Here is a 141,505-nt window from a genome sequence, read left to right on the forward strand (position 1 = left end):
CAAAATGGGAAATGTTTTTTGATTGACAATAAAATGAAAAATATTTTCTTCTTTTTGGTTAAAAGTTTCATGAACTGACAACGTTACTGTCACTATTTCAGATGAAAGTACTACTGACAAACTACTGACTGGTAGTTTGGAAGTAGTTTTCTTTTTTGGGGGGGGGTTGGCACACCAAGCACAGCTTATGACAACACACTTTGCGGCAATAAGGAAGAAAATGGACTTTGCTCACACCGTGTGCGAGTCTTATGATGCTGCGGAAGTGTCCCTGATTTTTAAAGAGAGAACATACTGACTGACGTCTGTGCGGTAACTATCCATTTAAACGTTTTTTTCCCTCACAACATTATCTATACTCTTTTGCATTCTTGTTGATTCTTCCAAATCGTTGTGCATTTCTTTATCTCACTTATAAGCGACCATAACTACGAGTTTGAGCGAAAAGCTGTACGCTGTATGAGCACATAAACTGCTCACTAGTGGTGGTAAGACGATGGAAACAAATCAGCTGCTGGATAAACTCACTATAACAGAGATAATGTCATACATTAATGATCACTTGTTTTAGGTCATTAGGTTATTTGCTAACTTCTGCCATCACCTGATCCAGCCATGGAGTGGAAGAGTAACCTGAAGCATAGCCAGTCGCTGAAGAGCGTCCACTCATCACGTGACAAGCCCATCTGGACAGATGCAGGACTGTGGGACAAGAAAGCATCGGTGTCTCTACTAGTTTCAAGGTAACCCTTTCCACATCTGCAATAACTGACCTCCCTCTGTAACCTTTTCTATGCAATACTTGATTCTTGGTTGGTTATTATTGTGATTTTGGCGTATTACAGGTATCAAACTGCAGTGGAAGTAAAAACATCAGTTCACTCAGCTTTGGGCAGTGATGGTGAAGCAAAGCCAACGCAGGTGCTGAAAGAGGTAGACTCATTTTTCATTTGTTTGTACAGTTCACAAGCTCCAGTCTGGGAAAAATACATTCTCTTTCTGTATCGCTATCAGACACCACCATCAATTCTGGAGAGTAAGGAGACTCATCTCGCATCGCTGATGAGGAGAAATGAAGAGAGGGAACGATCTCGAGCCAAAACCAGCTTAATGCGCAGTAAGTCAGTGGGCAGCCTTCAGCAGAGTAATGGCTCCATCGACACCCTGAAGGCTCTCTTTGAGTCAAAGGCTGCCACACAAAGCCAGCTGAGGAGCAGCTTCGGAGCTGCAAACTTCACATCAGCTTACAAAACAGCAGACATCATGCAGGCTGTGAACGGAGAAGGTGAGAAGAGGAAGAAACCTGCAGAGAAACAGACAACATTTCCTACTGATGTGCCGCTAAATGCCACTAAAACCAACGAAGAGCCGATGACTCAAAAGGTAAATAAAATCACAGGTTCTAAATGAAATGGTGAATATTGAACGTTAAATAATACACGTTTTAGCTCTCTTGATTGATTACAATAGAAAATATTGATGTGAAGTCTTTTTTTTTTTTTAACAATAATTACAGCTGTAAACAATCATCAGAAAACAAGTAATTTAGTTGCCTTCTAGTCTTACTCTGTGTGACCTGTCAACTGATTGACTGGTACAAAATTCATTTTAAATATATTTTTAATCAAATACATCAGGAACTTCTATCATTATTTCCAAAATTACAATCACCGCTGCATATTGCATTGTCAAATATTAGGAAGTGAATGTGACAGCTCATAATTTTGGTGTCAAGGTAGTGAAGCAGACACGGGGGGAGAGGAGAAGAACAATAGGCGGCATTGATTTTGAGAAACTTGCAGCCTCTCAAGCTGGTGAGTACAACATTTCATCCTTCAAGATCAGAAACATTAATCTCAGACTGCTCTGTGATAACCTGCCAACCTCATCACAGCGTTCCTCCGCCTGCTGTCCAGAAAAGCTGGGGGATGAATGAGAGGTTGGAGGTGCAGACATAGTCAAAAAACAACATTCAACTCCACAAATATGCCTCCAGAACCCGATATGACCCCTACTAAGGCTGCGAGGGAACTGTGATGGGCATTACGTTCAGATCAAGGCTGAAATATTTGGACACTGCACTGACATTAATCGTTTCGTTTAACAGAAACGAGACTGAAAAAACACAATTACAACAGAATAAAATGTTTCATGATAAAGTTCGGTATGATTCGGTATTAACTGTGCACAGCTGGTCGGCTGAATATACAAAAATGTGAAATTAGTTGACAGGCAAGTGTTCAAACGTTCCCTGGAAAGCTTCCCCTTAAAAAACCTGTGACTCAGGTCTGGGAGACTTCAGCGTGAGTGACAGATGAAATAGAGATGAACATCAGCACGGTGACTTTGCAAGAAGCCATGATTGACTCAACCTGGTGTGGGCATAGCCGGCCGCTCAGGAGCAGGACAGAAATAGTCGGCACACAAGTCCAGAAAAAGTGTAAGAGGGTGAAAGGGTCAGCTGTCACTGGGGCAGGAACGAGAGTGAGAGAGAGAGGGAGTGACTGAAAGTGGCAGAGGCTGCATAACCAGACACAAACCGAGAGCTGCAACATCAGTTTGACTAAAATACACGAACTCACGTTTAAACTCAATAAGAAGAAGCAAAGGAAGCAACGAATTGGAGGCTTTTCATCTTTTGTGAGTACAGATTTGTATTTCGACCAAACAGTGGTCAAAATACATCATCTTATTACAAACTACTTTATCCACATAGCAAATACATTAGCTTCCACTTTCAAACCTTATTTTGACTCATATAGATGAACTACTGCAGCCACCCAATGCAGATTATTGCATTTAGCAGTGTTGAGACTTTAAAATCACAACAGGGATACATTTTCATATCATAGAGAGTTCTTTGTAGCTAAAATCTATGTGTTACTATGCGTTTACTTTTGCTTTTCTATGCTTAGTCAACTGTAACTGCAGTGACTTGTCCTTTTAACTCTCAGTATGTGTGTCAGTGGAGTCCGGTATCTCTGCCGCTCCACCACAAATGGTACATTTATAACTCGACTGCACGGCAGCTGGTAAGTATCAGCTTAGAGAGAATAACTGATAGTGAGACAAAATTCAGCACACTGTTTGGTGTTTAAATAAGTCCGTTTAAATTCTGTATCTATTTCTCTGAGTCACGTGATGTTACAGTCTCCAGAAATACACACCGCTTTATTTTGACACAAGGCAGCTGCCTTTCTCTTTACTCCATGTGACAAAGTCAGTGGAAGTTATATAATATCACAGCATTTTCCTGATTCCACTGTCACATAGTTCTCAGATAGTAATTAATAATAATAATTTACATATTAGACCTGCTGTGTCTGAATCTGCAGATGAAAAGAGAAGGTCGATTGCAGACTTCAGAGACAGCTCCTTCTTCCAAACCAAGGAGAAACTGTGCGTCTCGGTCAAAGCTATGTCTGCCCTCTATCTGTCAAAGGTGGCACCTCAGCAATCCAAAACGGTAAACATCTTCCTACTCATTATGTTGTAGAGTGTGACAGAAGACAGGAACTATAGATGTATTTGAATGCTTTTTAAACAGTACAGTGTTAGATAATATCTGTAAATGTCTTAAATTACTGGAGGGTTAATTTAAAAAGATATGTCATTATTGGAAAAAAGTGCTAAATGTACAAATATCTAGTCTGCCCCAGGACAAACGCTATGGCAACATACTCCACAGAGGAAATGTTTCAGTTAAAACTAAACATCTATATCATGCAAAGATTACTGAGCAAATTCAAAGTCAACCAAACATTGATTATTCAACTTTGCCTGGAATTGTTACTGCTGTTTCCATCCAGGCACAAGATCAGTCATCTGAACCGAGTAAAAGAGCTAAACTAAGTAAGGTAAGCTGAATTTTACCAAACATTTTGCCTGATTGTGTGCGATGAATTTCCATATTCACAATAGCAAAATGTCCAGCATCATATTCCATATAGCTTTACAGCAGAAAAAAAAAAAATCATATACCTTTTTCTGAGAGTTGTAGCTTTTTTTGTATTCTTCAAAGGAAAGAAACACATTTGATGCCTGTGTCCTTTCATTTTAATGCGGTTGCATTTGTTGGTTGTTTTGGAGTTCAACTAACCCACTGATACTTGGTATGTGGAAAGCAAATCATCTGGCATGTTTTGGAAGGTAACACAAGACAAGGCATGTTTCTCACTTGATAGCCAATATCTGTGGTAAAAGACTCAATGATGAGAACATTACTTTGTTCCTCCAAGACGGCTGAAGACTCCCCACCAAGGAAGGATGACCTCCCTCCACCTCATTTAGCCAAACATCAGCCAGGACCTGAAGATTTCTCTAGGATGCATTTTCAACAATCAATGCCTGCGCAACTTTCCAAAGAAGAACTATATCAGCAGCGGCAGAAGTGTGAGCTGAGAAGACTCCTGAAGCACACCCAACCGGAGCTGAAGATGTTAGATGATGCTGTGGACAAGGAGCTGGCTGAGGTTTTGAGCACAGAGCCTGGCGTGACAGCTGGTGAAACTGGATATGAGGGAGAAGTCCTCTCTAGGCGCTTGATATTTGAGAACTCTTCCTTAAGTAACAAACAATCTCCTTTCTCCCCAAAGACTCACATGGCAGACAGAGCAGTGGAAGGAGGTAACGTCAGTAAAACATCAGCTGTGTTTGAGAAGCATCAGGAGCGGTTGTGTAATGAAAGTGTGATAGGGATCGTGGAAGATGAGAAAACACTTGGTTCTTGTCCAGCATCTCACGGAGAGGATGATGAAGAGATCATGAGAGTAAATGTCAATGTTACCAGGAGGATATTTGAGAGTCAGGCTGTGAAAACACCAGAGCCAGATGTAGTCAATAAGTTCCAAGGTAAAGTTTTTATCTCTGGGGATGAGACAGGGCCAGTCCAAAAAGAAAAACATGAGCTTGGCTTGTGTAACAATGAAAATCTACGTAGAGAAAATAAGAGCAGTGTGTGCTCTGAAAGTCTTTGTTTGACAGATCTCCCCCCGAAACAAGTGCCATGTGTTCATGTTGTTGGTCAAAGCCCTGAAAGTAACTTTCCTGTTGGCTTAGATGTTTCTTCTGGTGAAGCAGACTTTGAGGACGACCCTGTGAGTCTGTCAGGAACAGAAAGATGTGAGGAAATAATAAAAACGAGAGTTGCTCTTTTAAAAAACAACCCATTTATTGCAACAAACGTTGAAAAAGATAATGCGTCAAAATCTCAAATCCCCGGAAAGCCCAGCGGGGCCACTGAGGACTGTCTGATAACTAATGTGAAGGACAGAGCCCATCTGTTTGAATCAATGCCATTTGACAAAATCAGACACCAGAACAAGGATGAAATCGAAACGATGGTGGAGAACATCAAGGACACACTAAATACCTTATATCACGTTAATGCTCTGCATTCAGATGGCTCGATCATTGAGGTAAATGAAACAATGATAGCCAAAAAGGCTAAATTCACACTGTCAGAGACTGGGCCTGTGATAAAATACGATGAGGTGGCTGAAGGCGGCACACAGAACCTCACACTCCAGCTGCTATCACGGGCAAACCTAAAACCTCAGATCACTTACTTGAAAGAGGACAGTAAAGGATTCATGGAGTCCACAGTGGTCAGCGTACCTGTGCACCAGCGGCAGTTTACCACCAGCCCAGACACAGAGTTTAAAACTGCCAATGTGGTTCAGCTTGTTGAGGATATTCTCAATCAAGACAACTCTCTGAGGAAAGGAGTGATCATTCAAGAGGATGCCAACAAATGTGCTGAAGTCACTGTGTATGCCCTCTACAATTATTTTGATGAGGAAGATGTGAAAAGCTACAGCGCTCCACAAGGGCCCACTGCAGAGCACGATGAACCAGAAACAGAGAAAACAAATATCAGCAAAACAGAAAATGAAAAACCAAGAGAGGGTATCATAAAATCAGCCATAAGCTGTTTTCTAGAAACTTCTCAAGACCAGGCCTGCATGGGATCAATCAGGCCTGACGTTACAGAAAAAGGAAACGTAAAACTGTTCAAAACTTGCATTGAAAAGGGAGATCTGCAATATTTGAAATCTCTTCAAGCTGAAACAATAGAACAAGAACAAGAACTCACTTCAAACCGAACTGTGGCTCAACAAAACACAAAGCTTGATTGTCAAGTGAGAGATGATCAGTCAGAGGAGAGTTCCTCAGAATGGATCCCAGTGAATGTGAAGAAACTGAAAAGCCTGTTCTGTGGAGAGCAGAGACGCAGCCAAGAAAAGAGAAATATCCATGAAAGCCAGGTCCAAATGACAACCAGTTCTCATGCGCCTTCAGGCCAAACTGAGGTTAGAGGGTTTGAGGATGGACCGGGAAAACAAGCTGCTTCAGAGTGTGATAAGAAAGTGTGTCACTTCACAGTTACCCCACAGGGGTCGCATCTACGTCTTGGGACACAGGATGATAATCGAGTCCACCAAGCTGAAATCGTCCAGGTGATCGATGACGGTGATGTCTCAAACCTCCAAAATGCAATCCATGACCTCCAACAGGCCACATTAGAGGCCAAGTCTTTGTATGAGTCAACACAGAACAAACAGAAATTAGTTTTTCAACAATCTCCCCAGAAACCTGTCAGCTCAGTGAAAGCACAGGATGGCAAATACCCAGAGCCAGAAGCAGAATTACATCAAGAAAAGGAGAACCGGGCATTAGAGTCGAGTACTGAGCAAAGCTGTGATGAAAATCATTCAGACCACCAACATGCAGACATGAAACCTGAAGCAGTTCAAACTACTGAGATCTCCAGCAGAGAGGACCGAAAAGAGACAGATTTGGTCCAGAAACACATCGAGGGTGTGGCTGATAGTTCAGAAACAGCACAAGAGGAGGGGGAATTAATTTTTGAGGGTAAAGTTCAAGCAGCTTTGGATTCATTAGGCAGATCCAACGTTAACGTCTCAAGAGGAGATTTCAAAGCAGCTTTGATATATAGAAACTCTTCCAAACCTCAGAAAGCAAGATCCCAAAATATGGATATGATGTCTGCGCCAAAACAAATTACTGAGGATGTTTGTCCTGTGACTGAATCCGAATCAACTCAAGTGCCATTAAGACAAGAGGTCTCCAAGGAGGAGGTGACTTCAGCAGCTGCAGAGCCTCAAAGTCAAAGTGTATCTCTGAATAAACCTGCTATTGTCCCAGAAAAACGCAAAAGGTCTGTTGGTCCAAAACCAGCCCTCCCACCCAAACCAGAGCATCTGAAAGGAAAACAAGGAGATAATCAACCGACCAACAAGAATCCAGAGGCGACGCAAAGAAACGCCGAAGGAGCCGACATGAAAAAGCAAAACGAAGAACAAACTGTTGCTCAACCACTGACAATATCAGTGTCACATAATGAACATATGAAAGCTCTGAGTAAAACAACTACTGCTGCCAACTCAGAGTCATATTCAGAAGATCATAAAGAAGGAGATATCCAGATCATTCATCAGAAAACCCAAATACATCAAGCCCAAGACTCAAGTAATAACACAGAATACACTTACAAGCGACCAGAGGAGATAAATACCACAGTGGCAGCAGAAAAACCCCTGGAAAAACCCACCGCAGATGATATTTTGAATGAAACGGATGAAACTCACGTAGACTTTCATGAAGCATGCCAGATATTTGGTGGTAAAAAGACATTTTCACTAAAGAATGCACCAGTAAAGCCAAAACGAGTAAAAATGATCCAGTCTGACAACAAAAGCTCGCAAGATACATCTGGATATCATAAATCGGCTCTTCTCACACATGCACGTTCAAAACCACAACAGAGTCTAACTGGTCTGTCGTACAATGGTGCAAACATGAGTGAACAAACTGCTGACAGCAAAGACAAGCACGAGTCAGAAATTACACAAGAGAGCAAAGTTGAGATGAGAGAAAGAAAAGGACGAACGGAGACAGAGGATGAGCGTCGACAGCGGCTGTCAGTTCACATGGATGAAATCATGAGAGGGAACATTTCAGCAGCCATGGAAATCTTTGACAACTTGCGAAAGCAGGAGGAACTGCAGAGCATTCTCAGTCGCGTTGAGGAAATTGAACAAGACACAAGTGAGGTGGACGTGCGTTCTCTCAGGAGAGTATTCGAGGACGTCCCCGAGTGGGTCGTCAGCTCGGACAAGATGAAACAAAAGAAGGTCAAAGTTGAACACAGAGAGAAGAAGTCACTACTGAACAACGAAAATCAAAGCAAGTCGTCAATGGCACACGTTTTTGGAGATCTTGAGAGAGCCAGTGAGGAAATCATGAATCTCAAAGAGCAGACCTTAGCCAGACTTATGGACATAGAGGAGGCCATAAAGAAAGCTCTTTATTCTGTCTCTACACTGAAATCTGACTCAGACATTGTTGGTTTATCAAGTCTATTCAAAGAGTCCTTGGGGGCAAAACAAGGGTCCCAATCCTCTGCTAATATTAGCAAAATTAGCATCGAGTCAAGCAAGACAAAATCAATCCCGTCCATCAAGGCAAACACCCAGGCAAGCAGTGAGGTCGCTTCTGCTAAACAACGAGTGAGCCCTCCATCTTCCCCGGCCTTCATCTCCATACAGTCAGCTGCTAGAAAGACTGATGCGGCGCCCACAGAGACCACGGTGTGCCCAACGTGTCAGAAAAGCCCAAAGACAGAGGAGACATTCAGGACAACAAAGACTCTGACATGCAACAGTCCAGCTCAAAACAAGAACAGGGACCCCTCAAAGGGAGGTCCAACACAATCCACTCACAGCCCAGTGAACCCCAAACGACAGCTCAGCGTACTCGAGGTGCAGACCGACCAGGACGGGAACAGTATTATAGGAACCAAAACCGTGATGGAGAACTATGAGCGGACAGATAACAAGGGTAACCAGTTTTACTCATCCACAACTTCCACTACTGTCACAACCCAGCCAGAGAGCTCGACATCACCCACAGGTCAGACGGCGGTCAGCCTGGCCACACATCAGGTCACCACATACCCAGAAGTTCAGCTGGCGGTCAATATGAAACCATAACTCACTCAGCTTTCCATCTCCTTTATGGAAACGCAGCCATGTAAATAACTGCTGTTTTTTATTTATAGGCCGGTGTCACTGTTCTTACTGGTTCCTTATTTATGTTTGAGGATTTATTTTTAGCATGTATTCTTTAAAAACTGTTACATTTGACATTAAATTGACATTTTTGGTTTCAATTTACTCTTCGTTCTTTGTTTTATTCGGGTTTGTTGTTCTTAATATTGTCCAAAAAAAAAAAAAAACATAAAATTTTTTTTTAAATGTGCCCAATAAAGCTGAAAATCTAACTTTTCTCATCAGTTTCAACCAGCTTGTGGAGAGACGTGCTCCGCCTGTCTGAAGCCAGTTTATCCGATGGAAAAAATAACTGCAGACAAGTACATTTTCCACAAAACTTGCTTCCGTTGTAAACAGTGCAAAACAAAATTGAGGTGAGAAACCAAGATTCTTTTTTTCTCCCTTTTATGCTGAAAGAGTTTTAAATTATTCTGAATATAAAGTTTAAGTCAATTTGTAAGCTGATCTCCCTCCTATGAAATCACTATGAGCTAAGAGCAGGAATTTCATGGTAGAAGAAAATACCTTTAAAATTCCTGGATTTTCTGTGTTAAGTCTCAGAAGGGGAATTTTCCTAACACAGGAATATTGTTAGACCTCCGTGAGGCCAGTGTGCCAGCAGCAGATGAGCAGACAGACAGATTTCAGGACATTAGTCAATCAGCTGAGACTCACCCTGACAGTTTGTGTTGGAGGTGCTTCCTCCTTCAATGTGGGCCGTTTTCCTTCCTTCAAATGCAAAGTAATCCGTCATGGGTTTTCTCTCTCTCTCTCTCGCTCGCTCTCCTTCTCCTTCTTCTTCTTTCATTGTCTCGTTAAATTGCACTCAGACCTGTTTGTGCACCTGAGCTTTCTGCTGCCAGCCCACATGTTGCTGTTTTCTGTGCTGCTCTCCTTCTCCACTCTGAAAAAAGCTGGTAGGATTATTACACTGCCCTCATCTGTCCGGGAAGAAACGCACCTACCTGGCATCTATGGCATCTACCCCATTAGTTCTTCCTGTGTGTCTCATATAAAAGTTATGAAAGTTTGATTTTAAAAGGATCTACTGACAAAAACAAATGAAATCAAATTAAATCTGCATGATGAATACAGAAATCAGTCAGGTCACTCCAACTCCAGTTAAATATAGTTTTTTTTCATTTAAGCCATAACTCACAGATTGTGTTCATTTGTAGCATGTACAATTACACACCTTTACATGGGGAGTTCTACTGCATATTTCACTACAAACAACTGTTCAAAAGAAAAGGAAACTACGACGAGGGATTTGGACACGCTCAACACAAGAACCAGTGGCTTCTGAGGAATACTGCTGATATGGTGCATGATGAATCTGAAGTCTGACGCCATCACTGTGAGTCCCAGAAAACCCCCAAAAATTAAATAAATAAATTCTCACGTTATTGCCATGTTAATGTTTGATGATTACGGCCACTAATCTGATTTAGATGCTCTGTTTTTTTCCTCAGCTGATGAGATGGCATCTGTAATAACATGAAAAATCTTCTTGAAGACACCACGCGATGTTATCCCCAATTTCACTGTTTATTTCTGATCTATGTGATGGTGATTGATACACAGTGTGGTGCTACATGGCCCACAGTTTAATTGCATCAATAGCTTAATCGTTGACACTTCAAAGTGACTTCATTTATTCTGTTTTGTGATATGAATTCCTCTGTCTCTGCAATAATTTCAACTAGTGACATCAGATACAAGTATACACTTTTTCAGAAATCAGAAGCTAGGCTTTTAAATTTTATTTGCACAAAGATTGATCAAAAATTATTATTTTAACTACGCATTCTGCCTCTTGCATAGACGGTGCTCTTGGACTGATTTTCCAACTTGCATGAATTTATCAGGTCATAAATTAATTCTTGCAATCATTGATAAAGCAGTCTAAGATAATATTGTACATGGGATAACATTAAAGCAGATTATGAAGGTTCTGCCATAAAATGACTTTTTATGACAGATGAGAACACTTAAATGCATTAAACCTATCTTAATGTAGTTTTAAATATATTGCAGTAATTACCTTGACAATAAATAAAATTATTCTCCAGCCAATGTTCAGCACTGTTTTATTTTCCTCTTTAACAGAACAACAACAACAACAACAACAAAAAAAAAAAAAAAACTACAGTTGAATTGTTAAGTTTAAACTGCTCTTTTGTCCAGCAACAGTTTCTTCCTGCTGGCTTTTCTTTTCTTTTCTTTTTTTTTTTTTTTTTTTTTATCAAAAATAAGCAGTATTAATGCATATGAACACACACAATAACACCTTGTTGATATGGATTTTTTTCTCTCTCCACGTTAACTATGAGTAGAATGATGGTTTTGTATGAATCATCACTAAGGAAGAAGATCATCAGGCTTTAATTCTTATCATAAGTAAGGGATATGCTGGAAGAGGTAAAGGGAGCAACAGCTGTAAATGTCATTTGACTGACTTGGATGAAATCAAACACCATGCTCTTCAGACCACAATAACTTTGTTCAGCTAGTAGTAGCAGTTCAGCAGTCAAAGACAAACTTGAAAGCGTTCTAGCTACACCCGGAGCAGACAGTACAAAAAAATGATGAAAGGATTTCAAATCAACAAACTCAACTAACTCCACAAAGTGAAAAAAGGAACTTTACTCTAACTATTCAGACAACATCAGGGTTATATATTCTGTGTTCCCTGTTCTTTAACATCCTGATGCTTCAAGGAAAGAAGGAAATATTAGTCAGTTCTCTACTTCAGTCGCAGCTGAAAATCTGTATCTCCACAAATGTCACCTTTGGTTGGCATTCAAATTAACTCTTAACTTTTCTTCAAGACCAACAGACCAAAATGTATCTTTGCTCAATGCTTTAGTTTATTACATGTAAAACTACTAACATGCTCATCACCCTCAGAATATATTAGTAGGCTAAATATTGACATGCCTCTTATATTATTATCATCATGATAATATTCGTGCCGAACTCGTGCCGTTTCTAGTCATTGCATCAATTTCATGAATATTCATATTCAGCTTTTAAGGCTTGCATTCAAATATTCATACAGTACATTTTAGATCAAGTAAAATAAAATGGCAAATAACAAAAAAAGAAAATCAGATACATACAGCCCGTCTCAAATGTAGAGAGCGAAGTTGTTAAGTCTGTTGAGTTTGTTAATGGTTTGTATTTAATACCCAAACTGACACTGCTGATCAGACCGACTGGCCTTTTTGCTGGCTAACAGCAAGTGCTGCATTTGACCTTCCATCACGTTACCCTCCTCTTTACTGTTGAACTATTGATAATAACTGACTGATTACATCTATATTTTAGTGTCTGCAAACTATTCTGTAACTAAAAAAATTGTTAATTATTCACAAGAAAACTTTCAGTCAGTTTAACCTGCTCACCACTGAACTGATACTGTTCATGGCATCAGTGTATCAGGAGTGCCATTGAGCTTTGAAATAATTAAATAGCAAAGAGGAAAGCACTTGTACATAGTACATTACATATTCTTTATTATTTTAAATGTTTTGGTTATTAGTCATTTTAAAAGAAGATGCTAAACAAAACAAACCAAGCAATAGCACATCTTTTTTATTACATCTGTCATAACATAACACCAGGCAAATAATGGAAATATGGCAGAAAGCTCCTGCTTCACGGTGTGTTTTGGTCAGATGAGGGAAAACCATCACAGACAAATTTTCAACAACATACCAATATTTGACAAAATTATCTGGAACTTCACTCTACGGGTTTTTCATAGCAACTGAAAAACATACATGGGGCTTATATCCATGAGAAAACATAAACACACATACAGTTCACTGTTCAGCAGCCAAACACTCAAATACAACAGAAATAAGTGCAGAAAAAATAAACATTCAATTTATATGTGCACCAAGTCCAATCAACAAACAGTCAATAACCTCAAGTAATAAAAATACATGTCTTTAATAGATTTTAACAACAAAAAATAATGTCAAATATTAAATATAATAACAATTAAACATTTTTAGTTAAAGCTTTGCATTTTATTGCTGTGCACGTACAAAAGATGTTAGCACTGTTTCAGCTCAGATCGAGCCCTAAACTGTTAACACAATCCAAAATAAATTACATTTTTGTGGCCTTTCCTGATTTCTTGTTGTCAGTAAGGGATACAGCGTCCATCTCAGTCTCAGGTTTTCTGAAAAGAAAAAAACGAAAAAAAGAAAGAAAAGGGATGATTATTATTTAAAATTGTTTTGTTTTCTTGTAAGAGAAGTAAAGACTCCATTAGGCTCATCTGCTCACATGACTTCAGCGTGATCCTGGAGTTCAGTGTTGCAGGTTTCAGGCAGCAGTGAGCACAAAGCTCCAGCGGCAATGGAGATGGTGCCATATATCAGCATGGGGATGGCATAATGGTAGACATCCAGGAGTCTGATCAGGGGAGCCAGAATGCCAGCCACACGAGCGCACATGGAATTCAGACCTACACCATTCTGCCTGCAAGAATAAACAGCGTGCTCACCAGCAATCTCAGAACAAGAAACACAAGCATGACAATCCAATTCAAACACGCTTTAACGCTGGGACATTACCTTCCTTACCTTAAAACAGTGGGGTACAGTTCTGCAGTATAAACGTAGACTGTGGAGAAACTTGCTGTTGCTGCAAATTTTCCTATCACAGCTATGACTGTTATCACTACAGGAAAATCTAATGGGCAAATAATGGATAAAAAAATGCATTTAAGAGGCAAGTTACAACACATAAGTATTAAATGAGTTGTGAGAATGCAAAACATCTTTTTAGGTATGAGGACTGTTGAAGGTAGCGAGGTCCAGAAGGTTAAGAAACAGAATCATTGCTTTCTTTTCTTTTCTTTTTAATAAAGAATAAATAAATATGTGATTCATAAGTATAGGTATATATTTTATCATTAGGTCTTATTAAGTATTACCCTTTGGAATAGCAAGTATCCCAAGACAAGCAAGGCCTCCAAAAAATAGCACAACTGCTTGACATATTCTCCTCCCAAAGCGCTGAAGGAGAGGCAAACAGCCCAGACGTGCAGGAATTTCTACTGCACCAAAGATGAACTGAGTGAGGTAAATATCCAGACCGAAATTTCCAACATTCAGGCTCAGTCCATAGTACATCAGACTTGTTCCGAACCTATGGAGCAGGAGAGATTATCTTCGGTCCACTGTCACTGTGACAGCAGATTGTGCTTGGTTGAAATGAACACTCACCAGACAAAGCTCATCACAAATGCACGTTTCCTCAGATATGAAATCCGAAAGAGGTCCAGCAAGTTTCCTCTTTTGGATGGAGTCTCATCCTCTAGCTGAGTAATTTATGAGTATTTTTAGTGAGTGCATATGTGGTTCAGCCATTTTTTTGTGAATTGCTCACCTTGTCCAGCAGGTCTTCTGGGACCTTCCTTCCGTTCACCTTAGCTGCCCTCCGGATCTCCTTTATGGCTTCCTTCTTCTTGCCCTGAGTGATGAGCCAGCGGGCTGACTCTGGAAGAATCCTGGTCGACATAAAGGTCCATGATCAACTATAATCTATACTCTGTTGATCCAACTTTATAGACAAGCATCTAATGTGTCTGCTGACCAGTAGAAGATTCCCAGGACAAGGACAAGAGGACTGAAGAGCACAAGCTGCAGGATCCGCCAGTTCCGGACCAGGAAGGCAATGCCAGATAACATCATCAGTCCAATTGGGAAAAAAGAGTGGGCGATGATCGTGCAGAGAGCAAATTTGGAAGAATCGCTCCATTCTCCACCTTAAATGTGATAAAGAAAAGTGTCCCAGAGGGTTATTTTCAATGTACAATATGTCCCAAGGATGGATCAACCATCAAACTAAATTTGAGTTCTGCTAGTAACTCCTTTGCCATTCATTCAGCTTTTGTTTGTCGCTTATTCAGATAATAATTAGCTTCTTTTTAATCTCTCTGTCTTTGGCTGGAACAAATCCCAGCCTCAACTTCAACAAAATGTCACTAAAGCATATTACTGATTTAAATAAGTTTTAGTTGACGTTTTCAAGTCATTCGTTCACTGGAACCAGTGTGGCGCTGTAATTAACATGCATAGCATATTATTGTATCCTCTGGGGTGATGGATACAGTTTACCAACGTGTATTTTCACAGCATTCATGTATACTTTAACGTAATAACTCTGGCACCCCTTAGTGGTAGTGTGAGGCTGAGGTATCAGTTGTGGACATCAAACCTACCTATCACAAATGCATTAGCAAGAATGCCAGAAATTGAGATGCCGGCTAAAAATTTGAGAACCATATAAACATAGATGTTGGGAGAGAAAGCAGCGCTGACACCAAAAAACAGCAGGAGAAGGTGTGAAAGCAGGACCACAAAACGTCGGCCAAACCTAGAAAAACAAGAGAGATATTTTAAGCTTAATGAACACAACAGTGAACATTTGACACCAGAATAATTTAATGCTTAAATTTTTCTTAAAATCTCCAGAAACTCCGTCACAAGGCAAACCTCTTTCTTCCTTTATGGCATTACAAAAACGTGACACATTATTTATGATACTGAATGGACAAACAAAGAGGCTATTTGTAGTAACGCACAAAGGAACAAATGTGAATGTGTTTGACAGCTTGAAATTGTAATTAATTCTCCATTTAACTTATTTCTAACGCCCAGTCTGTACCTGTCAGCCATCTGGCCCAACACAAACGCTCCAACCAGAAGGCCGGCCATGTAGATGGACTGTGATGCTTCAATCAAGCTGCTCCTGTCACACACCAGCTCAAACTGACGACCAGGAAGGTAAAATAAATTTGTTAAATGGGGACATGGACATCTAGACAACGCAGGTTTTCATATCTTACAGCAGTGAAGTGGTGTGCATTCTTCAGAGGTTTCACAATGAGGATTGTTAGTGTTGTTTTCATTATCCTGTTATCACAGCAATTAGCTATATGTAATATTATTTTTCTTTTGTTTGGCGTCTCTTACGTCTGTCAGAATGCTGGAGGCTCCTTTGGTGGTCTCAAAATCTGATCCATTTACACATCCTGTTGTTGTGTTAATCCCATATGCTTCGATAGTTTCCAGATCCAAATTCACAGGTGTGAACATCTGACAGTTCTCATACTTCCCGTCTTTGTTCACAGGAATGGTGAGATTTTTTTGCCTCTCATTCGTCAGGTTGGGCCCGCGGTCCAAGATCCAGTCAGTGTTGCAGAAATTTGGGAAGCTCATGCAAACAAAAACCTGACTAATCACATCAAAAGATACAAAAATGCTGGGGATACATAATGCAGCTACTAAACGCTTCTGAAACAGACCAAACTCCCCAATCTCCTTCAGAATCTGCGCAAAATTGCTCATGGTGCTGCCAGGATGTCCCCAGAGAGCAGAGAGGGACAGACATACACTCAGCTGAGAGCAACCTCAAGCCCCCAGCAGTTAACCACTGTTGTCCTGTAAGTTAATGGTTAAACAAACAGTCACAGTGCTTTTATGACGTACAAAGTTGCTAACAGACTAGCAGAGAATAAAAATGTGACAGTCTGAAGTCCAGCTGTGCTCAGCAAAAACTGTGATAATGAGACGATGCTAGAGCTCAAAATGCTTTAGATGGAGCACTTTGTGTAATCTCATAGATGCTCAGTTGGCTTTCTAGCATATATTAACATTTTATTAAAATGCCAGCTGCAACAACCTGCGGCTGATTCCCTCAGGCAAAGTCTACAACACTGTCAATTTGTGATTGCTGGTCTTATCAGCAACTTATCAGCAATGCTTGTCAGTGTCCACTCGATCTCTCCAAAATCCAAAGCGCCTCTCTAACTGGTCACAAACATGGAGACAGAAAACTTTTATTTGTAGTTTGAAGGTGCAAAATAAAGGAGTTGTCAATAGAAAGTAGAAAATGCAATACTCAGAGGTTGCATTATGCTTTCAGTAGCAAAGAGGATAAAAGTCACAGCATTTTGTTTTGTTAATTCCCCTCAGCAAAGGCTACAGGAACATCTAACCTTATGTAGGCAAGCAGAGTAAAATTTCTTAACATCCAATCAGACCTGTGGATAAGAATTATAGAAGGTAGCCTTTAGCATTTAATGGTTCGTAAAATTTTGTTTTTTTTTCCCATCCATTTTGTTAGTTTAAACATTTTCCACCATGTCAGCTGAAAGCACTCTGGGTCATACTATACATGGATATCCACACAGGCAGAGCTTTAGTACGCTTAAATTACCCTGGGTTACTGCAATACAACGTATGGTGTATCCTAGCTAAAAGGGGCAGAGGAAGAACATTTCTGCATACTCAGGTCGGGACTGGGGAACTTTGATAAGTACAAATGAGAACACTGACTAAATGTGCTGTCATGTGCCTCCATGCTCTAATCAGGATTCAGCAACATTTAACGGATTTAAGGGATGCCAACTTAGTATTAAACAAATCTAAACAAATCACACCGACAGTCCTGACAATTACCTGAGTTCTGAAGTATTGAAATCTGAACATGTAATTTTGCTTTTTGGGCTATTTACATATTCATTTCATGAAGAAACAATATGCCACCCATTTTTGGGGTTTCCATATCATTTATCAACACAGAACTAAAAGCAGAAAAAGTTTGATTTCTGTCTCTGCTCCACTGATTTAAACATTTTTTTCTCTCTCTTTGTGTCCTTCAACTTTCTAAACACGCATTACTAAATGGCTGGAGCACCTCTTCAGTGTTTAGAAAGCTGAGAGTGGACATACGGACTTTCTCTGGATGAATGAGCTGTAAAAGGATAATTGCAGTAATGATGAAAGATAGCGTGGATAATTAACCTGAATGAAGTAAGAGCAGAGTAACAAAAACAGTTATAAAACAGCTGTAAAATGACAATTACAGTCTGAAAAATTAAATAATGATACAGCAAGATAAAGCACAGGATGAGGGCGAGGACTAAGCTGTATGTAAAGTCATAGTCAGTTCAAGGTACAGATGTGACTGGGTCTCCCTGGTTCATTTTTTTACAAACAGGAACAACTTACTCAATATCACAGAAACGGATGTGCATTCAAAAAAGAAATCAGATATTGTTAAGAAGAGGCTGATATGCTCATTCTTTATTGATTAAAAATAATCAAGAGAAACATGCTTTCAACTCCAAAATGACCAAAAATAGAGCAAATGAAAAGAATGAAAAACTGAAAAGAGTGGAAAATCTATATATTACAGCCTTGTTGGGTTATTGCCTGGACAGAAGGATTTCTGTATGCCATGTATTCAGTTGCTCCAACCTTTTTTTTTTTCTTTTTTTTTTTTAGACTACATGTAAGCAGGGAAGAAGATGCTGTTTGAGAAAGGATAAGAACGAAGCCATTAGATCATCAACTCAATGGGAAGCGAGGCTCAATCAGGGCAACACACAAACACACATTCACACTTCCCTCAAGGCTCATACACACTGATCCTGTCCCCGTCTGCTGTCAGCCGCAGAGTAAACCAGGACAATGGCACCAAATACTGTAGTTGGGAAATTTTAAAGTAACATTAGGGTGCTGACGTTACTGCTCCACTTTCAGGAGAAGACAGGGTTGATTGACACCTGCTTATCTTTATTTCAGGTATCTTCATGTGTAACAAGAAGTACATTGCAAAGACACTGAAAATCTGAATCAAACCCTTGACATTATATCAAAAAAAAAAAAAGAAAAAAAAAGAAACAGAAAACACTTGGTCATTTTCAATTTAAGGCTCGCGTAAAATTTGGCTTTTTTTTTTAAGTGAAAATATATATTTCCTTCCCACATTTTATCAGCAAGCAAAAAAAAAAAAATTATACGGCATCTGGAGGGTTATGACGTTACCACATGACCAAATGAAACAGTAAAACCTTACTGGCATTTACACAACAGATGAATGCTAAAAAGGCCTGCCACTGCTACCACTTATTGGATGCACAGTCACCATCAAAAACATGTCATTACTGCAAAAACATATCCAGATGATAAATCAAGCTGTCATGATGTGGGGGATTCAAAGCCAGATTTATAGTGTTGTCTTCTTCCTTCAACCAACCATTGTGTCACAGTAAAGAAAAAAATACCAATAGTGAAACACCCGGTATAAAAAGAAAAAGAAAACCAAAACCAAATGCCATTATTTACATACTAGAGGTTAAATCAAGTATTCAATTTCATCCACAAACAAATATGCACTGAAGTCTTTTTTTTCTTAAAGAATTTGAGAAACTGATTCCAAACAGACATTTCCAGACATACACATCTGCTCATACATGTGTGGTTTCAACTGCTGTTTTACATTTTACTTTACTAAGTACAGTCGTGTGACTGGAGAAAAAAAAAAAAAAAAAAAAAAAAAAAAAAAAAAAAATCTGTATTTTTCTTAAAGCCAACAAATCCTGTAAAAAGAGTGAGGCCGGCACTGAATATTCTAGTAAAAATAATAGACTTTAGTCTGTGTAGCTGAAGTCTGATGACTTGTTCCTTAAATGGTCCAACATTGTCCAAAAACTATTGAAAACACATCAGTGAGTTTCAGCGTTGCACCCTCTGACTTCTCATTCATAAAAATTAACATGAATATTTTACTGAGTCTGTTTCACATAGACTTTCCTAAAGGTTGTAAAGACGCACCGAAGGTGAGGCCACAGCTGAAAATAGTCATCAACAAATGTATTATTTACTTCTCACTGAGTTACACTTGCAAAAAGCTGCAGATTTTATTGTTTTAAAAATGTATACCTTTCTGACGGTAACACATTTTTTTAAAGATTTCAATTCTTCTTGGGAAGACATGGCTTTTGGAGTTGGAGGTCATATTAGGGGAGTTGGAAAATGTTGGTCTTTTTATTGTATTTGTTGAAGATAAGAAAAATACTGAATGAATCTTGTCCTTTACAGACTGCTTATAGTACAGTGCTCTCTTTTTCTCTGAAAAACTCCCCTGGCATTAAGCTGGTGCTCATCCTGAGAGAACATTTCAGGTCGAATAGAAAATTGATATTCTAGTTTGGCACTTACCTCCATTCAAAATAAAGTGAAAATTTTAAAAACAGCACATGAAACCAGTTTTGTACATTTCAAACGTAATGCTCCATAATGTAACTGGGGACGTCCCCAAAAACGTGCATTCAGTAGTTCTGATGAATATAAGGCATTGTTACACTTATCAGGGTTCAAGGGGGGGTTAGTTCAGATTGTGCAAATGCATCACATATTAGAGAGAAACAAAATAACAGAATGAGGGAGACCAAGATGGGAAATGAAAGTGTTTGCTGTCGATACTTGCATCCTTCCATGTATACACTGTACACTTGTTTTCTGTGTAATTCTTTTACTGTACTTTCTGATACTTCAGCTGACCACCATGCCAATGAAGCGGCATTGTATAATCCTAGGGGGTGACAGAATGGTACTGTTTTCTTTGGCAGTAGTGGTTTCTTTACAGCCATAGAAAGAAAAAAATGCATTAAACTAATTTTTTTTTTTTTTTTTTTTTTTCAATTTTCACATTTTTTAGGCAAGTCACGGTCCCAGGTAGAACAACAGTTTAACTAATACTGAGCTGAGCAAAGCCCATCAGTTTAACGTCATCTGGTATTTCAGATCCCTCAATTCCAGAGGCCTGAGGAAACAATATGGAAAATGTATTGTGTTATTGTATATAATTATTAACATATTCATTAGCAAGCACAATAATATTTGCAATTGTGACATACAGACAATGATTTCCTAAAAACAACAACGATGGTTAATCTATTCCAGACAAGTGAAGCCAAAAGCGTGACACACACGCACGACTTATAATGTTACACTCACCAGTTTGAAAGTGACATTTTTATTGGCTTGAGGCTCATCAACTATTTTCTGCAAATTTGCTGCAACTGCAAAGAAAAAATATTTCAGTCCAATAACATCCAAAATATCTCAAATAACTTTTACAAAATATCTAAAAAAAAAACAGACATACTAGGGCTATGTAATAATTTTTATAAGGTGTTGTTGCAATATGTTCAAAGCTTGGAACCTGTTACAGTCTGGAGAATGCCAATTGTTTATTAGGACGGCTTGACTCACTTAATGCTATACATTGCATTCAGTAGCATTTGATCTCTTTTTGTTTCTCCTATCTTTATCTTCCAGAAGCCTACATATACACACATACAGTGCTTTTTGCATGATGCCCCTGTGTGAGAGAATGTGTTATGCTGAATAATGCTCTTTTACATCAGAAATACAATTTTCAACCTTCTTGTGAATATACTTAGAGAAACTTAGTGAAAATGTTTTTGACCACTGACCGATCACTAAGTCCCTCCCGTCCACCAGGCCTGCAGACACCAGCTCCTGTGACACACCATCTGCTGTGTCTGAAAAGTCAGAGCATGAGAGAGGAACTGTGACACAGAGAACTAAGCAGGGTATGTATTTTAAAAAAGCAAATATTAACAAAGAGGCTTTACAGGTTTCCACAACGCTGTGATTCTCAATGCAACTGTCAGAATAGTCAGGATCATGACTGACTGAAAAATAACAACTGAAGGACTGCAAATATTTCTTTTTACAAAAATAAACAAAGCTGTCTTGCAGCATATTCTGTTTTCTGGGCTGAGAAATATTTAAAAAAGTTTGTTTTGGTTCTGGTTTAAGAGAGAGAGTTCTATTCTGTGTGCTTGTTCAATTTGGTTAACATAATGGAAAGCTTCAAAGTTTAACAGAATGAATAAATTGCAATTTTCTCTTTCTGATTGCCCAAAATGTCAAATTCTAAAGCAACAAGTTTTAAAATCAGGATATTTTTAACTACTTATGACACCAGCATATAGAGTTTGGGGTTTGATTGATAAATCTGGTTTAAAAAAAAAAGAAAGTCTACTTTTACTTACCTCTTCCAGGCATAAATTCAAAACGGATGTCATTTAGCTCCTTCTTTGAATTTCTGAACAGGTGGGGTAAAAAAAAAAAAAAAAACAGGTCAGAGGGGTCAAGCTGGTCAGTAAAACAGACTTATGCAATTAAACTGTATATCAATATATCAATGTAAGAGGAAAAACAAAAGTATTTGTATAGTTTTATTGTGTTCATGTATAAACATACCTTAACCTTAATACCAAACTAATGGGAGCCTTAACATCCCCTGAAGTAGTTGGAGCCTTTCAACACAGAGATGAAAAAACGAATGTAAATGAATGTAAGTACAATAAAATGTTTAATAATTGGAACATCTTTAGCAGAAGTCATAAACAAAAGTGTTGCAAAAAGATGATAGATACAACTGTCGCCTTAAAATAGAATAGAAGAATATAATGGGAAATATCTTTGGAGGGAGGTCAGGCTGACCTGTGAGGGAGCAGCAGCAGCAGGGACGCCTGATGTGGGAGAAGCAGCCTGGGCAGTGGAGTGAGTGCTGACTTGTGTGGGCTGCAGCGGAGCCTGGCCCACAGCTTGAGGTAGTTCTGCCTGACCTGCGGTCATTGGCTGGAGTTGACTACTTAAAGGCTCTGGAGTCTGGAAAACCTATCAGATCAATTTCATTAAATCTTACTCATGTTTTCAAACACCTGTAGAAATGTGATAATTTTTTTAAATCAAATTATCTTATCTTGATACCATTGTTCAGATACAATGGTAGAGTTTCTGAGGCTCACCTCTGAATTCTGTGATCCCTCCTTCACTCTTGGTGACTGATAAAAACAGATAAATAAGATAAAACTCAGAGATGGATTTTACTGAGACATTTTGAGCAAAGCAAAAATGGCACGCATGAGTGCAAAGAACACACAGAGTGCAAGAGAGGTAAACAGATTAAAAAAATAAAAAATAAAAAAATAAAGCTCACTCGTTTACTTTTCTCATTTACCAGTCCACTTTAACATTATTTCATCTGAGCTAAATAATATGATATCAATACAGTGGGAACATGTATCAGGTAATAAGCATAATACCTGTGAAGCAATGGTGCTGATATGGTGTATATGACAGTTTTTAGTTAGCAGTACTGCTATACAGTCTCTAGCAGGGTAGCTAAAGAAACTGAAATATTGGATTTACATTGTCTATTTTACATTTTTGTATCGATGCCATAGAGGGTAATTAAATTTCATATATTTAAATCAGGATTAGGAAACTATTCTGAAAATATTTCTATCAAGATATGAGATTATATTTGTAAAATTGAGTGGTAAACGAGTGAAGACATATATTCAGGAATTTCGTATTTTCTTCAAGTTTTAGATTTGAAAAGCTAAGAAGCAGAGTAAGTCAGAGGAAAGTCACATGACTATACAGTCAAACAAAAAAAAAGTTGCGGATCAAACAATTGCAGCAACATAGAATCAGACAGAGAAGGCTTGCAGGCCCAAATGAAGACAAACTGACTTGACTGAGAAAACATGATGTGACGTCTGGGCTGAATCTGCTGTCTGATTCAGACAAAGTGAACAGTGTTCAGACTGTTATTAAGGAGACTGTATTGATCTTTCAAATCACAGATAGACACTGCATAGGTACTCAGTCAAGCTTTAAAGTCAACAAATATGAATCTTAAGATTCACTCATCATTTCATGTCGGCATAAACACAGATTATTGGAATTGGTGTGCATCAGTTTACTAAATTTTTGGGATGTAAATCCCAACTGAAGAAATTTAGGTACAGTTTGCCAGCAAGTAGCCTGTAACCAAGCAGCATGAAAGCAGCAGAGATATCCTAAAATTTTAATTCCTTCATGGTAATTAGCTCAAACTGAAGATCACTGAAATAATAACTCCAGCAAGTAGTTGGCTCATATTGATTAAAAGTGATTAAGTCAGTAAGAACAAAAATTTATTTTAAAAAAAGGAACAGAAATACAGATGGCTTCCAGGAAAAGGGAACTCTCCTTGATTTGACTACATGAAAATCCAGATTTTAGATTTAAAACAAAGTAAGACAACTTTTCTATCTTATTCCTGATGGACAAAACAACAGTATAATCTCTGCAATTCTAGTGAGAACCACATATTTGCCTGTGCCAAAAGACACCTTCTGTACTGACTAACACATTCTGATGAGCTTGACTTTAACTTAACTTAACTTGTAGGTCAAATTCCACTCGCTTGTGATCTATTCCTATTCCTATTCCTTTTAACAAACCCATTGCATAACCTAGTCTGGATGTCTGGACTCTGATTGGTTAGTGTTATATAACAGTCAATACTAGTACTGTTAGTACTTACTATGGGTAATAAATTTAATCTAAAGGGAATGCCCATTTAACAAAAGTGAAGATAAGCCCAGACAATTTTGGTAATCAAAACTGGAGAGACAAATTTTGATATCCGATTAACTGCACTTAGTTTACACCTTATATGTCCAACTGTCCACAAAAGCTATCTGATCTTTTCTCTGCCTTTCCTGCCTCTTCCAGGCTATCACATGCTCCCTAGCTAATATGTGCAGAGAGAGCCCTTCCTTGTTAGGGGAATGCCATCTGTATTGTTGCGGCAAGTAAACAACCCTGGACGAAGGCAGCTCGAGTGGGTAGGAGAAGCGCACTTGTCGCCTGGGGGCGCTAACAGGCTTCACCTGCTGCTCCTTGGCCATTGGACAGAACATACACACATACAGGGGAGACTCAGTGGAATGACAATGTACAAACATGCTACTGCACAGACATGAGAATGACAATTCAAACGGAGTACAGCGATTAAAAAGACAAGACATTTGGAGTGTAACAAAGTGTTAACGTGTATCTGTGAGAGGAGAAACTAATTATAGGTTCATCTCACCCTTAAGGCTGCGACAGCCGCTTTGCCCTCTTCACTCTCTTCATCCAGCTCATCATCACTCCATTCCCATTCGCCATCCTCTGTTTTATGCAGCCGGCCACTGGAACCTGGCACTCGACGTACCTGAAACACACACAAGCAAAACTAACTGAACATGGAAATGCATTTTGATATAACCACAGCTATTTAATAGCATAATTTAAAAAAATTATATAAACCGTTGTGGTCTTACCTTTTTTGACCTCTCTGTTATTGTTGGCGCCCTTTGAAGTAACTTCTCGTGTAAATACTCATGGGTCTGTCACAACAGGCATAGAATAAAATAATGTCACGAGCCAACATCACCTCATTACCTCAAAAGCCTTACATTATTCAGAAATTTTCATTATTATTCATCATTATTCATTATTCAGAACTGCCACTCAGGGCATCAAAACAACAGCTCATGGTTGTTCTGTGCTCAAATTACAGCACTAAGTGGCACAAGCTTTTTCCATCCAGGTCAGGCCAAAAATACAGTCTGTCTCTGAATAGCAGGTCAGTGAATGTTTAAAATGTCATCCTGACATCCTTTTACCCATAAAGGCATTTCACCGATGCCTCTTTACCATGAGTTGTCTTTGAACTTTTCACAATTCTTTCTAATTGTTTGTCAAAGAGATTAAATAAAGTTCTATATTAAAGAAGTTTTCAGAAATCTTAACGTCAAAGTGAAATGCCCATGTCATTATCATATTTACTTCTCCAATGTTGGATATTTCATTTACATTTTTCAATTAATGATTGACAAAAACAAACAGACAAACAAACAAATGAAATGAAAAATAAAAAACAAAAATAAAACAACAACTGGAAATTAAGCAGAGCTCATCTGCAGCTGAGGAAATAAATGATCATATGCTTGTTTGATAACCAGTAAAATCCATCTTGCGGCCAAATACAGACTTCAAAGCCATCTGCTCTGCAACAGTGACCAAGCCTGCCCTCTGCTGTACAAACCCAAGTGTCTGCGTTTCAGGTGCTGATCAGTCATGCCCAGTAAACCAACCAGGCCATATTTGGGATGTAAAAACTGCTGAGCCAGCACTCTAGTTGCTAGGGTACTGGGCAGCTGGAGGCTGGGTCAGACTGCTTATCCATGCCTTTGTTAGAAGCAGCTCTGCATGCCCAGTAATGAGAGGAATGTTGCAGTGACCTCAGTTTGGGTCAGACAAACTGACAAACTTAGCCATGTCAGAGGCAGCCTGACTGACATGAAGCACATAAGTAAGAGAAACTTTTTTTGGTTTTGGCTTTTCTAACATTCAAAAACCTCAGGCTCAGACATTTACTGATCAGCCAGCTCAACCAGTGCCTGAAACAGGGATGATGCTGACTCATTCAGTAACTGATTCGGTCTCAGGCCCAGACAAGAGTTCAAGCACCTACCTTTGCTTTCTGAAAGAACTTATGCTTCAACAACTCTGAGGATGTTGGCCTAAAAAAAAAACAACAACAACAACAACGAAACAATTAATTGGAGCAGACTTTAACAGCTTTTACGCTCTCACGGACAGAAAAAATATAAACATTTAACGATTTAATAGAACTACTGAAACATAAAGAAAGAGACTGTCTGTGATCAGGACAGTTGTATGAGTATACAGGTGCTAAATGCTACTATTTTTTATCATCTGCATATACTACAAGACACTATAAAGTACTGTTTTGTGAGACTTCATGTAAAGGTAATGCAATCCCCACCTTTTCTCAGGGTCCTTCTGTAGACACAGGGAGATCATTTTCCTGAAAGATTTGCCGTATTTCTTAACCATCTCTTTGTCTGTGATGCCGGTCTCCAGGGATGGAGGGTCATTCTGCAGCGTCAGCATCAACACCTGAGGACACCAGAAACACTTTTACTCAAATGTCACACAAGCAAATCAAAGAAACAGACTTTCCATTTGTTCTGCGTCATTAAATCCACATTTTTAGTGTTGTGGTTCCATTCTAGAGGACTCTCACCTTCATTGGCGGGTATTTGTGATAAGGTGCTGCCCCCGTGGCCAACTCGATGGCTGTGATCCCAAAACTCCAAATATCTGCTTTGAAATCATAACCCCTCACCTATAGAAAAGGATCACACTTAGCTTTTACACATTCACTCTTGTCTAGAGATCAATCTTATCTCATTGCAAGTTGATCCCAATAGCTGTTTTTGCTTGTTAAAATGTCTTCAATTGTGAGTTATCAGGCTATCATAGCTAAGCCTCAGCTATATCCTAAAGGACTCACCTGCTCCATCACCTCTGGAGCCATCCAGCATGGCGTTCCCACAAAGGTCTTGCGCACTTTATTTCGAGTGATGTCACCGCCTGTGGATAGAAAGGCACTGACACCAAAGTCTGGAGGAAGAGAACAGAGAAGGAAAAATTAAACAAATGCACAATGGAAACAAAGCTCTAATTCAATAACAGTTTTGTCAAGAATGTAAGTTTTTCACTGAGCACAAACAAATGAAGGTACTGGAAAAAACTCAGCTGCCTACTACGGGTGAATGAGGCTGCAGCATAGGTGAGGGGAAAATCTCTGCTTCTTCACACCTTATTTGGGTCAATAGTGACAGGTTCTGGAAAGTGATGTTGCCTTGTGGGTAAATACCTGCAATTTGCACTGAACCATCATCCCCAAGGAGAATGTTTCCTGCCTTAAGATCTCTGTGGAAGACAAGACAAGAATTTCAATTCACACGGATTGTGAAAGTGTCTAAAGTAGATTAAATGAGTAAAATGACATAAAAAAAGACCAATCAAAGCTCAGTGTCACTGACTTGATGCAAGCATAGGATCTCTACTGCACTTGACTGATTAATTGGCAGAAACACAATTTCAGCCAACAAACAGAGATTGAAGCTTACATCTTTTTCACAGGATGGGCTTTTTTAAACACTATAATATCACACACACACACACACACACACACACACACACACACACACACACACACACACACACACACACACACACACACACACACACACACACACACACACACACACACAGACAGAATCTGTAGTTAATTTGTTCAACCATGTTCAGTCTCCCCTAGTGGTGACAAACAGATTCAGCAGGGACATCTGTCTGACTGGATGTCTGCCTCCATGTGCACTTGCGTGCGTGCTCGCTCGCAGACACACACACTACAAGTGCCATCCTACCAGCCAGACAGAGTTGTCATAGCAACAGGCTATCAATGATAAAGTCGCGGGGTCAAGTGAAAGGCATGGAAATAAAAAGTAAGGATGGAAGCAGTGCCACAAAGGAAAACAGTCATCTCTTTCTGCTGTCCAGGCTGTCGCAGAGTTAAAGTAGATTGTAATGGAGAATAATGGGAGAAAGATTCTGTGTTACTGCCATTACACTGACTTAAACATCTTCCAACACATTTTGTTTTTACAAATTACACCCAGACAGATCATAAAACTGTACTGACAGGCAGACAAAAGGCCCATTAGAGACGCAGCTTCAACAGCTGAGCAGTCCAGCTTTCTCCCAGATGGGGGCACTGCAGTAAAAAACTTCCAGCTTTTGACGAGACATAATGCTACTGGATCTTTCCAGGAAACAAGGATGGTCTCAGTGAATGTAAAAATAGACAGTTGTTCAGAGTACTGATTTGGAGATGAGACATGACATGGCTTTCAAGAAACAAAGGTTCAATACCTCTTTATTGGGTGGTGGGGGACAAATGTTGAAAAGATAATAGAAAGATTGTTTTACTCTGCTGAAACATCCCCTGGATTACTAAAAACATTTTACCTGGGAGCCCTAAGAGGCCCCTGTTTTGCAGCAAAAAAGTAAAGGAGGTGGAGTTGGCCGTTAGGCTTGAGCGCCCTGTCTTCTACAGCTACAAACTAGAAGTACAATTTTTACAAGCAACCTACCCAACACGCGCAAGGTGCTGACAGCTGTAGAAGACAGGACCTGACCCTCTCAAAGAGAAACACTGGCTGTGTAAACCAAAGAAGGTATTTGAGGACTGCAATCTTTACAAGCAGCCTTCTCAAGACACACAATGGCCGAGCGGACTCAAGAGCTTACAGGCCACAGTTCAGGTGTTTGTCTAAAAGCTCCTGAACACTTTTGTGTAGAAGCCCTCTTTTGCCAAGAGCGCTTCAGTAAAATAGCACACATCCAACAGATCTCATTTTGACAAGGATAGGGAGTGGTAAACAGTGAGCCAGTGAAAAGGAAATGGGCTATATGTGACATATTGCGACCACAGGCTAAAAAGAAAAGATGGAGTCTCACTGAAGGAAAAAATAACTACCAGTAACAAAAGTATGTAGAAACAGACTTGAATTTGAGGCAGAATGTTAGATGACTGTATCAGTGTCTTCTCTCTTTACAGAAAGAGCCATCTGTGTACCACTGTGGCAAAACTTTGATGTGCACTTGTGTCTAGACAAGTTAAATTATGTAACTCTCAGACCGGGGATGATGCAGACAATGGCAAAGGTTGGATGAAAAACGTACATGACAGCCTGTACTAGGGGCGTTGGAAAAACCACCATTAGAAATGTCTGGTGTTGTAGAGAGGTCTGCACTTGGCGGGTCTCCAGCTTGTTCCACTGTCACTTTGCTGACCTCACATAACAGCCTGATGACATTTGGTCACAATATCACCCGTTCTTGCACTTCTTAATCAAGAACATGTTCATCCTCTCCCTCAGGTGTTAGCAGATACAATAGTTATGATTAACAACTTGTTTTTTGAGATGCTGCTTTTTAAGGATTAGAGCAGGACACCTGAGGGTGAAGCAAATCTGTACTATACAGAATCAAAAGGCAGCCCTTCTTATAGTTAATGAAATATTTCAGTGTGGTCAACATGCCAAACAAAAGCAAAACTGCAATTTCTGGAGCCACATTGCTGATGTTGCAAAAAATCTAGATCAATGGAAATAATTAGGTCCTCAGAAACTTAAATTAATAAATGAATGACTGATTTGTGGGTTCAAATTGAGATTACTTTTATCTGAAAAAGTGATAGTAAGTCATGTTGGTTATTTCATTTCTCGTCTTCATTTCTGTCTGCATATGCCTGTATGATGTCATCATAAGTAGAGTCATAGTATCCAGCATGTTAAATATTACAAATAAACTAATCTATGCATTTTTAAATACCACTTTATGCTGGACTTGCAATATAATATGCTATAGTCTGACAGCAGACAACCCATCACAAAAGAGTGATCAAGGCAATCTGATCGTGTTCATCCTGCATTCATTCAAGGGGATTGGAGGCTATGGTTCACTGCAGCAGATTGTAATGCTCTGAGAAAAAAGCTGCAGCGTGTAGACAGTCATTAACATTCACAGGAGAGAAAGGGGAGGAGGGAGGAGGTGGTGACACAATGCGCCATGCAAGTTCAAAGAAATTCTATAGCAGAAAAGAAAAGAAGCCAGCCTACTGTTTAAGTCCCAGCTCCTACTAGTCATCCGGCCATGTTTTACAGTAGTGTGTCTGAAGACTAGCTGTTTATTTCTTTGTGTTGGAGGATATTAAAATCTATCAAAATATTAACAAAAACATTGATGTGTTACTAAACCAAAAATTTTAAAAATTAAACTAAATATATGTTGCTTCTTCACATTTATGACCTATGAATTGATAGCATGGCAGCAGCCAGGTGGGAACAGCAACTATAAAACTGTCAAGAGGATTCATTTTCCTCATCTGGCAGTCCTGCACCTCCTAGCTCCATCGGGTCACCTTCTGTGACATCACATCCTGGTGCCAGGCCCGCAGTGCCCCTCACAGGGTTGTAAAAATAGGGTTTATGAGACACCCCAAGGGTCTTCTGTGGAGATGAAATAACTCCCCTCTTTTAACCACAAAAACATCTTTCCTTGTTGTATTTTGATTGCTTTTTCTGTACAACTTGCATCGTCATCTCCTTTTCAAAGCTAATGGTCCATTTCTTATTTTGTCAATTTTCCAAAGTACAAGAGCCTGAAACAGCAGCTATTATGTGATCATTAGTAAACCACACACCGAGTAATTTCCTATATACCCTTAGATGATGTGAGAGAAGTGAAGAGCTAGCCAGCACTTTAAGATTTCTTTCCAGTAATTACCTCACAGGCAAATTTTGTAAGATTGAACAGACAAAAAACTCAACTAGTCTTCTTCTTTTGTCAAGCTTATGATATGTCCACCTGCTGGTCAAATTAGAGAACAAGTGTCACCTATGATCGCTGACTTTCCGAGCTCCTGTGAATGCGGAGGTGGAGCAGTTTACCGTCTCGTGGTAAATTTCTCTGCTTGAGCCGACAGTTCAGGCCGCAATGCTCTAATTGCTTTTCTGCTGTAGTGGACTTGGACAGAACATATCATGTGACACTTTCTCTTTTTCACCCTGCCCATGGAGCCTCACCCCCTTCACTCTTTCCATCACCCCTGCCTCAAGGCTCAGACTCATATGATCCAGCTTACATGTGAGGAATGTACAGACATATGTGCGCATTTTTGTCAATAGACACTCGTGAACTAATAGTGACCTCTCTCTCCTCAGCATGCCTATGTGTGGAGATCAGTTCACATTCTTTTTTTATACAGCACACACCTCAGAGCTTATGATTGGACAAATATGATTAATGGAAGAGCTATTAATGATTGTCTAAAGTCTCTTCAGATAGGGCGCAGAGTTGAGGGAAGGTTTAATTTAGGGAAAATGTTTCCTTCTCTGTGGCACTGACCATTAACCCTGTCACATTATGCCTGAACTGGATATTGAAATGCTGCAGTAGATGTATACTACAGTGGACTTTCCTTTTAATTAACACAACACTTTAATCAGTGATTGCAAAAGTTCTTTATACATCTACCTACAGTTTCAAGGACAAAGCACTTTTCTAATCAGTAGGTTAATGAGCTGACGATCTGTTTGTCCGCACGGCTGAAGACAATATGTCCCTCATCTAAGTCCAAGTCTTCAATCAAGCCCCTCTCTCTTTGTTCCTCACTGGCATGCTTCTCTGAAAGCTGCTCAGCACTTAACCAAGCCAAAAAGCTATGCATTATTTACGCATGTAGCCTGTCGCAGGCTGTGTGTATGCCAGTGGGAGAAAGAGGGATTCATATGAAAAAATGAGTAATGAATATTAAATGCGGAGGAAGTTGCAGTCACTGTGTTGACTGAGTTCACTATAAGTGTGAAAACTTTCATCATCATATTTCCTGTGGCATGCAAATCTGGGATCTGCGATTGACACATTGCACTTATGCATATTCAGTTATTAAGACTTAAAGACTTATGAGCATGTGTTGCAGCTTCAGTTTCTGACTTAAAGGTGATGTAGTTTCACTTACACACTGATGGAAAATGTGAAGTTTAAAAATTCAAAATTAATAGGAAAGTTAAAAAGTGAACGGACAGTTTGACCAACCACTATGACCACATCATTTGGTTTTTCTTCTGGAAAATTTGTTGCAATCCAATTAGTGAAGTATGCCATCTTATTGCTATACAGACCCAGATCCCAATAAATTCCTTGACCTTTAGGAGTGAAAGTGGCTGTGGCTCAAAATTCCACTTCCTGGGAATGGTCACATGTCTGATTGGATCAAGAGAACGCACAACCTCCAAGTAATGTACTTTGGATACAATTATAAATAAAGACTTGAATCAATTTGAGATGTCACTCTTTTCTGAACAATGGCAAGGCTCATGGTACCTAATGATATTTAATCAAAACGGACAGATGATGATCCAATTAGCCACCAAGAATTATAAATATAACCACAGTAATCACATAAATGAGCCCCCATGAGGTTAGGTACTTGGAAAGTTCCTATATAAAAACCTCTCCCCATAATCTAATGTGTCAGTTAATATGATGCTTTAATAAGCTGTCTTTTAAAATTTACATATTCTGACCAATTCTGGTAGTTTTTAGAAAATGCTGAATTCAATTAAATTCAAAATTCAATTTGATGTACATAAATCAATTTTATTCTATGATTCTCTGTACAGACGAGATAGCAGTGCATGTCATATCCACACAAATAAATGTGCCCATACAAACACAAGAGGACACATTTGAACACAGTGTACAAATACGTCCCATGTGGTCAAGGTGGGAGGGCAAAATATCGGTGTGACAGCTATTACTGGTGAAGAGGAAGTCAGGGGCAGAGTTATGCATTACTGCTCCATAAAACTCAAGGTGAAGGCTGTTAAAGCCTGTGTATTTAGCTGTGATGAATAAGCCCCATGTCACTTTTATTACAGCACCAGTGTGGAGGGCAACAAGCCTTTTTACCTGTGGATCTGTCCGTTCTTATGTAGGTACTCCAGCCCCTCAAGCACATCTTTCAACACAGTGGCTATGCTGGCCTCATCCAGAACGCCCGTCTTGTGTTCCCCTCGTGAAATGATATGCTTGATCACGTCCAGTACAGAGCCTAGAAAACAGAAAGAATAATGGTTAATCTAAAAAGCATTTACAATGTCATTATTTGTTTAAAGTCATAACATTAAATTTGTCATTGTCAACATTTGTGACTGAAAGAAAGGAAAACTATCAAACAGACAACCTTGTTGTTTCTGGTCTCAACTGATGATCAAGCTTCCATATCTATGAGAAAGTCCCTTAAGGCAGGCTGATATCATCTGTTAAGCCAAATCAAGACTTATTTATGAAAACACATACTTCCTGGTGGATTGGCAGACATTCAGTCAAGATAATTCATGTGTAATCTTATATTGTTTGGATAAATTAGATTGTGGGTACACAAAGACCTTTTCCTAGTTCCAGACCAGGAACCAAGATGGATTTTTCTAGAGGAACAAAGGCACCAAGATGGATTTTTCTAAAAGGAACAAACGAACGATGATAGCTATACTAAGACAACCATAAATATCACTATAACATTTTAATTTGGCCATGGCAAAACAACTAATGGAGGAGGGAGACAACTCTGAACATTAATTACCACAAAGGCTCTTTAAAAGGTTGATTCCTCTTTCAGAATTTATGTTGCATGATCTATATTTTCAGAAAGTTAGGCCAATATGTGAAGACACAGACCACTATCTCATTGACTAAACAGCAAGGGGACTTAAATCTATGATGTCATTGCAAGCCTTTTTTTTTTTTTAATTGCAGGCTCAGAGGATTTAATTTGAAGTTTTTCATCCAAATGACTTAGACAAAATCATTTAGCTGGGGAGCTACAGCTGGTAATCAGACTATGGCCCAGTTAAAATTCTTATGGCTACTGTTGGAGTCATTTCATTATTAGCCATCTAGAAAACAGTTCTGAGAAATGCCTCTTGGTCACTACAATCTCCAGTGAAATTCAAAAACACAAGCTGAAATCTTCAATTTTAAAAAGAGATAATATGCTTTGTGAATGAAAGGCAACATGAATCTGCCTTCAAGGCCATTTGAAATAAGTCCATATCAGCAGTAAAGTGCAGGATAACGTCAGTGGTTACAAGTCAAACTGTTTTCTCTCTCAATTGCCCCAGCTGAATGGACTAGTACAGCTCTGTCAACTGTCTTGGCCTGGTTATGACCAGCAAAAGACAGTCCACTTACCGTATCTCCTTCAGACCAACTCTAGCTGAATAAAGTATAAAGTCAAGCTGCTGTCAATGATTGTGATTTGTTTTGTACAACTTTCTACAGAATAAAGGCCACCTCTCTGAATAGAGGTTCGGTATTTGAATTGGGCACAGCATTAAGTTGGGCAACACTGGTGAATAGGGACAAAGCAGAGAAGCAAACAGAATGCCACTTGCCTGACAAGCTTTATTGTGCTGCAGTGATACATGAACACAAACATTACACTGTCACACTGTCAATCTGCCTCCTCCCTTGCTCATACACACCCTCAGCCTCTCACCCACTGAGCAGCACTTGCAAACAAAAGCTGGAAATCGTATTTTCAAGGTCCCAAAACTATATCCGAGACACAAATTGATTGTTCTAGCAACCGTGCCAGGCTAGGGCACAGATATTTATTTGCTCCATCATTTCGGGAAGTCTCGCCTGTGGCACACGGAGCAGCACTTGCTGCATAACTGTAGTAGCTGACAATAAAGGGCCACCTGAGACTAGATAGTCTTATTGCAGCGAGCCTTAGACTGAGAGGCAGAAAGACAGAGTAAGAAGGGAGGGAGAAAGTGGCGGTGGGTTCAACGGGTTCGTCATGCAGTTACAGTACACAGTGGTAACGTGATTCAACAGTGAGGTGAACAGGCAAACGCAGTCCAAGAGAAGACAAGCAAGGAAGAGAGGAAAAGCAGCCTAGATGTATGTCTGAGTGTGGGAGATAATCAGCACACGTGTGAGTGAGTGAATTGGCAAAAAGCGGGAGGAGAATATAGATAGAGCGCAGCCACTGATGTGAAAGTTCTTTGAAGCTCATTGAGAAAAGACAGCCTGTTTGATTTTTTTCCCCCTCCTCTGTTCTCTGCTCACACTGTTCTTTCTTCTCGCAATGCTTCTGTGCTCAGGCTGACGCTCATCTCCTTGCCTGAGTTGGCTGGAGGAGAGGAAGTGATAAGAAGTGGCAGGTGACAGTGAAGAAAGCGTTGAGGGGAGGAGGGTAAGAGAGCTGACCCAAGTCCCAATTACAATAGAGATGTAGTCCTAATGAGCCAATAAGTGAAGAGTGTATGGTTAGAAGACAAGGTGATGAAGTAGCTGGACCTCATCCTTACTCATGCAATGGGATATTAAAACTTGTGATTAAGTCTCACTAAGTAAAAGGCTACCCACATTAGCTGGCTAAATTAGCTTTGCAAAAATGACTGAATAAAGGAGGAAACAACTGGCCTGGCTTCATCCAAAGGAAACAAAATCCTATTAACAGCAGTTGAAAAGTTCACCAATTAACACATTGTATTTATCTTGTTTAATCCAGACAAAAGCTTAAGTATAAATGGCCTTTTTGTTAATTAGGCAAGTTGCTGGTAGAATGCTGGTAGGCAGAAATGAACTAACCACCTATGTCCAAGAGTAACATACTTACCACGATAACATTGTAATAGTATGAATTTTCTCATCCAACTCATGACGACAAAAGCCAAACATTTTCCTTTGTGGCCCAATACATTGTAAATGCATTTTATATTATACACAATTTACATGAACTGAGGTGCCACGGAGGAGAAGTGATCAAGCATTGACAAACCCATGTACACACATCTTTGGACACACACAGAGACATACACACGAACGCACACAATCACACACAGCATGATGCAGGCTTTGGAGGATCACTAAATGCCAGCCTTGTCAGCTTCTTTCAGATTCATCTGATTAAACTCCTCATGCTTCATTAGGTTGCTTCAGCACGTTGACACTGACTGACAGGTTAACAATCCAAAGGGCCAATACTCATGGGAAAGAATATGGCTTCCAAGTCAAATAACACCTGTTGGTCTGGTCTGAACAGTGCGTGTCTAAACCCCTTGGAGAAGGATTTCAAGCAAATCACAGGGAATTAATGAAGCCTTGACTTGTGAACTGCTTTACAGTATGCAAACTCCTCAGGATGTCATCACTTCAGTTGTATGGTGGATTAGCCAAAACTCCTTCTCAGGATTTCACACAAAACCATGATGATAAAAACGAGTCAGGAATTCAACCCCAAACTACTTCATCCAGTAACATCACCTTTCAAGTGTTTTCATTCTCTTGATCAGAGCAGGAGGTTTGAGGCTCAGGGAGAGGATGAGCAAGTAAAGAGGGGTACAGGGAGGAGGGGGAAATAGACAAAAGAGATAAGAACTGGTGCCAACTGTGCTAAAGGACTATGAGGAATGCCAGGCAGAGACGGAGGGGGAGAGGGAGGGCAGGGAAAAGAAAGGGCGGTGGTGAGATATGGATGGATGAGAAAAAAGGTATGATGTGTAGCTCTGTGAACATGGAGTCACTACCATGGCTCCTTGCCAGCATTTTGGGAATATCTATGGGTCACAGCATGATGTGAAAAATCCCACTGCCTCTCAATTTGACAGTCCTGTATATGGTAAACTCAAACAATCTATGACAATCTGACTAGCTGGATTCCACTTCCTTTGAGTGGCATGCTATTCAGCTCAGCAGCAGTGATTGTAGGTCAGGGAAGGCTGCACATTAATCTCCTGGGAACGCATTCCTCTGCTTGCTATGATATGAGTCATATTCTCTCCCTGCGGGTTGCAGTGGACGTCTGTCCGATTGGAATACAGTTGGTGACAGGTTACGCGGCACTTTAATGAAACAGGTGTTCACATGTCACAGACAGAACAGGAATTTCCTGAAAAGCCCTGAGCCTTCAGTGTGCCACCCTAAGATCACAGTTCTGCATGTTTTGCCTTGAATGGATTTGCTTGAGAGGAGGGCGGTCCCTAGTTTGATTTACTGACAGCACACAGATGTGGCATACAGTATGGGGAATTGTTGCATTGCTTCTGAGCCATATGTCATCTATATGTGCCGGTAAAGCAGCAGAGGCAATCTATCATTAACAGCGGCATAGAAATAAGAACTGTCATATGCCACAAAAAACAAGACAATATCTTCTGTTCTGTTTTCTGGCCATATGACTGTAAAAAGGCAGCTCTTAGATATGTCTTTAGGTCATTCAGCAGTTTTTCCACAAATAACTAGCTCTCCACCCTGTAATATCTGTGTTAGACAGATCTGTGTGAAAGTATCTGGAGTAAAAATACTGCAAAAAAACAAAAACATAAAACAAAACTCTACAACAACAACATTCTTCTCCAATAGGAATGTGTTCTATTGACTGAATCTCTCAAAACTTTACAAGCAAAACTAATATACCAATAAATGTTTTGCTTTTCTCAATTGTTAAGCTATTGTTAAGCTATCAGTCTTACAAAAGTGGAGGACTTAAGACAGGTGGGACTCAGTTTTGTGGAGGGTTTCTTGTGCTCCCCAAAGCCAGTGGAGCAGATAGGAGTTGGCCTTCCTCAGAACTGGTATTCTCTGCCCTGTGGAGTGATAGTCTACAAACCTGACTTCATTTGAGGTCTGTCTCCATGGCAGATGTCACCATGGGCATCATTTAATTGCTCTCCAATAAAACTCAACATCAGGGGCCTATGTTTAACTAGGATAAGGGGAAAGAGAGAGGCCATCTTGAGTGGTGTCTGCTCATGCTGTGAGACCGGCTGCCTGCTCAAGCGTTGCTTGGTGGGCACTGTGCCCTGGGCACAGCTGCAAGGCGGCTGCTAAGCAGCTCATGACTCCAGTGTATGGGGTAGCCAGGCATGGCACCTGGGCACTATTCATTACAGCAGGACTCTATTTACACAGGGAGCCAGGAAGGAACAAGGGAGGGGCAAAAACAGAAGTATAAATGTTTAGTGTGTGGATGTACCCGTGGGCACTTGTGCTTGTAAAATTAAGTGAATGAGACTGTCAGAGATTGATAAGTGTTCTCATCAGGCCATCTTTATCTCTGAATCAGAGTGGCCCACTGGTTGCCGTCAAATACTTTGCTAAAGACAACCTCAACCACAATGTGTTTGTGTCTCAAGGCCCTCACAAGCCTTTCTCAGTACCTTGCTCCAGAACTAGAAATTCTATTTACTACAGTTGTATGATGTATTTGAATATGTTGCTGGGAAAAAAATGAGCAATACAATTAGAAGCAGATGTAGTTGTGGTATTTCTCTTGATGGTGGCCTCCTCTTCATGCTCCTCTCACTTGTTAATTGCAGCGCTGCCACATGGATGCCATGACGCCAGCCTGGGGGGCTGTTATTACCTTTGCCCTGTCATTAGCCTCTGCACTGTACTGAATTAAAGCGGAGAAGGAGCTACAGCTCACACAGGACACAGTGAGGATCAGTGCTGTCACAGTCCCTACAATCACAGCTAAAATAATTGATAGTAAGTAACCAAGGTCTTCTTACTGCCCCTTCCTACTACATGCCAAAAAAATTCTGACATATGACTTACAGCGAGCAGGATACTTTGCAGCAATTTATCTGGTTCCTCGTTTATGAAAGTAATTGCAATTTTGCATTCGAAGATGATAAGATTTTTTTACTGGCCCGATTACAAATCAAGCCTTTTTAATTTGATTGGTACGAGTTGAGGACAGTGTTTTAAAAAGAATTTTAAGGTACACCTTAAATTAACTTACCACCACTGAGCAGCTTCATAACCAGCCACAGCTCATCCTTCACCACAAACGAGGTGTAGTAAGACACAATGTTGGGGTGGTGGCACTGGCTCATGGCCTGAATCTCTTTCTGTGAGAGAGAGAAGAAAATGCGTTTTCATTACCCTTCAGGTTGTGAAACAGCACCAAAACAACCACTTTAGAGCTATTAAAAAGCTTGGTGGTGATGAAATGAACCATGACACACAATGCATTTCCATATACTTTCATCCAACGGAAACAGTACCCCCTAGCAAGTTCTTCTCATTAGCCTCTCAAAAGGTATGAGAAAGCCTGGAGGAAATGCAGCTATAATGATGCCTATGCCTTTGATGCTGCAGCTATTCTTGAAATACACTTAAACACTTAAGATGTTAATGACGTCAGTAGACAAGAAAGAAACAGACTTGGACAGAAACATGCCTATCTATCCAAAAACGAAAAACAGACATTACTCAGCCCTTTATACAGCTGTAAAGGTCTCTTTCTGTGTGTGCCTGTGCATAATTATGTGTGTGCACTTCGTAGAGCTGAGGTAATGCTGGAACAGAAGTATAATCCATCACTTCAACACTAGTCCCAAAGTCAGTTAAGGATAGACAAGCCTCCTAAGAAAAAGAAAATCTAGCTGACTCTTGAGTTGGGACCACTGATTCACAGAGGCTTTGCTTTTGTCTGTTCCTGAATACTTGACAAATGACTAAAACCTGTTACTGGAGCTCCATAATAATGAAGTTATGGCATAAGACCATTCTGAAAGTAATACAATTGATATCAAATAATAGTTCCTTTATCAGACACTCACTTGTTCTACAGTCGATAAATAATATATTCAAATAATTGTTTATTTGATTTGATCTTTAATTGTGATATAATATATATTATATCACAATTAAAGTCCATTTTATAGGTAAAATATGCTTCAAGTCAAGGGCCAAAAAGATTAGTTGATTTGTAAATAAAAAATTAACAGGGCAAAGAAAGGAATAAATAAAAAAATCTGTTTCATTTCCCTCCCTTTCAAGTCTTTATACTGAGCTATTCTTGATTTTCAACAACTCTATAAGATTTGCACAGAGGTGAAATTAGCATCAACCCTCTCATTGGACTTTGGACTTCCCAAATTTCACTGTGTTATTTAATACAGTATTGCACCATGAGAGGTGTGCCACAAGCATGTCATCGAAGAAACCTTAACACATGAGTGGAAAACATCAATTACAGATTAAAGACATCAATCAATACATATGCTAGTGGGTCAAATAGTAAGTAACCAAACCCTGATGTCCCATTGGCATAACTGCTTATCATACACAAAATGCATTAGCAACAGTGTGCTTCAGCTACAGAATCATCACTATTGTGCACAGGGCTGTCAAAAAGGTCAGCACAGGAAGGTGACATCATAAAGCCATTGGAAAGCTTTGACAAAATAGGGTCAAAAACATGAAGTGAGTCATAGTAAGGGTGGATACAGCCTGCGAACTGAACAAACTGATCATTGCCTGATGGGTACAGAGATGTAAAAAAGAAAAAAAACTAATTCATATGAGAAAAAACAGAGGAAGCACAGGTTTACACTGTACCTAAAATGATTAGCAAGAGATCACCAGGTGAGCCCACATACAACTCTGCTTCTAACCTAAAGCCAACTATGATTATTAGGCAGTCTAATAACATCTAGTCTGCCAGGACCAGGCCGTGGGCTCTGTGTGCCATCTCCCCGATCATTTTTTGTCTGGATACTACAGACGGAGAGAGAACAATGATGATATTGCCTTTTCGCTGCTAGCCAGCTTCAGTGGAGTCTAACACCCGCCTCTGTTCTCAGCACAGTGGAAGAGGCAGGTCACCACAGCGCTGTGGGCCAGGGTAACCCCAGAAAGGAAAAACAATGGGATAGCAGGGAGGATATTGTGCCTGTCAGTTGGCAGGTTTTCCCATCTTTTCCAGCAGACAATGTGAGAATCAGAGACACTCTTTGTTGTGGGGATTAGGTCATTGTGAACCCATGTTGCAGCAAAGAGATTGAAAAATGTTCTCATTGCTTAAAGCGATGCACGATCTATTCAAGCATTTCTCTCTAAATTCTAGCATGTAATGTTTGACATTTGATTAAATTCTGCTTTGGGAGAATATTGCTGCAGGACAGCTTGAAACTGACTGGAAAACAAAACACTCGCTCTAAGATTTATTCATGGTGCATCATGCAATACAGCTTATACAACAGGTCCTGCATGAACTGCAGTTTTGCTTGCCCATAAGTTTTAAATTGGATACTGATTCAGTCATGTGAAATAGATGGGTAAAATACCTCCACAGTCCTCACATCAATTGCACTGTATCATGATATCCATAGAAAACATCGAGTACCTTAATGAAACAATCAAGGACACTTTCTCACACAGTGGATTTTCTTTGGTACAAAGTCCTCATTGTTTTATCATCACTTCTTCTCATCTTAAAAATGACTTATTTATTCATGTGTTACTGTATGAGGGGCTCTAATTGATGTGTGTGTTTATTTGTACAGAAAATCAAGCAGTGAAGCTGTCGACATCAGAACAGAAATATATTAAACAAGGACTAATTGTTCCTGCTTAAGCTATGAACTAAGTATGAACATAAACAGGAAAAAAATTCTTCCAGTGGGCCTTTCTTTCTTTCTTTCTTACTTACTTTTTTCTTTTGTGGGCGCTGCAATGACTTCATTGCAAAACATGGATGTACAGAGCTGTTGTAATCAATGCATCCTGCAAACCAAAGATAGCATACCTTACTGCCCCCTCCACACCTTTATTGAAGCACCTGTGGTAACTGACATCAGACATCTGTGTGCATACATGCTCACTTTATTTCTTCTTACACACTGCTTTTGCTACAGTTAACTGCAAATAATCTATTTGTAGGACTTTATGATGAGTAATGAACCCTTGACAAATAAATACCAATATCATAACATAATTGAAATTATTTAATTAAATAAAATTAATAAACAACCTTTTTGATGATACATGAATTTTATTAAAATACCTTTCAAGTCGAAATAAATCTTTTATTATAATCTTTTTAAAGCCATATTTTGTAGAGGCTCATCAGGCAGTCAGCAGGCCAAAAAATCCTAATACATAAAAACAGCAGACCACCCCTCCATCCACTCAGTGCACCCACCCTGCTTTCCAGTCCCTAATGGAAATCACATTGGTTTTCAGAGACTGCTTAGCTCCCAAACATTCAAGTCAAATTTCTGTGTAAAAGAAAAAGTAAGTGTTCACTAAGACTTCAAAAATTTAAGTTCATCTAACAAAATTAGCTGAAACTGATCTCTAAAACCTTTGCAGGTTTACATTTCAAACTATATACAAGTTCTCCAGGAAATAGACCAGTTCACTTCAGCTGCATTTTCTTGTATTAGGTCTGATCTTTTGAGTATTTGGAGTGGTTAAGGACCTTGAAACTGAGCAAAAAATAAATAAATGACCTATTGTCACAAAATGAATACAGTGCTGGGTCACAAACTGGTGCCACAGAATCACACTGATGGCATACACACAGAGAAGCCACTATAGCAGCAAACTTGCGTCACTATGAGTTACTCAGAGGCTCGCTCGCTCGCTCTCTCTCTCTCACACAAACACACACAAAAACACACACACACACACACACACACACACTGACCTATCTCATGTCCAAACACAAAACTACTGAGGAATGGGGAAGCTGCTGATCAACGTGTAATCCCATGTTGAGGATTCAAATATACCTCATAATGGCAACCTAGACATCAATTCAGGCATTGTGTGCCAGAAAGTACTATTTTCATCCCAATACGCTCCATAGCTGTCATGTTAATGTGACCTCAATCTCTTTAGGTATGTTAAAGCCAAGTATGGCTTAATACTGTTTGCTAAACCACACATTACAAAATAGCAAGACTTTAACACTGCTGAATTGTTTCAAACTAACAATTTAAATCAATAGTTGTATGAATGCAATTATGCAAGAGGATATCAGCACTACATTAACATTGTCAACAAACCTCCTCCTCATCTGATATTGGTTGAGTCACTCAAAAGTGCCTGTCCATCAAACAGCTGTTCCAGAAATAACTATACCCCTATATATGGAGACATGGACACATAACAGAGATATGCTTTTCTGAATTTTACAGGTAATGTTAAAGAGTGGCAGGCTTCTTTAAAACCTCTGGCATCTTCTTTCAAAGCTGATTCTTTAGAGAGGCAGTCTGGGTTCAATTTAATGCTTCCTAGACATTTAACCGGGTACCCAGCAGGCTGGGGAATTGGTTTGTGCGGTGGGGGGGGGGGGGTGGGAGGAAATCCGACCTCGCTGAATTCATGTGACCGCCTGCTCTGAGAATCCGGGAGCAACATTCCCCTGATTCATCCTCCGAAAATCGTATGTGAGGGGCTCCTCCTTGGTTTAGTATTTCGAGAGAAACCTGCCAGTAATCTCCTGTCATGATCTTTCACATACACATATAGGCTTACACAATATTTATTTCTCACAGGTTGCTTTCAGAGAATTTGGGATGAGAATCACAGGGGAGGACTGGAAAAACCCATCTATCAGGCTTCCAGTCCAGTCTGACACTGGGAAAGGTCATTTCCCAGTGTCAAACCACATCCTCAGATCTGATGTCTCTGGGTTCCTGGTGAGAAAAACGGTCAGCAAGCTAAAACACAACTGTGTCCTAGATTTTTCCAGAGCCAAGTTGTGTGACACCTTTCCCTATTTTAATGAAAAATACAAAAAATGCAACCAATTATAAAACATTTTCATTTAATTTCCATGCTTCTGAATTAACTTCAGCTCTTTGAATCGTGCTGTTTAAATGCTGCCTTGCTTTAAAAAAAAAAAAAAAAAAAAGGCTCCACTTTGACTGATACATTATACAGGAGAAGCTCTGCAATAGACAACGCCAGAACATGTGCGACGGCAGAGCAATCAATCACTTCTACGTGCAGGTGAGCTTGATATTAAACCTCCATCTCTCAAGCTAAATCGTAAACCACGTAATATAGTAAATGATTAACTGAGCTGCAGGGCGAGATTGCATTGAGGATATGAAGACACAATACAGCCCTCAGGAAGATGTCCCATGGTGGTCTAATAGTTTCCTGGCAGTAAGTGGAGTCCTCCTTCACAGAACAACCAGAATAGTGTTTGAAGTGACTGGGATGATTGGAGGAGGGTTTGGAGAAAACCAGTAATGAAAAGCAGAGGTGGAAATGACTCCATCCACATGCCTAGACCACTAAGACAAAACCCAAAAAAATGAAATCTCCTGTTGTCGGCAAGCAGCTCCCTTTGGTCTAACATGGAAAATAACAATGTGACATAAATACTTAATCTGATATGTAACTACTTTGCAGTGTTGGATATCTTACCAAGAGTTCATCCATACTGGTCTGGCACTTTTCTAGGTTGATGCGTTTGATGGCCACTTTCTCCTTGCGAGGCAGACAATAGGCTGCCTGGACCACTGCTGTGGCTCCACTCCCTGAAACACAGAAAAACAACACATTACCATGCTGATAATGGTTCGATATAAGAACATTGACGAGGAAATAAAAGAGTGTCTTGTGCCCTTGTAGAACCCAACTTTGGCAAATTGAATGGAATCTTTTCAGGCTACAGTCAAATCCCTGAGGTTCTTTGAGTTGTGTATCTGGTCCATCATCCCTCTCTGCTGGGATAATAAATCTAACTTTTATCCATTACTACAAAATCCTATAAAGTTCAAGAATATTAAACAAAGGTCTGCTTCGACAGTTCTACCGCTTTCTCTTTGGTACAGCTTATCTGTCTATTCATCAATTATGAATCACAAAGGTGCTCGAAAGCTGGAGTCCTAGTTTTGAAAACGCCCATCTACCTGTTTTACCTGTCTTACATGCTCAGTACAATCTAATGATTTTGTCAACTCTTCGTTGAAAGCTGGTAAAATCCAGAATATGCTAGTAGCTTCTAAAAGAAGAGGATTACTTGCTGATTTTTTTCCATGCAGAATTTAAAAGTAATCTGCGTAAAGACTAGTGAGTGATATAAGGATTATAGAGAAAAAAAAAAAGAAAGTTAAAGGATAAAAATAAGAGACATTCTTAAATGTATGTGTACCTCATAGTGTGCATCAGAACTGAACAAAATCACTGTTAAAACACTCCAGATGTGCATTTTATTAACTTTTCCATATCTGAAAACTTTGAACACTTGCACTGCAAAAAAAAGTGCAAAAGTCGCATCATGCCAACAGAAACCTGTGCTAGTTTATACCACAATTAAAATTTTCATTGACTTACAAACAAAATATAGAACAAAATCTGATTAAAGCTTTGACCATATACTGTAGTAATCTTTATTTTAAATAACATTTGATACCCTGAGCAAAATCCTCCCTGTGGAGAGGTGTGGCTGTTGTTCCTGCATCGTGTGAGGTCATTTCTCTGCCCCCTCAATGCTCTTACTTAAGGCCACGCACACACACACACACACACACACACCGTTTTCCAAGAGATCCCTGGTGTATATGTGATGCTGACCAATCCTAGATGCACATTCCCCAGTGGCAATGAGCTTTACTGAGAAAGAGTGAGCGGTGAGTTGGTCCACCCTCCAATAAGCTTTTCCTAACCTCCCATGCCCTCCTCTTTGCTATGCCCAAATATCAACAAAGTGCTCATTGTTCAGTTTTCATTGAGCCAGCAGTGCATGGAGGTTGAAAAGGGTGGGGGGTGTATTGATGAAAAAACAAAACAAAACAAAAAGTTCCACTGATTTTAATTAAAAGGCAACGCTGTCCCTGAAGATGTGAGTGGTTTTATTGAACTGTTTTTATTTAAGATAATTATCACCTCAGGGTTAAATGAGAAAAGCGCAGAATAAAATAGCACAAATCATTCAATAGAGCAGAGACCAAGATTAACCAGAAACTCTTGCGCTCTAAAATAATCCAATAAAATTGCAATTTCCTTGTAATTTCATGTAACTGACAGAGTCAGGATCACTTCAATTGCCATATATGTGAAAGCCTACTTCCTACCACCGTAGTGGGTGCTGTGTATAGACTAGAACCACTGACAATCTGTGGTTGGCCTTGCTTACCTTTCCACCATCCAAATAATTATGAATCGCTCCAAAACTGCTCAAAACTAAGGGGCTGAGCAGATCTGTAAATATATCCACCAGCCTCCTCTCAACACCAACACCACCAATACCCAACAAACCTCTGGAGGCTGGCCAGTGATGGGGAGCTCAGCCCGGGGAGAAGGACAGGGAGCCAGTTACCCTGTACACAGTGGAGTGTAAATTCCACCACACAAACAAACAGCCAGTCGTCAGGGGTGGGCAGACAAGCTGGAGAGCATATGTTCTGGGATGTGTGTGTGGAGAAGATAAAAAGGGGGACATTGTTGGGTTGGTAGCAGGCAAGGTGAAGGGGCACTGATCCACTTAGACCTGTAGAAGACAGATCTACCAGCTAGCTGGAACCAAGAGTTAATATAGACCTGATGTTGTTTGATATTTTCTGTTCCCAAGCTTAGCATAAGGTTATTCTGTTCAGAAAACTAATGTCACTACTCTTTGTACCCAGTTACACCATTATTATACTTCAAGTGGGCTTTGAGGTTCTAATCAAAGCGGTATTTAGCACTCTTCTGGGGAAAAAGGAATCTTTTCTACGAAGAAAAGCAAGCTTTTCATTGGACATTAAACATAAGCAGACTCAAATAACAAAAATGGATGTTCCTACAAAATAATCTACATGCAGTCAGATCTTGGTCATTCACACAGATGGCACCAATACTAGCTCTCTATCAGGATAAGAGGAGGCATTAAAAAGAGCCAAAAACTCAAGCTAAGAGCTAATTAATAAATTAATCAAAAGGGGATGAGTCAATATCTATGCTGATATTTTCTATTTGCAGAGGCATAACATCATTTGGCCTGTTTTCAAGGGACATGGTAAAGGACAATATATTAAGTTTACCACATTAGTTGAAACGATGAAATGACCTAGCTGTCAGCTGATAATTTAGCATGTTGACATGACTGTGAGATGAATTTCTTTAAAGTGCTCTTGATTTCCATTTACTTCCATACTTTATTTCTGTTTCATTTACATATATATATGTAAAATAAATATATTCAATATACAAACGTAGGAGAAAATGATCTGTCACTGCAGTTTAGACAGCTGTTCTCTTTTTTCTTGTGTCAAAGTTGAAGTCATAAAATCCAAAGAAGAGAAATGTGTTCTCATCAGATACACTGCTGAGGATTCTTTTATGTTTCCAGTAAATAAGATCTATAGTTATCCCAGCAATTAGTCAAGAGCTGGTATTGATCAAATGCATCCATTCACTGTCCAGGTTCATCTGATCCTCTTTTCAGTTTCTCTCAGTGGCTTGTGTTTGAGTGTGACTTAATTTAAAATGTTATCTCCCGTGACATTTACTCTCACTGTGTTGTGTGTGCAACAATAACAAGGTCTATTCCATGACAAAGGAAGGAGATTGCAGATAGCGTGAAACAACTTGATCACTTCTGTGGGGGAAACACTTACAAAACATTTGTGATCTTTTCAAAGCAACCAATGTTTTCTGTAAGCATGTATACCCCAAACAAGTCAGAATGGCATGGAAAACCTCCTGAAACCAGCCAATGAGTGAGAGAGACATGGAAGACGAAAGATTTCTCTTTGTGAGTGACTTCAGTGTTTAAGCTTTTATACAATAGCAAAGTCTTGCCATTAACATGCAAGCTAGCAACTTTTCTCTTTTGTGGATTGACAGCTGAGTTTGTATGCCTTCTGTTCTGTTGCATCTCTATGAAGTATATTAAATATGGATGGCAGCAAAACACAAAGGAATAGTAAAGAGAATAATGGGTCTATGAAGGATACAGACAAAGGCACTATATTATACTTAATTTAAATTATTAAAGCAATTGAAAGACCAAGAGGCTATTTAAATTTCAAGGTTTCATTAAGCAGCTTGCGAGATGTGGGATTTCAAATAAGCTGATACCTCACATTACAGCCAATTTTTGCCGGATGAAAAGGTGAAAATTTCCAGCAATAAGGGACTAGGTAAGGTAAAGACAGATCATTCTCTGTTTTGGCTTATTTTTTTAAATGCAAAAAGGAACATAGTGCACAATAGTATCTCATCAGATTAGGTTGGCCCTGAATTAGTTTGTTAATGGAGGAAGTCACTATGGGAGGCCTGTGTCAAGTTCCTCCTTCACGAGTTGTGACCAGCAGTTTTGTCGCAGCTCTCATCTGTCTTTCCTGCCCTCACCAGGCCAGTCCGCTGCCTGACGTCAGTTGTATTTTATTACATTTCCTCTGCATACCTGGCTCACATTCCACACATTATTCAAAGATACAATGAGAAATGTCACACATGAGTAGGAATTGCACCACCAGCAAATGCCTTTTAGCACACCCCCTCCCCTCTGATTTCCTGGGACCTTTAAGCTGACTTTAAAAGGGAGAAATGTTAGCCTTGGGGTTGCTTGCAGATGTAGTAGGCTTTCTAGAACATGATTATACTGACGTTTTCTAAAACCAGGGACAGGACAAACAACAGTCAGCATACATGGTCGCTGGTTGTTACAAACATTGGGAGCAGAAAGTTTCCAGTACAGATTTGCCAACATGAATGATCCAAAGTCTGATCTAAAACCAGAGAGCTGTGCTTTTTCTCACATGATCTCTGTCCAGTATCATCCAGTGCTCACTAGGATGAAAAGAGTGGGTGTGAACCATGTAATAACAAGTCCTCTTTCCCTGGGTAAGTTACCAAAACAATAGCTCTTGTGGATATCCAAGCCCATCTTCAAAACACCAGCCGCCCAGCTGAGCCGGAGAGCTATAGGCATAATCACTGCAAAGAAACAGCTTATACAGTATCTCCCCAACAGTTTCTGTGAAGAGTAGGGAGCAGAAATTGGCTTATTTCTGACAGCGGCTTCCTGTTCTCATGTGCAGATTTATTTTAGCTTGATTAAGACAGGCGACCTGCTGATAAACTGTATACTCAAGTAGAAACGAAACATTAAGTCAAGTCAATGACGAGTCCATGAATTGAAACAAGTAACAATTTTGCTATACAATTAATACCGAAGGTTACTTTTAGATCAACATTGACAAATACTTGTTATACGTGTTTTCATCTTTCATGGAGGATATTCTGCTCAAACCCATTCTTCTGATTTAACCAAAGATACCATAGGTTTTCAGAAATTCTGCAAATCATGATAGTGATACATTCAACCTACATTAACTTTCTGCTGTGACATAGGGGGAAAAATACATGTAAATATATATAAAATAAATTATGTATGTTTAGATAAACTGTTCATACAAAACCATACGCCGCAGCCTGTAATAATTGGGTTACTTGCAGTACTCAATAATATATTTTGTTTTTACCAACCCACCACCCCAAATAAATAGTCCAAACCACAACAACAACAGCTCACCCTGAGTGATTGTGCAACTTTGACCACACAGGATGGAAACTGAATAGGAACACACACTACAGGCTTTAAAGCTCAATGTATTTCCTTGGTCATTTAAAAACTAAATCTCCCTGTTGAAGCCTCCATCTTATCCATTCTTCTAAAAAGGAAGTTAAATTCTTTGTAACATTTTAGAAATAGCCAAATGTCAAACCCATAATCATATCAGGGATGCAATGTTTTTGGTAGCAATTTATTTAATTTAAGTAGCAATGATAAGTCTACATTATAAGTACCGAAGGTTTTCAGAGTTTTATAGTGAAAAGGCTTGAAAGATGAAAGTCTTCGAGTTAAATTTTTTAAGAGTTGGTTGTATGTTAATCAATAAAGGACTAAGGAAAAGGTGGAAAGGCTGAAAAAGCTCCACAGGGTCTATGGCAAAACTTAATATGAACAGTAACAGATGCCAAACAGGAAGAGCTTTTCGTTAAATCTGTTCATGAGGACCTTAGGGACAGAGCCACAAACAGAGGGTTCTGCTAAGTTTAAATACATAAAAGTTAGATCAGTTCCAGAAACACACTTGGTAAATCAGCTTTGGGTGGTTTATAACCAGGGGGAGAGAAATTAGGCTAACTACACAATTCATTTCCGAAGCTAAGATGATAATCATGATCCCTTTCCCTAACCATGAGTAAGCATGCATCAGTCCAGCCTGACCAATTTCAAGCTTATGTTGACAATTTCAGTCACACAGTGCATAGGAAAATGCTGCAGACCTTTTTTTTTTTTTTTTTTTTAATACAAAAGGGGCTTTATGCGTGTGTGAATACTAAATTATAGGGTGTCACCTTGTGGGGTGCCCCACTTTGACTTTTCACAGAAACTGATAGGAAATGCAGAAAGGGCTAAAGTTAAATTCAAGTGTTTTAAAAATACACAAAAAGGTTAATTTAGAGCCTGCAGAATGAGCCCTCTATAAACACAGATTCCCTGTAGAGGAAGCACGCACCACTCGGGTAAAGTAAACCAGAGGCGAAAACTAACTGATTTAAGAGGACAATACTTTCCTTATATGTTACACACTCCTTCTTATTCTCCCTTAGCCCTCCTCAACCAAGTTAGCCAAAGGTAGGGCAGCTATTTGTAGGGTGGAACATTTCAGAGCTTCACAGGTAAAAGCTGTTATTCCTCCAGCCAACCAACCTATAAACCACTCGCAGGACTCACCGGCCCGACAGGAAAAGTCCAATATGCCTCCTGTTACAAGGAAAGCTGACAATCTCTGGGATATATTCAGTGATAGATCAAATTGATGAGAAAAAAAAAAAAAAATCTAAAAAAAGTTCACCCCAACAATTTCCATGCCCTCTGGTTCAATCTGAGTCTTTTACACTTACAAAACTTTATTAATGGCGTTATCAAGCAAATTATTGAATAACTATATTAAAATAAAAAAATAAAATCTACATAATAATCATCAACCTCCAAAGAGCTAACTGGATTCATTCAGGCAGTAAAAGACCTAAAACAAAAACAGAGAAGGAGCATGAAGTATAGTCTGCAATGACTGCAATGGTGACTAGAGTGACTAGAGTTTTGAGGGGGGGATTATTATAGATTACATTATTTGAATATATATAATAATTGAAAATGGGCGCGGACGCACAGCTGAGTAAAGTTTAACATAGTCTGATCAACACTGTATCATTGCATTGCTGTCGCCTCCAATAATGCATTCTTCCACAGTATTAGGTGATAACTTTAAGGATGTGCCATTTGTGCTGTGGCTACTCTGCAGCTTTCACGCCGTCTCAACTAGAAACGGTGGCAGATGTTCACATCACACGAGCTAGCTGGTAACGCCAAAGAGACAGACTCAATAAAAAAACGATTATTCTGCCAGCAATTAGTCCGAGCCTGAACGGACAGTAACGTCATAGCGCTCGTTTATTCCTCCGGCGCAGCCCCAGCGGACGGAGTTACGACTCTCACAGAGAAACCGACTCCAAGTCACAACACCGCCCGGGTGGGACTTTCAAGTTGGCCGAATGCGATAAATTCAACGTAGCTCGAGAGAAAAGAGATGCGCCCCCCTTCCTCTGCTCCCTTTCACATTTCAAACACATTGGTGTTATCACCGGCAAGTGCCACATTTTCAATAAAGCCAGAGGCTGAAATTCACAGACATGTAGGTTGAGCTAATGGCTAATGATTACGTACCAATCACCTCGTGGAGCTCATAGTCATCTTTGTTGATGGACCAGGGTTGGGAGCTCGGGTCCTCCGACATGGCTGAGGAATCTGCTGAGGTCGTACTATCTGTAGAAAGGCGGCGAATCCAAAGACCGTGTGTGAGAAGAAGTCAAAATAATCCAAACAGGACCAACAAGGGCGACACTTCCCCTTCTTAGCGAATCCTGCAGCACTCCTGTCATTCCCAAAGTTTGACACTAGCCCTAACGGCCCCGCCTACCGCATTCCTGCCGAGCAAATGTGGACCTTCCCGGCGGACATATTGAGTGTGGGACGGCGCTCCGCACGACCTCTGGCTTCCGCCGAAACGAGGGAAGAAATTATTATTGACACAAGTTGGCGGTAAACGAGAGAAGAAGAGGAAGTGCCAACCACAGAGAGAGGAGCCCCGTTTTTGTTTTATTTTATTTTATTTTACTGTGGCTGTAAGAGTTTAAAACGGAGCTATACAATTGGATTTTATTTGCTGGGTAAATGTAACCATCGCGGTGTGTGTTCGGATTAAAACGTGTCTCAAAACGACTTCATTCAAACCGCCGGCTTCCGCCACACTTTCAATGGCGGCCGGTGGTCGTTAGGTAAATGTGTGCCCTGAGTTTGGTGTAGCAGGCTTTGATTTGTCTCATACAGTGAACAAACACTAGTTTATCGTCCTCAGATTTTTTTACTTTCTTCCAGCTCTGCTCTATTTACAACAATTTTACTGCACGAGCAAATATAGGTATTCCTTTAATATATAAGTGGAGCCTGGCAGCTCAAAATCAGGGTAGAAAGTATTTTTAATAGAGCATGTGAAAGGAGGCGGTCCGGAAACATGCACTACTCTGATTGGATATTACCACGTACACTGCTCTGTGATTGGACGTTCATGAGTTAAATGTAAAACGTATTTCCCCCTATTTCCTCATTATAGTGATCTATTAGCGACACCTCTGGTAGCTCATTTTATTACAGCTGGGAGTTGTATTATCGTGGCACGATAGTACAACTCCCTGCTTTACACTCCTCTTCAAAAATGTTTTAACAATGGAAAATTTATTGCATTCATTTTGAATAAAACAATACATAGGTTACTCACTTTAACAATACATTTATTCTTTATAAAATTTTCCCAAAAAGACAATTCAACATAAAATATGAAATCAAATGTGAATACATACATGGTACAGAGAAAGTGAGAGAGAAATGCAGGTGTCGTGATACAGTACACACTAAATATGTGGAAGCATCACAATCACAATATATTTTCCTCTTTAGCCCTTAATCTCTTCTAGTGGTGAACTCATAAGAGGAAGTGGCCAGCACAAAAAAGAGCTTTTTATCCTGCTTTCAGTGTACGTTGTACATGTGTTCACAACTGAACACACGAACCCAGAACAGTGAAAGGCAGGCACAATCAAAATTTTAACAAAAGTATACCACCAAAGAAATGGCTGTATACTTTCTGAGGACCGCAGTGAGTTTAATCATGGTAATGTGCAAAAATTACTACATAGTCTTCAAAAGAAGCATAAATAGTAGCATTGCAATACACATACAGTAAATCACAAGTTGGTGCAGATGCCAGCAGGATGTGAATTGAAAGCAACAGCACATGCTTGAACTTGCCCAATGTCCTATATGAAATTTAAAAGGCATTTTAAAAGAATGACCGGCTTGAGCCATGATTATGGCAGTGAAAGAGCTTTGGCCAGCCGTACCCAGAACCAGGCCTGTGTGCAAGGCTTGGTGTAATCGCAGATGGTGAGGAAGCGTAAGATGCTGGGGAATGGCTTTGTCATTGTCTTGTACACCACAGGGATAAGCCGTTTATTTCTTGCTCCTGTAATAGTAAAATAAAAAAAATGTTAACTATACATATGTATATGTATATGTATAAAAAATAAGAAAAAAGAAACTGTTTAATGTAACAAATAAATAACTTACCAGGACAGAGGCTGAGTGCAAACTTGGTCTGAAAGTCACAGGCATCACTGTCTAGGTATTCATCAGAAATCACCACCACCATCCTCTTACACCTGCAGATGGTCACATATAGTTATTACAAAATGCAGGAGCTAACAAAACTGAGATTTGCAGCAGAGTGGCTATGGGCTGACTCAGACACTGACTATTTTCTCTCTGGTGAGTTTCTGTATTGAAATTTAGAATGAAATCACTATTAATCATGTTTGGCTTTAGCCTTAGCTATTTCATAAGCCTAATTTATTAGCTGGAGTTACTAAATACTAATGATTGATTGTTGTGCATACATCAGTCTGTGTTGCAAAAGAATTACAAAAATAAATAGCACAATAGTTTAAGGACTACTCTTAGTCCAGTGCAGATTTTAGTAAAAATTTCAAGTTCAGATTTAAATAAAAATCCAAATCAGGAAACTACACTTGGAAATAATTAGCACATTATAATGTCCCACCTCTTCTCAATAAGTTCACTTGTGATGGTCCATACACAAGAGCCAGGGAGGACATCTCTGTCAAACACGCACAGTTTCAGTTTGTAATCTGTCTGTTCCAGTTCCCGGATCATCTCATGGACAAAGTGGAAGTCACTCTGACAGTAGCAGATGAAGGCATCAAACAGCTCAGGAGCACCTGCAATGAATTCAGATTCCAATTAAAAATCAGTCACATCACTGGGAGGACCAACATTGCGCAAATGTTTGCATTCCAAAAGAACACCGACAGATAGCTAACTTATATAAAATGGATAAGGATATAAAATATATTAGACAAAAGTATTATACAAGCATCATACTGAAGCCACAAGACAGTGGCTGCAAAGAAGTGGAACATTACGTTTGTTCAGATTTATGATAAACACTTCAGATTAGCAGGACAGTCCGACCCTTTCCTGTATGAAACTTTACCAAAGGAAATGACACCGGAAACGTCTAATCGAGTTTGTCTTGAGCTAACAATTTTTAAGGACTCCTATTTTGACAGGCTCAACTGACATGTATATGTGTATACTTATATCACAGCTGTTCACAGACTCACAAGTCACTTTTAAGTCGAGCAGAAAAATTTGCAGGAACCTTTATTTTAACAACTCAAACAAGAATTAAAAAAATAAAAATAATAGCTAAACTCACCTTCAGGGTCATCCTCAAGGGTCATAGCATTCCTCTCAGGGGTGCGGGGAAAGCAGCTGTCAACCTCTTGAACCTGAAGTGGGGCAGCAGACTTCTTCTGATTCACGCAATACCGCCTTACATTGTCATCTGGTACACAAATGATATTGATATGATATTTTATGTGCAAACAACACCTAAACACACAGACATTTTGGGGAGATGTGATAGAAAGTGGGTAAATTTTTATTTATTGGAAAACCCTTACTTACAACATATCTAAGTTTTAACCAAACATTTTAAGATGGCTTGTTTGTAGCAGATATTTCTTTATACACTGTGCAAACAATTTATCACCAAGTCAGAGATTTACATCACTTCCCGGTATTCATGAGCAGAACATGCAGCGGAAATAAGATATAAAGGCCAATAGATTTAAAGCACAGTCTAATAAAACAAAATGGACCAAATCAGAGACTTTAGGATTAACTTCGACGCACCTATCAAAGGCTGAAGATCCTCCACAATGTCATTTCTTTCCACTTTCTTCAGGATTGACAGCAGCCTCCCCACCGTGGCACCTGAGGACCGAGCCTGCCAGTCGTCCAGGACCATCGTGGTGGGATTTTTAGACGCTGCATAGTTCTTAATCTCCAAGTAAGTGAAGTCCATCGACTCTGCCACGGCCATCCAGTCCGCCGCCACCGCATTTTTGGGATTTAGGTAAAGCCCCAACTTTTTCCTCACAGTCACATTGAGTGCGGCGAGAGGGATCGAGTCGAAGTCGACATCTGGATCGGAACAGGCCATGTTAGAGAGCTTTCCGGACACAGCGCGAGACCATTGGCGTTTATTTAACAAACAAACTGGATAAGCATGTCAACAACAGCCTGTCAGGCCCGGCCACCGCTGGATTTCACCGTATGTAGCAGCAGAACGAGGAAGTGATGTCAAAAAGCGTGAGAGTCCGCTTGCGTCAGGCTGGGGAGGAGAGATCTGTGATCTCTGACCTTATCGATCCAGAAATCCTTCCTGTTGATCAATCAGCTGAGCTCTGTTCGTGTGTATTCAAGAAACTGCAGACGTTCATTTGGACTATATTGCATTAAATAATTGTAGGATTTTAATTTCACAGATAAACAACGCTTCAAAATTAAGTGTGCCTTGAAAGTGGAAGTGGGAACACACATTTCCTCAAATCCACTTCTGCATCAAAAATTTCAACACGGATTTTACAACAAGGACTCTTGCTGCAGGTTCCTGCAGCTGGGACTTCCATCCTCAGAGCATGATTCGTGTATTTTTCCTTGATGGCTCAAAGCAGGGTTTACCTTCTGGAGAATCAACCCTTTACCTTTAAACAATACTCTATAGGAGTTTCAGACATCTCTCTTTTCTCTCTTTAACATACTGAAAAAAGGAGAAACACACTGACACGAGTACTAGCCCACTAACACATACTGAAGAAGACATTGAGATTGAATCCAACGTAATATATATAATTAGTATTTAAAGTAAAAATGTAATTGAACTGGACATAGATACCCCACCCACATACTGTATCTTTGGAAGTTACTGAGAGATATGATTAATATTTGACAAATGTGACAAATAAATGTAGTTGGTAAAAACTGCCTGTGTCTCACTGACTGTAGTGAAGTATGAATGTTGAGTAATGTAAATAAGACAGACTCAAGCTATATGCAATTACCTCAAACTGTGAAATACCTAAGTAGATATACTTGCATTCCACCATTGTTTGAAAAATTAAAGGTTAAAAAAAACTAAAAAACTATCACACCAAAAGCATGCATTCAAGCTATTCACTTCCTGTTTCCAGTACACCAACCAATTCCTTGTTAACGTGTTGTTCAGGCACTATGACGATGGGGGAGGGTTAGGTCTCGCTGAGGGACACTTCAGCATGTGACAGTCCTGAGGGTCCAGGGTGTGTGAATGCCAGCTCCCCTGATCTACTGCAACTCTGTCCTCACTCATACACAGCCACCCTGAAGAAAACACATGGATATGTAAGTTAATATGTAAATGGCTGAATGTTCAACATCAAAGCTGTGGTCATATTTCGGACTGGTTTCATCACATTCATGTGACACCAACACTTACAGTAACAAAAGCAATTCAGATATATGTAGTAATGTAGTAAGGCCTTGTTTCATTATGTTTACTTTGGTTTTTCTTTGGGTCATTTTTTGGTACAAGCTCTGCATGGCTAGTTGTCATAGTTGCTGCAGACATCACAGTACATCTTTAAAGGAAATTTTAAAATGATTAGGCTTAAAATATAATTATTTAACAATAATTAAGTGGCCTGATTCATTGTATCTTTAACATAGAATTTCACTTTTCAAAACCCTACCCTTCTTTTTAATAATAATTTTAAGAAATAATTTCAGCAATTTTGCTCCATCCATCCTCCAGTCAAGTCCTAGGTCCTTTGTGAAGGCATTAGGGCTGCCCCTTGTTGACAACAGACACATGTAAAGATGCTACGGCTGCTCTTTTTTTCTGTTTTCAATTCTCTAACTTTAAGTTGAAGGAACAAACCCCTTTCCCACTGTTTCTATATTTAATATTTCAAGTTTAAAATCTCTGTCAAATACACTCAATTTCAAATACACTTGTACTCAGTCTGTTCAAGCTTGTGGATTGCCTCATGGACAAAAGTCACTCTTAAATCAAATTTAGTTTGATTAAATGGAATAACACAGCTGTGTTTATCTATTCAAGGATCTTATTATGTAACCCAAGACCACATGTTCACACATAAAACTTGTTTCCTGTTTGTTAAAATTGTATTGTATTGTAGTATTGCTCATTCACCAAAGTAAAAGAATTCATAATGGGAATTCCAACAATACTATTATTCATTTAGAGGCGCTATCACATTACATAACACTATTTATGAGACATTCATGACCCAAAATCACAAGTTCAAGTCTCTGTCTGTATATAAAAATTCATATTTTGTAAGACAAAAAAAAAAACAAAAACAAAAAACAAACAACCAAAACAACCGTTTCCCACTTAGTGTTAATCATGTAACGACAAAACCTTTAATACAAGTACAAAGCAACAACAAGTGTATATCCAAAAGCATGAGAAAACTGGTACACGAGTTAGCAGGTCATTATAACTGATCCACTGCAGCAAAGAAAACCATGGTCTGTCTTTCCCTGCTGATTCAGCATGACAGGAAGCATAGCAGACAGTCCATGGTAGGTGCTACACAGAGTCCGTTTTGCCAGAGAACTGATGGCATAAATGTAACTTCAAGCTTTAAAGTCCAAGTGGAAACATTAATTTCCTCATATTGTGATGAGAACTCCCTACAATTGGCACCATAGTGTGGCACACAGATTTTACAGCAACAATTTAGGTTTGTATCACTGGAGCTTCCATCTTCTCAGCATCACCCATGTCTTTCGTGCCTGCAGATCACAAGTTTTTGCTCCTGGAGAAATAGAAATCTATTCCCCTGTCCCGATGCTGCCTGGGAGTGTGAGATGGACCTTTCTTTCCTTTGGGTGAGGGTCCTGTACTGCCCTGAAAAAATGGAAAACAAACATCTGCATTTAGTGTCATAGTTTACAAGAAGACAAAGTACTTGTATCAGTGCACCACAGTGGTTTGCTGCTGTAAAATCTACCACAGCACCGGCACACAATCAAACTATCCGCTTCCCCTTTTTTCAAAACACACCGATTTCTTGTTAACATGTCGACTCCACTCAGGCGCTATGACAATGGGGGTGGGGTAGGTGTCACCCAGGGACACTTGAGCATGTGACAGTGCAGCAGTGCTGAGGGTCCAGGGTGTGTGCACATCAGCTCCCCTGATCCCCTGTAACTCTGGGATCCACTGTCGGACGTAGTCACCCTGAGCACATACATATCAACACAACAGTAATTAAATCAATGGCTGAAATTCAATGTATGTTCGTACCTTCGTTTCAAATTGAAAGAAATTATTGATGCATTTTCTCAAACTTACATTGCTGTCATAGTCGAGGCCTTGTTTAATCATGTTAAACTTCCTGTTCTCTCTGGGGTCATTTCCTATACCAGCGCTGTATAGCCAGTTGCCATAGTTGCTGCAGACATCATGGTCAATCTTTGAAGGAAAATTTTAAATGATGAAACCTAAAATGTAACAACTGAAGAATTTTACAAAAAAAAAAAAAAAGATTCAACTATATATGTGACAGGGTTAGTTGTGTCTTGGTAATAGAATTTCACTTATCAAAATAGCTGAGCTGTTTCTAAATTCTAAACTTCTTACCAGAAGGTATTCAAACCATTCTGCTCCCATTCTCCAGTCCAGCCCGAGGTCTTTTGTGAGGAAGCTAGCGACATTCTGCCGCCCCCTGTTGGAAATGAAACCCGTCATTGCCAACTCTCTCATGTTGGCATCCACAAAGGGCACTCCTGTTCTTCCATCTGCAAAAATGAAATATGTGTACATATTCAGCTGCTTAAACATAAATTACCGTGTTCATACACTTGCCACATACATCCTTTCCCTTCCTATCATGTACAACATTTGATACAATGACAGGAACAAACCTTTCCATGCATCAAAAAGTTTCATGTCCTTTTTCCATGGTACAGATTTGTCTTGAAGTCCTAGGTGTAAAATGTCCTAGTTATCAACTTTATATTCATAAATCCATACAAAAAAACCAAACAAACAAACAAAACAAAAAAAAAAAATTGAGCACAATTACCTTCGACCTGAAATAATCTGTTTCCATACTTCGCACTCACAAACTTGAAGTAATCCCGCCACAAAAGTTCAAAGATCACCCTATAAAACAGCAGTGGAGACACATTTTAACACATTATAAATGAACATCATCAGGTATAGAGGAGCCACCAGAACAGCTACTGAGTTTGCATACCTCAATATGATACTTTGATTGTGTGTATTGTTGTACAACCTTATGTCATAACGCTTACTTTACATTTCATAAATGCCAAGTAGATGTTATTTTGACCGGTTGATGAAGCAAAATGAAGATTTAACAGATCACAGAGTTATGATATTCATCTTGTCAGGAATGTGAATATGTTTACCACATTGTATTTACATTTCATCCTATAAATGTCGAGACACTTCACTCAAATCCACAAATGCCAACCTCATAGCGGAGCTAGGGGAATGCTCAGGGGATCACAAAGGTAATCAGGATTCATTCTGCAGGGACATGAATATCTACACAATCAAGTGCTAATGTCGCTTTCACTGAAAAACTGTCCTTCTTTACTCACCAGTATGTACTCTGATTGGCTGTCCGCTCCCTCTCGTACTGCTTAATCTGATGATAAATATACTTGGGTGAAATACAACCCATTGCCAGCCTGCAAAATACCAGTGGAGCACCATTAGAGATATAAGAGTGACTTATGCACATTAAACAGCATTACTCTACGAGGCATTAAACTGTAGCGGAAATAAAACAATAACACTCACCAAGGCGCAAATTTTGTGGAATAGTCCACACCAATCAAACCATTACGAGTCTCCTTGTAGGTTGCAACTGCGTCCTATAAAATACCCAATATCCATTTTATTTCTTTCACCTACATAGATGCAGCAACAACATTTTGATTGTTATTTAAACAACAATTAGTAATAAATTTTGCACTCACAGTGTCCCAGAAATAATGTTTGAGTCTAGCTAGAGCCTGACTTTCACCACCACTACAGGGGAAGGCTGAGCGAGGATCAGTTAAAGGCTCTATGAGAATACAGCAGAAAAGCATTTCAGCATTGAGCTGCTTCATTTGTGTTAAACACTCCCTGATGTACAGTGAGACACACAGAATCATTAAAGTTTAATACACAGAAAGCTTATAGATTGAAATCGAGCCAGTCTGCTTGCTGGCGCTTAATAAGGTAATCTTCGCTCTGCAGTTTTTCTTGTTGAATCCTGAAATTATTAGCAGTATTGATTTATTTAATAGAGGCATTTCAAAAATTGGGCAATTCGGGCTTCTTTATTTTCAGCAGCATGTAAAGACGTTTACACAAAAGTAAAATGGATGAGCGTCAGTGTATCTGATTTCTCTGTAATTTCACTGAAAATGAAGAGACAAAGGGAGAGCCCAAGAGATATATCCTGTATGAAACCATGTGTGTGTGTGTGTGTGTACTAAGGCATTTGGATATTCACCTGGCTGCTCCAAGTCCAGTGCTGTGGGAATGGCTCCTTCCTCCAGTCCTGGAGGAAGAGGCTTTAACTGTTCGGGTGTTGGAATTGCAGGCCTCACTCTGCTCTGGGTTTCCACTGCCTTCCTGAACTGAGTATACACATCAGGCAGGCTAACAAAACAGGAAAACATGTTTTTAAAATATACCCAGCACTCAACACTTAAATATAGGCTAATAAAAGTTTCATTTTCTCTGTGGTTCTGTTTTCAACCAAAGGCGAGATGAATGTCCTGTCACACCTAGATATGTGATGAAAGGGAAGATCATCTCTGTGGTACAGTGTACACCCCCAGCAGGTTTGAACTTTGACTTTCATCTGTGCACAGACATCCTTAACCTTTTTCTCCACATTTAGCTCCTCTGAAGTTACCTGGGATATGAACACAAGAAGTACAAAGAATATCAACATCACAGAAAGTGAAATTAAGTTGTGAATATTAATACTAAAAAGACAGAAACAGTGTAAAACTACCTCTTCGTGGAAAGCCACAGTGGTGACTGAGCCCAGTTGCTTGATGAGCTCTGCAACAACATCCTCAGGCTTACCCCGTCTCACCACGAGGTTGCTACCATACAACCACCCACCCACATACACATACACGTACACACACACACATACACGTACACACACACACACACACACACACACACACAAAAGTCTCAGTTTGTACCATGCCAGGCAAGCTGCATCCTGGCAAAGCCAAACCCCTTCCCATTTAACAGGAAAAATATTATGGGAGTAGTGTGTGCAGCAGCCACGTTAATGTGAACATAAACCCCTGCAAGCCCATATTTATGCTGATCCTGTAATATCTGCTTGAGTGAGCATGTGTGAAACAACATTACGCATATTTTCATAATCATTTTTAAGGTTTGTGACAAGATTGTGGTGCTTCAGTCTGTAAAGTCAACACCAAATAATGAAGTAGACCACAATAATTGAGGTGACACACAGACAGATCAGTCACTGAACAGCACTTTAATAACTTTCATTACCTGCCCTTGTTGAGCAGCGTGTTTCTGAGGTCCCTGATACTCTCCAGTAAGAAGCGCAGACGGAAAGGCCCAGTCTTTGGTAGATTATAGTTGTACGTTCCCACATAGTGTCTGGGGTCCAAGCAATACAGTGGGACAATGTGCTCTGCATTTCTTTGAGCCCACCAGAAAAGCTGTAAAAACAAACAAAAAAAAAAAAGCATCATCACACAGTTAGAGGGACTGCACTCAATTCATATATTCATATGTATATATATATGTATGTCTAAATCCGAACTGATTCAAGTCAGCTCATACAAGTGTAAAGCAGAAAATGTATTTCCCTTACTTGGTTACAATTGTGATTGGAAATATTCGTCTCTTATTTTGAAAGGATAGCTTACCTAATGCGTGTTTTCTAATGTACAGCTCAAAAATAAAAAGTAGGCCAGCAGAAATATTTTCAACGTAACTTGGGATGTTTTCTTTTTTATGTGAATATCATTTAGATGTCGTAGTCATTTCATTTTAAACGTAATTGCTTCTATTCTCTTAGCTCTGCACCGGAAGTGGAGATGGCAGCAAATGAAGAGTTTAAACATTTAAAATATGTTGTTAAAATGGCACAAAACATACCAATCGTTATACTTTGACGGTGACTGGCACTTTTGCATGTAAACCAATCGTGCAAAAATGACATTTAAAAGCATAAATAACATCGGTCACAATAACAACGCGGCTCGCGCTAAACGTTGGCTTTTACCTCGTTGTCGTGGAGACGCAGGTCGTTTCTGAGTAAACATATGACGGTTCTGGAGGCGGACATGGCTGCTAATGTCGGAAAATGAGGCGGCAAAAATGGCCCGAAACTCCTGAAAGTGGGAGACGACTCGTCGCAGGGAGCCGGATTCTGGCTCTCACCGGCGGATACTGTCCTGTCGTCGGGGTGAGGCCGTCACGTTTTCAGACACGATGTTACACAACGTCAGATTTTGTAAGGTGGTTTGCTAAAACCTGACAAGACGTTTTCATCGACTGTCAGCTATGTTGTTTTGTAACATCAACATTTGTACTGAATACTAATTACAGTTTATGTTTTTATTTATAATTTTATTCATTTCTTACGTAGAAATTATTTACTTTAAACTCTCTTTTTTGTTATTATTCTTTCTGACATCAGTTTAGCAGTATGGCTGTAAAAGTACCATGTAAGACATACGCATATAAACAATCTGGTTTATATAACAACCATTAAAATAAATAAAAAAATAAAATAAAATAAAAAGACCAGTATTATCATGGTTTAAAATGGCATTTTCCCCCATTAACTCAAAAAATTCTGTTTTCTCTTGTGCACAAAATATCAATAAATATTGTTTTAGTTTTCAATAAATTATAAGAAGGCCTGAATATACCAAATTAATGTTGTTTTGCTATAATAGAATCTTACAGACTATAATGTAGCCTATAAGAAATTCCACTGTTATATTTCAATACACATACATTGTTGGCATATTTTTGAAGCAAATATAGTCAATATTATACAATTGCACCACAGAGATAGTAACTTTCAGGAACATGGTATTGAAAATTTGATTACAAGATGAAAGACTGAAAACACTCAGGCATTAGTCTTAGACTTTTGATTTATTAAGTTAAATGTACAAAACACCAATGACTCGATACATTTCATGTTTAAAGGCTTCGTCATTAAAACAAAACAGACTGTCCCAATCAAAAGCCTCCCAGCCTTTTCATACTGTCCTCCACCTCTCAAAGAGACAATCATACATCCTCCTGTCTATATCACAGTACGATCTACTGTATAGCATAGCTATTTCATCAAATAGATTTGTATATAATGTAAAAGAAATTTCATACAAAAGTGCAGAACAATATTTATTTACAGTATACTCTTGTTTCCATAAAAAAGGACTTCAGCAAGTTTTGTGTGTGTTTCTACTGAACAGCTGCTCACTTTATTAAGAAGCTTCCCGCTTTGGCAGTGAACATTTGTGTTTACAAGCAGATTCAGATAAGGCACTGATAAAGTTCTAAAAAGATTGAACCATTCTTTACGTGCCACTGTGATAGAGCTACCCATTACACAGCCAACATCAATCCCCCGAGATTTTCATTTTATGTTCACTTTCAAGAATACAGCATATAGCCTTGTCTTTCCAACTTGACCTTTTTTGGCGACTTATATTATGCTTTATCTCACAACATGACCCATAGCAAGTTGTGCTGTCAAGTGGTCATTAAGTGACCCATTTATATAGTGTGAAAAGCAAAGTAAAGGCATGGGGTGACTGGACTATATTGAAATTACAACAAACATGTTAATGACACTTCCTTCATGCTAATTTAATGATCTTTTCTATAGCAACACAATGTGATGTCAATGCATCTGATTTGGTCTGTGCATTTATTGTGCACGAAGCTGCCATTACAAAGAAGAGGCTATAGGAATTCGAGATGACAAAACAATCCAGCATGACTAATACTGTACATTAACTTAGCCTAGTATTCATGAAAGCTTCTGTCTCTGCAATTTTTCTTTGGCCTTTCTGAATGGTACAAGGCTCACTGCATGGGATGATGGAATGGATGTCATAGACTCAAACAGTAGTGTTGGTATTGCTTAACAGACATTGCACACTAATGCAAAAGTTTGGTTTTTTCTTCTTTATATAGGAACAAACTACACAATTTTCTTTATGAAATAATATAAAAAATGCATCAGATAGAAAAATATCTCCTCAGTTGATTATCCTGCATGTTGGAAATGTTTCAATGCATGATATCAAAAGTGCATGTTGACAGTCATTCTAAATGGGGTTGTGAGTGCTATGAAAATAGGGTAATGCTACCCTCTAAGATGTTACAAAAGACATTCTTACTTACAAAGTCTTGTAAGGCGTTGAAAATACATTTAATTTGTCCTAGGTGACAATAGAAAACTCATCTGCTAAGATGACTTCATATGTGGCATATAAAAATAATTCTGATCTTGATTTCACTCACAGCTAATGTAGACTGAGTAACTTACAGTATTATCAGATGTGATCAACCACTAGTCATTCAAGATTACATAAAGTCTGACCAATCCTAGACACTGCTCTGCAGCAGAGGATGAGTGGAAAGACCCTGAAAACTTGAGACTTCTCACTTCTCTCTCTCTCTCACGTGGGTCACTTTTCCTGCTGTTGTTATAACATAGCAGTCTATAGCTCATGAGACTGCTAAGTGCTTTCTGGTTCCCATCCTGAGGGAACTCACGGCGATGCCTTGGAGGACTCTGGTGATCTGACAGCAGTCAACCTGGCCTCTCAAAGAATGATCTGGATTGAGCTTGTTGATGAGTAATGCAGGGGTCCTGACAAGGCAGACACTGGTGATAGATGACAGGGCAGGAAGTTGGAGTGGTGCTGAGTCCTGGAGCCTGATGACATGGGGGGGCCCTCGGGATGGGGTGGGCCAGAGAAGAGGGGAGGCACCGGGGCCATGGAGGCCTCGTAGGGAGGGAAGGGGGTCCGTAGGCCTCAGAAGCTGCCTTGGACAAATGGGTGGCTGAGCAGAACATCTGCAGTAGGCCTCCACTTCTCCTCCACAAACACTTGCCGCAGGAAGTCCCTGCAGGCGTCTGACACACCCTCAGGAAGCATAGGCTTTGTAGGTTGGGTGGCAATCTTAAAAATGGCTGCCATGGCCTCATACTCTGCCCAAGGAGGTTTCTGAGTCAGCATTTCCACAACAGTGCAGGCAACACTCCTGAAGACACAAAGCATCCAGCAGAATTGTTTGTTAGAACATCTGATGTATTCATACTACCATCAAATAACAGTTTCCATTGTTAACAGTTATGATGGATTGTTCTTTTCATATTTATTTATAGAACAGGATATTTACAATACATCATGTATTATTTTTCAAATATCAGGGTGAACCATTTACATCTATTAACACCCATTTATATATGTGTTCATCCTATGAAATTGGACATCAAGTTTCCAAACTGTATATTTTTTAAGATTTAACATGAACAATACCATATAATATAATTTATTAACCGTTCAGCCTACTCTTGTATGTACGTGGTGCTATTACCTCATAGCTGTAACAGATGACATATTTAGCTTCACAAAGAGATTATTTATTTGTCAAATAAGACAAGTTAAAACAAGTAAGTGTTAAGTCTCCAACATATGCACACATACAGTACAAACCCCCATTCAATTCATAGATTTACTACCTACCTATCTTATTTGCCTTGTTGTGACATGAACAGTATCTTTACAATAAAGGCAGAACATTCATTTTGAAAATTTCCACAGCTAAAAAGACTATATATAGACTATTCATATCCATATTCCTGTTTTCTTTCATAGCTGTAACAGTTGTACATACTGCTAACAACCCACACTTTTTTACCAGTTGAGTCTAACCAAACTGGATATTATATGCTTTTACATTTGATTACACTTTATTTAAAAAACCTTCACAGGGATTTATTTGGCTCAGCCTTGTATTAACATTTTTAAAGGTATTTCCGCATACCAACTTAAGAGATTGTTACTACTTTACTGCACATTTTTTTGCTGCAACAATTTAATATCCCCTTTGGGCCTCATTACATTTCCATCTAATCGTATCCTTACCATACATCGGCTTTCCGGCCATATCCCTCCCCATTGATGACTTCCGGGCTCATCCAGTAGGGGGTGCCAGTGACAGACTTGATTCCTGTACCAGACATGCAGATGGTCTGGATACGTTTGCTGGCTCCAAAGTCTCCCAGCTTCACATTCCCTGAGGAGTCTCGCAAGATGTTAGCACCTGGTGGAACGAAACGAAATGAGCTCAGAAATATTCAGAAGTCACCTGACTACTCTCAATATCCTTTAAGGGATCCTTTGATGCAGGTTCAATTAGAGTAGTTGGCCATTAAAGTGTCAGTGAGTGACAGAACAACCTGAAGAGTACACCTGAGAGTGTATATTTTTCATATGGTCTGACAAGACTGGGACGATGGAGTACTTGTAGACTTACTTTAGCAAACTTCATATAAATGACAAAACTGATTCAGCTCCATAAACACTGAATTATATCTTCCACTTTTCTCACAATGGGAAATGGCTCATTAATTTTAAACAAATAATAATCATAAAAAAAAAAGCTGAATAATCTGTTCCACATGGATCAAACCCCAACAGCCTTGTGCCTCCTTCCCTAGTAATTTTCCAACATGTCGCTGTGTCCATCCCATTTCCTTCAGACACTCTACTTGTATGATCAGTGACTAATATACACCACTCAACACTCACTCTCCACACCCACTGAAGGGTACAGGGATGAGAAAAAGAGATTTAGACAACTAAAGCTATAAACCTTCACTCTTCCACTTCGCACTTCATCAATCAGTTTCAAATACCTCTTCTTTTGTTTTTAGGATGTGAGCCTTTCTAATAAATCATCCTAACTACATGTAGGTATTTGTTTGGCTCTTTGGAACATTACATTCACAGAAACTTTATAGTCTAATGGCATGCCTACAGTGCCAAACTTCATCCAAAACCGCACGTGCTGACAGCTTTTTTTTTTTTATTACATACAGAAGAGCACTTGTGTGGTGAGATGAACGCACAACATGTATTACATATGAAGAGCATTTATAAGTGAAAAATCCCACCCACAGTCAGTTTCATAGAGCCCAACTATGTCCTCTGAGACTTGCTGTATTTTTTTCTCCCACCAGACAGTATATTTTCCCTCTTCTTGGCCGCGGCTGAGTGAGGCAGTGACTCCCAAAGCTGTGGGCAGCCAGTCTAAAGGTTTTCCATCCGGTGTTGAACATTTTTAGACTGGACAATTTCACCAGCATGAAGCTTAATATATCTCAAAGGGGAGTTCGAAATAGCCCATTTTCCAGGCTCATTCCGCAGACGATGAATAACCAAATGAGGAAATGTCAAAGAGAATAAAATGAATGAATCTGTAGTTTCCTCAGAAACAGTTTTTGCAATGTTAACCATAAAAAAAAGGTCTAATTCGTTGTTTACACACTGTCTCAAGTGTGGATGTGCGCTGGCTATAGATCAAATTAACAAACTAGCCTGACCTTTGCCAGCTGCCTTTCTCTGTTACCTTTGATGTCTCTGTGTACAATCATGTTGCTGTGCAGGTAGGAGACTCCTTGGATGATCTGTCTGGTGTATCTCCTTGTCACCTTCTCTGTTAGTGCTCCATAGGCTTTAAGCTGGTCTTTTATCGAGCCCTAGAGAGACAATAACAGAGAGAGAAAGAGATAGCTAGTGAGAATGAGAGTCAGGAAGTTTTAGAAATGCATTTACGATCCTTTTATTGGCTGTATTCTTCGCTAATATTGCTGTCACAGCTGCAGTGAATAAAAATGGTGGAATCCCCAGATTAAATATGAATGATGGACCTAAAATTGTGAATTGATTTTTAAGGAATATGTGGTTGTTCCAGCTGAAAAGGATTTGTTTTGTTTTGTTTGTTTTTCTTTTTTGGAGAAAGCAGACTCCAAGCCAAGTTTTAAGCACAAAAACCAATTATATAAACATACAATGTGCCGAGAGAATGCTGCATGATTTTGAGTCCAAACACCTCCAATCTCTTGCATTTCCTTTCATTTCCTATTGTCATTTCCCCATGAGGAAATTGCAAGTGCAAAGACCTGATCCATAACACCTGTGACGCACTATTGGAACCGCACATTGCAAACAAAACTTCTCCCCGCTTCAGGTTCAGCTGTCAACAAGACACCTCAACAGTTATCCGGCTCTCGGCAGGAATCTCCCCCTGACCCCCCTCCACTTCCAGCCCCTCGAGCCACTTAAGTGTTATCGGTCAGCCACAGCGGTGCAGCCGTGCCAAGCAGTCACACACAAACTTGGCTTTGTCCCCTTACCCCTCTCACTTCTGCCAGATTTCCAGCAAAACATAAACATTTCCAATTTCCAGACAATGTGTGACTAAGACGCTCAATGCCACTCAGAAAAAAAAAAAAAAAAAAAAAGCCTAGGAAATATTAAAAACAGGCTCGGGGATAGGGTCCACAGGCGACAGCAGCTCATTAAGATGCTCATTTAGCGAGAAAATGATCTCATAAACTGAGCTGTTCTGCTGACATCAACAACTGAGAATATGTTTGTTGACAGCTGGTGACATTTTAAAATTGGTTTTTAGCAGATGTGGCTTGTATGGGCTTGATTTGATATTTGTTTTAAAATGTCTGTGTACCTGGTGCCATAGCCAAAACAACTTAAACTATTGCATTCGCAGGCATTATTCATTATTGTAGCGCAATAAAACTTTCAAGACGACAATGTGAGTGTGATAAATTCAAATTACATGACCTACAGAATACGCACCCCTGGCATAAACTCAACAAAAATAGTGAGTTTTTTCTGTTCAAGGTCCCGAAGACAGCCATAGTACTGAACGATCCTCTCATGATGTAGGTTTTTCAGCAGCTGAATCTCACACTCCAGAGCATTCACCTCCTACAGAGAAAGAGAACCACAGCAACAGGATTTGAGTTTACAGAAAAGAAAGCACCTCTCATCTCAAATCATAAAATAATGACTCTAAAACACTTATGACACTTATTGTATGCAAATGTTAGCTGTTCTCTCTCCCACCTTGCTGGTTTCCTGACAGTCTGGATCAAAGGGCACCTGCTTGGCGGCCAGCTCACGTCCTGTGTCAGCATCATAGCAGAGGTAGACCTCCCCAAATGCCCCGCGCCCTAGGAGCTTTCCTTGTCGCCAGTTGACTGGCGCCCGTGGTGCTGCAGAAACAAAATACCAGATGATGAAAGCCCACCACTAATTCATTTAGCTGCTAAGCTTCCAGAGACAGAGAGGTTTAATATAATATACTGCTTTGAGCAAACATTAACTCAAAAAAATGCGTCAAAAACCACCACAAGAACAGACTGAAACTTGCACAACTTCACCAGGGCTAGACATCAAAATCCACCACAGTCTTGTTAAATGGTTCCCACCACAGACCCACTCAGAAGGAGGAGAGTGAGTCAAACTATCCTTAGCCAACAGAGAATCGGCAAAACCTTGAAAGATCACCTCAACAACTCTCATCTTCATGGACTCAGACTTTGAGACTTTGTTTTGGGACTAACAGGCGTGTTTGTTGTTGTGTGTCGGTGAGAGGGGCACCGGAGGCTGACACGTTGACCACAGACTGCTGAGCTGAGTTTTCATTTCATAACAGAGACGGTTTCTGAACAAAAAGCAACCGTATAATGAATGAAAATGTGATCAGTAAGACTGTGAAGTTGTTTAATCTGGGTGATAAGGGGAATTCATGATGCAACATACAGTATTACTGTGCATTATTTCCTTTCCCTCGAACCACCTACTCCTAAACAAACCAACCAAACATGTTTGAAAACCATGGAATGTTTGATTGAAAGGACATTATCCTTGTTTTGTCTCTTTCTGCAATGGTGTAACACATAGAAAACCGCAGACAATACAATGTGATTGACTTTGTCCTGCATCAGCGATTTCTTCAAAGAACCACCCTCTCATGTCCTCACACTATTATGTATTTTCAATGTGCCTTGTTCCTTGGTTTGACATTTTCTGGCACATGTACATGATTTTGATGACAAAATCATTCGCCTTTCATTTCCTTACTCTAAATTAAACAAACATATTTTGTATAAAACAGTTTCTTCTGTTTCAAAAAGGAAATCGTACTTCTGAAGCCTTAAATGTCTAAAAACTAGGTGTCATACATGAACTGACATAACTGACACATCTTTTTTTTTTTTTTTTACTTACTTTTGTCCCTTTCCTGACTGCCAAATGATTGGCACAACAGTTACAAATTTATGCAAAATGACTTGGTGCTTACTTTTTAATTAAAGACAAAAAGTTGAATTATTAATTAGTACAAGCTGTTTTTTATTTCTATAGCTCCAATTCTTAACAAAAGTTATTTCAACTCACTGGGCTAGATCTTACCCAGACACAATGACTTATCACTTGCTAACACTGGCAAGGAAAAACTTAGTTTCAAACTTAGTTTTAAGGCCCAGAGACCTTTAATTTATCTGATTAACCACAGGAACCAGACAAATTCAACACCAATCAACAACAAAGGCACGGAAACAGTTTTATTTAACTATGTTAATGCGTTTTCGAGGTAAAAATTTGCCTTCCGTCGCTGATCTTCTATTCCATTGTTCAAGTGCTGAGGATTTTAAGAGAACTACTCACACTTGGCTGTACCACGCTGGCAGCTTTTGTCAGTGCTGCGGCCCAGCGATCGCAGGTCGCTGTACTGCAGTGTACTGTCTCCATTATAACTGCGTGTACGACTGGAGGGAACCAGCTGAAACAGGTTCTCTTGCGGCATAAAGCTCCGGGGAAGGGTCCTGCGACCTGAACAAGCATTCATAAAAAAAAAGGAGACATATTTAAGACTTAGCGTGCACTGGCCACGGCATCTTTTCATGTGAAAGATTTTTACATTGTTCTCACACAGTTGCTCTACAGGTGTTGTGCATAAAGTGAGCTCTTGGCCAAGACTTAGGGCCAGATAGAGCAGAGTGCCTCTCGCCACTCTGTCCCACTTCCCCTCAGACAGGAAGCAGGGCGCTGTGTTTTCATACAAGTTCGGGTTCACCACAGGGAAACGTAAATCATTGCTAGCCAAGGTTAGCCTCTGAGTAAGCAATTACTAGCAGCTGCCTGGAACTGCAAGCCAGTATTTCATGTTACCAAATCTACACGGGGGCAAAGAGGAATAATAGCAAGAAAATGCCTAAGCAGACAACAATATCTAAAAATATATCACCTAAAAGTTGAATGAAGTGGGAGAGTGAAAGGAGGAGGCACCTTTAAGAATTTAACATATCTCTGATCTGATCTACTTGACCAATTTCAGCAGGGAGCTTCTGATAGTGTTCTGTGTCTGGTGTCCTTTCCAACCATAGCCGCGTCTGTTTAATGTAAATAATAACAATGTTGTGGGTCCTTACGGTCTCCATAATCCTTGCTGCGATTGGGCAACTGGAACTGGCGAGGGAAAGTCCCTCCTTTCCCGTGGCGACCTGAGGAGGGAGCAGTGAGGCAGAGCTGTCAATGAGGGAGCAAAAAAGCCTCGGCAAATTACATCACAACTGAATTTTCTACATATTGTTACACACAACTGGAGATACAATAATGCAGGTTTAATTGCTTTGAGCTAGACACGCACAGCTGCATGCAAGCATTGCCACATAATAAGACTAATAGAGGTTTATTTTTTTAACTCTCCAAACACATCATTTTTGCTCATCTTGGCATGACAAATCAAAGTCAAGTTTATAACCAGCAGAATGGAAGACGGCTTTCACGCACTGAACAGAGCAGTTATAATGCCTCACTTCAATCAAGAGAGAAACTGAAAACAGCTCATGTACGTTAGGTTAGCCTTAGCTCTGGACCCAGTGGAGCAGTAACTAAAGGCAGGTGGGGAGCAGTGCTGACGCAGGCGAGCATTGACACTCAGTCTCTCACATACACACTACAGGGAGCGCAACAGAGCCACTTGCAATTGAAAACAGCTGTTCTGTCAGATGACTGCCTCCCCCTTTTTGTGGCCGTATCCCATGGCGACGGGAGTTATTTTTTGTGTTTGGCAGTGCGGGATGGGGAGGAAAAATCTACTCAGAGGGAATGGTAAACAAATACTGTAGCCCTCAGCAGGAAGGGCCACACAGCTTTACATTAGTGAGGGGAGTGTGTGTCGACACGTGCAGGCATGTGTGCACAAATGATTCCTCAAGTACTGCTGTTGCAGCTATATGAAGCTCCAATCCTCCTGGTGTGTGTACACAATGTCCAACACTCCCTTTTTTAATTCATAGCATCGGAGTAGAGCATGAGGGGAGGAAATGACCAGATTGGGAGGGCTGCTCCACTGTTCACAGGGATTAGTGTGGCCTTATCTCTCATCCTGCTCTATTTGATCTGGGTTCTGAAGAAAGGGGACAGACAGGGACCCAGGGGACTAGGACTAGACGGTAGTGGGGGGGGGAGCATCAAGGGGCAGGGGGACAGAGTGGGGAAGTGATCATGAAAAGCAGAAAGCACTAGAAACTGGGGGCAGAAGAAGAGGGGAGTGGGAGACACAAAAGGAAAAAGGCTACACGGAGAAATGTGTGTTGAAGATAAAGCAGGAAGAGTTATGGATACTGTCACACTCCTTTCATCACCTCAGGAGACACAAAAAATACAACCAATATATGAAACATCTTCCAGCAACCCATTGCTCATCTTAAGCATGCACTCCCTGATAACGTGAATCAAATAATGCTATCTCCCTCCCCCTCAATAATCTCCATAGACACAAATAATAAAATTGATCTGGGACTACAGGATCAGATTTTTTGTTTCTTAGTTTCTTCTGTGTAATTCATTATTTTGCCTATAATTATCATAGAACAACAGCAAAAAAAAAAAAAAAAAAGAATTGGCATTTTACACCATAGAAAGTAAGTAATTTTTAGAACAGCTGCAGATTTCCCCAATTTTACCTTTGTATTCATAGTTGAGGTTCAGGTAATTATTGTCACGGTTGTTCTGAGAGAAGGGAGGGCTGAAATAACAAGAGGGAGACAAAATTAGAGCAGGTAAACTGAAAGATTAAAAGTAAGAAAATAAATTAATATAATTTGTTGACTTAATGTGCTAATGTACAATTCATGTTTTACAACAACAACCAATTCCACGTTTTTGTTGAAATCTAAGCAGATGAAGTCAAGTAAATGGCTCTAAATCATTGAGTGGGAATCTTTCAAGGATAAAAAAAAAAAGTTTGCATCACCAAAAACTGAGACTGAGAAACCTTTTCATGGATTCTTTAAATTGTGTAACTTTGCTGCACTGGTGGCAGTAACGTGGGCTTGAAAATGAACTGTTAACCACAGGCAGAGTCTGGACAAACCGTGCTACTACACACTCTGATACCTATGGATGCATTTGGACAATAATTCACTGCAGGAAGTAGCGACTATAGACCGGTTAGACAAGGCTTCATTCTACAGCAAGAAAACAACTTGAGCCCCATGGAGCTGGTTTGGGATGAAATGGATAAAAGAGAAAAGGTTAAGTAAAATAAATATATGATAAGACCATAAATATGTTTAGCAGCTTGATAAACTAGTCAACAATTCAAATTTAGGTTTACTATTTAAGTTGCCAGTTTCTACAACCCCCCCTCCCCCTTTTTAAAGTCTTCATTACAAATTTTTTTTTCTATGCTTTAATTTACAAAATGGAGCCATTCTAAAACTTTTGACTTGTGTGTATATCCAACCCCCCAACCTCACACTCTCCCTGGCTGGTTGCGGCCAGCCCTGTCCTGACGACCCGACAGAGAGTGACGTCTCTGTTGACCGCAGGGCGGCGTGGGGCCACGAGACCCTGGATAAGGGGCACGCATGCCCGCTCGAAGGGAAAAGTTCCATGCACTCGTTTCCTGCCATTGTTCTGCAGCCTGGAGCCCTGATAAGCCTCGTGCAGGTAGAGCTGCTTCCCTCCTACACTCGCTCTCTCTCTCTCTTGCTAAGACTCAGTGTTGCTCACTTTTCTTTTCCCTTTGATTCATATTCAGCCTTTTCACTCTCCAGCCATTTCACTTTACTCTCACTCTTTAAGCACTTCCCATTTTCTGGCTCAATTTTTCCTTTCGACCAGCATGTTCTTGCTCACTCTTTCACATCTCCCACTCAGTCTGTCTCATTCTCCGATGATAATGGAGGAATCCAGGCGTCCAGACATGAGTTTTGTCACCATGGTAACAGCAAAGTGACCCGATTACTTTTTCACATAGGCGCCTCAGGCAGGGTCAGACAGCCCTGCTGGCCTTTAACACTGTTTACAATCTGATCACTGACATCCTTCGGTTGTTTTTGTGTGTGTGTTTGCTACGTGCACATTCCCATCCCAGTGTGTTAATGGATCCTAACGCTGTGATGCAAACATCAGCAGTTAGCATAAAAGGTATGCACATTTAATTCACACACACAAGGTCATAAATCACAGACATGCTGCATAATGACTCACCTGTCAAGTGCTTGATCTATTGATTGACAGCTATTAGACAATGAATTGTCTGCGCTCCCAAAGGGATCCAGCATCTGGAAGATATAATAACAGAGGGATCAAATGTCACAGAGCATCATCATATGGGGGACAGTGTATGACAACGCTGATGTAGTAGTGTGTATAACTGCAGTGCAATAAAAGGTTGTGGGGGGGCAAGAGTACAGTGTATTTGGACATCTTGATTAAAAAGCACGATATAAATGTCACATGTTACCATATGCCATTCTTTTCTGGATAGATAGATAAATCACATATTCTTGTAAGAGACAGCTACTGCTGAGGCGTCCACTTGTAATAAAACCCCATTTCACATTAATGGATATTAAAAGAAAAGAAAAGTGTGTGTGTGTGTGTGTGTGTGTACAGCTGACACGCTGTTAAAATCGCAGCAGTTACGATTTATCCTCGCTTTGGAGGTATAGTTTTGACTAGTCTTTTGTGCCAATCTCAATATTATATGATAAAATAATATCCAAATAGTAATAAAGCAGGAAACTGGCTTACCCACGAAATCTGAAGATGAATAACTATCCTCTGTTTTTGTTTTTGATAAGTGGCCATTACAAAAATGGCTCTCTTGAGATGTTCCAATTAACAATAATAGAATTCAGATGCAAACAAAGTCACAATAAAGCAGAGTGGTATATTTTCAAGATGAGCCCAGCTGAGCAAAATTAGTTAGAGCTCTATTGTGTCAACTCATTAAACATGCATCTTGAAGCAATTTCTCCTGTGTGCCTGGCTCACTTGCCAGAGTCTTGAGAATTAGCCAGCACAGGGCAGTAATTTGGACCAGTTATAGGATTGTCTACAGCCAATCACACAGGACTGTTTATTCAGACTTTTACGCAGGTTCTTACGTTCTGGTCCAGGGTCTCAGGGATGAACTCCCCTTCACTGTGGATACTGGTGTAGGAGCCCTGGCGGGCAATCTGCTGCTGCTCCTCAGGGACACTGCCTGGGGGGGGAGATGTCCTACCTGTATGTAGGGAACCTGGGAAGGTAACAGTTTTGAAGTATAGTGAGGGAAGGAAGAACAGAAAGTGAAAGGCAGAAATTAAAGGATTAGGTGCACAAAGGGAGCAGAAATGTAGTGTTGGAGAACAAGAGAAGAAATTGAGCGGTAAAGGTGAGCAGGAATGGATGAAGCATGAAGGAGAGATGATGAAGAGATGAAAACGAGAGGGCAGAGGGGAGAAAACGCCGTCACAGTGTTATTCATGTGTACAAGTTCAACAGTGTCAGGACTATGAGAGATGATTTACTAAACCACACTGCTGCCACCTCTAACCTCAATTACCGTGACAAACTCTCCCCTGGCTGAGCTATAGATGAGACCGAGCACTCGTCCTTGACACAGTAAGAAGACCTGCTGAAAATCTGACTAACACTGCCTGCATTGACAGGCACACAGAAGAAATGCTGTAAGGCTTGGATTCTAAAATCTACATGAAAAGGCTGTGTAAACTGCCTACATTTTGACTGAAAGCTGAAATTCCAGCTCTTTTTTTCCCACTGATCAGTTTCTTTCTGCCTGCCTCCCTCGCTCTATGCTCTCCTGCTGTTATACGTCAGTGAAGTATCCGGGCTCACATCACATCTTCACTCAACCATCCACTGTGACCGCTCTCATGTCACCTTTCATCTGCCACCCAGTCCCTCCACTTCCATCTTTCTGCCTCTCCTTCTTCTGGCAGGGGAATTGACAGAGAGCGGTTAATTCTATACAATGTATATGAGCCGGGATGGTGACAGCACTGATGTTATTGGAGCTACATGAGAAAGACTGGCGCTGACAGCAGTCATAGAGTGTTTTCAGCTGTAATGTCAAAATACAAATGCAACACAGAAGTTGGTGCTGGTTGTTCCTGCATGTGTCTGAGCTTGAGAGATGACTGAAACATTGACCTTTCTGGATAGACCTGATAGAAAGGGAGTGAAAAGATTCAGACATGGAAGATTTGGGGGGGAAAAAAAACCTTCATGCTGTGTTGCCAAACAAGCAGGGAGGGACAACTGAACTGGAGTGTGTTGTTTTATGGAGCCGTGAAGTGTGACATGACAAGAAAAGGACCTTTATCTGTCCTAAAGGAATAGTTTGACATTTGGGGATTTCTTGCGGTTAGGTGAGAAGATTGAAACCACTCTCATTCCTGTAGGTTAGATGTGAAGCTACAGCTGAATAACTAACCTGGAGATCCAGTTTAACAACTGACCTGGCTGCTGGGAAAATAAGAAAAAGTCCAGCTCACAACTCACTGTAAGAACACAAAATGCAAGTTTGACTCTTTAGTTTTTTGTCTTATAAAACAAACAAACAAAAAAAAGATATCAGTGGAATAGTTCATTTGTTGAACTGTAGCAACCTTCTGGTGGTAGGCATAGTGCTGTTTGTAATCTTTATGCTAAACTAAGTGGTTGCTAGCTGTGAATGTATTCTATAGTGGAACATTCATGAGTAGTGGTATCAATCTTTTCATCTCACATCCACTTTTATTTCAACTTCAATGTCAAAGCGCTAACTGATCAAGGTGACAATGTGGGCAAGGAGCTACTTGGTATGAGAGCGGAAACTCGTCCTTGCTTCGACTTGTCTTCTCTTTGGCTGTTAAAAATGTCACTTTCACCTCCAATTTGCATTTCTGTGTGCAGACGAAGCGTGTCCCTCATCCTGCAATTAACATTTCTATGACAATGGTGTCTATGCTGTAAATTGACAATGACAGTCCCTCCCCCGAGGCTTCAGCAAGGGGACAAGAAACCTTGACATTAGCAGGATTTTGGCTGGGCTTTTTGATTTGTTGCCTTCTCTCTCTTTCCTGTTTGATAAAAAAAAAGGTAGATATCTGGTCTAACTGATTGCCTGTGATTCTGTATTTCCTTGTGCGTCTGTGTGTGTCCACTCACCTGTCGAGTGCTTGCGCACCCTCTCTGACCCTTTGAGCAGAGAGCCCTTCAAATCTCCCAGTGACCGCGATGATCTCATTTCACTCTGCTTGTCTCTGCTGTTCACCTGTAAGTACTATAAAGGGAAAACGCATAGGAAGTAGGAGAAAGGGGAGAAAGGGAGCAGGGCCGGAACAGGAAACAAGGACAACCTTACTTAATTTCCATTTAAATCAGTATATCAGCGGAGGAACTTTACTTCCTCTAAGTTAAAGATTTCAGCAAACAGTAGCACTGATTCAGATGGCTAAATGATTTAAAATAAGAGAATGACTTTGAGCAAGTGACTGATCGTGGCGATAATTTACACACTGATAAAGCTGAATGACTAAATGTTGGCACATATTGTATGCAATTCTACTCTGAAAACTATGTACGTTGTTTGGACTCACAAGGTTGTTCTTCTGGGTCTTGAGCAGTATCCTCAGCAGCCCGTTGGTCCCTGAGCTGCAGCCCAGTGTCAGTACTGCCTGATCCAGGTCCTCCTGGGTCTTCAAGGGCAGCAGCAACTGAAAGGACAAGAAAACATAGAACACATGACCTTTCATTCCCCATTGTTTCATATAGACAACGCATGCATGATGGCCTCTAGATGTTGCTGCTGTTGCTATTTGAAAGCTTCACTAATCCATCTTTAAATTCATAACACTGCATATTTTAACACAAATGACGTTCATTACATTAGCCAAGCATTTTGAGCTGTGGTTCTTTTACCTCTTTCTCCATAAAGAACATGTCCATCTGCTGCCCAAAGGCTTCAGTCACTTTCTGCAGCAGCTCCTTGATCTTCAGCGGCCGCTGAAAAGGGATGATTCTGGTAGGCAGAGTAGAGCAGCAGGGTCAAAGGTCAACAAAGGCAGCTAATGTTATGCTAACTCAGACGCTCAACTTGAGGTTGGCTTCTATACAAGCTCATAGTTCTTTTAATGTTCATAATTTTAGAAATACTTTCAAAATGATAGGACATTTTAGAGCATTAAGGAGTCGTAGGGAAAAAGAGAATCTTGGTTTTTCCTGTGCTCTGTATTTTTTCTGGTTTTCCACAGTTCTGTACCTCTAACCTATATTTAGATTGGATGAACTTCAAAGTATTTCCTTCACAAACTATGTTATGATAGTGTTTCCACTAAAATGGACAGGTCAGCTGGGTGAAGAAGAGGAGTGAAGTAAACACTGAGGCTGTTAACAGAGCATTAATCAACATAATACAGAACACAGAATAAAACCCCACAGATGTATATGAACGTCTAATTTAGTCTTTGTCTACGTGTACTACGGTGTGTGCACAGTGTCTGTGTGTCTGAAGTCTGAACTGTTTGGAGTGTCTGTATATATGGATGCCTGTGTGTTTGTAAAAATCAACATGCATGAGTGTGCTTCCCAATCAGTGTGTGCATCGGACACTATTTCAACACCACTGGGCCTCTCCACTAAGCCAGCACAAAGGCAGATGGGAAACTTCCTGAGAGGAAAGGGGAAAAAATCTGGAGCGGCAGCAAAAGCAGCAGGATGTGTCTTTCCCTCCTCTTTCACAGAGTGACAGAATGAAAGATACAGAGACATGGAGATATTTACAGACTGTGAGAGAGAAAATAAAGGAGACAGCCTGAGAAAATAAAGGAAAGACAAAGAAAGAGATTCTCTCTGGCATCTCTGTCTTTTCTGTCTCTCCTCACTCTGCTTTTGAAGAATCCGCAGCCTACTATCGCTTTATAATATCCCGATAAAGGATTTGTTTTTATCTCATCATTTCCCCATCAGAGGCCAAAGCTCTGGCTATCTTAATGACTGCTCACTGGTTCCCTCATTTGAAGAGAAGATTCTGGGAAGAGGGAGGCCTGTGGATCAGAGTCGAGCAGCAGTGCAAATAAATGGTCCCCATCTCTGTTTATACTCAGCGATGATGTGTATGATAAAGAGCAGGAGGGGTGTGGAGGAGGAGGGCTGTGAGGATGCTGCTCCAAAAGATATGGCTTTCCTTCCTCTGTGCAAGCATGTGGTCGCACACACTCAGTCATAGAAAAACACACCAATTTGTAAAACGAATGCTCCCGCTTTCCTTTTCTCTTCCCCTTCTCCAATGAACACAATCATATATACACAGAAAAAAAAAACAGTCTGGCTTGGTTCCTTCACTCTCTGGCAGGAGACCCTGAGGCAGAATTAGGGAAAGAGAGAGACACAGCTCCTATTTCCTGCCCTAAACCCTCGCTGCTTGCCAAAGAAAAGAGAGAACGTCCAGTATGATTCCATTGTGAACAGACAACGCGGTAACCCTGACTCAAGGACTCCTAATACCTCAAGTGCTGTGGACGCTGCTCAGATAAAACATTTACTGCGCTGGCACTGCAACTCAAATTAAAATTGTTTCCTTTTTTTTTTTTTTTTTTGGATAAAAGCCAATAAAATTTCACCCCTGTGTTCTCAAGAATAAGGGGAAGTTTTTTAGAATTTCATTACACTTCGAAATATTAAACCTACTTGTAAGTGCCTTCCTAACCAGCCACATGAGCTTCTTGCGCCATAATTCAATTTGAAACTGTTTCTGGAGGCTTCAACAAAGTTGTTCAGTTGCCTTTCATTAAGTTTTAATGGGATTTTTAAAATTGAATTCCTGCTTGAGTTTAATAATTTTTGTATCTATTTTCTATCTGAGTATTTGCATAAAAGCCCATGCAGTGATGGAAGATGCAAACTAGCTTTGACTATAAATGCTGTGTTATGCAGCTTTGGTCAATGCCATGTGCTTATTCCCAGAAATTCAATCATTAAAGAGAAAGCAAGAGATTTGGCAATTTTAAGAGCAGTGGAACCAAAACCAGTGGAACAGAAAATAAAATTGTATTTAAGATGATATAACACGTCGAAAAAAAAAAAAAAATGCAGGAGCATCAGCATTGACATGGAGTCATGTTTCTGTCCTCCTGCCAAATGTTGCCCCTGGTTGGGACAGGAACTATGAGAGACTAAATCACGCTGTAAAGGTGATTATTCTGTCTTCCTAACTACAAATGAGTTCTTTCAGATTACATACAATCATGAAATCTTCTGTGAAACTACAGAATTCATAATAGCTGCTTTGAATTATAGTGAGGTAACTGAGTGAGCTAATTGACTTGCAAACCAGACCAGAAATCAAAGCGAAAAGAAAAAAAAAAAAAAGGTCAGATAGGCGCGAACTAACCACATGACAGGAGAGAAGGAAGAAAGAGACAGTTTGAACTGACAGAGGGAATAAAAAATAAATCAAAAAATGTCTTTAAAATCTATGAATGCCGTCTTCCTGACCAAGCGGCTGTCTGCCTTTTCCAAAAGAGCAGTGCTGTCTGCGGGGAGCAGGCGAGAGAGAGAAGAGGATGGTGAGACAGAGAAACCGAGGGAGGCAGAAATGCAGAGAGACAGAAACATGAAAAACTTGTCTCTTCCTCAGCAGAGGCCAATTAGGGCTGTGAAAAAGTGAGAGGCCCAGTGTGAAGCCATATTCTGCTGTGCCGTTTCCCTTCCCTCTCGCTCGCTCTCTCTCTCTTACGAGCCCATGACTTTCTAATCACAGCACTACTGAACCAATTCTCGTTCCTGTGGTCTATATTCAGACGAATCAAAGCAATTATTCTTGTAGGTTCTGGTCAGTCTCCGTCTGATGGGTTTCCACTGTGACAGTAAACTCTGTGTTTGTCACTCCCCCCGCACCCCCGAGGAGCTGTTTGGAGTCGAATGAGGGTTTCACAGGAACAAAGTCTGTCTGTGATCTTAAACCTCTCTTAGCAAGCAAAGCTAGAGGCCAGATAAGGACCTAAGAGGATCATAAAACATCCATACATGGACTGATGAAGCTGCACTCCCAGTGTAGACGAAATGAAGCCCTGCACCAATAAAGCTTATGCTGTTCAAAAGAGCTCTTATTTATACTGAGCGCCTCACTTTCAAACTGCTCCAATGCGGTAAACAAACTGTAAGGCACCTTGTTGGAAAAACGGCTCTGTCTCCAGACTGAGTTAGTGTAACCACGCTCTGCCTCTTGAGTAACTCTAAGGCTGGTTGTCTGAGGCAGAACAGATGGCTGCTGGGCGAAGGACGTTGAGGACAGAGGGAAAGCACAAGAAAACACATTAGAGGGAGAATTCGGGGTGTGTCTGGAAGACTGGACACTAGACTGAAACACTTGGCACTCCCTCTGTCTTTTTGCTCACTTTTTCTCTCATCCCCCCCCTTCAGATGGCCCGTCCGAGTCTGCAACACAAGGCCCCGGCTAAATGTCAAAGCAGGAATTTTCCCTCTCTTTATGCTACTCCGGCATGTAGCTGTGATTTCCCTTAGACACAAAATCCCAGGCATGGCAAAGCATAACAAAAAGGATCTGAACTGAAGAGTTAAGGCTTGGACAGAAGAGTAGAAAAAACAATACGGAGGTTCCAACATACCGTTTTTCTCTCTCATGCTCCAGCTTGACTCTTAAATCCTGTTGAGAGGAACAATAACAACAGAGGGGAGTTATGGAAGTGGAAATTAAAAATGATTCATGGTTTTATGTGGGATTTAGGCTGATGAATAAATGAAAGTGATAAGCTGGACAAGGAATTTAAGTGACAAAAAAAGCATTTTAATGATCCAAATTTTTCCTATATTTGGGGCTACTGCACCAAGGCAACAGTATCCTTCAACATGACTTCAAGGATGGCACAACACAATCTTTTTCTTACTTTTCTATTTATAATGTCATTACCCAAGGGAGCAGGAATCTGGCGGAGCCTGTAAGTCTGCATGAGGTCATGGTGATAAACCTACATAGACATCATATCAGCGCAGGCTATTGGGTGAAATGCAGCAAACTCACAGAGGACAGCAGCACTCTGAGCGGAAACTCTCTCTGTTCCCCACTGTTTGTTTATGTTTCATCATAAACATCGGTCCTTTAAGAGGATTTGCCAATTATCATTCCACAGAGAGAGAACAAACGCACAAGTAAACGACTTCAGAAAGAGGCACAAAGTGATTGAGAGTAATTAAATCCTGGGAAGCTCTGAACTTTTTAGTACACAAAACCATGAAGGAGGATGATAAGACATCCACAATGTGCTAATTCTTTATTTTCAACAGTTTCTTTTCTGCTCTGCTGTGGCCATGACATAGGTAGTGGCCAGAGGAAGAAAATTAAAAAATACTTTGCCGGTCACAATTTTCAATGAATGTTATGTAGTTTTGTGTCTACCTGCACTGGTTTATCAACGTACAAAACCCAGATTTAGCTTCAAGTGTCACCTCTGCTTTTATGAGTGGATTTCAGCACTCTGAATTGGAGTGAATAGATCATTATTAAACTCAGAATAAGCTGCTTCATCTACAGCACAACTTTTACCTGACTTTAGCAACTAGCAAACTGTCAGTGTAGCAAGAAATGCAAAGAAAACGGAAGTGAGGCTGAAGATTTGTGTTTATGTGCAGACTGATTATTCAGTGGATGAATGTATGAGCACTTTAAAGCGATGCTGCATCAGAAATCCACATGGTCATCACAGGTACCTGTTTGTAGAGTAAGGTTCTGTTCTTGGGCTTGTTGTGCTGGGTGTAGCAGCGACCCAGAGCTGCCAGGTCCTTCATGATGGAGTTTAGTGCCTCTTCATCATCTAAGGACAGAAGACACATCAGTTAGGTGCAACCCTTGTGAATGTTAAACGAAGAAACTGAAACTGGGTTCGTCTGAATTGTTTGATGACCTACAAACCTTCAGACATATAAAGTCAATTTATTTGAGTGGAATAAAAGACCAACGTGACCATCCACTGGCATTTAGTGGAACAGATAAGTGAAAATGGCCGAACCCTAACCCTAAGTGTGGTGTCATCATTAGTCATGTGCCTCTGTGCTTGTATTGGCTCAGAGCAGACAATGAGGCAACACCTGGTCTGTTACTTCCTGTTCTGATGCCATCCACGGTGTTTCCACTCATGGAAAGAATCCAGTGCTTTTGCTCTGACATAAGCATAACAAGATAATCTATGAAAAGAGCAGATACCTGGAAAATAAATGTTTTCTCTGAAAGGATTTTTTTCATGCTGATTGCTCTCAAACTCTCTCCTCCGCATACAAAATCTGTGATAGAGCAGAGGTGTTTAATAATGCAGCACGCACGTCTACGAGCGCCCGCCGCAGAGGGCAACGTGGTCGTCAGTGTGTAGCCTACAGTTTAGTAATTAAGCACTTTTCATTTCATCTTATCAGTAGAGAGGCTTCAGAAACACACTTCTTTAGTTAAAATGCGGTCTCCTGTAATCAGATGGAATGATATTTTCTTTTGTCAAATGCTGAATCATTCTGAATTAAAACGGCCGCAGGCTTCAAAATGAACAGAGATTATTGACTTTGATGGAGGGATCAGAGGCGAAACGAGAGCCAGTCAAGTGTGCTGCAAATTCACCACTTGCTCTTTACAGGGAAACGATGTCAGGGCTGCAGTGCTCGTGAAAACCTTCCTCAGCTTCTAGACGGTTCTTCATTTCTCACTTCACACTGTCTGTCACACACACACACACACGTAAGAGGGGCAATCACGCAGATAAGCATGTCACACATTACCATATCAAGAGACTTTAATAGAATCAATTATCTGAGTGCAGTGATTACAATATAAAGAAGAGGTCGTTGACCTCAGCTCCTGCCTGCCTCTCAGATGAGCTCTGGGTGCACATACACACACACACACACAAACACAGCAGGAAACCAGACTAAGTGTATGCAATGCAACACAAAAAAACACCTGCAGGAAAAACCACATTCCTCAAAATAGAAGGGTCTGTGTGTGACCGCTGGGAATGCCATTCACATGGCAAGTGAGCTGGTATCACAGGGAGCAGATGGGGTCTGACATGGCATTTGATTTTGTTCGCGCTGCATGGCTCTTGCGGCCAGCTGTTTAGAGACAGTGGGCCAGTCCATTGGGTTCACCCAGCGGTCACAGTACACATGCAAACATGAATTTACACACCCAAAGAGGGGACTCCCCTGTTCCGGCTTTTAATCTCAGCTCCTCACTGTCAGGTTTAATTCTCACTCAGTGATTTCTGTGGCATTATAAATTACCTGTGACTGTAAGTGATAAATGAAACACTGAACTTTCAAAAATTAAAGTTTCCCTGAATATATGCTGTCTTTGCTTCTTTTTAGATTGGTGTTCTCCAACGCTTTTGAAAAGACCCTGAAATGAGCTTCAAAAGACAAATCCACAAATCTGCAGTACGACATACAGCTGTGTTCAAAACACAACAAACAGGTGATCTACATTGTATTGGGGTTGAGCCAGACATAAACCTCCAATGTCTCAATAGCAGATTCTGTGTAGGTAGACACCACTAGAGTTCAGTGTGACATTTTGTTGAATTTGGATGACTAAACACACACTCTGCTGACTCCAATTTCATCAGCTTTCTTTTTTTCACTCAGAAATATTCTTCACCAAACAAAATCGCTTTTGGTCTAGTGTTGTCAGCAAGCTAACATAAACTGAGGTCGAACAACATCAACTGCCCACCACAGAGGTGTAAAGTGAGGTATGACGTAACTCTCCTCTCTACTGACCTGTGTACTCCTTCCACTAACAGAAGCTGAAAAAGCCACAATGATAAGAAAAGTTACACCCACTAACTCTGCCCACAGTGTAAATAGTAAAATAGAAAAAGGAACTTGTCGATACTCTTGAAATGAATGAAGACAAATTAGGAAACGTATTGGATGGCTTAATTCATCAAAATATCAAAGTGGCAGAAAGTTTAAATTAAACTATAACTGAAGAAAGTCCAATATGTACCTCTGGTCATTCAGAGAATGTGCTGAATAAGCACAACCCTTTATCTAGCAATGGCCTCATTATGCCTTGTGTTCCTTGTTTGATTGTGATATCATCAGGTAATTATGAGCCACGTGAGCCAAAGGCAGAACACCGGCGGACAAAAAAAAAAGCAAGACACACACATAACAACCTTCCAGAGGCAAAACCACACACTGTTCTGTCACCACAGAGTGGTCACATACTGTGTGAAACTCCCTGGGACTCACAGAGCAGGTCCGGTTACTTATAAAATAAACTGTCAGCTGCAATGGATGACTGAAAGCTCAACTGGGCCTGTCCTCTCTGAATAGGAAGGAACTGAGTCCCTGTCTGTGCTCTGGATGTGGAGCTGGCCTAACTTCATTAGTCCACATCAGGAGATGAATGGATTTTTGATTGAATCAGACACGAGGGTAAAGAGCATTTCTCCATGGCCACTCTGCGGCCACACTGAAAATAATCAGCACTCATGTTTTACATATTTGTAGGTCCACGGCTGATAATTTTTTTTTTTTATTCTATTGTCAATAAAATGTCCATCACAATTAATAACATTTGGGCTAAGAAACAAAACACAAGTGATTTTAAGAAACTCATTCTGCAGCAGGACCATGGTGTACCCAGTTTATGGCTGGATGGACCATGTGGTTGAAAACGACAATAAAACTGCAATAAACAGACACTTAAAGAAGAATAAAGAAGTTGAAGCCTCCTCAAAAACTCAGTAAATGTCCCAACATGACGTAATGTGATCGTTATCATTTTATTTGCATTTTGTCCAGTGTTAGCCAAGATCAACCCTTTATTTGTTTGCGTCTGTCCTATTTTGCCAAGTCCCAAACAGAGCTGTTCTCATTTCCATGTTTTTCAGTTTATAATGTCAAACACCAGAACGAGTGTAAAACACAACCCTTGAAGTTAAAGATGCCTCTCACTCATGGGGGTAATACTGGTGATCTGAGGTTTGTCTTGGATCCGTTGGATTGGAAGATTGTCAAGATCAATAAATTTAAAAGAGAAATGGCTAATAGTTACTAGAAAAAGTCCATAAGTTGACCAACCAACAGTGTCACTTGCCTCCACTCACTCTCTCACTCACTAAGCTGGCCCAGGGGCCAAATAATAATCTCATCTGTCCCAGACTCTACCATGTGCACTCGCAGTCAAGGATACAAAACAAACAACAGAGGCCTGTGTGTGTGTGTGTCTGTGTGTAGACACCCATTTGTGTGTGTTGCAAGTCTCAGCTATAACCTATGGATAACAGCAGAGTGGGAGGGTCAGTTGGCAAACAGGCGGAACTGAGAGTGTGAGAAATGCGTGGTGGCGCACAAAGCTGGTTGAAATGGCTGCCGAAAAGTGAAGTTATTACATCACTTAGGCCTGGTCCAGAACCACTGCCAGGTCAAGGCCAGCCAAGGCTAACCACCAGCACAGTGGAAAGCAACCAGCTCGTACACCAACCGCACATCGCTGCCAGGAGCAGCCTGACAGGCCAACAAGAGGAACTTTAGAAACCTCAGTTCAACTTGACCCAGAATGGATGGTGATTTCTCCGGGTATGTGGATGGGATGGGATACCTGCACTTCATTTCCTGTCCTTCTTGATGTTACTTGGATAAAATGTGACTAGCATAAGAAACAGGGGGAATTCCAGGAAGCTAAGCAGAGCGAGCAACATTACACAATAGAAGCTGATTTCTGGGCATTGCATCACCACTCTGCATCTTTCTTTTTTTCTAAGGCTAAAGCTAAGAAAGTGGCAGAGGGTAAATTGAGGTGATAGTTTATAGAAGAGTTTTTTTCTCCTGGAGCTTTAACTACTGCTCAGGCAGATGATTGCAGGTTCTCTGCAGCCGGAACAGCTAAAAGAGTTAGCAGCTAAAGATGAAGACACGCTGCAGCCCCAGGAGAATCAAAGAGAAAAGCACAGGTTAAAAAGGCCCGTGCTTCAACTTGCAAGCTAACAAAGTGTGCAAGAGTGTGTCAGTGAGGCAGTGACCGTGCGCTGTGTATGAGGCAGGCTGCCTGAATGAAGACATTGAGGGGATTTCCTGGTGCCGAGAGACACATCATGGCAAAGGCATCCAGCAGGATTAGCAGCTGGAGCCAAACGTGTTCTCACTCTGCAGCAGCAGCAGCAGCGGCAGCATGGGCCGAGCTCTGACACACGACACACACACACACACTCCAGCTATACAAACCAAGTGGCACGCGAAACTCTCACACACCTTTTTGTTAGTCGAAACTGAGATACAGCCAATTTAATGCCAAATGGGTGTATCGCTCGAACCTCTGAAGTTAATATTTCACCGAGAAGAATGACTTGTCGTAAGACAGGGTATTCTGGGTGCCTGAAAATTGCTGAGCAATTTGTTTGCACAAGGTCTGTGCTCAAATTCTTTTCATTTGAGAACGTCAAACATTTCCATTCAATATCCAAAAGCTGTGACATTCCATCCCACAGCCTGGATAAGGTTATATTATCACTATAATATCATGGAAATGTGATGAGAGCTTTGAAAAGAGTTTTATGTGTCCTACTGCATTAAAGGATTTTTTCTTTTAGAAATATCCATGAGCTTTTTTTTTTTATTTTTTCTTATAGCACTTAAGTCTCCATAGGATATTGAGCAAGAGCTAGGAAAACATTAGCCTAGCTGAGGAAAATTGCCGGCCTTAATCTCCCTAAAGTTCAAAAATACTTACAGGAACACCTGTAAAGCTCACTCACAGGATCTGTTAGAAAGTTTATTGAGTCATACTCAGTCAAAATAGCTGTGGGCATAGTGTGACTGCAAGCAATCAGCTTCCAAGCAAAGAGTAACTAAAGCGTTCAAATTATTCATATTTTATACATTTATGTATGTGATTTCTGGTTTGTCAGCACCATGCTGGGTTGGTAGCAGGCCTGTTTACAGTGTTCATGGCATAACAGCGAGGAAAAGGGGCAGAAAAAGTTTGCATCATCTTGTGTTGTGTTTATGTTAATGCCTATTGGAACCAGTTGATACCAGGTCAACTGTAGGGTCATTTGGCCCAGGTCTGGATGCTCATTGTAGCACTGTAACTTTTCCATTGTTGACAAAAGCCAGATGATAGCAGGTCTTTGTAGGTTTTTTGACCAGTGGAAAAGTGTATTCATGACATTTGGAAAGACCATAGTTGAATGCTAGCTGGTTCCTACATTAAAACAATCCAACACTAGTAATACAAGTCCTTAAAGCTGCTGGAGTTTATTTAAAAAAATTTGCTACCTTGTGAGTTCCTGTGCTGTCCAGGTCCATTTTGGAGACCGTCATCTGTGGAGAAAAGGGAAATACCAAAGTGGATATTGATTCAAGATTTTGAGCTTGTTTTCAGAAGTCAGTTCTACATTCACTTCTGCTCTTCCAGGTCTAGTGCATGTACTTGCAAATAACACACAGGATTGTGTTGACTAAGTGCTATATTGTAGTGTAAAAATCAATTCGTGTGAGTGTTAGTCTCTGTGGGTTTTGTTGTGTTTTTTTTGTTTGTTTGTTTGTTTGTTTGTTTTATGTGTGTAGGCATGTGATCACATGCACAGTATGTGTGAATATAAACAAACTGTAATTGTAAAACTGTGTAAATGTCTAAATAAGATTAAAATGGAAAAAAAAAAAAAAAAAAAAAAAAACAAAGCATGAAACACAACATTTCAACAAACAATGTAAATAGACCAACACAACCGTACAACACTGGGCCATCCATCTGGAGCTGTTAACAGCTACCTCACACTTGTCCGTTGTGCATGATTTATTTCTCTTTGCTGTGTTCCTGCCAGAGGAACTGTTAGAGGTGTGTATGTTTGTGTGTTTCCAAGTGGCACATTTCTGTAGGTACGTCCGGTTCATAAGCTTGCTTTGAGTACTACTCACCCATGTTTACTGTCATCATCAGGAAGTGGCCCTGTTGAACTTGAGCGCAGAGCTCAACTTCTCTCTGCAAGCGAAGACTTCACCCTGGGAGCAAAAACACAAAAACAACACAGCATCAACATCCAAGAAGTGTGCCATTTTTCTTCAACTTGGTGCTCATAATATTTCTGTGATTGCACAAAAACAATGACAAAACAGGACGCAGGTGGTAGTTTCAACACAAAGCTTTTTCCCCCTCACATCGATGTCCCCGCTTCTTTTATTTATTTAATCTTTATTTAACCAGGATGGTCTCCTGAGGTGGACATATCCTTTTTTTTTTGAAAACTCCTGGCAGACAAATAAAAACATGGCAGCCAAGAGCTGTGTTTGATGCTGATAACTCAACTTGATCATGTCTTAGTGCTGAAGTGTCTTTATGTCACACCGAGAGACACAAGCCAGCAGCTGTGGAGGAACTGTCTCAGTGTTTGATGGTGGAGGAGCCTCGTGCTCTTTAGATCCCACGATACAACAGCCAGGCAGGTGTGGTGTTTGCCTAACTGCCTGCCTCAGGTGAAGGCCCTGAGTGCATCGCAGATGCAGCTGCAGACTTCTTTGCGCATCGCATTAGTAAGCATAAAGCAGAAAAACGGCTGTCATATTGCATAATGGAATACAGCAAAGAGTCTTTTAGTTCTGACATTGTTTTTGTTCCACTGATGATAGCAGCTAAAGAACGGAGGAGGAAATGCAGCTGTTTGCAGAAATCTGTCATGGTTCAATTCAGATAGATTATTAGTTCATATGCACTAAATTACATTGCCATCGTGCAGTGATGAAATTCCAATTTTTCTTAATGATGCCATCATTTGGACCCATTGACTCTGCATTGCGTCCTGTATTAGGCCCCTTTTCTTAAAATGCAGGCTTTGCAAAAGAGGAAGAGGAACTGAGGAGTAAACTGCATTATTAAAATATGTGTTGACTATATCAACAAGAGAGAAAAATTAAGATTGAGGAAAAAAAAAGATGGCTCATAGAGCTAAATTTAAGAGCTATTTGAGTAAGACTATCTATATTTTGCTGAAAAGCAACTCTGGCCACAAGTGGTAATTATGGGATACGGGGAAAAGCTAAGCTGCAACGCAACAACACAGAATTTCCTCTTACAGCAATTTCTCTCCAAAGTTCACCGTCTTTCACCACCATTAGCTGACCACTGGAAGGGGTAAGAAGGGGACTGTGCAATCCTTTTTTCAAACGTTACACAGGTGAAAAAAGACATTTACATCTGATCGTATCTCATGAAAGAGGAAGTAGGAGAGGTTGCTACGGCTGGGAAATCTGAGCAGTAGCTGCTATTGGGTGTTGTCGCAACACAAAACACTATAGTATTCAGCTCTCACTGTGTTAAAGCACGAGGTACAGACCCACTGTTTGAAATTAAGAAAATAAATGCGGCCAAAATAATCCTTCCGTGCAGCTATGTGACATTTTGCATGTGTGCATATTATTATTGCCTAATTCCACTTAAAAAAGTTCAAATAGAATTTTAGTAAAAATGTGACACATCAGTAATTCGACATTATCCCGGTGTGAGGCGTGCAAGAATATAACATACACAAATATAATAAAGAGAAAAATCCAAACAGAACAGAAAGATAGAAAAGAAAGAGAGGCAGTGGAAGTATAGAAACCTCTTCTTTCAGATTCAGTTTGAGGAATCCTAGCCATCAACAAACTCCAACAGCAGTTCTTCAGAAAGATAGTAGAGTCTCCAGGGAGATTAATGGCAACACTCCTCAGATATTTTTCTTGAAACTTCATTTACTTTTTGTTGGCTCTCTTAAGTGTCCATGTTGCGTGTATTACTGTGTTTTTAAAGCCTGCATCACTGTGTACAGTATGTGTCTTTTACCCCAAACATTCAGCATAGACAAACACTCCAGCTTGTCTCTGTAGTCATAAAGAGCTGGCTTCTCTTTGTGTCCGCCACAAAACTTTTCATAAAAGCAATAAAAACAGCCAGTGGAGCAATTTACTGCCGGAGGGGTAGGGACCCAGGGTGCCAGCAGGGTTTGAACATGAGAACACACAGACAATGTCAGTGGCCCAATCGCAACAACTGAAGAACTGCAAAAGCTAAACTTCAAAGCATACATGAATCCTGAGCAAAAACATTTCATGGGTGAGAACGAGGTATTCAAAATACATCATGACATGGACACTGCATGTGGACTAAACTATATCGGAAAAATTATAAGGAACTGCCAAACAGTTATGATCTGCTCCGTACAACAGATACAGTATGAGGAAGCGCAGTGTGAACAGGGATGGCAGTATGATATGTCAAAGCTTTGTATCAGGCTGTGCTAGTATGGTGCTGCTGACCACACATGAAAGAGATGAAGAACAGCCACGAGACAGGTGGTCTCCTAACGCCACACCGCCCGGTCTGTCGATGCTGCACACACACACACACACACACACGCACACACAGGAACAGAACAGCCCCAGTCCTCTGCCAGCAAGTTGCCAGATGGCCAATCTGCTTCGCCCCTCTGCCCAGCACGACACCAGGCTAGTGGTGCCCACTGATCGCCGGCCCAGCTCTCCACTCACGTCTTGGCAGGCGGGCAATGTGAAAGCCCCGTTTGTTGAAGATCAAATGCTAATCGCTGCTCGCTCTTGTTGCACGGCTGCCGCATGTCCTCCCAGAGACGACTGTCTGTCTCTAGACATCATCTAGATCATTCGTGAAGTAAATCACAAGATAAACCTACAACGCCGAGCACATCCAGAAGTGCTTTAAACACTGTGACGCAATACACTGTCAAGGATGGATAAAATCAACATTTGGGGCCAGCGTTTCGCTGGCAGAGGCCTCTCCTTTGTCACGTTGGGAGGATTGTACTGAAATGACAGTGGAAGTTAATTAAAATGAGGACAGCAGAGGATGAGATTTCAGAGGTTTTTGGGGAATTGTTGGACCCAGACAAAGCAGAGTTGCACTCTTCAAACCACACAGCAATTTTATTTTTGTTGGAATGATTGAACAGGAAATCAGGGCCAAGGCCAAGCAAGCGTGCACGTATATACATATACACTCTCCTCTTCCAGCTCTGTTACATCACTTTCTAACCAAGTAAACAATGTGGCCAAAGGTCTCGGAGGGAAACTCCCCCTCCTCACATTCGAGAAGTGGAAAGCCTGCTCTGCAGCTGCCTGGTGGACTGTGCAGTATGACCTCATGTCTGACATCACTTGTGTGCAGTCCCAAACAATGTTAATTTTGACAGCAGAATTTGATTTAGTTTTAGTCTTAGCCTTCTGAAGAAATGTCACTTAGTTTTAGTCAGAAATTAGTCATGCCTATTGTTATAGTTTTTTAATTTTCGAAAACTAAATATCATGAGATCACAGTCAACAAAATCTAGAGTACATTTAGTTGATTTATATAAATATAATAGGTGTAAGTATAAGTTTTAAGGGGAATAACAATAAAAAAAAATCTAATGAAGATCAGATGAAGACAAAAAAAGAAACAATTAACAATCCTGTCTCTTCTTAATATGACTAATATAATATGAAACAATTTTTGTCTTTGTTCTTTGATGAAAATAGGGTCCATCATTTTCATTGTAGTTTCTGTCCTTGTGCACAAGTTCTTATTTAGTTTTGGTCTAAATTTCAGCAGGAAAAAAAGGTAGTTGATGAAAACTATTAACAAAAGTTATTCATCAAAGAAATTAACACAGGACCCAAAGTAACTGCCATTTCAGCGACATTCCTGTTTCCTTTCTCCAGCACAGCTTGTCAGAAGAAATCCACAGGCCACACTAGGTGGAGAAAACAAAACAAAAACTACAGAGATGGCGGCCGTGGGTCAGGACCACAGCAGTCCCTCACACGTATTCAGCGTTGTCTGGTGGCTGATACTCATGTCATATAGAGTTTAATGGAAGCCCATGGACACCTTAAAAAGGTTCACAACTAAAACTGATGTCTTGCTAACGTGTGAATGCAGGATCATAATGTAGGCTTTCAGAAGCTGTATCCATAACAGAAAAGGACAACACAAACTTACAGCACTGATGACATCACATGTAATGCAGCACATCGTAAAGAGAGGACAAGCTTGTCACAACACCAGCAGGCAGTTTGAAATGCAAAATGGGCAGGAAGTGGAGGCTGATTAGTGAGCCTCAGACATTTAGGTGACTTACTCTTTTTGAAAGGTCAGCGACGGGGGTGTCCTGTCTACTGAATGCTTGCCAAGACTGCACTCTGGCCATCCCACATGAGTCAGAGAGGTTACACGGGCCAGTTCTGGGAAGTGAGACAATGCCCTGCGTCCTCAACACACTGAGGAGACTCAGGGTTTTTCTCTGCAGGAACATGCTTGAGGAGTTCTTGGGTGGAGGTAGGAGTGTGTGGGCGGGAGTTCGTCACTCCACGTGGGGCCTCAGCCCTCATCAATCATAACCTTGGCTCCTCATGTTTTGCTCCACACAAGTTATTACTGAAAGGCGATCCAGGCTCTTTAGTGAGGACGCAAAGGCTTATTAATGCCTTCACACAACACATAAAGAAGATTCATCCTGTCATCTGACACTAAGTCCATATCTTAGCTCAAATGAAGGAATTTCTCTTTTGATAAGAATCCATTATTTACTCTTACATCTTTTGTTTCAACTGTAAATCCACACGAATCTGAGGAACTGCTGCAGAGTGCCAGTTACTCAATTGCACTTGATCTCTCTGTTACTCGGTATTCTTTTAATTGCAGTTCATTTGTTTGAACAATTTGTTCACGTAGCCCAATGAGATGTCTTGTCTGTCGTTGGGTTTGTTGAATCAAGTGCGTAGAAAATCATGCAAGTACCCTTTCAATCATTCTATTAAATCTCAACATCTTAAACACATTCAGCTTTTAATGGTATAAAACTGAGAAAACTGCCAAAAACTCGCATTTGCAATTCTTTAATATTATTTCCTTGACTTCAACAATTCAGTCATTTTCAGTGTAAACACTGGCTTATTCGGTTCAGCTGAAATTCACAGGAGGCAGCCGAAGTTTCAGGAGAATGTCGAGTTCATGGATAGCACAGCTGGCTGTAAGTCACTCCACCGGTGACAATCAGACTCCAGTGGAAGAAGCTCTTCCTCGGTGAAAGTGATGGCTCTATTAGCTGAGAGATAAGTAGAGCTGTCGGCCATTATCATCAACCACACAACATGTGCTAAAAATAGCCAAATGAAGGAGTTACTCTCCTGACATCTACAATACATCCACTCCTTGGATCACCACACGCGCACTCTCCTCTCGAGAGAAATCTAAGCTCAATCTGTAAAGTAAGCTGTATTTTCCATTATGCGGCGACAAGCACATTCATTCATTGTGTTTCTCCGCCCAAATGCAGCCGTGCAGAGACAGCTCGTAGACTTAAACCCGTTTCACAAGGCAGAATGTCAAACAGCTGTGGTTCAGGAAGAAGCAAGAAAGTATTTTAAAGCTTTTCATCCGAAAGACTGTCTTGGTTCTATGGCTTTTGATACTCTGGAGACTGAGGTAGTGTGATAATGAAGTCTAGAAACAACAGAGCAATTTAATATGACAAGCCCTTTCCATCGATTTCATTTACATCTCTGCAACAAGTGGCCAACTTACTTTATTTATATATTCATATTTGAATATGTGACACATACAGCAGACATCAAAAACAAAGATTGTGGTATTTTATGTAATTTTCCACACAATTTTTTTTGCAGCATTATTGTATGACCCAGTCTGGCTCTCTGCTGTCTGTCTAGCTGCCTGTCCTTTCAGCCTTAGACTCAGCTTGTAGCTGACGGCATTTTTCCTTACGGGCAGACAAGCCACGCAGACAAAGCTCAATCAGGACAACTTCCTCTTGATTTCTGGAGAGGAGGGGGAGCAGGGCCTTACAGGACTTTCACAGATAAGAAAGGCAACCCAAACTGACACTGGGAAGTAGTAAGACCCCCTCGCTTTCTCATTTTGTTTTGCTGTAGGCTTAAATTAAACTTAAACTGGGTTTTCTGAACACCTTTCCACACCTACGCAGACTCTTAATCCAGCACTGTACAGAAGCAACAGTGTCAGCAGTTACTGATTGACATCATCTTGGGCGTACCACAATCAGCTGAGCACACCCGTATTTGTGCAGAGCCAATTCTACATCATTGCACATAAAGTCTGTCACAATACAGATGCTCTGCAACTGAGATTTTTCAATTAATTCACTTTCTCTGCGTTTGAATCTGGGCCACTCAGCTGAAATTCTGTGCAGCCTTACCAAGTTGAGATGCGAATCTTTGCCCAATCCTGAGGTTTCATGTACTCTGGAGACAAATTATCTGTATTTTTCCCTCCACGTTGTTTTCTCTTTCCCGACCTGTGTGCCAGTCTGTGCAGAGGAGAAGCACAATGCTGTAACTACAGTGCTTCACTAGAGATGTGGTATAATCCTGGTGTTTGACAGCTACGGTGCTCGCCAGCATTTTGGATTTTGTCTCATCAGACGAGATCTCATGTTAATCTCACGCTAACAATTACACTCAGCTAATGACCTGCAAAGGAGCCAGCATGAAATTGTCCTCAGAATTGACGGCAGGGCATAGAGGAGGAGACAAAGCCTTGCATGTGCAAACTCTGTGTTTCATGACGTGCTCTTCAGTATAACAGCCCCAGGCCTTCGAAAACATTTTTTACCAGAGTGATACAGTTTTAAAATATCCTTTAGAAGAATGAAAACAATACTAAACGTACGCCAGGTTGGCTGGAGAACAACAAGTCAAGCAGCAAAGTCTTGTTTCAGACTCGTTTGTTTCATTAGTCCCATCAAAGCTCAATTATTAACCCCTGTCTTCTGCCTTGGAGTCACATTTGCACTGTCGGATTCAACGCCGTTATCAGCCAAATGGATTGTTTTGTTTAAGGCACACCAAGCGTATCTGTGGGCGGTTTCCACTTGACAGTTTGACTCTCACTTTAAGGCTATTTCAGAGCCCCAAGGTCACACCAACGTGATGATAAACTCATCCATCAGTTAGCTGCCTGGACTCCTGTGAGTGCAGTTCATTGATTTGATTTGATGAACACAATGGTCTCATTAAAATCTAATTTGGCACATGGTCTCAGAAGTCTGCCATCGCAGGGATAAGTCTGGAGCAACAAATGGGGCTCACCAGCATCCTTCTCACTTTTACAGTAATACTGGCCTTGCCAAAGCGGCAAAATACCTTGAAATGCATTTAAGGAAAAGCAGGGACCAATAGGACAACTGGGCGGAAAGAAATAATCGAATATGAGACAGACTTCTTTAGGACATGAGCTGAGGATTGTTTCTTTCAAGGAGAACGCTGCTTCAACTGACCACTGTGAATCACAGACGTCTGGACCATTGACAGCAGAGAAAGAAAAAAAAGTACAGAGAGGATGAATGAGTTTACAGCCACAGGTCGATGACAATGACTTTCCAGGATTTGCACAGCCCTCCAGACATAAAATTTAAGCCATATCCAATGTTTGTAAGAGTGCAAATCCAGCTTTTTCACAAAAAATAACATCTGATTACGCAAGCCTGTAGTCACGAAACTATAATCAATCATATCTTACTATAAAAAAAGGGGGCTCGCATATCTCTGAAGGTTTATGGTGAACCTGTTTTTGTCCAGATGTAAATTGTCAGATCAAACACTTGCAGTGAAATGTGCTCTTTGTTGTAATAAGTAACTGTTTCCACTTGCAAAAAGGCCTGTCCAGTTAGGCTGCTCTGAGTAAATACATGCTTGGGCTCCTTCAGGAGAAACTGTTAAACTACAAATTATCAAATCAATTATAGATGCAAGTGTGTGATGAAGCCCTGGCAGTGCAACAGGAAAGAGTATAAAAGCAGTGATCTGAAAAAGAAAAGGAAAAAGAAGGAGCTCTTACCTTGTTATCTTTGGGACTCCATGTTCTTGTTGTGAGTGCAGGACTTGTAAAGATTGGCTGATTATGGAGTGTAAATGACCACAGATCAACGACAGGCAGAGCGGAAAAATCCCAACAGATGCCGGAGCAGATCTCCCCAAAACACTGGGCTGGTATCCGGAAACTGCGCTCCGGAGAGAAGCGCAGAAATTAGAAATAGCAGCAGTTATTCTTCCCCGCTGCCCGCCGCATAATCCCGAGCTGCCGGCCTCCTTCGCCCGGTGGACGGAGGGGAAAGACACTGCCAAAGCTTGGTGTGTTTCAGAGTAAAGTTTTTTGTTTTTGCTTTGTTTTTTGTTGTTGTTTTTTTTTTTTTTTTTTTTGTTTGTTTCCTCAGCCTGCGCTTCGCTGCTGTCCACACACACTACAGAGGAGCCGAGTTTCTGCCCGGAGCTGCGCCTCTGACGTCACAGCAGCGTGAGCTCCAGGAAGTGCTGACGCGCTCCGCTCTCCGCCGCCGCGCGCTCACACTGCAGGGAGCGCGCCCCCGCGTGGACACCTGGGGCAAGTGCAACATTAAAGTGTCAGACGTTGATAAAATGCTTGTAAATCATAAATAGAGAGGCATAAATCAAAGTGATACACGTTAATTTGATCAGGTTACATTGTAGAAGACCTTTGTCGTCATTGAATTCATGTAGATATACAGTAAAGTTTTCACAGCCCTGCGTTTTGCTGAAAATACAGCTACCATACTGGCTGGAGACAGCTCGGGGACAGCTGGAAAGAGGATTTTGAGACAAAACAAAGTGCAAAGTGGTCGCAGATGAAGTGCTGAGGAGAAGACACAGAATACATCTGTGTCTTCTCCTCAGCTGTTTGAAGTTCGGCTCAGACATCTGTATTCTGCAGCGCATGTCTGCCGCCTGTATGTATGTGCAGGCCAGTCAACAGGCAGGAGCTCCTCTTTGTTACAAGCTCTCTTAAACATAGCAGGGAAAAGGCTAAATGGCCCAGTAATTATACAGTCCTTACAAAATGACCACCAAAACATTTCCTTCCTGTACCGTGCCTGAAGAAAGCATGAGGAAGTGTGACCTTGTTGGTGGTTTACAGACCCTTAACATCTGTAAACATCTGTAACATTTGAACAGCCAGTTCTTATTTTTCTGGCAGCATGAGGAGCATGTTGTGTTAAATCAGCATGTCGACGTGAGCGCCACTCTAATAAGGCCGTGGCACTGAAAAAACACCAAACAAACACAGCGGTGTGTTTATGAGGCAGGAATTTGAATGCGTTATGAAATATGTCACTACACATCTTAACAGTATTTTGTTTGCATGTCATACAACTGAGCCTTTGAAAAATGCAAGCTAGAAAAGAAGCAACCTGCGTACCAGAGGTATTCATAACGGGCACTAAAAAAACAGCCCTGGGCAGTCCTATCTCCTCTTCTCAGCACATTAGACCAGACTATCAGAATAACAAATGCTCCACTGACCTTGGTCCCAGCATCACTCTCTTCCGATTAGTTCCACACAGCACTATTTTGTGATCACACATGCCCTTGCTCTGTGTAAGACTTCTTGAGTGCAATGAATATCAATTGAACATTTGCATCTCTCTGTGGATTTGCAGTAGTTGTCGATGCCTGTGCAGCTGAACTGTGCTTTACATGAACAACAGAGGCAGCTGTTATGAGCAATAAAAACGTGAAGCAGTCTGTGCAGGACGAACCTCAGTTGTTTTTTTTTTCCTCATCCTCAGCCATTATTTTGTAATGACATCTGTTCTAGCTGTATTGTTCTGTCTGTTCTAACCTTTGGTCATTTTATTGGCTAAAGCTCCTTAATAAAAGCTTAATAATAATAATAATAATAATAATAATAATAATAATAATAATATGATAAATACATCTTCAAATAACAGCGTTTGTATTTGTGTGTTATGGACTATGACTCAGTTAATCCTACACTTAAATTATGTCATGCTGGATTTCAGATAGGTGAGGGGTACTGATTTGTCAGCAGTTTAGACTTCTGTTTTGACAACCTTCAGTCCTGAAGACCAGCTTGGAGTTGTTGGGACTTCCTCTTATGTGAATTGAAGTAGCCTTGTGTGTGTGTGTTTGTGGAAACTTTTTATTTACCTTTGCATATCACTTTGGTGGTATTTCGTTCTGTCTTTTTTTAATGTTCTCTAAAAGGGGCTTCTAGAAAAATCCATCTCCCACTCATGAACTGTGGCTGGTATTGAATTACTGGAAATCCATAAAGCCTTCTGCAATCAGGTGAGCTCCCCCAAGACAACCTACAAATACTGGCAAATTGATTTTTTTACAGCTCAAACTCACATTAAATGATGGATTTCCTATTCAGTGTGCCTTTGGTGGAGCTTGGATTCACAGTAGAGGAAGCTGATAGAGCAGCCATTGGTCTGAGTCATCCTCTCTGCACCCTGTCAGGTGATAACTGTTCAACCAGCAATAAGCACAGAGGCAGAGAGTGCTGCTGCTCATTTCTTAGAAAAACACGAAACCCATTTGATGGAATTCCAATAAAACACACAACAGGCCTTCCTGGCATCACTCTCCTAGAGTTTCTTCTTCTGAACGTTGTCCCTAGGGCATATCACATGCTGCTTATGTGCACTGGGGACTAGAATAGAGCTGAAAATGTCTTCAATTTCTTGACTGTGAATTAAAACTAGAAATCCAGATCAATGAAAAGTGATTATAAACATCACTAAATAAAATAAATAAGACATGCTGTGGTTATTTAAATGTCTATATTGAGAGCGAGAGACTGCACACCTCTAACACGTTTAAAATATATGATTAAGGGTTTTAAACTTCATATAGCGTGATATGTTACATAATGACTCAGCCAAATTTAGTAGTGTAACATATGATATGATTGAGAGTTCGCAAGTTGTACTTTATTTTTATTAACATTTTTAGTTAAACATACAAACATCTATAACTAAATAAATTTCAGGAGAGTATGTTAAACAGCAGCGGGTGATTGTGGGACTGACGTTACAGGAACATCTAACACTTTGATCAAAGATCCTGCTCCTTGGAGCTGCAGCGTGAGAGCTATCTTCACCAAAGGAGACCTGATCACCACTCTGGCTCTGAAGTCTCTGTCTTCACTACAACACACATAAAAGGAAGACACTGGAACTTAGACAGAATTTAGAGTTGGAAGCAAAATGTATATTTAATTTACTTGCATTTTTTTTATCTTTCTGGTAATCAGTGTGAAGACATTATTCTGTAATAAAGGTCTGTGGTTGGTTACCTGGGAGTGAAGCCGATCAGTAGACACTGGCTGCAGCTGGTTACGTGGAGCTCCTTGGACCTGAGAAGCCCACAGTCTGGTGTCACTCTGAACACATCTGGGTCTCCTTCATCTGACTCTACAAAGACACACCTAGTTAATGAGATCCACAATGAAGCCATGCAAACAAAAGAATATGAAATCTGAATTTGTGATGTCATATCGAATACATAATTGTACTAAATGTACAAATTTTATTAAAATGACTTTGGTGACTTTGGAAAATGAAAAAGTCAGAAACCTTCCTAAAACTAAAAAACTAATCAGGTAGAAAACCAAAATACTATGTGTGTGTCTAAACAGCACACCATTCCAGCTATACAGTGATGTTGTGAACTCCAAACATTACAGTGTTTACTGATAACTGATGTCCAGTATGTATGGGCTCCATGACAGTAGAGGTTCACTTCTGCTATCTCTGTCTGCCCCACATAGCAGAAACCAAAGTTGATGCTGTGGGTTGACAGATGTAGAGTAGAAAGAACCAGATAGGCACAGAGAGGCACAGTCTGATTGGGACAGAGAAGCAAAACATCTTTAAAAGGTCAAATAGTTGGCAATTATGGAATAACTAATTAATTCTTTCTTACTTTATGCAGTCAATACACCAGTGGGAAATCACTTCAATCTCTGACCTGCAGGCTCTTGTTGCTGTAGTGAATCTGAAGATTTTGCTGGAAACTCAGCTTCTTCCAATCATTTGCACTGGTAATGAGCGTCACTCCAGGAGAGGCTTCTTCATCTGTTTGATCCGCATAGTCCAGAAGAGGCAGAGAGCAGCAGAAGGCCACTTTCACCTGACGAGAGTAACATGGTAACACAACATCTCCATTCTATTGTACATACGTTTTCTTCAACCCTCTCCTCGTCACACCTGCATGCTACTTTCTGGGTGCAGCACCAGGGAGTGACTGTTAACAGTAGACGGGTTGCTGGAGGTGGCGGTCGGAGTTCGAGGTTGGGGCTTCATCACTTTAAAAGGACCCTCAGTCACTAAACTGAAGTACAGGGGAATTTCTGAAGTGTTTTTCAGCTGAAGAGTCCTTGTGACGTCAAAATCCTGCATCACCAGCTGTGGAACAAATCATAAGCATGATTGATCAGAAATACTGTGCACCTGTGGGACTTATACCTTATATGTGCACTTCAGCCTGCCAGAGAACTGATTAGTGTTGTAAATTCCTTTGACCGACCTCTTTTTCAGATTCTGCCCTCAGTAAATCACCAGCCGTGGCATGAAACTCCAGCACCCCGTTGTCCTCTTCCATCTGCACTAACAGCCTGTAGCAAAAGGGAGCCAGGAGGAAGATAAGCAACTTAATCAGACAACCTCTGAGCTGCTTTTGCCTAACCTCAGCTGATTTTTAATTTAGGAAGCATAAATTCAGTTGGATGCATTCAAGGTTTTGGGGCCATAAATAGTACGATTGTAATTGCTTACACTGCAGGCTTAACGGCTGCTAGTAGATCCAGCCTGACAGGCTCCAAATTCAAACCCTGAGCTCTTTCGACTTTCCCTGGGACACAGGCAGCCATCTGCAAACAGACACAACACAAGGAGGCAATGTAGGGAAACCGTTTCCAGGTTTAATATGATAAACAACTTATCATATTACCTTGGAGTCTAGACTCATGAAACCCAGACCTAAGCCCACACATCTGGACTCACAAGCTGAACCAGAAAGAATCAAAGGCGTGAAAGATGCATGGATTGTGCTGCTACTTTTTGCTGGAATCACCTTGAAATACAACCAAAGAAAATACATCATTACTGATAGATACTTGTTTAAGCAGTGATTGCATTATAAAGTACATGTCTGTTAAACATACTAATTGCTGAGGAGTGATGCAGAAGGGGTAATCTGAGAGGTTGCCCATATGAGGTGGGATGTGGACAGGGAAGAGTTTCTTCTTTTCAGGAAAGGGATAAAGATGGGTATCCTTTTCATCACAGTCCTCCTTGTTTATATATTTTTGCTCTTCCATATCCTGAACTCAAAATACAAAGACAATGTCAACAGATGAAAGAGTAAAACAAACCATATCAGTCTGGTTTTGAACCCATTTCTCAGAGGCCACATCATTAGATCACTTGGGTGCACTCACAGCCTTGTTTTGGAGGGTGGTGCTTGTTCCCTCAGAGTCTAGAGTGTGACTCTTTTCCCAGGCTGGCTGAATGTTCTCATCAGGAAGCCTTATTGCTCCACTCATCACTTCACTGCCACCGGCATCTTTAACTGGGAAAGCTTCTCCATATGCCACCTTGGCATCCTCAAATTTTTTGCCGTTCTGATCTATGTTATATGTTTCCCAGTCCATTCTAATGTCTGCAAAGGGAGATTGTGATTAATAAGTTTATTAACCCTCAAAAGCCAAGGTAAAAAAAAAAATGAAGTAATACATACCTCCAAAAACCAGAAATCTCTTTGACTAATGTTACTTCCAATGGTAGGAAATGTGGGGGTCTGACAATTTTGTCCCAGGCCAGAAAGCTTAATTGATTATACTTACCAAACATGGTGGGGTTGTTAATGCGAAGAGAACGAGACGCTGTGTCACCTCCAGATACATGCATGCCAAATCTAATGATGCACCAATCAAAAGACTTTTTTGATACTGCTGAATTCATTTGAAGTCACTGTCAAATAACGGTGAACTAAAATGGAGAAATCAGAAGTGATACAGACCGAATGATTGGCCCCTGGTTCTGGTCATCTGGTTGTGGGCCAGTCATTTGGAAGTAGAGCGGACATCCTTTCACTGTCATTTGCATGGGAATGAGCCTTGGCTCAAGGTCCCCCACCTGCAAGGGGGGAAACTGGATTTCAACTTTAGTCCAAAACAAAATCAACAGGATACATACGTGAAAACTGAGATGACAACATACTTTGCATATTAGATGATCTCTGTACTTGCCCCACATGTCAGTGTATGCCGTCACATCCACAGTCTGAGTCTCAAATGGTCCCAGCCTGCCTGTGCTTGGCTGGACAAAGAAAGCTGCACCTTTCCCATGAGCCAGCAAGTTGCTCACAATCTCTAATAATAAACAAAGAAATACAAAATCGAAATTTGTTATTTTGGAGCTTGAGCTTGATACAACTTCAATTTGGAAGTTAGAAAAATAACAATAAAAATTTGAAGTGTACCTTTGTGTGCTTTCTCTTTTATTTTCTTAGCTTGGATGGAGTGAAGAGGCTTTTTAAAATATGTGGCTCTGCAATCAAAGATGCCGCCTGTGTCACATGTGCAGTAAAGTGAAGTCACTCTTTGTTGTATTGTTTACCTTATGTCAATAAGCTTGCTGCCTTACCTTTTTTCCAGCTGGTTATTTGGCTTTGAGGCATGGCAGGTGAAATATTCTGCCTCAATGCTGAATGGGGCAGGCACACCAGTTTGATTTGTTATCATTATCTGCTTCGTAACCGCTCTCTTTAAAACAACATCATCTCCAAAGTCAAGCACCAGCAACGAGGATCTCTCATTGTCTGGGGTAGAGCTAGAAGCAATGATGTGAACAGTAAAGTGTTTGTGTGATTGACTTAGTAAACACTTTTGATATCAGGTGATGTGATAGCTGGGGTGTTAACTACTAGGTATTAAACCAAAGTAATTACCAGTCACTTAGCAGCGAGTAGGACACACTGAGTTTCTTGGTTTTGGAGGCACATATGCGAAGAACAAGGGGAGAGCTCATCCCCTGGATCTCACAGAGAGCAGCCACCTCTGTCAGCTCCAGCTGGACAAACGCACACAGAAGGATATATGACATTACATATTAAAAAGACAATAAAGTGACCGACACTGTGACAGTAGCCCAAACACTTCACCTACTCCCCCCCCAGTTATAAACCACTGTGGAATGTTGTGTATGTTGTGTAATGTAAGTGTTTAGGACTTATACTTACATCTGTGTGAGAGGTAAAAATAACTGTGATCTCCTTGCTGGCATTAGGTTCCAGACTACCAGAGGACGGGTCAAAACTGGCTGTGCACAGTGACGCCTGTCTACCCTGCAGCTGAGCCTCGTTGAGAAAATATCAATCTGGCATTACTAAGTTATAATTGTGTTAAAAGGTGTTATAAAATCATACAGGACAGATTTTCTTGCATAATTTAACTGCAGCATTCAATCTTCACACACATAATAAAATGATGAAGGTGGTGATAGGTGGTGCATACCATCCATCTAAAGTGTGAAAGCAGCAGGGTCTGGTTGGAAAGAGTGACAGCAGCCTTGGCAGGAATTCCAATGTAGAGTTCGGAGAGGAGCAGCTCACAGTTTAGCAGACATACCTGAGGAGCCTGCACATCTGCTCGCACTGACAGGTGGCTGAAAGTAACACACAGGTAATGTTACTGGACACAGTTGCTGAGTAACATTACTAATACTATTATATTGTTGTCAAGGCCAGGCTGCCTTCATTAATTCTTTTTACATAAATAAAGTGTGCAAAAATGGAATATGAATATTCCCATGATTATTTTTAGGAGAAAGCTAAAGGTTTTATGTAACTGTGTGTCTTACCATCCTGTTCCATTTTCCACCTTCAGCTCCAACTCTGTTTCTAATAGCTGGCTGAAATGTGGCCTAAAGAACATTTGCACAGTGCAAGAGGCCAAGGGGGGCAGCACCCCTGTGCATGGCTCCACTACAATCTAAACACCAACAAAGATTACCATTTTAAAAAAAATATGAAATAAAGATCTGTGTTATTTTACCAACTATGATGTTAACTGTAATATAAGTGCACTGTACCTGCGGGTCTTCACCCTGCTGATTGCACTCAATTGTGTAGGAAGCCTCCAGCTGGGTGGTGTTGGTGAGGACCAGGCTGGTTTGCGCCTGCTCCCTGATCCTCATGAGCCCAAAGTCCACACTGGGCACACTGATGGTCACTACAGGACCCTATCCAAATTCACGTAATGAGCAAAAAGAGGTTACAGCTCACAGGGAAGCTATGCAATGTCACAATAAAATTTGATTACTTTTTAATTGCACCAAATGATTGAGAAATTTTTAAATCTAAGCTGCAAGTTGCAAATTGTGTGACAGTGTCAAGTTTTATACTTGCCTTAAAGGAGACTTCAACAGCCAACATAATGGGCTCATGGTGATGCTCTAAGTGGCAAACCAGACTGGTCATCACTCTCTCTGGTTTCCCTCCAGTCACAATTAGATCGAAATCAAAGCACTCATTCTCCTCTGGGCAAAAATACATAAAATCTGTCAATATAATTCTAAATTTACCACAATTTACATTGTACAAATTCAAACGAGACAAACTGGAAGAGAATTTGTATTTATCCTGCTACATTGTACTGTGTGACAAACCTATTCTGCCAGTAGAGGGCTCTACTTCTATGATGTGGTTGCTGCTGTTCATCCTTTCCCACTGAAAGAGGATGAAGGTCCTACTGTGGTTCCACATCTGATACACAAAACACGTTATAGCTGGAGTACTGCCTCTGATTCAATAGAAATCTAACAGTTGCTATATTCTTAAACAACCTTGAATTGCTTGTGGATGGTGGTGGAAATAAAAATCTCTCCAGGGATTACAATTGCATATGGCTCCAGTAGGACCTGGTATGGCTCTGTTGACCCCTTGACCTCTATCTCCATGACAATGACATCGCTAACCTTGGAGCTGGCACGCACAGGTTGAAGGCCACTAGATTTCCCAAACACATAAACACATGCACAAACAGATTATGAAGCTTAAGCAGACATCGAGGATGCTGAAGTGGCTCCTCCATTTAGGAAATTAGTGTTCTGTTACTTTTACACATTAATATTAACAGTACATACTTCTACCACTGTATCTACAAAAACCCTTACCTGTCTTCGCCGGGCTCTGGTGGCAGCTGTGGGACGTCTCTCAGGACTAAATGACAGACACTGTGGTAGTCCCTCAACTGAATAAAACACAAAAAACATTTTCAATAATCTATGAATTAAAGGAAGCTATTAAATAGAATATAAGAAATACAGCATTGTCTCTGCAATTTAGTGACACAGTAAATGTCTGATTCTCATATTATGTCATGGTTTACATGTCCTAACTACCTCTTTAGGAAAGAAGGTAAACAGGAACTCTTGGTCCTGGCAAGGGGCAAGAAACCCTGAAATGGGGCTAACATGGAAAGCATCATCTGTGGCAAGGTGGAACTGGATATGGGAAGGCCCAGGGGTTTCTCCTGGAAGCAGAGGGTACAGGTTGGGCTTCAAGATCTGCCAGTGGAAAGGCAGCTCCAGGTGGCTTCATCCACAGAGAGAGTAGGAGAGAGAGAATAAGAAAGAGGATCAGATATGTAATTGGATGCCAAATGACAAAGAGGAGAACCTGTTTTGATGTTCATGGTCAGTAACAGTTTGTTGTTTGTTTATTTATTCATTTAGAAGAGTTTAGAACTGGTCTCACTCCATATGATGTCACCGTGTGGCCAAAGATGATGGCATGAACAATGTCTTTATTTGTTGTGGAGAGGTATTAGACTCAAACAAATAAATAAATGTAGTGTTATATTCCTATTTCAGACCTGGAATTGTTGAAATATAAAGATGCGACACGTACACATTGTTTCTAATGATGAGTTTTTTCTGTTGCACAGAATGAGGGTTAGATGGGCTGAAACGGACAAAGTGCTCTGCAGTAAGGTCATGCACTTCCCCGATTACAGGAGACTCCTTCTTTCCAGATACAGAGACTAGCTCAAGAGCAATCAGCTGGCCCTCACCTGTAAAACATGCATGACAAAGAGGCATATTTAACTTTGAACTAGAAGGACTTGAAATTTTCACTTATTTGACAGCAAACCTTTAGTGTCAATGAAAATATTCACCTTCAATGGAAATGTCTTTCACCTGGCAGTTGTCACAGACAACAGTGAAAACATCACAGCTCCTCTCTGCAGCAGTGGGAAAGAAAACCACCTGCCAGCAAACATAAACACATGCCCAAATTTGAAAAACACACACATTGGTACACAAAAGTGAAACTTAAGCCTCAAACACTGCAACTGAGATCACATTTGGCACCATATTTCACTCACCTCGACCACGGTGGCCTCTCCTGGCTGTAGCACAAAAAGAGATGGACTGATAGCAAAGGGTGGCTGCTCAGAAAAATACGTTCTGGCCACAGGCTACATAAAGAAAGGGAGAACCTGTCAAGCATGATAAAGATTACTGATAAAGTCATTATAGGTTAGATTTTTACCCTGAGGTTTGAGGCTGGCCACTGGTTCTTGGGGATAATGCAGAATGTCCCCACGCTGAAGCCAACATTTTGGCACAGAAACTCAATGAACTTCACTCCACCAATCAGACAGTAACCACAGTCCAGAACTCTTGGTACTGCACAGTAATTAGAGGAAAGCCCATCAACAACACAAGACAAGATAAAGTGCACCAATGAGCAAAACAAGAAGGCAATGTTGATTGTACTGAGACTCACAGGTGAGTATTGGAGGAGGTCGTTTGGCTGCAAGGGGCACCACAAGCAAGTTCTCGTCTTGGGTCTCCACCACTATGAAGTCCTCATAGTCCGCTAAGGAATCTGGCGCAAACCTCACTGTGTACTTGCAGCACATTCCAGGGGCAACAACGCCACCCTCACCAGGGAACCTTCCTGATAAATCATATTTGGATATCAATCTTCTTTTTCCCTGAACTTGCAAAACCATCCATTCACTTGTGTGCATTATATGTTCCAGTGCTGTGTTTATTATAGCAGGTGGGGCTGGTACTCTATATCAACACAAACATAAACCATACACACACTACACACTATATACAGAACTACAACAGGAAACCAGGAATGCCAAAACCCACCAACTGCATTATTTTACAAAACGTTATGGCATTCTTTTTAATACAGACTTGTTGTGCCTGATGACAACATCAGGCACAAGGAGGCCTTATAATCTTATCTGTCCAAAAAGGAAGAACTCACCCAGACCAATGGAGAAGTAAGGAGTGGTAGGAGGGATGACTCGAACATGACGGCTCGATGAGGTCAAGTTCTTCAACTCCAGTGTCATCTTAGACAGGACGGGATGTGTTACTGTGCATTGTCTTCTACTACAAAGATCTTGAAGAGCATTTTTGAATGCTCTGAAATTTTCTCTCTCATGATCTGAAACGTCTAAAAAACATACCTCATAGACTTGTCCAACACTGTAGTCATTAAAAACCACCACTGACGGCTGTGCCAGAAATACTGGGACAGGATCATCAACTGATCTTTCAGACAGAAAAAGCACAAAAATCACCTGAATATTCTGTGTTACAGGAAGGGGTGAGTAACAAGCTGCAAACGTAAACATTTTAAAAGCACAAAGCAAACATTTCTAACTTTACGAAATTCACCTATCTGATTAAAGAAAGAGCTGCACTAATATGACCAAAGCAATTATTAATAAAAGCCCAATGTCTTCCTCCTGACCTCATAACACTCACACAGAAAAACTGAAAATATCAGGCACAACTACACAAGTAGAAAGCTGATGATCTGTGCCATTATGGATGGTAGTAAAAGCAGAGGTGCTGAAATAATCAGCAAGTTTCAAAGTAGAGTTAAAGTGCACTGTCTTTGTGAGATAACAAAACTGTCCTGTGTCAGAATTAGTTGTGGCAAATAGTGTTTCTATTCACAGGCATAATATTAGATGTAAAGTTGTTTGTACTGAGGTGAATGTCACTTGTGTTTGCCCTTAATTTTGAAGAAGGATTGTCTGATATAATTATATTTCTTCAGCTGTAACCTGTACATGATTTTAATGTGCTCCACTGTGTCAGCACTTTGTCCTCTGACAAAATGATAATTCAGTTAATTTCTGGTACCTTTGCTCCACAACTCTTTTCCTCTCATGTTCTGTGTTCCTCACTTTGGTCCTGGGCCGGATGAGGGACATCCCACCATGCTGTGCATTTGGAGGAAGGAAGTGAGGATTACGTAGGAAACTGTGTCGATCTTTCAGGTTTTGAAGCTTCTTCCAGGCTTCTATTTTATCCGCTGCACTTGGCTCCCCCTTCCACTTTGGTCTGGGTTTGGTCTGACTTGGCTTCTGAAATGTATGGAATGTTATGGACATTATTTAATAATGTTATGTTTTTATTGTACATTGATACAATTACAACTTGCTCCTTCCCAAAGGAATGCAAAGTTTTCAGATCAGAAAGCTCTTCAGTGTCAGTTCTCAAAACTGGAATGCCTTTTAATAATAATTTATTTCATGTTGTGTAATAACTCTCTTTGCTGCCTTGGTGTTTTGGTTCTGTGGTTTATTTATTCATTTCACTGTCTTCATTTGGATTCATGTTGCATTTAGTTATAGAAATATTATCATTTATATTATATTATATTATATTATTGCAAACAGAATCACTTTTGTGGTTTTTGTATGTCAGAAAGCATACAGGCTCCTTACTACTCACCTCTCTGGAAGCTTTCTTGCTTCCTTCTTTTGGGGTATCGGAGCTGGACTCAAAAGTCAGGCTGAAATTTGACTCATTCATTTCTAATGCATTCTTTTTTTGACTGCGAATCAGTGTGTAATCATCATCATCCTGAGGCTCCTTAGACACATGCATGCTGAAGGCAATGGTGGGTTTGGAATGATTCGATTTTACTGTGAAGAGAAGGAAAAATGAAACAGGGAAAAAAACCACACTCATTGATAATTAAGATGAGTATGAAAATTGCACCTGCCGTTGGTGCTTGAACTCGTGGTTTTTGTGTAGGTAAATAATCCTGAGGGGAAATCAAGTTGTTCTTCTCAAGAAGATCTTTATCTACACACCAGGGAAATGCTGATTTGACTGAAACAAAAAACGTCAAATATGGTGTTTCAAAATATCCCTGGTATTGTCAGAGAAATCATTTTTATAAAAAATCGTCCATCTGACCTGCAAGGATGCTCTGGTCCTCATAGACTCCCATGTTCTCTTTCATTCTTTCATAGGCCTGGATTTCTATGGTAGCAGCCTGAACTCTTGCTTGAATAATATGACTCTCCAGCATGTCGGCCTCTTCTATTTGATGAGCGTATTCAGAATGAGCCTAATGTGATCAAAGAAAAAAAGTGGCCTAATAGTAAAATTCTAATCAGTTTACACTGAACTGAGAAGCATATAGTCCGGGCTGGACTTGTTGGGGACAGTTTTAGGTTACCTGTTGAAGCTCTTCAACATATTTTTCATGGTAGCTGCTTCCTCCACCTTTAGTCCTCGTGAGGTTGGACAAAGTGTCTTTCCCAATGATGTCTTTGGTGTAAAGGTCTTTGAAAATGCTTGCTAATATGTGAGAAATTTCCTTTAAAAAAAAAAGACAGAAGACAGCTTCGTTTCCGTGTTACACATGATGTTTACAGGAAAGTTAAGAGTGAAACAACTTTCTGGCTCCCTACCTGTGATTTTCCTGAGGCCGGTCTGTGGCTGCTCACAGACGGCTCAAACAGCAGACATGTGTCAGCTGTCTTCGGTTCTTGCAGCGACACGGCTGACTCAGCGGCTTCCGTGTTGCTCATGCTAAATGTTTAATAACTTCGGCTTCTAACTTTGTAAAACGCTGAAATACACACGTGACTAGCAGTAGCAGAATGCTAAAAAAAACAAACAAACAAACAAACAAAAAAAAAACAACCAAGTGCACACACAGCCAAAGTTGTGGCTACAATCCTGCGTGTTTCCTGTTAGTTTCCTGTTTGTGTACATGTGGTTGCCATAGCGACATCCGAAGGTCAAAGGGCAAGAAGACGTTTTACTTTGTGACTCATAAACAAATATTAGCAAAATTAAAGTTTCATAATTTTACATTTGTTATCTGTCATGCCTGCATATATATTTGTATTTCTTTTTTAAGAAATCCAAATAAGTAGTTTTTTTAACACCAAAAAAAGAGCATCAACTAAAAATGAGTGAAACATCTATTTATCTTCATGAATTCAGTATTTATTTTGATTGTAATTGTCCCAATTTTACATTAAGGGTAGAATCATTTATGATCTGGCAGCTAATACCATATTTTTTATCACACCTTAAAGACCATATTGCAGACCACAAGTACAGGTACAGTCACAGTACAAGTTGGAACAATCTTTATTATTATTGTGTCTCATCAAAGATTCACAATTACATTATATTTAAATTATTATATTGTGAGTATTTTGGACAATTAAATTAAATTAAATTAAATTCATTATAAAAATTGCAACAATTGATCACTAATTCTTTAGTTGGTCTGTTGAAATAGACAAGAGGAAGTTGCTTACTTACTTATTAAAGATCAGTTAAATCACATCATTACATTTTGTCACATTCACATTCAAATCACATGAGTCAGGTTCTACTTCAGGTGATCAGATGTAATTCCCAGTGCATACTGTTCTGTCCTATGAGGTGTGGCATCGTCCTATGTGAATACTCCACCAACAAGCTAAATAGAAAGAGTAGCTGGAAGTTCTTGTAAAATGAAAAGAAATAAACTGGTACTGAAATGGATTATGTAAGCCGAATGTTTTTTCAAATCACTGAGGTACAGAAGGCAAAGCATTTGTCTTTGACCTTATACAATAAACAAAAACAACAAAAAAACAACAACAAACAAACAAACAACAGTTGCTGTAGAAACCCCAGCGCTGATGATGTATAAAGTTCAAAATTCCTTATTCAACCAAGACAAACTCTTAAACTGTGCTGATCAGCTCATGCAATGTTCAAGTGGGATTCTCAAAGAGGGGATTGTTGAGCTCACTTTATAGGCCTCGTGATTCTGCGGACAGAGCAGTTTTTTTTTTTTTTCACAAGACTTGCCCCAGCACAAGAGTTCATAGGACAGATGAGGCTGGCAGACACTGATAATAGAGAGGCACAAAGAGGGATCTGCCTGAGTAATCTACAAGTATTAGTGGCATTAAAAAAAGTACAGGCCAAGTATTGCACAGATCGGCGTATCCATGCATATGCATGACACCTGCTGTGTTCAGCTTTGATTTTCTTTGACTTTCTTTTGCTTTTATTTCTGTACTCGAAAGAACACTCTGATGAAAAACCTGTTAAGATTTGATGCTGTCGGTAGGGTGATATTCAGTTAAAAAAGAAAAAAAAAAACAACTCCTCTACCAGTTGATCATTAGGTATACAAGGAGTTACATTGAAGAAGCAAGTATGCATACCACACTATAAATGGCAGGTGTGGATCAGGATGGGACAACACCCTGAATAAAAGAAAGCTCTGTGGCTACCAGATTGCTACATAACATTACAAACAACATCAGGTTAATGCATATTTAAATAAGGTTCTGCACAATAACACAATAATATCAAAGTTTAATCCCACACGTAGGTGTTTATTCGCATGTCTGTGTTGATGGAATTCTATCCAAAGGTGTAGTTTCCACTGGCAGGAAGCTGAATGAAAGTCATGAGAGAAAACACAGTGGTGTACTTGTTAGACCGGTGTTGCAGTGGGTGTGGGCTCAGAGAGCATATAAGCGTCTGATGGGCTGGCATGAACTGTGTGGGTTGGCTCAGAGGGGGACACAGATTGGATTTTTCCCTACACAGGACAAACAGCCAGTCTTTATGGTGGAGATAATTCCTATCACAAAACACCAAGTGTAACGAGAGGAGACTTTATCCTGTGCATGGTGATTTATTCTGCTTGAAACAAGAATGGAGGCAAATGGCACAGCTGGGAAATCTGGTGAGTGTTGATTTACAGATCAATTGACTGACTACATGTACTCTTATCTGTTTCAAGGTGTTTGAACACTGACATAATTTGTATCTATGGTGTCACATCTTGGCTTTATAAATGGAAATACAGTTTGGCCTGCTCTTATCTTCATGGCACCTGAGATTTTGTTGTCCAAAGTGAGTGTGTGCATTGATGTCTGGGGTGGGAGTGGATGGTTTTGTGTGTTGTCAGGACAATATAACATGTCATACAGCAACATTATAAAGCATATTGGTTGCACAATGGCCTGTATTGACTGTCAAAAGAGTCCTTTCACGGACAGGATCTATGAGGACAATAAAACATTTTATGTACAATCAAAGAAGTTTCAAACTGCATTTTTATGTCCTTTTTATCACAGGGTGGCGCTAGTTTGCAGTTGAGTAGTTATGCGAGCATTCAACAATATAATAAAGTGAAGTCTACTAATTTCAAAGGAATGTGGAAGTGATGACAGAAGCAATCGCACACAATAGCAGATAGCAACAGATATGCACCATAAAGGCTTTTTAATGTCGCCCTTCGTATTCAATTGATTGTCTGAAAAACAACTTGAAATGAGACTCAGTTTAGACCGTAACTCAAACACCTACATGGGGCATTGGAGCCAGTCTGAAGTGTGCCAGCTCACTGGCTTTAAAAGACATTTTGGGAGTGAAGGTGGGACTAAACAAGCCTGGACAGACTCTGCAGCGGGGAATAGCGGCTATAATAGAGCAATATATGCGTGTGGACCCGCCCCAAGGCGGGGGGGTGGCTGCTGCTTCTCCTCCACCTCAGAATTAACACCGACTGGATTTGACTTGGCTTTAACTGTAAAATAGAGCTGGTCCATCCATGTCTTGTTTTCACCACCGTCCCAAAAGGACGCAATCCGAGGAGCTGGCTTTCCAGGAGCAGGTGAAGAAAGTAGCCCAGGAGAACGGGAGGCGGCTGGGTGAGTGTCCTAAAGGTGTGGAGGGGGCGCGCCCTGTCATTACTGGGCCAGCACGCACGCGCGCACACGCACACGCATTCATACCTTCTGTAGAGACTGGTTCTTTTATAAACAACACAATTCAGTGATCTCTTGTCATGTGAGGAAAAGTCTCTGGGTCGTGTAACTTTGTCTCTCTCGTCGCCCGGAGCGATGCATTCTTCATGTTGGCTCACAGACAGGAGGTGAAAAATGTCACCGCAGACCCTAAATGTCATTCAAACGGAAGACCAAACACAGGAAGTCGTCTAAACACGAGAAAAGCTCGAGCTCTGGTGTTTGCATTTCACTTCTGAGGGCAGCAGCAGAGCTTCCTCGATTTCTCGGTTATTTCTCACAGAGACAGCAGAGCTGAGCAAACAAGTCCAAACTGTCCCAAAAGCTCTTCTTGGCAAACGATACTTACTTAGGGATAAAACCTGTTGCATCTTGTGTATTTATTTTTTTCTAAATTAAGCATTCCTCAATCTGACGTGAAAAGTTTCCTCAAACTTCAAACTAACATTTATCAGCAAGTTGTTCCTGAAGACTGCATCATTACTTCATACCACCTAGACATCACTCAGCTGAGCTCCTGTCCCCCTTTTGTCTCCCAGGGTGTATCCAGCACACTGTAGGATTCAACATAATTTCTTATCCAATGATGACACAGCAAGAAAAAAATTAAGCAAAGGTCATCAGATTCTCAACAAAGCCCTTTCAAACTCACAAAGTGACTCATTTATGATTTGGGAAGTGTTACGAATCATTAACATTTTCTGCTGTGGCCGTCTATTCGCTCTTCCTTAGAGCACAGTCAGCCAAACGTTGCTATGGCGAGAAAAACTTGGAAAATGAGATGGCAGTCAGAGAGAGGCTGGCACTTCATGCAGAAGGAGTGAAGCTTCCAGCAGAAAGCCCGACTGAGAGAGGCAGTGTCGAGGCTCTGGAGCTGCTTTGCCCAGCCCTGTGACTCATAACCAGCCTCTGTGAGTTAGTGGTGCAACCAAGGAGGGAAAAAAATGTCTGTAATGTTATGATTCTGCCCACAACTCACTCTCACAGTCCCAAATGAGTGGATCTTGTTATCCCCAACTGGCCTTTGCCTACTGAGGAACATCAGTTTTCTGTTACACTCCGCTCTGCATGCCATTTAAACTGGTACAAAAAATGCTGAGTGCAAAATAATTCAGTCCCTCCCACACCCACATTACTTAACTTTTGCACAGATAAAAAAAAAAAAAAAACAACAACCAAAGATTGTGCTGCCAACACTGTCCTTTGAACTTTATATCGTGTCAAACATGAATCATGCTCTCAGCAGATGTCACCCACCCCTTCTTAACAGAAAGCAATAACTTACTTGGAATAGGATGGATTTATGCCAGAAGACTCAACATAAACTTCAGGTCATTGAGAAGGAACATGGCATTCAATGGAGCTGACTGGTATGGTAGTCATGCAGCTCATTGATGGTGTTTATTTATGTTCAGATTGGTATTGAAACCTTGATGAGGCTTATTTACTTGCATTTTTTTACTTTCTCTGCAGAGACACATCTTGCAATGCTTAACACTGCGACTCAGCTGGTTTTATAAAAAATATGTGCAGGTTTGGAGGGAGATGCAGATCTCCAGTTCCTGCTGATCGGCGGGGAGTTGATCAAGATCCGTTCCCGCTCCTGGAAGAAGAACCGTCTACTCAAACTACAAGAAGACTGCAAGACCTTTTGGCATGAATCCCATAGAATTTTCAAGAAAAGTCACACCTGTGAGTATCAGCTCCTGCTAGTTTGCATGTGTTGTTGCTTTATGTGGATCTGTGTTTGTAATTTAAAGCTCTCTTGCCAGATATCAGCAATACGTTTTCTTGCCTGACAACACAATACAGAGGATAAATAAAATCAAATCAGATTTATTTGTATAGCACCAAATCATAACAAAGTTCCATCAAGGCACTTTACATATAGAGATAGATATTTCCATTCCATTCTACCATGAATGTGACACGTACAGGACACATAAATGAGAGGAGGTGGTGGAGCGAAAGCGTCTGTGTTTCCATGTGTTTGGAGAGAGATTATTTTCCAGTCCTTTTACCTCTGGTTGGTCTAATCTAGTGACAGCTGCTGCTACCAGTTCTGATAACCTCTGACAGAGCCAGAGTTTTAAACAAACACAGACAGACAGAGCAGTGTGTCTTAAACACAACAGAAACAGACACACGGGTGTGACCAAGCAGTGGACAGTCATGTGCCAAAGCGCTTTTTCATAGGCATTTCCTTGTTTACGGAAATAGGCTATGTGTTTTATTGCTTTCCTGCGGGATGCAACAGGCCACAATTACCACTCAGCTCTAAAGGACTTAGGCAGAAGGTAAAAGAGAGAGTGGGAGGACAGCACGTATTGTTTTTGTATGAGATTTACCTGCTGTTGCTGCATTGAAGCAGATTTTGTTAATGTGAGCAATGTAAATGTTTTTCTGTGCAAGTTTATTCTTTGACCGCATGTTCCTTTTGGTCTGAGCAGCTGAGTCTTTAAGTTGTCTGTAGTCTGGAACAGTCTTTTTTCCCCCCACACAGTGACAGCTATTTGCCCAGACAGCATTTACACACATGCACACATTGTGTACACACTGCCAGGCTGATATGAGATAGATATTTCCATTCTACCATGAATGTGACACATACAGGACACATGCCCTTCTTATTACTGTGGTTTGTTACAAAATCGTTCATAAATTGAACACGGCAACAATAACTTTATCAGAGCAGAATTTCACTTAGTCACTATTCTTAGTTATATTCAAAGTGCTTGGTTAAATATGTGGTTTTTGTTTTGCATAACTTCGCTCCAAATATAGTCTAGTGCAGGAACCCGAAGTTTATTATAAACCTAATGTCAAGTTTATGCACACTTTGACAGAGCAAACTAACCCTTATTAAAGCAAGAAACACTGTCTTTGCTGCCGAGTTTTGTCTTCTTCCTTTGAGAGAAAATAGTTTGAGAAACAGCGGCACGAACTTTGTCGGGCAGGGATAATCATCCCTTTGTGTGAAATTTCATTTGGCATTCAAGCAATGCCTGTGTGACACGGTTGACATGTCTTGGACATTGTTGTTGGTCTCTCCAGATGGGATTCTCTGAAACAGGTCCAAATTCACAGCCCTAAACTCCTTCACAGTGGTCTGTTGTTGTTGGGAATAACGTGAATACACAGATTAAACTAACACTCCTCTTCTGCTGAGTGCTTTCATGGTATTTTGTTTTTCCAGCACTCAGCTGAGTGTACGCCCTACAGCCTTGGGTTTTTTTCTATTCAAGTGCTGACCTTTAAATTCATTCTGCCCTTCGATAAGCTCTGAATTTCCCAAGAAGAATCGTTGCACTGGATTAGACTGTCCATAAAAATTAGAAGGTAGTAATACTGATTGTAGCTCAGTTATAACATGTGATAGCTCAGCTAAGCTTGCAGTTTTTAGTGTTTTGTTTGAAGGGAAGTCGTTGTCATTTAGCGTGATTACATCATCCGTGGTCATGCACACTCTTCCGTACATTAAGCCGCCCAACAATAGCCCCCCCCCCAATAGTGTATGGGGAAAAACTGGCTGTGTGCGCAGAGACCTTCAGTTTTTGTTCTCTTTGTTAGTGGCTGTCTGAAAAAAAAAACAAACAAAACCAAAAACAGACAAAACATATATAATTTAGCGTCAGAATTGCAGATTACACGTAAATCTGTTGCGCAGGTGTTTCCATGGGATGTGTTTGGTTTGCCAAAGAATCCAAGTGTCGAACAGAGAAGACATTGCCAAAGACATCTCTTCTCAGCCTTTCTCAGAGGGATCGTAACCCTCAAAACTATTTAGGCCAAATTCTTGAAGTCAATTTTGGTCAACAAAATTCTGGATGAGCCTTGTGTTATGTAACATGTTTATTATATCCATGTTCAACTGTTGGAAAACACCCAGTGGGCTTGAGGGACGGTACCACAAAATTAGATGTTTTTATCTGTTGTCGTCATGCTCATTGTGAATGAAGGCCACAGAAGGGAGATACCAGACAGAAACAGAAGCCTCCTGTTGATAAGATGCAAAAACAATTTCTGGTGCCCAGTTTTGTGCCCATCAAGACAGAAAGTCTTCTGCGACAAGATACTGTTGCATCTTAGATGGAATTATTAAATTGTGGTGCTAAAAATTTATTTTTAACATACATTCTTAGCAATGAGAGTCTTTAAGCCGTAAGATACAAGTGCAAGTATTTTCCTTTTCTGCTTAATGGCTTAAAAATATGTATCCACTGTAGAAACCGAGATACATTATTCCATAGGATAACTATAGGACAAAATGTATTAAAGTAGACTACAATTGTTGAATGAAAAAGCTGTCATTTTCAGATTTTTAATAAAGTAGTGAAACCACTGGAGGGTTCAAAAAGCAAATAGCCAAACTCAATTTAACTTGAAATTTAAAGGATCTCAATATCGTCTCTGACAGTTAGAATGTGATGAAGTATTTTTAGACTTAGTTTTCCTTTAAGTTGAATTGGGGGCTTCCAACTGCTATCCCCAACAATTACTTAACCAAGCCACAGTGATACGATGAGGTGGGTACACAATTTCTAACAATCTCTTTCCTCTTACTCATGCAGTCTCCATCGATGATATTGATTCAGTGCGCATGGGCCGTCAGTCTGAGGGTCTCAATAAGCACACTGACCCGAGTGTTGAAGACCAGTGCTTCTCCATCATCTTCAAGGGTAGCAAGAGAAATCTCGACCTGATGGCACATACCAGGGAGGATGCAAAACAGTGGGTGAAGAGTCTGAACAAGGTCATCAGCAGCATGCGCAACCTCAACTGCCAGCAGAAGAGCGAGCAGTATCCTTGAGACATCGATAATTATGTTACAGATTTTTTACTTTGTTCTTTATTAGTTAAATGGGGTTCCCAGGCTTTGTTAGAAGTCTCATAATTGTCATCCTTACATCTAAAGATCAGCTGGATCATCAACTGCATGCGAAAAGCAGACAAGAATGATGACAAAAAGATGACCTTGAAAGAGCTGAAGCGCTTCCTGCGACAAATAAACGTTGAAGTTGATGATACTTACGCAGAGGAAATCTTCAAGGTGAGTCCTTCACAGAAAATACATTCACTTCCTATATTTCATCCTCATTTAAATACACTAACTAACTTAATGGTTGCGTAATCCTGCATGTTCCACAGACATGTGATAAATCCAACTCAGGATCCCTGGAAGGCTCTGAGATCAAGCATTTCTATGGCCTACTAACTCAGAGGGAGGAGATAGATGTGATTTACGGGAAGTATGCTCAAACTGAAGGTCAAATGAGCGCCAAAGACCTGCTGGACTTCCTGCTGAAGGAGCAGAGGGAACAGGTGTCCATGGGGGATGTTCTCAAACTAATTGAGAAATACGAGATCGATGAAACAGGTTGGATTAAATGAATAATCCAGTGAGCTTTGACTTTGATACGCAACTCTTATTAATCCCCATATTACATCTTATTCGTCATGTCTGTCTTCTGTTCACCAGCGAAACAGAAGAAGCACATGAGTAAAGATGGCTTTCTGATGTATCTGCAACATGAGGATGGATCCATCCTCAACCCAGCCCACAAACGTGTGTACCAGGACATGAGCCAGCCCCTCAACCATTATTACATCTCCTCCTCCCACAACACATATCTGAAGGAAGACCAACTCAAAGGACCCAGCAGCACAGAGGCTTATATAAAGTAACTACTTTTACCAATATGTTATAATTAGGTTATTTTAGAGGAGTTGACAAGTTCTGGGGCTAAACGCAGTCCATCCCCAGCTTAACAGAGGAAGCACTGATTGCACACTGTGGCAAAAAAAATGCAAGCTGTCAGTGCCAAATGTCAACATGGGCAGTTGAAGGTCATGGTGACCTCAGAAAATATGGTTTTGTTCTTGTAAATACAATATCAAAGGAACCCCTTCATCCCTTCACATTTGGTCATTTGGTCACTGATTGAACAAAATGGGTGTTAAGCTGTAACGCAACAATTCATACTGCAATCATGACAAAATGTTTGTATTTTCTATGACTATGGATAGACAGGGAAGTAACCTCAAAATATTCTGAGAGATATATAACTGAGTATGTCAAGTTTCAAGTGACTTCCAGTGTCTGACCCAATATTTAAAGGGTCTTTATTAAGTACCACCATGAGAGAAGGGAGCTCTAACACCAACTCCTCTTTGGGGCGAGTGAGGTCCCAGAGACCTTGGAAATATTTCTGTAATGTGAGGAGGCCAATTGTGATATAGGTGGTGTGTGGGTGTTAATGAACGTTTTTGCTTCTCGCAGAGCACTTATGAAGAGCTGTCGCTGCGTGGAGCTGGACTGTTGGGACGGGGCTAATGGAGAGCCTGTTATTTATCATGGCTACACACTCACATCCAAAATACTCTTCAGAGACGTCATCAAAGCAATCAAAGAGTACGCCTTCAAAGTATGTCTATCAGGCTACTTCATTTCATTTCCTAATGCTCTTGTTTATACAGCTATGGAGAGGCTTCACCCTGACTGAGTAACTGTTTCCCTTGTCAGACGTCAGACTACCCAGTGATCCTGTCCCTGGAGAACCACTGCACCGTGGACCAGCAGAGGCTCATGGCCCATCATTTAATCTCCATCTTGGGTGATGCTTTAGTCGTAAAGCCTCTGGGCAACACCATGCCCACCAACTTCCCTTCACCAGAGGTAACCTGAACTTACTGCAACACATCATATTTATTGGAGTACGAGCCTTGTTCCAAACGCCCTCCCACATAAACGCCAAGGGAAGACCACACCTACAAAATTCCACCTAATAACTAACTGTGCCAGGTTTTTTGTTTTTTTTTTTTTACTTTCCTGTTTACTTTCAATTCACTATTTAATTTGTCTTAGAAAGGAAGTTGATTAGATTGAAGAAAGGCCATTATGCCTTCTCATTATGTGAGCAGCAAATAAACACAGGGGTGGAGCCTTTGTTCCACCCCGTGTGCATTTTTTATAATTTTTTTTTAAAGGATTTGTATTTTATTGGGTTGTCTCGTTTAGTACTCTGAGTGCGGAAGATTTGACTTGAAGACTTGTGGAAATTCATTTGCATGCGAAAAGTATTAAGTGCCAGACATACACAGCACACACTCAACTGGAACTGGTTTGTCTTCACACACCATGTGTTTACTGTCCTCATTTTTTCTTATCTTCCTTTCCTCTTTTAAACTTTGTTGTGGTCAGCTTAGATTTGTAGAAAATTGTCCTCAACATGACAAGAGATACAAAAAGAGAGGGGGAAATACCAGACTGCACTCAGTGACATAACCAAGTCCTTGTGTGCACTCGTTTAAAATCTGGATGGATATTTCAGGCATTGTTAGCCTCAAAGGAAATTATGATGCATCCATTACACAACATTTTCCTTTTCTCTAGGCAGTGGGAGCAATGGCATGCCATGCAGTACTTAAAAGTATCTTCAAATGGTGTGTTTAGAAACTGCACAAAACTAAGGAAAAATAAAATAAAATAAAATAAAATAACTATCGGTTCTGAGTGCAGGAGTTGAAAGGCAAGATCCTCATCAAAGGGAAACGACTGAACAAACTGGACGCTGTCTTCACCAATAACAACACCATCGAGGAAGAAATGGTGTCTGAGGAGGACGAGGCTGCAGACTGTAAGGAGAACGGACAAAAAGCCAAGCCAAAGGTGTGCTGAGTACTCATTCATCATTTACCGTTGAATAAACATTACATTTCAGAACTCATGTTTCCTATAGAAGGAGCAGACCATGCCTGAGCTGCTGTCATGTGTTCTTTCAGAAATCAAAGATCAAACTTGCCAAAGAGCTCTCGGACCTCGTCATCTACTGTAAGAGTGTCCATTACAGCGGCTTTGAGCATGCCAAAGACAACCAGGCTTTCTATGAGATGTCGTCCTTTAAGGAGAGCAAAGCTTTTAATCTGGCTGAAACGTTAGGTAACAGCTGATCTTATTGACAGGTAGAAAACCAGATATTTGTTGTCCCAGAGTTGTAGTGTGTGTTTCTAAATGTGTGTGTGTGTTTTTGTTTGCAGCGACTGCCTACATACATCACAACATGGACAAACTCAGCAGGATCTACCCAGCAGGCTCCAGAACAGACTCTTCGAACTACAACCCTATGCCCATGTGGAACGTCGGCTGTCAGATTGGTACATTCCCGTTAATATATGCAGAAATCCAGCCTGTCACACTAATATTACATTTTGAGTAATGATATCGCCTCTTTCTATTTCTGACATCCTTTGTAGTGGCTCTGAACTTCCAGACTCCCTCGAAAGAGATGCACATTAACCAGGGAAGGTTTCTGCCAAATGGTTTTTGTGGCTATATCCTGAAACCTGAATTCCAGAGAAGCTTCTCCTCCACCTTCAATCCCAACAAACTTACCGATGGGCCATGGTTACAGAGGAAAGTCTTCCATATAATGGTGAGAACCTGAAAGATACAGTTTTCTTTTAAACAAATTTATGTTTATGTTCAGTCTTACTCGACAAACTTTACATGTATCACTTGGGCGCGAGAAAAAAAGTTTAATTCTTAAACATATTTACAAATTTTAGTTTTCAAAATAAAGTTTAATAAGATTTCCTGGTACACAACTAACCACACCACAATAGAAATAAAAGTGCAGAACAGAAACCAGTCAAAGGGATATGAGAGGAGCGGAGATTTGAAAGTGTGGGCCCAGCCTTCAAGATAGTCACCTACTTTTTACAGTGTCAAGAACAGATTTAAGCACCACAGTGTCAAAGCTTTAAAAACAAATGCAGTGGAATACAATCCGTGACATTTTCTCTGTTTGCATTTTGTATCCCAATGTAACAGATCATCTCAGCTCAACAGTTACCAAAGCTCAACAAGGACAAAGCCAAGTCCATTGTAGACCCTCTGGTAAGAGTGGAGATTCATGGTGTCCCAACAGACAATGCCAGCAAGGAGACACACTACATTGAGAACAACGGTAAGCATTAATGTCAAGTTTTACCCGAGAACAGGTCGAGGCCCAAAAGCAGAGTACAGACAACCAGGAAGTGAGTGAGGAAAGGGGATCCAGGAGGTCCAGGACGCAGGGCGGGCATTGGCTGGGTTAGGGGGACCCGTGCTGACAAGGCAGGCAGACTGGAGAATCCAATTCCAAGGCTGACAGAGTAAACAGGAACAGGGAGGAGGCTGGTGTGGGCAAGGGGGTCTGCATGGTGATAACAGGGTGAATTCAAAGCAAGGCAAGTTCAGCCAAAAGCGCACCAAATGTGAATCAACTACCTGGCAACAATAGTGAGGAGAACCAGGGTTCTGACTGCAGGGTGGGTGAGGTGATCAGGAGCCAGTGTGCTGGGTGAGTGGTGATTAGAAGCAGCTGGACACACCCAAGACAGGCATGACGGACAAGACAGCCAGCGGGAGACGAAAGAACCACAGAGGGAGGGAAACACCGGGAAAACACTAAGAACTCATAAAGGTGGAGGGGTCGATCATGACACAACACGATTCTTTTTCTAATCTGTTTATAATCAAATGCTCAGTTTTTTTCAAATCAAATTTCATATCAATAGTCAGCATCGTCAACTCAACAATAATATGTTCCTGCAGGGTTCAACCCCATGTGGAATGAGCGCTTCCAGTTTAACATCCAAGTCCCAGAGTTGGCCATGGTGCGGTTTGTGGTGGAGGATTATGACTCAGCATCCCAGAATGATTTCATCGGGCAGTACTGTCTCCCACTCACCAGCGTGCAGAACGGTAAATAAGTCCAGATGTTGAAATATTGAAGTGTTTCACTATTTAACAGATAATCAAGTGCAAAGTGGAGACAACAGATTATGTAGTTGCTAGGACAAGACACCCAGCACTATCTGCTTTTCATATTTACTCATGATTTATTTTATAGTTTTTTTACTTTTCAAAATAAACATTGTTCGCAGTTCAACATAAGTCAGACTTTGCTTTGCTGAAGAGGTTAAAATCTATTTCCCTTTTCCTCCAGGATACCGCCACGTCCCATTGCTCACCAAGAGAGGAGATGCCATCAGCTCGGCTGGACTGTTTGTGCACCTCATGCTCATAGACGTCTAGTAGCCCCGCTTGTTAAAAACTCAGTCCAGTTTTGAAGCTAAATGATATAATTCAGATGAAATACTTAAAAAGCATCTTCATGGATCATTTTGTAGTCTGCCAAGCAACAGCCGTTTTTTTTTTTTTTTGAGAACATGTGATAACAAAACAAGAATGAGTGAAAATGTGAATGAAAGAGCTGTGAAAAAGCAGTGTAGGAAATGATTTAAAATAAGTCATTAAACTGTTTTCGTCATAAAGAAATACAATCATTAGAAGATTAATGTTTGAATTTCTGAAAATTATGTTCATATTTTACTGATTTCCTTTATACTTCCATTCATCAAACTTAACATAACCCATGTAAACATTATATTTGTCAAGCAACACACTCGAAATGTTTCACTGTTAATGCCTCTTCTGAGTAAAACAAACTTTTAATTCAAAAATTCTATTACTGTTATTATATATATCATTATTTTTTAATATATATATATATACATATATTAAAAAAAGAATTAAAAATGTGGTATGTGAAATATATGAATCTTCTGTGTTCTGAATTCACTTTACTAAGTATTTTATGTCAAGAAAACCCTAATATTTCAAATCATACTTTATTTGTATTTTTTACAGTTTGATGTACAAAAAACTGTTTTTCCATGATAAACTCCTTGCCATTAGTGCCTTCAGTGTCTCCCTTCAGCATTTGCACTAGCTCATAAATAAAGCTACTACAGTATCTGGTAGAAGATTTTGTGTATTTATTTATAATATGTTTGATTCAGCAAATGACAATAGTTACATGAGAATACACGATCAGTGTATGATGACATTCAAGCATAAATATAGATAAAAGTATAAAGCAACAGTTCTGGTGTATCTTCCTATCAATTAGGTTTTGAGAAAGTGATTTAGTAACAATCATTAAGGTTTATATTTCAATGCAGCAGCTTTAATCACTATATGCTTGAAATGGTTAGAAATATTTTTATTTACTTTAAAAATACTCTTGACGGATACCTCTATCAGTCATGTCTTTCTCAGTGACAGCTAACATGCTGTTACTGCGTTCCTCAGAAAAGTCCTGCTTTTTTCTTCAAGTCATTCTGCCTCCACTTGGGGAGACGCTGGAAGTCTGAGCGACTTGTGCCAAGCAGGTTCTCAAAATCTGCATCAGACAGGTATGCCTGTAAGCAGATCACACAAGAGACAATTAGACTGGCTCCTACTGTGCTGACAATGTTAGTGCATCGGATCACACATCACATTTTAGGATAACAAACCTCCGGTGGGAGCAAAACAGCGCCAGTTAAGGAGACATTCTAATTTAGGGTCACATTTGCTTTGTGGCTCTGTTTTTGGTTGCTATGTGCGTCTTACAGCTCTTTCATAGCTTGTTTTTATGCACCTCTAAGTGTGTAATAAGTGTAGGTGTAGTTTTGTGTGGTTGTTTTGTGAAAGGTGAGGGTTGAAGTGTTCGCTAAAGTGCTTACTGTACAAAGCAATTACAGCTATAAACCATTAAATAAAGTTTGGAAGTATTATATTTGGACAAAATGTTTGCCTCAGTATGCTCTGCAAATGTAATACCAAAGGGAACAAACAAAAAAGCTTGGATTTGGTTGGATGCGACAGATGCATTCACACCATGGCACACAACACATGATGATTTCCATGTCCAGGGTCCTGTACCAACCTCTCTCTGGCTGGCCTCCACTCCCTTTGGCAGCTCGCTGGGAGACTTGTTGATGAGCAGATCTGGATCCATATACATCCCAGAGTTTCCAGCAGAGGGAGACATGCCACCATCAACTTGGGATGATGGACTGAAGCTCACAGAAGGGGACATGTTCTTAGAGGACTGGACTCTCTGGGTGGACGGGCTGGTGGGAGTAGAGGGTCTGGGGGACCAATCGCCTCCATGGACCCTGTAAACTGGGGGGGAACTCACAGGGCCACCTGGAGCTCGGTATCCACTCCCACTGTTCCCAGCAGGACTCAGACTGGAGTTATTCAGGTCCTGCAGGCAGGAAAGGTGAACTTGTGATATCATATTTTTTTCAGATTTTCAAATTTACATATCACATTTATGAGGAAACATCAAAAGTCTAAAGCAGATTCATATCATAATTAATTCCACTGAACACATTATGTGGTTGATATAAGTACAGTTAGTGAATGAGATTTAAGATTTGCTTCAATCACTTACAACAGTGATCTGTGAGAGAGATGCAGCACCACTCAGCTTTTTTTTCATCTCCTCATAGGAGTTGCCTCCCTGTTGAGAAGATCATTGGAGCCAGGACTGCAGATTAGTTAGCATGCAGGGTCTTCATCTTCAAACAATCCTAATGTCTTTGATTTCTTTGTACACACAAGATTATTCATAGCATTCATGTGACATTTGTGGCTTGTGTCATAATCATTGTTTAGTGTGATGGAAATGTACACATACAATACAATAGTATGAATAACGAATAATGAATTTGTAAAACCTTGATTATGCTGCGTTGGTCTGTTAATAATAGCATGGCACCTCCTGCTGTGATCAAAGAGAGACTATTAAACTCACGCTCCACTTATGAGGATCCCATGCGTTAAACCAGCCAGTGAAAGTGGGTGGCTCGTACCCCTGTCTGACAAAAATGATGGGTGTGTCGGGGTCACGGCCTGCAGGGTGGGTCCTCAGGTATTCTTGTGCACTGTTCCACGCCTCTTTGGTCTCGTGCTTGTTGGCAAACTTTCCGACCCACAGGAAAATCTGACGTCATTTGAAAGAAAAAAGGTTAGTTTAGCATAAAGACTGGAAATAGGGAAACAACTAGTTTCTCCAAATGTGTAAAACTTTCTTTCAACCTCTTCCTTTCAGTGACTTTAAATTGTGACATATCTCACATTTTGGGCATTTTCATCCAATAAAAGAGCTATGCCACTGTGCCACTAGCATAAGTATGCACAGTACACTTATCAAAATGCTTCTCAAACACCAACATCCTGTTTGCTATTTGTTTCATAGAGGTAAAAGGTCAAAGGTCCCTTTGACCTCTCACCTCCTCCCAGGTGTCCAGCAACATCACGTCCTCCTCGTCCAGGTCGCTCTGGGCGAAGTCGTCCACCTCGGTCATCCTAAACTGACCCGTCTGATTGGAGCATTCAAACAGCCGGGGGCTGTGAGGAGGCTCCTCCCTCTGCAGTCTGAAATTAGACGGACATTTTCCATCAAAAATCTGCGTAATCTGCTTTGTTTACACGTGTGTGTATGTGTGTGAGGATGGGGCCGTGCTTTATTTAACTGGCTTTGGATGACATTGGGAATATTCCACTGACCTTGATGTAAGAATAATCCATGCAGATTTAAATTTAAGCATATTAATGGTTCAAAATATGATTAGATGGCCTTTTGAAGACTGAGCCTTGTTTATAGTTTATTATTTTCTGTCTGATGTAAAACTACATGGAATAAAAATTACATGCAGCGTGTCTATCAAGGAGGAGAAAAGAACAGTGGTAATTGATAAATGTTTTTCAATGCAATGCCATAAACATACAGGAGTGCCTGTGTTGTTCTGCATAGTATCACACTAAAAAAATGACAAATAAATTGATTAAAAGGTGCGATGCCACTGCTGTCTGTTTACCTCTTGTCACTAGCATAGGGGGCCTTTCCTCCCAGAGCAACCCAGAATTCAGCTGGCTCCTGGCCCTCCATCACCACCTGCTTGTCCTGCCTGGACAGCACATCAGACATCGCTCTCCCCATCACCCTTTCATCACCACTGCAGCCCTGGATGAAGACACACATACACACAGATTCATGTGAAGACACAAACAAAAGCTTTGGGGCTTATTCTGTCAGGCTTTTGCAGCCTGTAATGCAGTTTCATATCACTTGCTCACCTTTCCGTACCACAGATAGCACACGTGATCAGTCTTCAGTAGGAACACGTCATTAGTGTTCAGAGACGAAGCCCTCGCCGGCACTTCGGTGGCCTTGGTGTTCAGCTCATTAGTCCCTCTTACCTGGAACAGCCTGGCACCAGCTTCAGGGTTTACTACACCTGGGCGCCCTGTACCTCCCTGGACCCACACAAAATGAGATGTGTAAACTTTGTCATTCATTATTTTTACCTTTTTCATTTCACTACAATTTTGACATGTGTGCATTTTTCTGAGACTATGCTTGTTACAATGCTTTTCTAGAGCACCACCCCCTCGAGAAATTAAATTTTTTTTCTTGCCATAACAGTCGTAATTCCTCTAGATAATTAATGCACCGAAGGCAAAGACCTTTTTAGGTTTTCTAAAAAATGTGAGATAATATCAGTTTGAGTTTTCCCTTTCAGTGTGAAAAATCATACCATGAAGATGATGAGGTTTCCCTTGAAAATTGCCAGGAAGTGGCGCGGCTCCTTTCCCATGATCACTCTGACCTGGACCGGCGCTCCATTGTATTTGTTATCAATATTGACTGCCTGGTATGCACATGCAGTGATCTCATCTTTAGTTGCATGGCGGCCCTGGTGCAAGACATAAAATGATGTTCAAGCAAAATCCCTTTTTTAATATGGTTGAACCGAAACAGAACCAAATTAACGTTTTGATCTGTATGCAATGATGCCAACCTGCCACATGTAGAGGATGTGCTGCTGCTGGTTTGATCTTTGATATGTGTATAACACCAAGTAGCAGTCTCCTCCGTAGAACTGCCCGTAGGTGCTCGGATTTACGTCAGCCAGTTCCAAGTTCTCGATGCGCCACACCTGATGAAGATAGAAAGACAGATCTTGACACCATTCAGACTACTGAAGGAAGCCAGTGCTCTGCTGGTTTATCGGGATGTTCACCTTAACGTCTCCAGATGCATCGTCCACCATGCGCTGCTGTGCTGCCAGTTCAGGACGTGCATGGAGCTCCATCACATCAAACTTCACTTGGTCAACTTTTGCTGTATGAATACCCAAAATGTTCAGAAAACTCAGTAAATCTTATACAGATGATCAGGAATTGTATTACTGTAAATTTTGTTAGACTTTTTTTTACACCAAACGAACTGAAGTGCAAGTGATTGCTGTCAGTCTAAGTTGTTGCGACTGTCTCTCCTTTTGTTTTGGTTTTTTTCTTATGGACTGATTTTGTGACAAAAAGTAGCACTGTACAATACATACTCATTAGGAAGCAAGGTTTTAAAAAGAACACACTGAATAAAAAACAACTGGACAATAGGGATAATAACGGACAGACAACAACAGAAACAACGAAAAGAAGGGGGGAATATAACACAATCCTAAACATCTTGTTTCATAGTCTTAAATTGGACATTTTTTATCCATAGACTGACTGATCATTATCAAAAATACACTAGAAATCTAAATATCCCGACCTACATAAAACCTGCGAGCACTATGTATGATGTGTCTAAATGTGCCTTAGTGTATCACAAGGAAAATATTCCTGATGATGTGGGTAAGACAGAGCTTTGTAGAGGTTACCTATCTTTCCCACACTGTGGGTGGTGCCCAGACCCTGAGTCTGCCCTTTATCCCTCCAGGATTTGAACAAGTGCTTGAACATCGCCGACTCTCCTCCCTCCGTCATGACCTCTACGGTGGTGCTGGACGGGTAGTTCTTGGCTTTAATGTAGCCCTGGAAGAAAAGGTGAGTGGACAAGAGCAACTTCCCTGAATAATACATTTTAACGGTTTAATGCAGGGATTCTGGCACATGATAACCTTGATAAAGGAATTATTGATATGTGGTATATACACATAGAAATATATTACCTAACTCTGTCAACTTTGTGAAGTGCTGATCTAATGTAATGTATTGGTCTGGCTTGGCCTCTGATATAGTGTACATTTAATTCAGTAAAGCTACCATTGCTCTGTTCAGAGCTTCCCGTCGTTCTTGCTTGGAGGCCAGTTTGCCTTTCCACACCATCACACTAGAGCCGCTCTGGTCCACGATGTAACAATCCTGACAGCACAAGAAAAAACATCACTGAGTCTAGACCCGTTTCCCATGTGAAAGTATCAACTGAGCAAGTTTGAAGGATAAAAGCCAATTACAGAGGAATGCAGCAGGTCTTGTGTTAGAGGCTGTGTGGCAACTTCTTGAACCACTAGATTCCCACTATTTTCAAAAACACTGGGGAGACAGACAAACAGGTTTACGTTACTATTAAATGGCCAAAAAAGACACCCAATCATCTGACTATTGTTTCCAATGGATGAAAGAGTACTGGTGCTCACTGGTACAGTCTGACGTTGGTTTTCTGCACCTGACCAGGTTTTTCGTCAGGAATGGCGTCCTTCAGATGGCCAGTTCTTTGGCCCAGCACGGCCGTCATGACCTTCATCAGCTCTGGTGAGTCCTGCTCATCTCCTCCCTCCACCACGCCAATCTGAGCTCGACCTCCTCTCTCCCTGTCACGGATATCCTGAGCCAACAACACTGCCTAAAGAGAAAGGAGATATGAAGTCAAGTAAGTAAAATTGTGTTCAAAATAATATTTTATAATATTGTCTTACTATTATAAAAAACCCATTTAAGAACTACAGTATGGAGTGTTACCTACTTTATGGACACATAAACATAATTCAAAGAAAACATTTGCAAGTAATCACATACTTCACTGGTTCAGAGTCATTAAAAAAAACAAGATGGAAAGATTTTCATTTCCAACACAGAGGAATGATCTATGAATTACACAAACGACAGACAGGAAAACAACTTAATCTCTTTCAGATTTTCTCATATATTCTCTGCATTTAATAGACATTTCCAGACTAAAGCTTAAGCATTGCTCTCATTACATTTCAGTGACTGGCAGTTTGCGGCATCTGGCAACCATGATGTTGTTCTCTGTGTTTTTGATTTACTTTCTTTGATTTGTACGTGATGGGCTACGCAATGATTTACGTTTGCTGATTTGGTACATGCTTTAATCTAAAGCAATTTACAAGTTATGAAATATATCAAAGACAGTCAGTTACATTACAACATTCGCAACATTTGCAAGCTATTCTCACAATTTAGCTTGTAGATTCAGCAGTCTCAGTCTCTCCTAAAATATGATTTATCATATTTTGTATAATACTCTCCTCTGCTCAAATGTTAACACATCAGTTATGCAGTACTGTAATAATATCAAACTCTGTACAATGAGTAATTTATTTTCTTTCATTTTAGTTATTTATTTAGTTTTTGCCTCAAGTGCTCTTGTGACTAATTGGAGAGGAAAATTACCTTGAGCTTCTCTCTCCTGTTGCTCTGGGGGCCGTTCCACTGTACAATGGCTTTTCCCACATCCAGAAGAAATATATCTCCGTTGTTAAAGCTGTTCCATGACACCTCCACCTGCACAAAGATGTAGAGGCTTCCGCATGATACAGGCTTATGTAATAATTTCCCTTTATTCAAATGGATAGTTACCATATCATAAAATGCTCTGAGAGGAAGAAATGTTGTTAACACAGGAAAATAGATATCGCACAGCCAAAGCAGTTCTTGGGGCAATTAACACACTGCTTTGACAGCTATATTGAAAACCATACCATCATTTTTTGAAGAGGGAGTGCCAACAACCTTTGTAACACAACTGTGTGAAGTCTGTGTTAGTTCCAGTGGGAAGTACCGGGCACACACTACCTCCCAGTCATTAATCTCCACCATGGCCCTTTATACTCCTTTCTATGTACCTCTGTTGCTGTGACATTCTTCCTCCCTTTGACGTGCAGCAATCGCAGGACATTGTAGGCATTTGTGTCAACATGGCGGAAACCTGAGGCAACTCCACCCTTTTTGTAGCTGAGGAGAGATCAGTATAATGTACATGACCAAAGTTCAAATGTAATAAAAAGAGCCAGCTAGTATGATGCAGTATGAATGCAAAAGCACCTGGGAGGATTTTTGTTGACTTTGAAATTTAGCTCATGTAAGCATGAAACAAAAACACAACTGGAAGTTGAAGAGTCAGTTCGCTGGGTGAGAGAAAATAGTGTTCTTTTTATTTTCTAATCCTCAACAAGTGTAATTTGTGTCATAATGATTTCATAGAGAGGGATTAGTGTTGTAAACCATGTCTCAGGAAGATTACAGCATAAGTGTGTGTGTGTCACTCCTACTCATTATTTGGTCGGCACCAACTTCTAGGTCACATACAAGCTTCTTTTCCTTGACTCACATGATGCCATTTCTGAAGTAGCTCCTGAATCGGGGTGACTCACTGCCCTGCACCTCCCTGTGCTGGACTGGACTCCCACCCAGGTACTCGTCCAGCTGGGTGACATAGATGGCAGCTGCCCCTTGCTCATCCTGAGAGGAGGCCTTTCCTATCCAGTAGTGAATATCAGTTGACTGGCCCGAGCCCTTCTCACTTATCTGGTATCAGCAAGAAAAACACGGGAGACACAGATTGAACACGTCCTATCCAGACATGCTAAAGTCACATGCCTTCCTTAATGCTGGGCCTTGTTGCAGCCTCTTGGGAAAACAACCAGCATTGTACTCACATACAGAACAATGTAACAGTCTCCCTCAAAGAAGTTACCGAAGCCTTGTGGTGGAACAGGCACCATCTGCATGTTCTGAAAAACGAAAACATGCTCAATATTATGAACTCAGCACAGCGGACCCAATTTAAAGTAGAGCTGTGTCACCAGTGGTGCCCACATTCATATTCATTTGGCCTGTATGGTATTTATTGACTCACATTGATGGTCCATGTCTGAAGGCCAGGCTTCCGGGAGACGTTTTTGAAAGCATCTTGATTGTCATCGCTCATCATTCTACTGAACTGAAACATAGACTCATATGAAACTGTGCTCACACTGAAACTGCTGCTGTACAGTTAAATAAAACAACTTAGTATTAGTCTTATTCAAGTCCGTATTATTTAACTTGTTGCAATATTTTGTGAAATAAAATGGCTTTAGATGTTTAATTATACATTATATTCACCTGGTAGACATTATTTCTGTCAACGCTTTGCACGGTTACAGTAACTGGTGTACAGATGGGGTTTAAGCTTTGTGCTAAATGATTACATGTTAAAAAAAAATTACACAATGAGAGCAATTAAAGTAAGTAAGTAAACAATAGGAAACTAAAAGAGCAAGCTGACAACTCTGATTTTATTCCTTTCTCCGGTCCTTATGTCAAATATAAATAAAAATAGGTTACAGTAAAGAATATAGTTTCTACTGAAACTCCTCACAATCATCGCTCAGCATGAAGCGTGTTCTATCTTTTCACTGGAAACAGATGTCTCTAAAGTGACACATGAACCACTTTGAAAGATTGGATCACTGACAGCGAAACACCTATAATCCCCTGATGAGTGCCAGCTTGATGCCAAAGCAACATACAAATTCGGCAATCAGCGCCGCTTTAACTGCCTCTTAACTCAGATATCAGAAACAACAGTACTGATGAACAAACACGTTGTCATCTGCTGAGCCAAGATAGAGGCTTAGTGGGGATGCTGTATGGAAACAGGCGTGGTGGGATATTACATACATCCCACGTACAAGTGGAATATATCAGGAATGCAAATGCAGTGTACACCTGGTGTATTTGTCAACAGCTCAAAGAACTGTGGTTACAGTTACACTCCAGAGAAACAATCAAGATATAATTCATGACTTATATTGTTCGATACTTCAGAGTCAAATCATTGTCAGTAAATGTCTCACTGGGCAGTGATTTATGGGTTGGGCGATGTAAGGTGTGGTTAGATTGATCCAATCAGGTGTGCTCCACCAGGATGTTAACCACACCCTTATCTATGCACTGGTATGTAGTTCATCAGATAAAGAGGTGACACACACAAAGCAAACACAAACTAGATTGAGATAAATATAATGATGATTAATAAAGTGATGTGGTTTTGCTCCTAGTTGGACAATCCTTCGGATCTGACTGGTGGTATATGAGTCTGAGGAAGAGAGGAAGACTGTGTTGTGCTAAAATAAAAGTACAAGAGCTTAAGAATTACACAAACGGCCATACATGTAGCATGGATTTATAAAACTTGGCAGCTAGTAGCAGTGGCTAATGTTAAACACTGTAAGCTACCAATCATATCTGGGCCAAGTGAGGCTGTTGCAATGGAAGTGCATTGAAAGGTGTTTCTTATTAACTCAAGTGTTGATTGGTAAGATTGTGATAAATGGTTGATGTCGTCTGTTTTATTTTAAAGCTAAACAGTAACCTCTGCTCTTTTTTTAATGGTAAGTTATTACATTCTTTTTTACATATCCTATGTTTTTATATGCAAATTAGCTTCAAGCTAACTGCAGCATGATATATCAGATTGTAGCCTGTTAATATTCTACACGGTTTGATTCAAAGGCATTAAACGTATTTTAAAGATGCACTAATTAGCCCCCCTGAAATCATTAACCATTCAGTGGTTAATTTATTAGGTGCACAAAGTACAGACCACACCCATGTCCATTACACACTTCAAACCATGGTGACAGTATTTCTTCATCAAATTGAACCAGGTTGTATAACTGTGACCAAAAACTAATAATTTCTTAAGACTTCTGATCTCAGTGGAGGTGATTGCGATCTAATAATCAATAAGAGTTTATTATCTAATTCAATCGCCCCAAAATTAGATGAAAAGGACAAAGAGGATCTCTTTTCCTGGCTTTGCTTGAATTGTCTTTTTTATTATTTTTGTTTGACTGACACAATGACATGGCCACATAGTGCTGCTTAGTGCCATAGTGCCAGCTATAGCTGTATCTTTGGCTGTAGTGGCAACTCCCTGTTATAAATGGAAGCTAACTATTGTATTTTGTAATTTGATCCCAGTCAAAACAGATGAAAAAACTTGAGCAAATAATTTTTCAAAAGATATACTGAGGACCAGCATTGCATCCATTACTATAACAGGAAAGGCCGGTTTCATAATTCAATTCCCTTAATTAACCTGCAGTGACCACTGCCTCAGCATACACAGTGAGGTTTGTTAATGCTCTAAATACACCCCGAAACCCATTAATCTCTATTTCCATCCTTAAGATGTTCATCTGTAGCTATGTCTAAAAACACTATACTTGGTCTTGTATGAACAAACATTTTCACCAAATATGATAATAAACGTATTATTGCAATGTTTCAAAATACATGAATGGCGAAAAATATAAAAATAATATATCAAAATTCCCGGGAAATATGTTCCAAAGGTAAAATAATGGCTCTTACCTTGTGTTGGGTCTGGCGAAGTGAAGGCCTGGCTGTCTCCTGAAATTTGTGGAATAAGACTGGTGAGGTGAATTCGACCTTATGGCTTTTCTTCCTGGGTGCAATGTGGTGTGGGTGTGTGTGTGTGTGTGTGTGTGTGTGTGTGTGTGTGTGTGTGTCTGTGTGTGTGTGTGGCAGGGAGGGAGGAGTGGATGTATTTATTTCCACACCCAGGTCTGACCACAGCTGCAATTTCCTGCTCTGATACTGACTGTATCACAGCCTTCAATGAGCCTCTTCATGCATTGTGTCCAAGTTCTGATGTGGAGCCACTGGCTTGATATTTGGATGAATGGAGGGACTTGGAAAATGCAACGAGAAACCAAGACGCTTGAGGAAAACATTTACGATTCCTGGGTTGAGACGGACTCAAGCCTCACTTGTGGACCAGGTTTTAAGTAGCCAGCCGAATGTTGTGTTTATGTTGGAGTGAGCCCTAAGCAGCACAGTGGGCATTACAGGAGCCACTTGACACCAATTATTCATTTCACAACTGATACAACTAGCAGATGGGGGAATTGGACTCAAGGAGCTCTGAGTGATATTGGAAATGAATCAGAGGTTTTTTGTAGCTAAATCTCTCGTTCTGTGCCTACTCACACAGATACTCAAGGAGAAACGCTTGACATTAACGAAGGTTTACAGCTCTGGGCTTTGATCTCCCAGAGGAAAAGGCATTGGCAGCTTGGGTTTGCATTTGTTTGCTGACTGTGGAGATGCATTTACACACTAAATTCAAAGGGATTTGCAAAAAGGGAGAGCCTTTTTGCAGTGTGTGGATATTAATCCTTAGTAAACTCATATATATAGATACAAGGGAAATACGTAATGTGTTACTTGCTTTTGCAGCTAATGATAACCTTGAACTACAAAAAAATGGAACATTAGAATTCATACTAGCCTGCTCTTATAAAGATTGCTACCAAAATCCCCAAATCCTACCGCTGTTTATACCTCAAACATTTCCAGACATTGTAAAGAATCTATAAAATTCTTTTTTTACACAATGTCAGACCATGAATCATGAATGAGGCTCCTTGTTGATGTTTTCTGTTCAGGGATGCATCTAATTACACTCTTTGCCACACATTTCCTCCAAGGCAATCTTAAAAACAATGTTATGTAGCCAAACTAACTTTCTTCAGAACCAACAACTGAATGGTTTCACTTACCTTTGACCATGGCCTTTCATTTTTAGATTTGGTCCTGGACTCCATCTTTAAAATATAATCATTTCAAATAACACTAGAACAGTACAGACATTGCTAAGGGACGAGTGAAAAGTCAAGTAAAAAAAACAACAAAAAACTAAGCAGAAAAGAAGAATGCAGGCTTGAACAATGGGCTCTGTAATGGTTAATCCACTGCTGCAGTTCAAGTGACTGCAACGTAAGCGGAAGCTAAAATCTCACCTCGAGAAATCACATGAAGCTAAGCTCCTCTTGGTTGCACATTAACCAGAGTGTGTAATTATTGCACCTGCAGATCATTTAACTTGCTGACAATGGATCTTGGCCTTTTGCACACAAGCTTATTAATATCCGCTGGTTAGGGCTAGCGAATTCGAAGAATAAAGGGAAATGCTAAAGTTATTTGACCTCTGGCCCAAAAAAAAAAGAAAGATATGCGCTAACTTTCAATTTGCTGCTTGATTATACTGCTTAAAGAATATTATTTTATCCCTCCCAAAATAACAAATTGACTTAATGTTACACAGGCGTGTCAGCTGTTGGAAGGTCTTACATGGATTTAATGCCCGAAACTTGTGACTATTTCAAGTAAATTACATTTGAAATGTTTCAAAATGCAAACTAAAATAATCAAAAATTAGCATCTTGTGTCACTTACACATGCACCTGATTTTGTACCCACTAGAGGGCTGTAGAAATGAGCCACGAACACCACAAATAGATTCTCACCTTTTAAGTTGATATTGCAAACTAATTGTCCTATTTTCTGTTTACACATCATAAATCCGCATGGCACCATTAGTATTATCTATCTGATGGCCAACAACAACTCACCTTTTAGCTTTGCCCCCACAGATGTGTCCCAGAGGAAAATAGCTCGCTCATCCAGCTAGTTGCTAACTGTGTTGCATAAATAAAACCAGGAAGTGGGCCAGAAAATCAAAAGGGTATGCTGAAAGATACAAAAATGCACAAAAAGATATTGAGTCAGGTGAATTCTACGTGGGTTCATCAATACAAGTAGACATTTCACAGACGCAGTTGTCTGATTCAGTGTTACTATACAAATAATGATTATTGCAGTTTTAAGTTTAATCAGTTTAAAAGTCACACCACAATGCAAAGTGACAGTGTGCAAACTTGCAACTTTAATAATGTTGTACAGTACGATTTCGACGGCATTCTTTACAATGCACCCAACCCCCTTTCCCGCAATGAATAGAATTTCATATAATCTATGCTAATCATTACATTTTCCTAAAACTTTAACATTTATCTGTTACAAAGTTTTCTTTTTTATTTATTATAAATTAGGGTTTCAATATCTTCAATGATCATAAATTTACAGTCACTGTCAAGGATCAAATGATGTCATTCAGCCATAAATCACATTGAATTGTGTCAATCTTTGGTAAATATAACAATTCAACGTAGCCAAACTTAACAGCAAAAAATCATTGAAGTCTAACAGGCTAGTTTTAGAAATCTCTAGGAATCAGTGTTTTTATCTTTATCACATTAAATGACAGTTACCAAAGACTCGTTTTCCACTTCAATTTTAAGATTTAGTTTATATGCTTTTGTAGATTTGAGTAAATATGCAGCATAAAAATGTGCACCCCATAACCCGACACAATAAATTCAGCACAGTAATGAAGGCACTTCATTCTGTAGGAGTAGATAAATCACAGTTGTTTGAACAAAAGTTCAGACAAGAAAAAACTGCCTGCATAGCATAGCTTAACCCAAAAAAACAAAAGGTAAAAGGTCAACCTTTCTCAAAAAAAAAAAAAAAAAAAAAAAAAAAAGAGAAAAAAAACAACAACAACAAAAAAAGACTTCATTCTGTGTGTTTGATTCTTTTTGGTAACTAAAATATTACTAGATATAATAGTAAAACCTCATCTCTCTGATAGAAAAATTACTTTATGTTTGTCTTGCTCTTAGAAACATATAGTATGTACATACAGTAATATAATATTTTGTCAGTACAAGTCCTGTACAAAGAGTCCAAAAATCCAGAGATGGTTAAAGTCCGTATAGAAGTTCTCTCTAGATTTGATTATAACCAGATGATTTGCCTGAAGTCCATGGACCAGGAGCCACACTTGGACCTCTAGGGCCGAACGGACGATGGGAGCCAGCCTGCAGGGCCGTGGCAGCAGGGTGGGGCCTCTGGTGTCTGAGGCTGGAAGGACCAGATGGAAGTGTCGCCTGCTACCTGTCCCTCAGGCTCTGTAACAGACTGTAAATGTCCTCCTCCTTGCTGAGCCCCTCGAACACAGGAATCAGGTCAAGCAGCTCTGTGTCCGTCATATCGTCAAACCAGGACTGCACTGGGACCTGTGGGGAAGGAACAGGCATGATTAAATTAAACTCAGCTGACAGTTGTTGCTAAATGTTACATTATAGGTGAGGAGTCAGTGCAAGTTTTGTGTAAATAATTAATGGGGGAAATGCATCAAAGGCTTCAGGACTGGAAGCAGCTCCAGTGAGCAACTTCTCTACAGCAGAGAAAATATCGTAAGATTGGGAACACTGCCTCTGGCTGAAAAACTGCAGATCAAAACTATCACAACATCATTATTAACTTTGTAACTACCTTATACCTGCTCAGATGTATTTGAACTTTTTTTCTTTTAATCAAACCTCATGCATCAAATTTAAGGGCTGTTCCTGTGTACAAAGCATCTGGACATTTTCCACACATGAACAGTAGGTGTTGTTCTCAGGTTTTGATTGCACTACGCTCTCTTAAGCGCAAGTAAAATTTGTGGAGAACCAACTTACTGCATTCTCAGGGTGGAAGATGTAGGAGGCAGGTGAGTTGTCTATGATGATGACTTTACTGAGCTCTCGGCCCAGCCGGCTGAGGTCTTTGACATAGTTTCCTCTGTGGAAAACACATGATTCCCTGAAGAGCCGGGCACGAAACACCCCCCACTGGTCCAGTAGATCTGCCACAGGGTCAGCATACTGGAAAAAAACAAAACAAAGAAAAATGAAGTTGACCAGCAAATATATCAATACATTAATGTGACAGAACAGTAGTGTAACCCCGAGGCCAACCTTGGCTAAGCTTGCTGTGAAGAGGACACATTCAAAGAGCTCCCCCATCTTCTGGAGGAACTCGTCCACATGGGGCCTCTTCAGCACATACACCTGAAACATGCACACAAGATTAAACTCTAATATCACTCGAAGAAACTATTCAACATAAAAAAAAAGAAATAAACAACGTACAAAGATGTTGAGATAAATGGCAGTGATATAAACAGGGCCATACACCACTCCTGATGAAAAAACTAAACAAAAGAAGTGTCTATTTTACATTCATGAACTGAGTCTGGGTGAAGCTACAGGGCTACTACTTGTTTGTGCATCACTTAACAACTGACAACTTTGGCTTTCTTCAGTAAAACAGACTTGTTCTTTCATCGTCCTCTTCAGTTGGTCTCTCTGGGTTAGTTACTGCCCCCCAGAGCAAGTAATCCAGCATAGGCCAGAGCAGATACAGAAAGCCTATCCTGGATTACTTGAACCAGGTTACAGCAAAGGCATTGATTCTTCTGCTTCAAACAAGACACCGAAAACAAACCTTTAACATCACTGTCTCTTTTCACAATGCAAGAGTACCCCTGTTTCTTACATGCTGTCGCTTGTCACCCACACACACACACACATTTGTATGCAGTGAACCATTTCTTCTACTGCAGACTCAACAGCATTTTTACAGTGAGACTCCAAAAACACAAAGAATAAAACATATACAAAGCATTTCATTCAGGGTGGAGAGTTCGGACTCTTCCCCCTCTGATGTAGCTGTTAGATAGGATGGACTACTACTGTAAATACTAAAAGAAAGAGAATGTAGCCAAAGCTTCTTTTGGAGCCCTTATAAATTAATACATTTAATGTTATTCAAGCCCTCCTCTGGAAGAGCTCCATATCAGTGCAATATTACCTGATGAACAGTCCCATCAATCTCCACTGGAACGATGAAATCTGCATTGCTGATGGGCTGTAGAATGAAAAACACACAAAGGGTGTTATTTTTCTACGTTTCAATCTGATGAGGCCACAGGTTACCTACATACCATAT

At 40.4% G+C, this 141,505-nt stretch overlaps 10 protein-coding genes and 1 long non-coding RNA gene across 20 annotated transcripts in view; 3 read left to right on the forward strand and 8 right to left on the reverse strand.

Annotated features, from left to right (window-relative positions):
- Positions 1-2,505: 2,505 nt before the first annotated feature.
- LOC115061055 (uncharacterized) lies at positions 2,506-3,912 on the forward strand. The gene is made up of 3 exons (XR_003842314.1): positions 2,506-2,640; positions 3,336-3,466; positions 3,810-3,912. It is a non-coding gene; the product is annotated as an uncharacterized LOC115061055 (long non-coding RNA).
- A 431-nt stretch (positions 3,913-4,343) lies between these two features.
- On the forward strand, positions 4,344-9,092 carry LOC115061346 (xin actin-binding repeat-containing protein 1). Its single transcript, XM_029529656.1, has one exon. It carries the CDS (start codon positions 4,344-4,346, stop codon positions 9,012-9,014), a length of 4,671 nt encoding a protein of 1,556 aa, XP_029385516.1. The 3' UTR covers positions 9,015-9,092.
- A 4,277-nt stretch (positions 9,093-13,369) lies between these two features.
- slc22a13b (solute carrier family 22 member 13b) lies at positions 13,370-16,444 on the reverse strand. The gene is made up of 9 exons (XM_029529472.1): positions 16,070-16,444; positions 15,762-15,865; positions 15,316-15,470; positions 14,688-14,859; positions 14,481-14,601; positions 14,318-14,412; positions 14,026-14,240; positions 13,673-13,781; positions 13,370-13,568 (listed from the first exon to the last, which is right to left on the reverse strand). Exons 1-9 carry the CDS (start codon positions 16,442-16,444, stop codon positions 13,370-13,372), a joined length of 1,545 nt encoding a protein of 514 aa, XP_029385332.1.
- A 4,089-nt stretch (positions 16,445-20,533) lies between these two features.
- oxsr1b (oxidative stress responsive kinase 1b) lies at positions 20,534-52,032 on the reverse strand. 3 transcript variants are annotated; one of them, XM_029529503.1, is made up of 19 exons: positions 51,735-52,032; positions 44,435-44,547; positions 39,006-39,114; positions 33,158-33,299; positions 27,492-27,547; positions 27,126-27,235; positions 26,856-26,957; positions 26,595-26,728; positions 26,280-26,328; positions 25,084-25,149; positions 24,852-24,974; positions 22,732-22,767; positions 22,526-22,600; positions 22,424-22,471; positions 22,181-22,236; positions 21,970-22,022; positions 21,385-21,453; positions 20,903-20,967; positions 20,534-20,708 (listed from the first exon to the last, which is right to left on the reverse strand). In XM_029529503.1, the coding sequence occupies exons 1-19, from the start codon at positions 51,802-51,804 to the stop codon at positions 20,634-20,636; spliced, it is 1,551 nt and encodes a 516-aa protein (XP_029385363.1). In that variant the 5' UTR covers positions 51,805-52,032; the 3' UTR covers positions 20,534-20,633. The 3 variants fall into 3 exon arrangements, with proteins under 3 accessions (XP_029385363.1, XP_029385361.1, XP_029385362.1); XM_029529501.1 differs by adding an exon at positions 24,580-24,657 and having other exon boundaries at positions 22,424-22,600; XM_029529502.1 differs by having other exon boundaries at positions 22,424-22,600.
- An 809-nt stretch (positions 52,033-52,841) lies between these two features.
- Positions 52,842-55,878, reverse strand: myd88 (MYD88 innate immune signal transduction adaptor). 2 transcript variants are annotated; one of them, XM_029528800.1, is made up of 5 exons: positions 55,341-55,813; positions 54,862-54,990; positions 54,184-54,361; positions 53,694-53,785; positions 52,842-53,589 (listed from the first exon to the last, which is right to left on the reverse strand). In XM_029528800.1, exons 1-5 carry the CDS (start codon positions 55,648-55,650, stop codon positions 53,435-53,437), a joined length of 864 nt encoding a protein of 287 aa, XP_029384660.1. In that variant the 5' UTR covers positions 55,651-55,813; the 3' UTR covers positions 52,842-53,434. The 2 variants fall into 2 exon arrangements, with proteins under 2 accessions (XP_029384660.1, XP_029384661.1); XM_029528801.1 differs by lacking the exon at positions 54,862-54,990 and having other exon boundaries at positions 55,341-55,878.
- A 2,007-nt stretch (positions 55,879-57,885) lies between these two features.
- Positions 57,886-62,993, reverse strand: cry-dash (cryptochrome DASH). Its single transcript, XM_029529283.1, has 14 exons — positions 62,810-62,993; positions 62,068-62,240; positions 61,544-61,637; positions 61,311-61,441; positions 61,034-61,182; positions 60,510-60,598; positions 60,331-60,404; positions 60,129-60,218; positions 59,585-59,664; positions 59,424-59,483; positions 59,140-59,297; positions 58,852-58,971; positions 58,561-58,737; positions 57,886-58,404 (listed from the first exon to the last, which is right to left on the reverse strand). The coding sequence occupies exons 1-14, from the start codon at positions 62,870-62,872 to the stop codon at positions 58,297-58,299; spliced, it is 1,566 nt and encodes a 521-aa protein (XP_029385143.1). The 5' UTR covers positions 62,873-62,993; the 3' UTR covers positions 57,886-58,296.
- A 687-nt stretch (positions 62,994-63,680) lies between these two features.
- Positions 63,681-98,213, reverse strand: map3k22 (mitogen-activated protein kinase kinase kinase 22). The gene is made up of 18 exons (XM_029529294.1): positions 97,804-98,213; positions 89,862-89,945; positions 89,220-89,264; positions 83,661-83,764; positions 82,562-82,599; positions 78,855-78,954; positions 78,533-78,649; positions 78,102-78,216; positions 76,055-76,188; positions 75,153-75,226; positions 73,622-73,683; positions 72,083-72,154; positions 71,319-71,483; positions 69,714-69,862; positions 69,444-69,575; positions 68,194-68,323; positions 66,708-66,885; positions 63,681-65,820 (listed from the first exon to the last, which is right to left on the reverse strand). Exons 2-18 carry the CDS (start codon positions 89,878-89,880, stop codon positions 65,592-65,594), a joined length of 1,863 nt encoding a protein of 620 aa, XP_029385154.1. The 5' UTR covers positions 89,881-89,945; positions 97,804-98,213; the 3' UTR covers positions 63,681-65,591.
- A 2,537-nt stretch (positions 98,214-100,750) lies between these two features.
- On the reverse strand, positions 100,751-111,674 carry dlec1 (DLEC1 cilia and flagella associated protein). Of its 4 annotated transcripts, none has more exons than XM_029529125.1 (38): positions 111,538-111,674; positions 111,303-111,443; positions 111,038-111,191; positions 110,837-110,950; positions 110,567-110,760; positions 109,973-110,196; positions 109,288-109,372; positions 109,083-109,170; positions 108,585-108,758; positions 108,348-108,484; positions 108,181-108,273; positions 107,971-108,061; positions 107,703-107,865; positions 107,195-107,387; positions 106,967-107,043; positions 106,637-106,799; positions 106,460-106,556; positions 106,200-106,330; positions 105,884-106,033; positions 105,653-105,783; positions 105,307-105,457; positions 105,033-105,143; positions 104,742-104,863; positions 104,438-104,623; positions 104,274-104,341; positions 104,012-104,163; positions 103,812-103,927; positions 103,636-103,706; positions 103,231-103,451; positions 102,955-103,113; positions 102,741-102,863; positions 102,566-102,660; positions 102,318-102,405; positions 101,999-102,196; positions 101,760-101,921; positions 101,483-101,633; positions 101,086-101,203; positions 100,751-100,936 (listed from the first exon to the last, which is right to left on the reverse strand). In XM_029529125.1, the coding sequence occupies exons 1-38, from the start codon at positions 111,655-111,657 to the stop codon at positions 100,789-100,791; spliced, it is 5,160 nt and encodes a 1,719-aa protein (XP_029384985.1). In that variant the 5' UTR covers positions 111,658-111,674; the 3' UTR covers positions 100,751-100,788. The 4 variants fall into 4 exon arrangements, with proteins under 4 accessions (XP_029384985.1, XP_029384984.1, XP_029384986.1 ...); XM_029529124.1 differs by having other exon boundaries at positions 105,033-105,149; XM_029529126.1 differs by lacking the exon at positions 100,751-100,936 and having other exon boundaries at positions 101,086-101,201; positions 105,033-105,149.
- Positions 111,675-113,658: 1,984 nt separating this feature from the next.
- plcd1a (phospholipase C, delta 1a) lies at positions 113,659-125,709 on the forward strand. Of its 2 annotated transcripts, none has more exons than XM_029528698.1 (15): positions 113,659-113,834; positions 116,434-116,592; positions 119,472-119,700; positions 119,821-119,950; positions 120,049-120,277; positions 120,380-120,581; positions 121,181-121,325; positions 121,424-121,576; positions 122,420-122,569; positions 122,683-122,839; positions 122,938-123,054; positions 123,154-123,332; positions 123,731-123,866; positions 124,496-124,645; positions 124,890-125,709. In XM_029528698.1, the coding sequence occupies exons 1-15, from the start codon at positions 113,804-113,806 to the stop codon at positions 124,976-124,978; spliced, it is 2,256 nt and encodes a 751-aa protein (XP_029384558.1). In that variant the 5' UTR covers positions 113,659-113,803; the 3' UTR covers positions 124,979-125,709. The 2 variants fall into 2 exon arrangements, with proteins under 2 accessions (XP_029384558.1, XP_029384557.1); XM_029528697.1 differs by lacking the exon at positions 113,659-113,834 and adding an exon at positions 114,367-114,804.
- On the reverse strand, positions 125,503-137,430 carry vill (villin-like). 2 transcript variants are annotated; one of them, XM_029528695.1, is made up of 21 exons: positions 137,386-137,430; positions 136,175-136,213; positions 133,671-133,754; positions 133,471-133,545; positions 133,143-133,339; positions 132,658-132,766; positions 132,206-132,316; positions 131,209-131,414; positions 131,026-131,104; positions 130,835-130,933; positions 130,450-130,603; positions 129,805-129,905; positions 129,583-129,720; positions 129,319-129,477; positions 128,858-129,037; positions 128,599-128,744; positions 128,011-128,155; positions 127,533-127,721; positions 127,170-127,238; positions 126,657-126,980; positions 125,503-126,147 (listed from the first exon to the last, which is right to left on the reverse strand). In XM_029528695.1, the coding sequence occupies exons 1-21, from the start codon at positions 137,428-137,430 to the stop codon at positions 126,034-126,036; spliced, it is 2,763 nt and encodes a 920-aa protein (XP_029384555.1). In that variant the 3' UTR covers positions 125,503-126,033. The 2 variants fall into 2 exon arrangements, with proteins under 2 accessions (XP_029384555.1, XP_029384556.1); XM_029528696.1 differs by lacking the exon at positions 137,386-137,430 and having other exon boundaries at positions 136,175-136,271.
- A 1,101-nt stretch (positions 137,431-138,531) lies between these two features.
- Positions 138,532-141,505, reverse strand: part of ctdspla (CTD (carboxy-terminal domain, RNA polymerase II, polypeptide A) small phosphatase-like a) — a 27,341-nt gene continuing 24,367 nt past the window's right edge. For both annotated transcript variants that reach the window (XM_029529225.1, XM_029529224.1), the window contains 4 exons: positions 141,368-141,424; positions 140,473-140,565; positions 140,194-140,379; positions 138,532-139,746 (listed from right to left, as the gene is read on the reverse strand). In XM_029529225.1, coding sequence (XP_029385085.1) covers positions 139,621-139,746; positions 140,194-140,379; positions 140,473-140,565; positions 141,368-141,424 — 462 coding nt within the window. In that variant the 3' untranslated portion in view covers positions 138,532-139,620. The remainder of the gene's footprint in view (positions 139,747-140,193; positions 140,380-140,472; positions 140,566-141,367; positions 141,425-141,505) is intronic.

Source organism: Echeneis naucrates, chromosome 20 (genome assembly GCF_900963305.1).
Source record: "Echeneis naucrates chromosome 20, fEcheNa1.1, whole genome shotgun sequence".
Classification (NCBI taxonomy): Eukaryota; Metazoa; Chordata; class Actinopteri; order Carangiformes; family Echeneidae; genus Echeneis; species Echeneis naucrates.

What these genes read in the sequence shown, in the direction of transcription:
- myd88 (XM_029528800.1), bottom strand. Translation starts at nt 55,650, where the DNA reads ATGGCCTGTTCCGATCCAGATGTCGACTTCGACTCGATCCCTCTCGCC. An exon ending in GGATCTTCAGCCTTTGATAG is followed by an intron (nt 54,991 to 55,340) that starts GTGCGTCGAAGT and finishes TTTGTGTACCAG; the next exon opens with ATGACAATGTAAGGCGGTAT. An exon ending in AGTGAACTTATTGAGAAGAG is followed by an intron (nt 53,786 to 54,183) that starts GTGGGACATTAT and finishes GACCATCTGCAG; the next exon opens with GTGTAAGAGGATGGTGGTGG.
- cry-dash (XM_029529283.1), bottom strand. Translation starts at nt 62,872, where the DNA reads ATGTCCGCCTCCAGAACCGTCATATGTTTACTCAGAAACGACCTGCGT. An exon ending in AACATTATTTCTGGGACACT is followed by an intron (nt 60,405 to 60,509) that starts GTGAGTGCAAAA and finishes GGTATTTTATAG; the next exon opens with GACGCAGTTGCAACCTACAA. An exon ending in GACATGTTAACAAGAAATCG is followed by an intron (nt 58,405 to 58,560) that starts GTGTGTTTTGAA and finishes CCATTTTTTCAG; the next exon opens with GGCAGTACAGGACCCTCACC.
- LOC115061346 (XM_029529656.1), top strand. Translation starts at nt 4,344, where the DNA reads ATGCCTGCGCAACTTTCCAAAGAAGAACTATATCAGCAGCGGCAGAAG.
- plcd1a (XM_029528697.1), top strand. Translation starts at nt 114,705, where the DNA reads ATGTCTTGTTTTCACCACCGTCCCAAAAGGACGCAATCCGAGGAGCTG. An exon ending in TTTCAAGAAAAGTCACACCT is followed by an intron (nt 116,593 to 119,471) that starts GTGAGTATCAGC and finishes TTACTCATGCAG; the next exon opens with TCTCCATCGATGATATTGAT. An exon ending in GGAAAGTCTTCCATATAATG is followed by an intron (nt 123,333 to 123,730) that starts GTGAGAACCTGA and finishes CCAATGTAACAG; the next exon opens with ATCATCTCAGCTCAACAGTT.
- vill (XM_029528695.1), bottom strand. Translation starts at nt 137,430, where the DNA reads ATGGAGTCCAGGACCAAATCTAAAAATGAAAGGCCATGGTCAAAG. An exon ending in GCTATCTGTGGTACGGAAAG is followed by an intron (nt 128,745 to 128,857) that starts GTGAGCAAGTGA and finishes GTCTTCATCCAG; the next exon opens with GGCTGCAGTGGTGATGAAAG. An exon ending in CCCTATGCTAGTGACAAGAG is followed by an intron (nt 128,156 to 128,598) that starts GTAAACAGACAG and finishes GTCTAATTTCAG; the next exon opens with ACTGCAGAGGGAGGAGCCTC.
- dlec1 (XM_029529124.1), bottom strand. Translation starts at nt 111,657, where the DNA reads ATGAGCAACACGGAAGCCGCTGAGTCAGCCGTGTCGCTGCAAGAACCG. An exon ending in AGTTCAAGCACCAACGGCAG is followed by an intron (nt 110,761 to 110,836) that starts GTGCAATTTTCA and finishes TTCTCTTCACAG; the next exon opens with TAAAATCGAATCATTCCAAA. An exon ending in CTGTTGAAGTCTCCTTTAAG is followed by an intron (nt 106,034 to 106,199) that starts GCAAGTATAAAA and finishes GAATTTGGATAG; the next exon opens with GGTCCTGTAGTGACCATCAG.
- slc22a13b (XM_029529472.1), bottom strand. Translation starts at nt 16,444, where the DNA reads ATGAGCAATTTTGCGCAGATTCTGAAGGAGATTGGGGAGTTTGGTCTG. An exon ending in GTCCTGGGAATCTTCTACTG is followed by an intron (nt 14,602 to 14,687) that starts GTCAGCAGACAC and finishes TATGTCGACCAG; the next exon opens with GATTCTTCCAGAGTCAGCCC. An exon ending in GATACTTGCTATTCCAAAGG is followed by an intron (nt 13,782 to 14,025) that starts GTAATACTTAAT and finishes TTTGCCCATTAG; the next exon opens with ATTTTCCTGTAGTGATAACA.
- oxsr1b (XM_029529501.1), bottom strand. Translation starts at nt 51,804, where the DNA reads ATGTCGGAGGACCCGAGCTCCCAACCCTGGTCCATCAACAAAGATGAC. An exon ending in CCAGTATGGATGAACTCTTG is followed by an intron (nt 39,115 to 44,434) that starts GTAAGATATCCA and finishes TCTCTCTCACAG; the next exon opens with AAAGAGATTCAGGCCATGAG. An exon ending in ACAAATACCCGCCAATGAAG is followed by an intron (nt 26,729 to 26,855) that starts GTGAGAGTCCTC and finishes TGGTGTCCTCAG; the next exon opens with GTGTTGATGCTGACGCTGCA.
- map3k22 (XM_029529294.1), bottom strand. An exon ending in ACAGCACAGGAACTCACAAG is followed by an intron (nt 83,765 to 89,219) that starts GTAGCAAATTTT and finishes TTCTGTCCTTAG; the next exon opens with ATGATGAAGAGGCACTAAAC. An exon ending in ACTGTCAGGAAACCAGCAAG is followed by an intron (nt 69,576 to 69,713) that starts GTGGGAGAGAGA and finishes CTTTCTCTGTAG; the next exon opens with GAGGTGAATGCTCTGGAGTG.